At 35.7% G+C, this 144,179-nt stretch overlaps 1 long non-coding RNA gene across 2 annotated transcripts; it reads right to left on the reverse strand.

The window, feature by feature from the left end:
* Positions 1-8,494: 8,494 nt before the first annotated feature.
* Positions 8,495-76,523, reverse strand: LOC106028167 (uncharacterized). 2 transcript variants are annotated; one of them, XR_001201776.3, is made up of 6 exons: positions 76,423-76,523; positions 55,601-56,021; positions 49,716-49,822; positions 37,420-37,558; positions 12,478-12,598; positions 8,495-10,341 (listed from the first exon to the last, which is right to left on the reverse strand). It is a non-coding gene; the product is annotated as an uncharacterized LOC106028167 (long non-coding RNA). The 2 variants fall into 2 exon arrangements; XR_001201775.3 differs by lacking the exons at positions 8,495-10,341; positions 12,478-12,598 and adding an exon at positions 31,279-35,985.
* Between the last annotated feature and the right edge of the window lie 67,656 nt (positions 76,524-144,179).

A 144,179-nucleotide genomic window follows, 5' to 3' on the forward strand; every position in this document is an offset into this window, starting at 1 on the left:
ACCCAACTCCTCTGTCATGTATGCGTTGGTGCTAACTCAATTTGATCTCTTCCTATTAGGTCACAATCACTCATCTGCTTTATGATTGTTTTGGCTTTCTCACAAAGTCACATAAATAGAATTATTGTACATGAGATGTACTCTGTGAATCTTTTTTTCACTTATTTGAAATTCACTTGCGTATTATACCTTAGTTGATTTCTTTTTATTCTGGTTGTATTCTATTGGATAAATACACTAGAGATTGTTTAACCATTACCTCACTCAAACATTTGGATTGTTTCCAGTTTTGGACAGTTGCAAATAAAACCATTTCAGATAGTCATATATAGTTTTGTATGAACATGAGTTCATCGCATTGGAGTTAGTGTATTGTTAACTTTTTAAGGAACTGCCAAATTGTTTCTCAAAGTGTCTGTCCCATGTTGCACTTTGGCAGTGCAGCTTTGCATTCTTACCAGCCAGTGGTAGGGTAGGTGTTTAAAAGAATCATCCCATCAAATGTGTTTGGCAGTAGCTCATTTTGGCTTTAATACATATTTACTTAATGTTAGCTTTTCTTGTCTTTTCAGATATCTAATTGCTAGTCTATTGTTTCTTATTGTTTTTCCTTGGCATGGTGTTTTAAAGATTTTGGGGGATGTGTATCGGGGATTGAACTCATGACCTTGCACTTACCAGGCAAGCACTTAAAACATTGAATCCCCAGCCCAAAGATTCTTTACATATTTTAGAAATCCTTTATCAGATAGATAATCTACAAATACTTTTTTCTAGTCCATGGCTCTTCTTTTACATTATCTTAATGGTGTTTTCTAAACCACTGAAATTATTATATTTATTTGTTTTCATTTAGGCCATGTTTTAGTTACCTATGGCTAAGAAATCATTACTGACTCAAAATAGCAAGGTTTATTTTTTCCATTTTTAAATGTTTTTGGTTAATGAAGAGTGTACGATCAGAGAAGAGAATTTGGGGCTTTTAAAAACCTATCATTGGTCGGTGGAGTGGGTCCAGCAGTGGCCCGGAACTGTCTTCTTTTGGTCTTTTTCCTTTTTATGGGTACCAGGGATCGAACTCACGACTGCCTGCTTTCAAGGCAGGCGTTTATGCTGCTGAGCTAAACCCCCAGCCCCAGGACCTGTCTTCTTTGCCTGGGGTCCAGGCTCTGGCTCCCTGTTGGGAGGAGTGGGTCCAGCAGAGGTGGGGTACTCTTCTCCACCAGGGGGCCAGGCTCTGGCTCCCTGTCCCACGAGTCCGAAGGGAGAAGCCCGCCCCAGTCTGGCGAACTCTTTTCTCCACCAGGGGCCAGGATCCAGCTTCCTATCAGGTCAAGTGGGCCCAGAGGAGGCGGGGAGCCCCATTCCAGCCCAACGGAGCTCTCTTCTTTACCTAGGGACCAGGCCCAGACTTCCTGTTGAGATCAGTGAGTAAGGAGGAGGCAGGGAATTCCATCCCAGCCTGGCTGACCTCTCTCCCTCACTTGGAACAACACTTGAAGCTCGACAATATAGGAAAATGACAAAATGAAAGACAGTCTCAAAAAGGCAGTCTCAAACATCCAGCCCATCCCAAGAAAACCTAGGAGCCATGTACATAGAAGAAAATACATGCCACATAACTGAAATAACTGAAATAATAGTAACTGAAATAAAGAAGCAACTCTTGGGAAGCCTTAAAGGAATTTAAACTAGAAATAATCTCTCAGGTAAAAGAAGAAATGATAAAAGAAATGAAGGAGATGCTGAATATATCTAAAGAAGATACAATTAAAAAATTGGAGGAGATAAACAAAAAGATAGAATCCCTGAATGAACAATATAAGAAACAAACAGAATATATAAAGCAGATGCAAAGAGATATACAGGAAACTCCATCAAAAGCTGTAAAAACTGCCTCAATGAATGTGAAGATAGAATTTCAGACCTCGAAGACAAGATTGCAGCCCGTGAACAGGAAAGGAAAGATCTTTTAAAAATAACAAGAAATCAGGAAATTTCAATTCAACACCTGCAAGATGACGCAAAAAGGAACAACATAAGGTTAATAGGGATAAATGAAAAAGAAGGGAACAACATAAAGGATTTCAAGAGGATATTTAGAGAAATAATAGTTGTAAATTTCCCAAACATGAGATTGGAAACTGATATCAAGATCAATGAAGCATATTGAACTCCAAATAGCCATAACCAAAATAAAACTACACCCAGACACATAATTAGGGCCATCCCAGAAATCGAACAAAAGAATAGAATATTAAAAGCTGTCAGAGAGAAAAGACAGATCACCTATAAAGGAAAGCCTATCAGAATCACAGCAGACTTCTCAGCACAAACAATAAAGTCAAGAAGAGCATGGAGTGAAGTATTTCAGATCTTAAAGGAAAATGATTTCCAACCTAGACTGATATACCCTGAAAAACTGTCCTTCAAAATGGATGGAGAAATAAGATACTTCCATGACAAAGAACAGCTGAAAAACCACATGATCACCAAGCCAACCCTGCAAAGAATACTGAAAGACAGCCTAGACACATTTATGAAAAAACCACTAAACAAAGCAGACAATTAAACAGAACTGAAAGATAAAGATGCAACAGCAGAAAGATAACATGTCAACAATAAACCAATATATAACAGTTATAACCATTAATGTAAATGGTCTCAATGCACCAATTAAAAGAAACATACTGGCAGAATGGATCAAGAAACAAAATCCAACCATATGTTGTCTACAAGAAACCCATCTAACCCAAAAGGATATCCACAGACTGAAAGTCAAAGGATGGAAAACAATACTTCATGCAACAAGAACCCCAAAAAAAGTGGGGGTGGCTATTCTGTTTGCAGACAATGTGAACTTCAAGCCAATAATGACCAGAAGGGATAAAGAAGGTCACTACATACTGGTTAGGGGGAAAACTCCAAGAGGAAGAGATAACTATCTTAAATATATATGCACCAAATTCCAAAGCACCCAGTTATATAAAACAAGTACTAACAGCAATGAAAAACCAAGTTAACAGTGACACAATTCTAATAGGAGATCTTAACACACCATTGACACCAATGGACAGATCAACCAGACAGAAAATCAGCAAAAAAATAAAAGAACTGAATCGCACCTGTGAACAAATAGACTTAATAGACATATACAGAGTATTCCATCCAACAACAACAGAATACACATTCTTCTTAGCAGTGCATGGGTCATTTTCTAAAACTGACCATATATTAATTCACAAAACATATCTAAATAAATACAAAAGGGTTGAAATCATCGCTTCCATGCTTTCAGACCGTAGCGCTATGAAATTAGAAATTAATGATAAAAGATATTACAAAATTCCTACAAACACATGGAAACTGAATAACTCACTCTTGAGTAATCAGTGGGTCACAGAGGAAATTAAAGAAGAAATTATACACTACCTACAAGAAAATGAAAACACAAATACCCTGAAAAACTTACTGGAATCTGTGGGATGCAATGAAAGCCATCCTCAGAGGAAAATTTATTGCACTGAGTTCCCACATCAGGAAAACAGAATGAATACAAGTAAATAACCTGATGCTACACCTCAAACAGCTAGAAAAAGAAGAGCAAGTCAAGCCCAAAGCCAAAAGAATAGAGGAAATTATAAAAATCACAGCAGAAATCAACGCAATAGAGACTAAGAAAACAATCCAAAGAATCAATGAATCAAAAAGTTGGTTATTTGAAAGAATTAATAAAATTGATAAGCCCCTAGCCAACCTTATTTTAAAAAAAGGGAAGAAAAAGCTCAAATTCATGCAATAAGGAATGAAAGAGGAGAAATCACTACAGACCCTATAGAAATACAGAAAATCATCAACACCTATTTCGAAAACCTCTACTCTCAAAGGTTTGATAACACAGAGGAAATGGACAGATTCCTAGAAGCATACAAAATACCAAAGCCAGGTCATGAAGATGTAAAACTACTGAATAACCCAATTTCTATTAATGAAATTGAAAATGTAATTAAATCCTTACCTACAAAGAAGAGCCCAGGCCCAGACGGATTCACTGCAGAATTCTACAAGAAATACAAAGAAGCCCTAATGCCAACACTCCTCAAACTCAAAGAAATTGAAAGGGAAGCAATTCTTCCTAAGTCATTCCTGGAAGCAAATATTACTCTAGTACCAAAACCTGAGAAGGACCCAACTGAAAAAGAGAACTACAGACCAATCTCCCTAATGAACACAGATGAAAAAATCCTCAATAAAATATTGGCAAATAGGATGCAGCAAATCATCAAGAAGATCATACAGCATGACCAAGTGGGATTCATCCCAGGCATGCAGGGATGGTTCAATATACCTAAATCAATAAATGTAATACACCATATCAATAGAGCCAAAAGTTAAGAACCACATGATCATTTCTACAGATGCAGAAAAAGCTTTTGACAAGGTCCAACATTCATTCATGATAAGAACCTTGCATAAAATTAGAATAGATGGTCTTTACCTCAATATAATAAAGGCCATCTATGCCAAACCAACAGCCAATATCATACTAAATGGCCAAAAATTGAAGGCCTTTACTTTAAAATCAGGCACAAGAAAAGGATGTCCCTTATCACCACTCCTATTTAATACAGTGCTGGAAATACTAGCCAGAGCAATTAGACAAGAGAGAGAAATAAAAGGCATAAAGATAGAAAAAGTAGAAGTTAAGCTATCATTATTTGCAGATGACATGATACTCTATATAGAAGATCCCCAAAACTCCATTGAAAGACTGGTAGGTATAATAAATAAATTCAGTAAGGTAGCTGGATATAAAATCAATACAAAAAATCAATAGCATTCCTATACACTAACAACAAAGTCACAGAGAGAGAAATAAGAGAAGCCACACCCTTCACACCAGCAACCAAGAAAATGAAATATCTAGGAATTACTCTCACGAAAGAAGTGAAAAACCTGTACAAGGAAAATTATAATATACTGAAAAATGAAATTGAAGATGATCTCAGAAAATGGAAAGACATCCCTTGCTCATGGATAGGAAGAATAAATATTGTGAAAATGGCCATTCTCCCAAAACTTTTATACAGATTCAATGCAATCCCAATAAAAATACCATCAACAAACCTCACGGAACTCAAGAAATCACTCCTAAAATGCATCTGGAGTGAGAAGAGACCTAGAAGAGCAAGGACAGTTCTAAGCACCAAAGGCAAGGCAGGAGGTATCACAATCTCTGACTTGAAGTTATACTACAAAGCTACTGTAATAAAATCAACATGGTACTGGAACCAAAACAGAGCCAAAGATCAGTGGAATAGATTAGAAGATACAACCACAACTACAAACACACTCAGCAACCTTATCTTCGATAAAGGGGCCAAACATGTTCACTGGGAGAACGACAGTCTCATTAATAAATGATGCTGGAAAAACTGGCTTTCCAAATGCTGAAAACTAAAACTAGGTCCATGCCTATCACCATGTACTAAAATAAAATCTAAATGGATCAAAGATCTAAATATTAAAACAGAAACACTAAATCTATTGAAAAACAAATTGGGTAAAAACCTTGGAGACATAGGAGTAGGTAAAGAATTCATGAATAGGACTCAAACTGCACGGGAAATACTTCCCAGAATCAGTAACTGGGATCACCTCTTATTAAAAAGTTTCTGCATGTCAAAAGAAATTTCCAGCATAGTGAAAAGAAAACTCACAAACTGGGAAAAAATCTTAGTGAACTTAGTCCTTAGACAAAGGACTTCTGTCTAAAACATATAAAGAATTTTAAAAAAAATCAGACCCTCAAAATTCAAAGACCCAATCCAAAAGTGGGCATCTGAGATGAATAAACAATTCTCTGATGAAGAAATACAAACGGCAAATAAATATATGAAAAAATGTTTAGCATCATTAGTCATTAGAGAAATGCAAATTAAAACCACACTGAGATTTCATCTCACTCCTGCAAGAATGGCCAAGATCAAGAAAACCACCAACAACAAATGCTGGAGAGGCTGTGGGGAAAAAAGGAACTCTCCTGCACTGTTGGTGGGAGTGTAGACTAGTGCTACCATTATGGAGGTCAGTCTGGAGATTTCTTGGAAAACTGGGACTGGAATCCCCATTTGACCCAGCTATACCACTTCTAGGCATATTTCCAGAAGAACTGAAAGCATCATACCACAGTGATATAAGTGCACCCTTGTTTATAGCAGCACAATTTGTAATAGCCAGATCTTGGAAACAACGTAAGTGTCTGTCAACTGAAGAATGGATAAAAAAGTTGTGGTATTTTTATACAATGGAGTACTACTCAGCTATAAAGAATGATCACATTGAGACATTTATAAATAAATGGACACAGCTTGAGACTATACTCATAAGTGAAATAAATCAAACTCATGTATAAATACTGAATAGTTTCCCTAGGGTAAGAAATGATAAGAATACATAAAAGTATATGGTATTCATGATTCCCAATCATATTGGTTTGAAGCCATATAATGTTTCCACTCATTAACTGCAATGGTTTTAACCTGGGTTGTTCGATTTTAGTATCTATGATAATACAAATAGCTATTTTGAAGAAAACAACACAACATTAAAGCTAGTGATGATTTAATATCATCTTGTTTTGAAGTCCCATCAGGCTATGGTACATCTGTTTCCACTGGTTTTAACATGTTGTATCTTACTATATTTCACTACATGCTATAGTATAAACAAAATTCTTTATAGGCAAAGAGATAATAAAGAAACCGTTGTTCGTTTTCTATTAGCTGGTTCTAAATACCCTGTAATTCTTGCATTCTCTTGAATGGCTTCACACTGTCTTGATATGCTTGATGTTATAACATACGAAGTTACACTCATAATTCAAGGAAAGAGGCACTATGGCGACTACTAGTATGTTAGATTATCTGGTGGTGAAATACAATGATGCTAGAATGGTTCGGTTCTGCCCTGTGTTGTTCTGTTACAATGTCCTCTCTTATCTCAATCCCCCCCTTTTTAAAATTAATCTATTTTCTCTCATTTTATTAATTAAAGGAAAACTAAATTAAAAATAGCGGGACATTAGTAACTTTCTTCGTTTTCCTATTAATCTGATTTGAACCCCAGTATTGCTCTCCCCATCTGTTCTGTTTGATTATCCTATATTCTATTTTGTTTGATAGTATCAAGTTTGAGGATATAAGCAACCATTTTAAGGCAATAAGATATACTATGATGCCCATTATGGTTTGATTATTATCCTTTTTTGAAGTCCTGCAAGGTCTTCAGTGTAGGTTTTATTGGTCTTGTTCTGTACCGTTTTGATCAATTCTATTATACCTGATGATATAGACAACTCAATTTAAAAATAGCAAGAGGCACAATGGTAATCACTTTTGATCACCTGGTATTCTATTTTTGTATCATGTACTATGCCTACCCTTCTGTTCTAATTGACTCTGTTTTGCTTAGTCACATTTGGGTTTTATTCTATTCAAAAAAAGTGGGAGTAATAAAACCCAAAGAGTCTAATTGCTATTGTAAAAAAGAGAGGAAAGGAAGGTGGTCTAAGGGACATAACTGCAGGTATGTTTGAGTGTGTAGGATGGAAAACCATATTACTGAGCTTTTGTTGGATCATTGAACGGAACTGTCTCCAATATCACTGTATGAATGTCCACTTTATATGCTTTAATTTTGTAATTTGGACAACTGTTCCTGGGAAGATAATATGTAACCTATTAACTGGTGATTTCTTACTGTATATTTTTTTTCTTGAAATGCTGTATTATTTGTACCCTTTTACTGCTTTTTTATGTCCTTTCTTTTTTTCTCTTTAAATAAAAAAAACCCCTATCATTGTGTTTCCTTGTGTTATTTATGTAGCAAATGGCTGCATTTTTATTTTTTAAAAAGATCTATTTATCATCCTTAGGTATATTTACTCTAAATAAAAAATTAGGAATCAAAGAATATGTCCAAAATCTGATCTCCATGAGCACCAATCAATTTAAAATAGCTTTTTTTTTTTTGGTACCAGGAATCAAACTCATGACCTTGCACTTGCCAGACAAGCAGTGAGCCATTGAGCTGTATTGTATCATAATCAGTTATATTCGGGATTCTTTCAGAGGTTCTGGACAAATCAGTAAAAGAAAAATCAAAACAAATACTATAGTGACTCTAAAAGAAGGGTGAAAGCAAAATAACATTAATTAAGAGTAATAAGATTATTTTGTAGACTGTCAGATAGTCTACTGACAATGAGAACAAATGTTTAACAACTCTTTAAAATTCCTGTATAAAGTCTCAATCTAAAAGTTACATAGTACTTAATAAACCATTAGTAATTTTCAAAAATTATTTCAAACATAATCAAAATATCCAATTCCAAATTTCAACAAATATAGTATATGTCTTTTGGTATAGAAAAACTTAAATTATTTGAAAGGACCCACAGATTAAAATAGAAGAATAAACTGCTTCTATGAATAGAAAACTGAAATGCTGAAGATAAATTCAAAGTCTTATTTCGAGAGTAGTTTAGTGAACTTTGAACAGTTGATGTTACAATTTACATGAAAAACAAAAGACAAGAAAGTCTAAGAATATTGAGAGTAGAATATTTTCTCCAGGAGATTTGGTATGAATTGTCACCTATCTTGTGACAACTTCTTAAAGATCACACTGATATGCCTTCTATTGTGTAGTCCTTTGGCAGGCTGTGGCGGTGTAATTATCTCTACCATGTGGTTATTTCTACCATAACTGCTTGAGATTTGTCTTTACCGCTTACACTGCTTCACTGTGCTGCGAGCTGACTACGTAGCTCATCCTTAAATACCAGACTGCCTCATAGTGCCTGGCTTGATAGTAAGCAATTAATAAATGTCAGATTTTTGCTCTGCTGTATTGTTACTATTGCTTTGTAAGGGGAAATTATTCTTTTCATTAGGTTTCCCTCCTTTTCTCCAGTCTCTGCAGAAGATATAAGGTTGGTTATTGCCCATGCTCTCTTGCCTGTGGCTATTTTTAAAGCCATTTCCAAAGTAGTTATTTGTCTATACTCTAGGGTTTCTTTAGTGTTGTTAAATCATACATTAGTAATCATTACAGAATTCCTCACCTGAAAATACCTTAGATTTTATGTGTTTACTTTCCCTTTCATAGATAAGAAACAGATGAAGAGTATTCAGATTTTAAAAATATATATTTTCAATTATATTTTATCTATTGCACATTATTTCTTGACATCCATGAAGTTAAGCAAATTGAAATTCCTCAAACTGATTACTTATATTCGGACAATGAACATATTCAAGAAATTAATAATTTAGAAAAGTACATAGATGCTAAATGAATACTCAGTTATAATACATGATGTTTGAATAGTGATAGATATTATTTTTGCCTACAATATTTTCTTTATTCTACTTCAAAATTATGCTTTACTTCATTATATGTTTTTGAGAATTGAAAGAACAAAAATGAGAGGCTAGTCAAGAGAATTTTAGCTCAATCTCACAACCTAAAAAAAAAAAAAGTCTTATTTGTGCAAGTTATCCTGTGTTGTTATGTTTAAGGAAAAGTTATGTAACCTTTTGATTTCAGTTACTTCTTTCATTAAGGAAACAATTCTGAGTAACATTATTTATTTCCTTTTGGAACCTCACCAGGTGAAAGATAATTCTAATTTTATGTATCTTGGCTAACAGAAAAATTTGGCTTTGGCTTTGCGATTTATACATCCTGTTTGCATTCTCTCACATTGGGAGCAGATTTCCTATTTGATTATACAATAGCTTACTCCATGCCTCTACCCCCTCCCCGTTTTTCTTGTGGAATTACTTATGTCCCTACAGTTAATTTATTGAAGTTTTAATTATTGTCACAGCATAGCCAATATATTTCATGTTTTGGTAATGTTTGGAGAAAGTCTTTTTGTGAGAACATAAACTATCAATGGAAAAGAAATACCTATATTTTGAGACCTATTCAATAAGTAACATTATTGTTGTGTTAAGGCATTATTAATATCTTCATATATGAGGAATCAACTTCAAACAAAAGAGAAAGTTTAAAAGATTTAGCAAATACAGTTCAATAAAAGTAAAGGGAGTTGATATTGGTAACAAATATCTTCAAAGTGTACAGTCAAAGGAGTTTTACACAGGATACTATCGTACTTGATCAAAATAAGTGTGGACTAACTGTGTGTCGATATGAAGAGTAGTTACAGTTTGGACAACAGGAACTGATGACCCCCAGGACATGGGGATGCTTCCTCCATGGCGAAGGGCAGGGGCGGATCATCACTGAAAAATGGCTATTCATTGTGTTCTGTAAAAGAAATCATACTTTCATTCTCTTACTACTTTGCAAAAGAAGATGGAAGGTTAGAGATTTCATGAGCTTCTAAGAAATTTCAGCACACCAAAAAGATGATTTAATAGTAATATATGTCATAAAATTATAATAGTTAGCAAATGGTGCTATGAAATAAATAAATACCAGAAGTTGAAACATAGGCACCTTTGCATATATAGAAGAGGGCTGTGGTCCCATTATTCTTTAGTTTTTCTAAAAATTCTGCACATTGAATAAATACAAATGCATAAATAGTTAATTTGCCTCCACTCAACAGACAAAAATTTTTCTTCTAACTTACCAATCTAATACTAAGCATGAAAGAGCATTTTTAAAAGCCGTCTTGTTTTAGATTGAGTATATGCTCACGTTTTCCATTTCTTTATTCATTTTTGTTACTATTTATGTAATGTGGAAAAGAATGGTCAGAAACGTTGTTGAGCCAACCATTAAGCTTCGAGATTTAAAAGGAAAGAAAGGGTGGGGAGCATACTGAGTAAAGCGTGCAGTTTAGTACTGGTACATTCATAGAGGAATTTCAGCAGACAGGTCACAATGGGTAGGATGTTTCTCTTCTGCCATTCATAGAATTTCAATGGTAGATCAGTGTTTTCAGATAATGTTACAAAAAGAAAAAATTAAAAGACTAGTAGTATAAGTCCCATCTCCAGGATCATTTTCATTTATGCTTTGCACTTACATTGTTTAGGTAACAAATCCCATGAAATATACATCATTTCAGAACTTTACAATGTTCTTTCCTACCAGTTTGTTACTGAGGTGTGGCTTTCTTCTGCTTTACTTTGACAAAATGATCTACAGCCAGGCGACAGGGACATAGCTGTGTCTGAGGCAGCTGACAGTTTTGCTTTTTGTTTATCGGTTTATTTGTCCTTCTCCTCCTAGTCTTTCTCCCCCTTCCTCTTAGTCTCTCTAGTATTTCTTCCTTACATTATGCAGCACAGATGAGCCCAAAGATACTACGGTGCGGTCATTTTTAAAAACTTACTGTGCATTATTAAAATTGGCTTTTCAAAGTATTTTTATTCCCTACCAAAAAAAGAAAAAAGAAAGTTGGCCTAATTTAACTTGAAAAGAACAGTCTGGTTTAGATTGTTGAGCAAATCATTTCAGTATAAATGGGGCACTGATGATGGGGTTATACTTGAGCCAGGCTTGTGGCTTCTTCTGTTTTCCTTTATTTTCCTCTTCTAGCCACAGAAGTAATAAACAAGCTTAAAGAGAAGGTTTCTCCAAGGGTGTGGTGCAAGGATTCTGAGTCCTTTGGTCTGTGAGGACACATGAACAGATAAGTTTCTATTTAGAGTCATTAGAGTAAGTAGCTAATTAAAGGCTTCTTGGCACCTAAGTGCTGCAAACAGGCTGAAAGGCCTCTGCTGTCCACAAGCTTGAAGTTCTGCCAGTGTGAACAGGCCAGACAATTTTTGACGTTAGGAAGGTGGTCACATTGGGTTTTATTTAGCTTTGGGAAGTGCAACTACATATTAGGCAAGAATGAACAGAAGCACTTCATTCACTCAGAGGGAACATAATGTGTATCTAGGTATCTACACTTCTTCCAGTCATTCTGAATTGTATTTTTCTTTAGTTGTGTTTTAAAAATTGGTATTCAATAAAAATTTTAACATAGACATAGTATTTATACTCCAGATGGTTAGGATCAATTTCTTTAAGCTTAAAATCAAGACCTTTGACATCTGATTTTCCCTTAGGGATATTAGTCAGACTTTGCTGGAAACTAGTCACTAGTCTGCTGATGATTTACTCCAGATACCCAAAAGTGAGAATATTCATACAACTTTTCTAGAGAAAAATCTTGGTATGCATTTTGTGATTTGACTCTGATTCTGAAACAGAGCAAACAGAAGGTGGCAAATCCTAAGCGGGCAGTCCTTTCTCTCTGTTTGGTAGTGCTTTGTGACTCTTTGCAATCACTGCTGCAGAATCTGTGACTGCCGGTGTGGTTCCCACTGACGCACTCTATCTTTCTCTCCAGGCCCTGTTCTTGTCTGGTCTAGACCTGCTGCTGCAAGAGTGGGCTTGACTGCAAGCAAGACAAAACAAGTTGAGAAAGAATCTTTTTCTTACGCTTTTTAAGTCTGCATTCGAGTTATCTTGGACACTGCCAGTCAACAGGGAATGTCAGAGTTTTTCTGCGAAAGATGCCAATTCTTCTGACTGAATGTGACGTTTCCAGGAGAATCTAGATCTGAAAAGGAAATAAATGTCTGAGAAATGACACATGGAAGGAAACACTTTCTCTAAACTGGATAAACAAATTTCCCTTGCGCCTGGAGAAACAGAAATGAATAGTCTCAAGCCCAAATTGGCATACAGTGCTTGCTATGCTCTACATTTTTGTTTTCCTGAAATGTGTGTTGAAATTCTAACCTCCAAGGTTATTAGGAGGTGAATCTTTTGTGTTAGAGTCATATGGCGTAATCCTATTCCTGAATAGGATTAGTGTCCTTACAAGAGAGATTCAAAGAGAATCACCTCACCTCACACCAAGTGAAGAGAGTGAGAAGATGCTGAATCTTCTAGCAACTCGATCTGATCTTAGACTTTTTAGCTTCCAAACTTTGCAATATATTTCTGTTGTTATAGGGTACCCCATTCATGAAATTTGTGTATCAACTCCAGAGACTAAAGTGATACCAAATGGTAAATCCATCTTAGCAACTGTCCATAGTTTTGGGGTGAGGCAGTTTTGTCCTGTTTAATAAAGCAGGGTGTACACTCTTGCTAATGATGCAATGCCTACTGCTAACTACCTTTTTCAAAGGGATATTATGTTGGTGTCAGCAACACTTAAAGAACTGGTGGAAAGGCAGCAGTAATATTAGGAACAATATGGGGGAAGGTGGTTTTGTTGCAACATGAGGTTGATGTGTCATATGAGTAACCTAAATGTGTGACTGGAGGGGTTGCTAAGGCAACAAAGTAGCAACAGAAACATGATTTTGATGCAGGAAGGTTGGCTGTTAGCCAGGTTAATGGATGTAGTGGATAAGAGTTGATGAAAAGCACTAGCTTATCCCAACTTGACCCAACCTAACCTTCTATTAAACAGAATGTCAGAGAGAAGAAAATACTAAGTTCTGGATTTCCAATATTTATACTAGTCAAGAGTTATTTACCCCCATTGTTCATTCAGTTGTCCTACTCAGCATTAGTGGCTTCATCAACATAATAATTATTTAATTTTCTTAGTGAGAAATAGCATGTTTCATGAGCTCTTGAGTCTGAAAGCTAAAATAAACCCACTTTTTTCCCTCTCTGTCTCTGTCTCTGTCTCTTTCTTTCTTTCTAGTATTAAAGATTGAACCCAGGGTCAGTCCTGAGCTATACACCTATCCTTTGTTCTTCCTGAGACAGAATCTTGCTAAGTCACTAAGTTGTCCAGATTTGTTGTGATTTTCTTGCCTTAACCTCTCAGAATGCTGGAATTACAGATGTGATTCATCAGGTCCAGCTAAAAAATTCTTGCTTGGACTCTCAAGTCTCTGTTCTGTCACTTGTTAACTTACAGTAATAAAAAGTGCTAATAACTATCAATGTATAGAAATGTTTTAAGAATTAAGTATCATAATATTAGCTAACATTATATTAATGAAATTTTTTTGTGTTATCAAAGTCACATTATTTCATGTGTCTTCTTTCTTTACTTTCTGATTGCAAGTAGATAAAAAGGGTTGATTGAGTATGGCACCATGGGCAAAAGTGATAACTGATTGATAATGAGTGCAGAGATGTAGCAGGAAATAAAACCCTTTAGTAACAGTATGTAAATTTAGTAACACTATCTTTAGTAACATTATGTAGTTACATTATGTAGTTAGTAGTACATTATGTAGTTAGTAACATTGTGTAGTAACATTATGTAAAGAAATTCACCATTAAGAGTAATACTTTTCCAACATTTCTTACAAACCAATAACCAGTAAAAAGCATAATAGAAAGGAGTTAGAGTTGACACAAATAAAAATGACTTGTATAAAGTTAAATTACAATCATGTTTACCAATAAAATAAATTTGCATTTTGAAAATGTGTAATGCAGAATTCCAAATACTGTATTAAGCTTTAAAATAAGGAATTATATGAAAAGACTAGAGGTAGAGTTGTAACCACAAATTTATTTTTTCCTATCAAGTATGAATCAATTTCTAATAATAGTAATAATTTAATGATAGTAATAGTTTCAACATGACTAAAGATATAATTGGTTAAATGTTAAAGAATTAATTAATCTTTGACTAGAGAAAAATGTATAATAGACTCTTTTAAAAAGTGTGTACATCAGGAAAACAAAAACTTGCGTAGATGTTTCATTATTAAATCTATTGCGACATCATGAGATTAATACAATTTACCTCCGTCCTTACAAGAAATGTGGCCCTTTGCTCTCAGGCATAAATTGTACAGCAAACTCCTGAAGTGTATGTACAGTTTTGGCCAACATTGTAAGTTTCATTTGCACATGAATAAAATTACAGGATCTTGATGTGAACACATATCTAAGCTGTGTGACTTCAGAGAAATTTCTTTAATATATCTGAAACTCAATTACTTAACCAAAAGGGAGAATAAAAATTAAGAATGAGAAGATTCGTACTGAAAAAGTACAAGGGTGCTGGTAGACTCAATAAATATTAGCTTTTCTTCACTTTCACTTTCCTTTTATATCTTTTTTAATTATGGTGTTTTAATATTTTTTTGAAAATTATTATTTTGGTATAAGTATGCTGTTTCTTTCTCTTTTTTATAATACCGTAATCAAGACTTTATTCATATTTATATTGTTCTTAAAATATCTATTGCAAAGGGAAAATATTTTTCTAAACTCATTCAGGACCATATTTTGTATTTATTTTTCTGTTTGGTTTTCTTCTTTTTAAATTTTTTTTTATTTTAAAGAGAATAAAACAAAAGAGAACAGAATAAAGCAAATCAGAACAAAACAATGCAAGCAACGTAACACTTGATAACAAAACAACCGGATATCAACAGTAACTACCATAATTTCTCTTTCTTTGAAATAGTTGAGCATGTCTTCACACACAATAAGATTAAACATAACAAAATAGTATAAAACCATTCAAGAGAATGAAAGCATTACAGGACTTCAAAACCAAATAACAGAAAATGAACAATGGCTATTATATCTCATTTTCCTTAAAAAAATGTTTATATCATCATACATAATAAAATCTAATACACAACAGGATAGAACCAATCAAAACAGAAGAAAAAAAGCATGGTAGGATTTCAAAACAAGATGCCATAATGTCTTGTTTTCTTCAAAATAGCTGTTCATACCATAATACATAATAAAATCAAACAAAACAGAATAAAACCAATACAACCAATGAATGAAAGCATTATAAAACTTCAAAGCAATATAATGGGAAACCATGATTACCATAAAACCTTATGTACTCTTACCATTTCTTTTTTTTTTTTTATTTTATTTAAGAGGAAAAAGAGAAAAACACAAAACAAAACAAAGTGGTGTAAGGGTACACATAATACAGAACTACAAAAAAAAACCATAACAGTAAGAAATCACCTGTTAATAGATTACATATTATCATCTTAACTCTTACCATTTCTTAAAGTAGGGAGACTATATGGTATTTACACATGTGAGTTTGATTTATTTCACTTATGAGTATGGTCTCAAGTTGCATCTTTTTAACTTATAAATATCTTAATGTGCTCAGTCTTTATAGCTGAAGAATACTCCATTGTATAAAAATACCACATCTTTTTTATCCATTCTTCAGTTGATGGGCATTTAGGTTGTTTCCAAGATCTGGCTATTACAAATTGTGCTGCTATAAACATGAGTACACATATATCACTGTGGTGTGTTTTCAAATCTTTTGGGAATATGCTGAGAAGTGGAATAACTGGGTCAAATGGGACTTCAAAACCCAGCTTTTTAAGGAACCTCCAGACTGACCTCCACAGTGGATGTACCAGTCTGCACTCCCACCAGCAGTGAAGAAGAGTTCCTTTTTCCCCACAGCCTCTCCAGCATTTGTTGTTGGTAGTTTTCTCTGTCTTGGCCATTCTTTCTGGAGTGAAATGGAATCTCAGTGTGGTTTTAATTTGCATTTCTCTAATGACTAATGATGCTGAACATTTTTTCATATATTTATTTGCCATTGTATTTATTTCTCTGAGAACTGTGTATTCATCTCAGATGCCCATTTTTGGTTTGGGTCTTTGAATTTTGGGGCCTGATTTTTAAAAATTCTTTATATGTTCTAGACAGAAGTTCTTTGTCTGAGGGACACAGTTCACTAAGATTTTTTCCCAATTTGCAGGTTTTCTTTTCACCATGTTGGAGATTTCTTTTGAGATGCAGAAATTCTTTAATAAGGTAAAATCCCAGTTATTGATTCTGCAAAGCATTTCCCATGTGGTTTGATTCTTGTTCATGAATTCTCTAACTACCTCTACGTCTTCAAGATTTCTACCTACTTTATCTTCCAAAAAATTTAGTATTTCTGTTTTAATATTTAGTTCTTTGATCCATTTAGACTTCAGTAATTACATGGTGATAGGCATGGGTCTAGTTTTAGTTTTCGGCATATAGAGAACCAGTTTTTCCAGCACCATTTATTAAAGAAACTATCTTTCTTTCAGTGAACATGTTTGACCCCTTTATCTAAGATAAGATGGCTGAGTGTATTTGTAGTTGTGGTTGTATCTTCTAATCTATTTCACTGATATTCAGGTCTGTTTTTATTCCAGTAACCTGTTGGTTTTATTACAATAGCTTTGTAGTATATTGTGATGCCTCTTGCCTTGCCTTTGTTGCTTAGAATTGCCTTTGCTATTCTAGGTCTCTTCTGGTTCCAGATGAATTTTAAGAGTGATTTCTTTAGATTTGTGAGGTATGCTAGTGGTATTTTGATTGGAATTGCATTACATCTGTATAACAATTTTGGGAGAATGGCCATTTTCATGATATTTGTTCTTCATAGCCATTTAACAAGGGATGTCTTTCTATTTTCTGAGATCTTCTTCAATTTATTTTTTTCAGGGAATTATAATTTTCCCTAAATAGATCTTTTGCTTCTTTTGTTAAATTGATTCCTAAGTATTTCATTTTTTTGATGCTATTCTGAAGAATTTGGCTTCTCTTATTTCTCTCTCAGTTATTTTGTTGTTATTGTATAGAAATGCTATTGATTTTTGAGTGCTGACTTTATAGTCAGCTACATTACTGAACTTATGTATGTACCTAGGAGTCTTTCAATAGAGTTTCAGGGTCTTCTATGTAGAATATCATGTCCTCTGCAAGTAATGATAATTTAACTTCCTCTTTTCCTATCCTTACTCCTTTTATTTCTCTCATTTGTCTAATTGCTCTGCCTAGTATTTCCAGCACTATATTGAACAGGAGTGATGATAATGGAAATCTTTGTCTTATTCCTGATTTTAGGGTAAAGACTTTCCGTTTTTAGCCATTTAATATGATGCTGGCTGTTGGTTTTTCATAGAGGGCCTTTATCACATTGAAGCAAGTACCATCTATTCCAATTCTCTGTAAGTTTCTTATCATGAATAAGTGTTGGACAATATTAAAAACTCTTTCTGCATCTATAGAAATGATCATGTGAATGTTATTTTTGGCTCTATTGATATGGTGGGTTACATTTATTGATTTACATATGTCGAACCATCCTGCGTTCCTGAGATGAATCCCACTTGGTTGTGGTGCGTGATCTTCTTGATTATTTGCTGTATTCTATTTGCCAATATTTTATTGAGAATTTTTGCATCTATGTTCATTAAGGAGATTGGCCTGTAGTTCCCTTTTTAGTTGGGTCTTTCTCAGGTTTTGGTACTAAAGTAATATTTGGTACTAAAGTAATATTCCAGGAATGAGTTAGAAAGAATTTCTTCCCTTTCAATTTCACTGAAGAGCTTGAGGAGTGTTGGCACTATGTCTTTTTAAATTTCTTGTAGAATTGTGCGGTGAATCCGTTTGGGACTGGACTTTTCTTTGGTGGTAAAGATTTGACTACATTTTCAATTTCATTAATAGAAATTGAGTTATTCAGCAGTTTTACATCTTTTTGACCCAGCTTTTGGTATGTCATATGTTTCTAGGAATCTGTCCATTTCTTCTGTGTTATCAAGCCTATGAGTGTAGAGGTTTTCAAAATAGGTATTTATGATCTTCTGTATTTCCACAGAGTCTATAGTGATTTCACCCTTTTTATTCCTTATTACATGCACCTGAGTTTTTTCTTTCCTTTTTTAATAATGTTAGCTAGAGTCTTATCAATTTTATTTAATCTTTCAAAGAACCAACTCTTTGATTCATTTATTCTTTTTATTATTTTCTTAGTCTCTATCGTATTAATTTCTGCTTTGATCTTTATAATTTCCTCCCTTCTTAGGGCTTTGGGCTTGACTTGATCTTCTTTTTATAGATGTTTGAGGTGTAGCATCAGGTTGTTTATTTGTGCTCATTCTGTTTTCCTGATGTGGGAATTCCCTGCAATAAATTTTCCTCTAAGGACTGCTTTCATTGCATCCTACAGATTCTGGTAAATTGTATTTGTATTTTCATTTGCTTATAGATATTAATTTATTCTTTAATTTCCTCTGTGACCCACTGATTGCTCAGGAGTGTATTAATCAGTTTCCATGTATTGTTGGTTTTTTGCAGTTTCTTTCATCATTAATTTCTAGTTTCATAGCACTATGATCTGATAGCATGCATGGGATAATTTTGATTCTTTTACATTTACTTAAGTGTGTTCTATGGGCTAGTATATCATCTGTTTTAGAGAATGCCCCATGTGCTGCTGAGAATGTATGTTCTGATGTTGTTGGATGAAATGCTCTGTATAGGTCTACCAAGTTCATTTGTTCACAGGTGTGAATCAGTTCTGTTATTTCCTTGCTGATTTTCTGTCTGGTTGATCTGTCCTTTTGTGTCAATATGTGTTAAGGTCTCCTGTTACACATGTGTAATTTTTTTTGTATAGCTAGGTGCTCCCAAATTTGGTGCAAATATATTTAAGATCATTATCCCTTCCTCTTGAAGTTTTCCCCTAACCAGTATGTAGGGACCTTTTTGATCATTCTTGAAGTTCATATTATCTGCAAACAGAATAGCTACCCCTGCTTTTTTGGGGGTTCCTATTGCATGAAATATTGTTTTCCATCCTTTGACTTTCAGTCTCTGAGTTTCCTCTTGGGTTAGATGGGTTTCTTGCAGACAGCATATGGCTGGATGTCATTTCCTGATCCATTCAGTCAATCTGTTTCTTTTAATTGGTAAATTGAAGCCATTTACATTAATAGTTATAACTGTTATGTATTGTTTTACTTTCGACATGTTATCTTTCTTCTGTTGATTCTTTACCTTTCTGCTCTGTTTAATTGGCTGCCTTGCTTAGTGTTTTTTTTTTTCCTATATCTATCTGGAATATCTTTCAGTATTCTTTGCAGGGTTAGTTTGGTGATCATGAAGTTCTTCAGTTCTTTGTCAAGTATCATATTTCTCCATCCATTTTGAAGGACAGTTTTGCAGGGTACATCAGTCTGGGTTGGAATTCAGTTTCCTTTAGGATCTGAAATACTTCACTCCATGCTCTTCTTCACTTCATTGTTTGTGTTGAGAAGTCTGCTGTGATTTTGATAGGCTTTTCTCTACAGGTGATCTGTCTCTTCTCTTTAACAGCTTTTTAAGATTCTGTTCTTATGTCTCATCACTGCCATGTTGATTATTATGTTTCTGGGCGTAGTTTTATTTTGGTTATGGCTATTTAGAGTTGTATATGCTTCACTGACTTGTATATCAGTCTCCATTCTTTGGGAAATTTTCAGCTATTACTTCTGTAAATAGTCTTTGATATCATATGTGTTGTCCTCTTCTTTTTCATTTATTCCTATCAATCTTATGTTGTTTTTCTTTGCATGATCATGCAGCTGTTAAATTTTTATTTCCTGATTCCTTGCTATTTTTAAAAGATCTTTTCTTTTCACTAGCTGCAATCTTGTCTTTGAGGTCTGAAATTCTATCATCACTTTTGTTGAGGTGGTTTTGCCAACTTTCAATAGAATTTTTGATTTACTGTATATCTCTTTGAATCTGCTTCATGCTTTTTCTTTGTTTCTTATATTGGTCATTCAAGGTTTCCATCTTTTTGCACTGTTCCTTTAATTTTTAACTATTCTTTAGATGTGTTCAGCATTTCTTTCAATACATTTATCATTTCTCCTTTTTTTCAGGAGACTATTTCTGATCTGTGTTCTTTTATAGCTCCCTAGAGTTGTTTCTTTATTTCAGTTGTTACTGTTTCAGGAATTTCAGTTATATGGCTTACATTTTCTTCTGTGTCCATGTCTCCTAAGTTTGCTTGGGATGGGCTGGAGGTTTGAGATTGCATTTTGCTCTTTTGTTTTCATCTTCCTATATTTCTGGGTTTTGAGTGATGTTCCAAAGCTTCCCCCATGTGCACTGGAAATCACTTCATGTGCCTTTGGTCCCGGGACTGAATGGAGGTCGCTGGGCATGGACCATGAGGCCTGCAGGGACATCCTTTGCATCCTTGGGTGATATAGGTGGCTGGGTGGGATCTTACCTGCTGGGAGCAATGTTCCAAAGCTTCCCCAATGTGTGATGCAAATCATCTCATGCACCTTTGGCTCCCGGGACTGAATCAGTATGTTGTTTCTTAATTGAGGGTTACAGAGGCTGACATATGGAGTATTTGCTACTGTGAAATAGTTATTTCTTTAAGGGTGCTGAGGACACATGATAAGAAGTTGCGTGTGTGTGTGTGTGTGTGTGTGTGTGTGTGTGTGTGTGCGCGCGCGCGCGCCAAACCTTTAGATTTCAATACAGATGGTGAACAGGGGAGAATAAGCATGCCCAAGTAGAGACTGAATATAGTGAACACACATCTCCAAGGGTATTTTTTTCATCTACTGATACATATTTGACAATTGCTTTCAAATATATGAAGTGAAGAATGAATTCAAATATATGAAGTGAGGAATGAAAATTGTTGATATTCATGTCAAGAACAAAATGCATTTGTGTGCATGAGTGTGCATACATATGTAAGCATCTGTGCATGTGGTGTGGGTAGAAGAATATAGACAGACAGATGAACAAACAAAAATACTCTCCTCTTCTTCCAGATGTGAGCCTCTGTAACTCTGCTTTCTACATATTTCTTGGATTATCACATCTATTCTTTTGTTTACACTATTATCCTGATAAAACAATAACTTACACAAACTGACTTCCATTATTCCTATTTTCTGGCCATACTTTCACTTAAATACTGAACAGAGTTAAAGTAAAAGCCACTAAACAAACTTTCTTTTTGTATGCACGCAACTGGTGTATGTACATACACATAACCTAGAATAAGAAGCGAAGAATAACTATTATAGTTCTATTGCTATGTCTTGTAGTTTTGATCTGCACAGTCTCCCAAAGTCCATGTGCTAGGGCTTGATTGAAAGCCGATGGGTTTTGGGGCGTGATTATATCAGAAGGGCACTAATCTCATCAATGTATTTATTCACTGATAAATTCATAGCAGAATGAGCTATCAGGCTATAGAGCCCAACTGAAGAGAGGGATAAGAGAGGGAGGCACTGGGGATACACCCTTTTCTGGCTCTCTCTTTGGCTCTTGTCTGCCAGGAGATGTGCTGTGTTGTTCCAATGTAGTCTCCTCACCATGGTGTTTTTCCTTACCATGAGTCCAGACATAGTGGAACTAGGGAACCACGAAACAAAACTCTGAAATTGTGATCCACAATGAATTTCTCTTCCTTTGATCTTCTGTGGTACTTGCCATGACCAAAGAAAACTGGTACGCTATGTATCATTCTCCGAATCCACTTTTTCTTTTTCTTGAAGGCTTATCTTTATTTTAAATCCCTAAATTTGTTGTTCACTATTTCTATGCATCGCTTAATAATTCCATTCTATCTATCAATCCCCCAAAACAATGTGTAACATTGTGCTAAATGTTCCTTAACTTTATAAAGATGATATAATATGGTCTGTATTCTTTTGCAAATTGTTCGTACTGTTCAATAATATATTAATGAGACATCAGTGTGGCTAAGCTAACTCTAGGTCACTCATTTTCATAGCTTTTTAAAATTACATTATCTAGATATGTCAGTTATACTTCATTTATTCAGGTTTCTGCTATAAGGACTAAGGTTGAATTTTTCTTTACTTTTTTTTTTTTTTTGCTAAAATAAGTAATGTCTCCAGGCTATGTAATCCTTAGATGACAAAGGGCTTACAGTTTGTATTGTTTTAACATTGTCTTCCTATCATGTCCATACAAGTTTCTAGTTCTTCTCTGTAAATACATATAAGATTCTTATTTTTCTTTTGTATTCACATCTTGCAACTGTGATTTTAAATTTTATATAAAAATTTCACTGACTCCAGATTAACTTATATTTTGAATATACATAACAATTTATGTTTGTGGTAGATATCATCCCACAATATGAAAGAGCATAAATATAATAAGAAGTTGTCATCATCTTCCACTTGATAGATTCTGGTCTTCCACCTGTTAGACTCTGGTGAACATTTTTCCCATCTCTTCCAATACCCATACTTGTATATTCAAATATACATGAGTTACATTAATTTGAAGTTACTTGCTTGTTAGGCACAGAAACTAATTTCAAATTAGTTTAAACAATTTATTTGCTCATGTAAGCAGAAAATTCAATGGATCTGTGGAAGTCAATCCACCATTCCCAGGGCAATAATGGAGGTTGTTTTTCTTTTGTAGTTCCCAGGTGTTCTGGTCTCTGCTTTGGGGGGCCTCATTTTCACTGAATAAAGACAGACTGTTACTTGCAGAAGCAAATTTGATCATTAATATACCCAGATGAATGTCCTTTAGGCTGAGAAGATTGTGAGTAAATATCTCACTCTTTTTTTTTTTTTTATTTAAGAGGAAAAAGAGAAAAACACAAAACAAACCAAAGCGGCGTAAGGGTACACGCAATACAGAACTACAAAAACAAAACAAAACAAAACAAAACAAAACAAAAAAACTTAACAGTAAGAAATCACCTGCTAGTCGATTACACACTATCTTCTTGAAAATAGTTCCTCAAATCACAGTATCAAAGAACATAAGGTGGACATTCAAACAGGGAGACTGCAAACAGCTGTGTTCAATGTTCCAAAAACATTGATAAAGTCAGCTATTTAACACCCCCAAACACACTTGCTGTTATATCCGTTAGAGCTCTTTTTCTTTTTTTTTCCCCTCTCTTTTTTACAACAAAATTTACACATCTTGGATTTTATTACTCCTTAGTGCTTATTACTTTCTTTGGGGGGGGAAGAATACAGTCAAATATGGCAAAACAAAGCTGACAGTCAATACCAAGGATAGACATAGCACATGGTGTAGAACAGAGTACAAGTTTATCAACAATGGTTATCAACGTTGTCCCTTGTTTCCTTAAAAAGAATTGTCTATCTCATTAGATATTATAAAGTTGGACAAAACAGTAGAGAACAAGACCAATAAAACTTAGGCATTGTAAACATTACAGGACTTCCAAAGAAGACAATAGTCAAACCAGAATGGGTATCTTAGTGAATCTTATTGTCTTCAAAGTAGTTGCCTATGTCTTCAAACTTGATCCTATCATATAGAATGGAACAGAGTCTAATCAGTCAAAACAAGATCGTGGGAGTACTACAGGACTTCAAAACAAGTTAATAGGAAATCAAAAAGAGTTACTATTTATATATCCTAATTTTTTTGAATTTTTTCTTTAAGACAAACATAAGAAATGACTAAATAATTTTTTTTGAAACAATAAGGGGGAGATTGAGATAAAACAGGACATAACAATATAACAATAGAGGTCACAGCATGACTGTTTCAACAACCTAGTACTTCACCACCTTATAACCTGACTTAATAGTAGTTACCATAATGTCTTTTTCCTTGAAATATTTGGATAAAACTTCATATACTCTAGCTTCAAATATTTTCATATCAAGAAGCCCAGAATAAAGCCTTTCTAATTAATGAGTGAAAACTTTATAAGGCTTCAAGGCCACCTAATGGGGAATCATGATTACCACATATTTTTATATATTTGAATCATTATTTACATTAGGGAAACTATTCGGTATTCACACATGCGAGATTGATTTATTTCACTAATGAGTATGGTCTCAAGCTGCGCCCATTTATTGATAAATATCTCAATGTGATCCTTCTTTATAGCTGAATAATACTCCATTGTATAGAAATACCACAACTTTTTCATCCATTCCTCAGTTGATGGGCACTTGGGTTGTTTCCAAGATCTGGCGATTACAAATTGTGCTGCTATAAACATAGGTGCACATATATCACTGTGGTATGATGCTTTCAGTTCTTCTGGGAATATGCCTAGAAGTGGAATAGCTGGAATAAATGGGATTTCCAGTCCCAACTTTTTGAGAAATCTCCAGACAGATCTCCACAAAGGCTGTACCAGTCTACACTCCCACCAGCAGTGCAGGAGAGTTCCTTTTTCCCCACAGCCTCTCCAGCATTTGTTGTCGGTTTTCTTGATCCTGGCCATTCTTTCAGGAGTGAGATGGTATCTCAGTGTGGTTTTAATTTGCATTTCTCTAATGACCAATGATGATGAGCATTTTTTCATGTATTTATTTGCCATTTGCATTTCTTCATCTGAGAATTGCATATTCATCTCAGATGCCCATTTTTGGATTGGATCTTTGAATTTCGGAGGTCTGAGTTTCTTTAATTCTTTATATGTTTTAGACAAGAGGCCCTTGTCTGAGAGAGAGTTCACTAAAATCTTTTCCCAGTTTGTGGGTTTTCTTTTCACTATGCTGGAGATTTCTTTTGACATGCAGAAACTTTTTAATAAGAAGTGGTCCCAGTTATTGATTCTGGGAAGTATTTCTCGTGCGGTTTGAGTCCTGTTCATGAATTCTTTACCTACTCCTTTGTCTCCAAGGTTTCTACCTATTTTGTCTTCCAATAGATTTAGTGTTTCTGTTTTAATATTCAGATCTTTGACCCATTTAGATTTTAATTTAGTACATGGTGATAGACATGGGTCTAGCTTTAGTTTTCGGCAAATGGAGAGCCAGTTTTTCCAGCACCATTTATTAAAGAGACTGTCGTTCTTCCAGTGAACCTGCTTGGCTCCTTTATCAAAAATAAGGTGGTTGAGTGTGTTCGTAGTTGTGGTTGTATCTTCTAATCTATTCCACTGATCTTCAGCTCTGTTTTGATTCCAATACCATGTTGATTTTACTACTGTTGCTTTGTAGTATAACTTCAAGTCAGGGATTGTGATGCCTCCTGCTTTGTCTTTGCTGCTTAGAATTGCCTTTGCGATTCTAGGTCTCTTCTGATTCCAGATGAAATTTAGGAATGATTTCTCTAGATCTATAAGGTATGTTGATGGTATTTCTATTGGGATTGCATTGAATCTGTATAACAGTTTTGGGAGAATGGCCATTTTCACAATGTTTGTTCTTCCTATCCATGAGCAAGGGATGTCTTTCCATTTTCTGAGATCATCTTCAATTTCCTTTTTCAGTGTATTATAATTTTCACTGTATAAGTCTTTCACTTCTTTTGTAAGAGTAATTCCTAAATATTTCATTTTTTTGCTTGCTAATGTGAATAGTCCAGTTTCTCTTATTTCCCTCTCTGTAATTTTGTTGTTTGTGTATAGGAATGCTATTGATTTCTGAGTATTGATTTTGTATCTAGCCACATTACTGAATTTATTTATTGTATCTAAGAGTATTTCAATGGAGTTTAGGGGGTCTTCTATGTAGAGTATCATGTCATCTGCAAACAATGATAATTTAACTTCTTCTTTTCCTATCTTTACCCCTTTTATTTCTCTTTCTTGCCTAATTGCTCTGGCTAGTACTTCCAGTACTATATTAAATAGGAGTGGTGATAAAGGACATCCTTGTCTTGTACCCGATTTTAAAGTAAAGGCTTTCAATTTTTGGCCATTTAGTATGATGCTGGCTGTTGGTTTGTCATAAATGGCCTTTATTATATTGAGGTAAAGACCATTTATTCCAATTTTCTGTAAAGTTCTTATCATGAATAAGTGTTGGACCTTATCGAAGGCTTTTTCTGCATCTATAGAGATGATCATGTGATTCTTATTTTTGGCTTTATTGATATGGTGGATTACATTTATTGATTTGCGTATGTTGAACCATCCTTGCATTCCTGGGATGAATCCCACTTGGTCATGGTGTATAATCTTCTTGATGATTTGCTGGATCCTATTTGCCAATATTGAGGATTTTTGCATCTGTGTTCATTAGGGAGATCGGTCTATAGTTCTCTTTTATAGTTGGGTCTTTCTCAGGTTTTGGTACTAGAGTAATATTTGCTTCCAGGAATGACTTAGGAAGGATTGCTTCCCTTTCAATTTCATTGAATAGTTTGAGGAGTGTCGGCATTAGGTCTTCTTTATATTTCTTGTAGAATTCTGCAGTGAATCCATCTGGGCCTGGGCTCTTCTTGGTGGGCAAGGACCCAATTACATTTTCAATTTCATTAGCAGAGATTGGGTTATTCAACAGTTTTATATCCTCTTGATCTAGCTTTGGTACTTCATATGCTTCTAAGAATCTGTCTATTTCTTCTGTGTTATCAAACTTTTGACAGTAGAGGTTTTCGAAATAGGTGTTGATGATCCTCTGTATTTCTATTGGGTCTGTAGTGATTTCTCCTTTTTCATTTCTTATTGCATGAATTTGAGCTTTTTCTTTCCTTTTTAAAATAAGGTTGGCTAGGGGCTTATCGATTTTATTTATTCTTTCAAAGAACCAACTCTTTGATTCGTTGATTCTTTGGATTGTTTTCTTAGTCTCTATTGCATTGATTTCTGCTCTGATTTTTATAATTTCCTCTCTTCTTTTGGCTTTGGGCTTGACTTGCTCTTCTTTTTCTAGCTGTTTGAGGTGTAGCATCAAGTTATTTATTTGTATTCGTTCTGTTTTCCTGATGTGGGAACTCAGTGCAATAAATTTTCCTCTCAGAACGGCTTTCATTGCATCCCACAGATTCCGGTAAGTTGTATCTGCATTTTCATTTTCTTTTAGGTATTGTTTAATTTCTTCTTTAATTTCTTCTGTGACCCACTGATTACTCAAGAGTGTGTTATTTAGTTTCCATGTGTTTGCGGAATTTTTGCAGTATCCTTTGTCATTAATTTCTAATTTCAGAGCGCTATGATCCGATAATATGCAAGGGATGATTTCAACTCTTTTGCATTTGCTTAAATATGTTCTGTGAGCTAATATATGGTCTATTTTAGAAAATGATCCATGTACTGCTGAGAAGAATGTGTATTCTGATGTTGTTGGGTGGAACATTCTGTATATGTCTATCAAACCCATTTGTTCACAGGTGTGATTCAGTTCTGTTATTTCTTTGCTCATTTTCTGTTTGGTTGATCTGTCCCTTGTTGCCAGTGGTGTATTAAGGTCTCCTGTTACAATTGTGTTACTGATAATTTGAGTTTTCATTTCTGTTAATAATTGTTTTATATAACTGGGTGCTCTGGAGTTTGGTGCGTATATATTTAAGATAGTTATCTCTTCCTCTTGGAGTTTTCCCCTTACGAGTATGTAGTGACCTTCTTTGTCCTTTATGGTCATTGTTGGTTTAAAGTTCACGTTGTCTGCAAACAGAATGGCTACTCCTGCCTTTTTTGGATTCCTGCTGCATGAAGAATTGTTTTCCATCCTTTGACTTTCAGTCTGTGAGTATCTTTCTGGGTTAGATGGGTTTCCTGTAAACAGCATATGGTTGGATTTTGTTTCTTGATCCATTCTGCTAGTCTGTTTCTTTTGATTGGTGCATTGAGACCATTTACATTAATGGTTATTACTGTTAAATGCTGGTTAATTGTAGGAATGTTATCTCTCTGCTGTTGCATCTTTATCTTTCTGTTCTGTTTAATTATTTGCTTTGCTTAGTGCTTTTTTCCTTTGTGTATCTAAACTGTCTTTCAATATTTTTTGCAGGGTTGGTTTGGTGTTCATGAAGTTCTTCAGCTGTTCTTTGTCATGGAAGTATCGTATTGCACCATCTATTTTGAATGATAGTTTTGCAGGATATATCAGTCTTGGTTGGAAATCATTTTGCTTTAGGATCTGGAATACTTCACTCCATGCTCTTCTTGACTTTATCGTTTGTGCTGAGAAGTCTGCTGTGATTCTAATAGGTTTTCCTTTATAAGTGATCTGTCTTTTCTCTCTGACAGCTTTTAATAATCTATTCTTGTGTTGGATTTCTGGGATGGTGATTATTATATGTCTGGGTGTAGTTTTATTTTGGTTATGACTGTTTGGAGTTCTATATGCTTCACTGATCCTGATGTCAGTTTCTGATCTCATGCTTGGGAAATTTTCAGCTATTACTTCTCTAAATATCCTCCTGACATCCTTCATGTTGTCTCCCTCTCTTTCATTAATCCCTATCATTCTTATGTTATTCTTCTTTGCATCGTCTTGCAGTTGTTGAATTGTTGTTTCCTGATTCTTTGTTATTTTCAAAAGATCTTTCCTTTCCTGTTCACTAGCTGCAATCCTGTCTTCAAGGTCTGAAATTCTATCTTCACTTTCATTAAGGCGGTTTTTACAACTTTCAGTGGAGTTTTTTATTTCCTGTATATCTCTGTGCATCTGCATTATGTATTCTGTTTGTTTCTTATATTGCTCGTCTAGGGATTCTATCTTTTTGTTTAGTTCCTCCAATTTTTTATCTGTGTTTTCTTTAGATATATTTAGAATCTCTTTCATTTCTTTTATCATTTCTTCTTTTATCTGGGAGATTATTTCGAGTTTGAATTTCTTTAAAGCTTCCTGGAGTTGCTTGTCAATTTCAGTGGCTATTGTGTCCAATATATGAGGTGGATGGGATATATTTTCGTCTATATACATCACTCCTAGGGTTTCTTGAGATGGGCTGGAGGTTTGAGGTTGTAATTTGGTCTTTCGTTTTGTCATTTTCCTATATTTCTGTGTTTCAAGTGTTATTTGAAAGCTTCCTCAGGACCTGTTGAAAATCCCCTTCTATGTTTGGAGCTACTGAGACTCTGGCGCCATGCTACCCCAAGCCATTGGGCCTACAGAACCAGTGGCCCTCCTCTACCTGCTCAGAACTCCGCAGTTCCAGACAAGCTGGGCCTCAGGGACACGGTGCGCCCACCTGCCCCTTGGAAGCTCCACAGTTCTTCAATCGCAGCCGGGTTAGGGTACTCACCACAGGCCGCAGTGCTTCAGGAACCTGTGGACCCTCCCTGGTTGCAGAGATATCCACAGTCCTCCAGACACATGGAGAGGCCGATGCAGGCACCCCAAATCTGCCCAGCTCCTCCTCTGCAGACCAATGGCCAGGTGCGGCAGCTAAACAGGCTGGGCTAGGCTGGTAGTGTGGGCCAGCCCACCTATCGGGAGCTCAGCAGGTCTCCAAGTGAAGCCGGGAATGGGGAGGCTGATGTGGAAGCCTCAAACCCACCTCTCTCCTTCACTGCACCTGGAAGCCTGGGGGAACTCCAGCAGTCTGGGCGCAGATATCCAGAGTCCTCCAGACACGCAGAGAGGCCGGTGAGGGCACCCCAGATCTGCCCAGCTCCTCCCCTGCAGACCTATGGCCAGGCGCGGCAGCTAAACAGGCTGGGCTAGGCTGGTAGTGTGGGGAAATATCTCACTCTTAACCCTCATATCATATGCCCAATCTAAGGCCATTTTGAAAGACACATTATCAGAAATCCAGAGTATGAACAAGAAAATATAAAGGGTAGCTAAAGAACTTCCCCAGCACATGTGTGTAAATGCATACACACATATATCTTTGAGAACAAGACTTTACGTATATGTTACACAACATAATTTTGGGAACAGTTTATCATTAAATGCATCATTCTTACTAATACATACCTACTACATTCTTTTTGTAACTGGAAATAATATCATGTTATCTGTATGCTGCAATTTATTGAACCTTTTATTTGGGACTGGGACTTTAGTGCATATTTACTTTCTCAATACTACAAAAAAGATATGTAGACATTTTTTTGACTATTTATTGTGTCCTGATGCAAAGTGGTACTATGTTAGGCACAAGCTTTTTGCTAAGCACAAAGGACCTCATTCTAGGCTTTTTGAAGCATAGAGAATAGAGCAGACACAGATATTGCCTTTCAAATACACAGAGAAGTAATAATACTACTGAATAAAGGCACGTATTACTGTGGAAGCATTTATTAGCACACTTTATCTTGTAAGGAGCTAGGAAGGCTTTGAAGAAATATACTCTTCAACTGGGGCCTGAGGGAGCTATGAGCATTGCTTTTAGTGCTCAAAAGTCTGGAATCCAACAATGCCCCTGACTGAGATGACAGAGCATATACAAGAAAGAATTGTGGAACAATTTTTTTCCAAAGAAAATTATAATCCAAGGAACTGATTTATTACATTCTATACAACTGTGAAAAGAGCTGAAAACATCATGCATTTGCATTCATGGTCATCACTGTTTTCTGGCCTGAAAACAGAAAGTTAACAAGCATGCCTCCCCTCTTTCCCTTCCCTGCCTGGCTCAGATCCTGGAATGACCCCCTTTGCTTGTCTTCTGGTCTCTAGTGTGGCTGCTTTCTGTTCCATTGTAACACATAGACCTGCCCATAAACGTGGCAGGAAGGGCGATCTGATCATAGACCTTCTTAGGAGTGGGAAGTATCTTTTGATCAGACTTGAGAACCTCAATAATAAACCCAAATAAAAGTGCTATGTTATGACAATTCTAAATAATGTTAATAACAAAAATGTCTCCAAGAAAAAGATGTTTTATTAGTCTAAATTATAAAGAATGATTTTTGTGTATTAGTTTGCTAGGACTTCTACACCAAAGTACCAGAGACTGGGTAGTTTCAACAAAAAAAACTCATTGTCTTACAGTTCGGAAAGATAAAAGTCCCAAAACATGAAGCCAATTGCACCGATTTCTTCTGAGATCTCTTTCCATGTGTCATGGTTGGTTGTGTCAACCTGAGTAACAGAAGTATAACTAAGTCAGTTCAGCAATCCCACACCCTAGGTGTGGAAGACCCGCCATAGGGTGGCTTGTCACCTGGGTGGTATCAAGGGGAAATGAAGAAACATGGACCTGCTTCTGTTTCTCTGGAAGAGCTGTAGTCTTTGCCCTCACCTGAGCCGCTATCTCCTGGCTTCAGTGCTGACCCTTTGGCTCTCGGAGTCCATCTGCCAGACTTCAGCGCAGATTCTTCAGTCTTCCACTGCAGACCCATAGGCCTCTTGATAGAGACTCTCCAGGGACACTGCACTGAGCTCCAGAGCTTTGACTGAGTCCTTCTTTCTCCACTGTGCACAATCTCTGCATGCTTCTTCATCCAGCTCTGTGGGCAGCCATTGTAAGCCACCTTGTAATTTCTTCTACATTTGTATATCTTATGTTATATCTGCTTCTCTGGTAAATACTGACTGATACATGGCTTGTTGTAGACTTTTTTTTGCATCTTTACACTTTCTTGTGTCTGTCTAGTGTCCTCTTTTCATCGGAACATCATCATATTGGATTAGGCTTCATTCTAAGGAGCCAGTTTTAACTCAATTCTTTAATAATCCAATTATAGATAGTCTCATTCTAAGGTACTAGAGGTTAGAACTTCAACATATGAAAACGGGTGGAGCACAATTTGGCCTATCAATGTGTTTACTGTTAATTTTTAATATTGTATACAGGAAGCTTGAATTAGATAGTATGTATGTATATACGTATGTATTTGAAATAGGGTCTCGCTATGTAGTTCAGGCTGGCTTTGAACTCGCTATTAACCCAGGTTGGCCTCGAACTCATGGTGATCCTTCTACCTCAGCCTCCTGGGTGCTGGGATTACAGGTATGTGCTACCATGCCTGGAAGCATGAATTTATTAATATTTTATAAGCATTATATTCTAACAGAAATTAATGCAAGAATCCCATACATTCAGGGTTCATTTCTCTAATACTACTGTTTTTCTGAATTTAAAGAGCGCATCTATGAAAGTACAATGATTATGAAACAAACAAGTCACAGAATTTAAGTTATTTAAATACTAGAATTTTGGAAAATGCTTAAACAGAAAGTTAATAATCTGTATTTAAAACTATTTGACTAACGACATTTAAAAGCTACTAGAATAAAAGCCAAAAGACATGAGTAATATTATAATATCTGCAAATGTATGTTATTTCAAATTATGTGAAATAAAGTTTCTGACACTAAAATTTAATTAAATGTATTCTCTGATTAAGTATGTGCAAAAATACATTGACACATTTGCCTATTCTGTCTATTGAACATGGACATGTGAAAAAAAGATCAATTTTGACAGTTGTCAAGATGTTTGCACCACTGAAAGCTTGAGAACAACTGTAACAATATTATTCATTCTTACAAGACAACTAAGAATATTTTTCATTTTTCAAAAGGTGCTAATGTTCTAAAACTCAAATCATTCCTTCTGCATACTATAGTATTTATTTTATTTTTAAATTATATTTTTATTTCTATAGCTTTTAACTTTTAATTTATTTCAAAATTATTTTTTCCTATAGGGGTAGACAATCGATGTTTTAAATGATCCTATTTGTATATAACTTGCTTTATCTATATTTCTACTTAACATTGTTGGCTATGTCTAGCAATTAAATTTATTTTCTTAACAGAATATTAAAATCAAAATCCTAAACCTTAATGGTGGCCAACAATATAAGGCAGAATAGTACTGCTTTATTGGGAGAAAATATTTATAACCATTCTGTGGAATAAAAAAATAAAAGATCATCTCATTCATGTTTAGTAATCAAATAATTATTCTAGTGAGTAACTGCAAATGCTGGTTTAGGTGGGGAAATAAAAGAATATTTTTTCCCCTAGGCCCTTTGGATCCTGTGAGTAGATCAACTATGAACAATGAGGAAAAGTGGGGGCACCAGAGGACCATTTAATGCAGCGGCCTGCTGCAGATGGGGTTTCTAGTCACAGGCTGGGATTCGATCACCTTCTTACTCTTTGAGATCATTCTCCTTCTGAATTTGCTTCCCCACACCTATAGGACGAAGTAATATTGTTATCTCATAGTCCTAATGTGCCCGGAACCTGGAAACCACCCAATAACTATTAGTTAAAATAAACAAGACACACAAATTAAATATTGGACAACTTGATTAAAAATTTGATGCAGCAACCTAGAATATGGTACCAGGTGATGTTTAATATCCTAAAAGAAGGCATAAGTGTTACATGAGTTCATGAAACATTTGTAACTGAGAGATTTTGACAATTTTAGGACCAATCTTAGCATCAGAGCACAAACCTAAGGTGGATGACCATAGGGCCTAGAATCAACAAAAGAAAATCAAGAAACAATGAATTAACTTTCTATCAGTTTTTAGCCTAATTGGAACATTTCAACATTAGATGAAAGATGCCAGATAGAAAAGATTGTGTGCTGTGTGATTCTTTTATCTAAAGGGCACAAAGGAGAAATTAAGCCATGGTGTCACATGTCGGCATTTATCTCTGTTTATCTCTGTGGGAAGCACAGAGACCTGGAAGAAGAAGAAATGACACTCCTGGACTCCTGATGCTGTTTCTCCAAGTGGGTGCTTGTTGCCAGGATGTCTTTAGTCTCCTAAAGTTTACCGAAAGGTATTCTTATTTGCACACATTTTTATAAAAGGAATATTTTTCAATAAAAAGCTCAAAACATATAAATTTTCATTTTGAAAATTTTGAAAAGATAGAGGTTCAGGGGAAAATTTTAAAAAGGCACCTGTAATCCTTGAACATAGAAAAACTGCTAGAAGCATTTTAGAGTGAACCTTTCACACAAAATTAAAATCACTTATTTTTCACCAAGCAAACATAGCATAACCATTTTCCTATGGTTAGAAATTGTTCTAAGGCACTATTTGTTCATATACCATAATTTTCTTGGTTACTCTCTTGCATTTTCTTAACAACAACATTTCGATTTCTAATATATAGATATGGTGACAATAACCTCTGTACACCTCTTACTTTTGGACCAAGATAAATGTTTATAAATAACAGAAGATTTGCTATACATATTTTCAATTTCCTTCCTCAAAATTTGAGTTCATTTCCTTCAAATCCTCAGTACTGAGGATACTTTTAAAATATGAATTCTTTTCCTTTAAATTTTTTGCCTTTTTTTAATTTCTGAGATAAAACCATGTTTTATATTATTAGCTATCACTGCTTCTTATTTTGGAATGTTTCTTCCCAGCCTTGCCAGATCCCTCTATTAGAGCATTCCAAGTCTCAGCTTTGCAGGATCCTGTTATCCAAACTCAATATTTCACTCAGACTAAAATCTAAACTCAGCTTGCTTTATGAATTTTGTTCCTTTTCGTCCACTTACTCTTTTGGCATCTGACCCTATTTATGTTTCTGTTTTGTGTCTTTAATCTCTGTTCTTGGTTGTAAGCTTATAATAACCAAACCTACTGTGGATAAGACAGTAGCTCTCGTGGTAAAAGACAGGATACTCTCCTTGTCTTCTACCAAATTTAAAGTGAGGGAACAAACCTAATTTCCATTGTCGTTTCCCAGGATTTATTACACGTACCTATGCTAAATTATATTAAAAATGCTTGACCCAAAAAGCTATGACATTGTAATTTTAAGAGACTGAGCTCTCTCTTGTTCATACAAAACATTTGACAAATAGATGAACTTTGTCATTTCTTTATCCTCTAAAATCCTGTAAAAAGAAAGGAGCCTACTCTCTATTTGTTCTGTTGCAACAGTGTCCATTAGAAAAAATAAAGCAAAGTATATTTTCAACCAAGCACAGATTGCCTGCGGTTTCCTCTTGCCAGGATGGGCTCTTCTAACACAGTTGCAAGAAGTCTGCCTACGATCTGTAATTCTGTCCTATCTCCATGAAAGATGACTTTCACATTCTACAGTGTGGGAGGACAGCCACTGATGAAGTCCATGCTGGGAAGGGCTCAGCCGTGCAGAGCCGTGGAGGAGGCAGCTGTCTTTCTCTTTTATTCCTGATTTTTAGTGTGCCCTGTGGCGAGCCTTAGTTCCTTCCCTCTGTTGGTCCTGAATGTTTACCTTTAGTCCATTTTACTTTTGCTTACTCCGTTGTTTTTCTCTGTTGTTATTTGTGGTTGGCTTGGAGAACAATGTTGCAGGAACACAGAGCTTTTGAGGGAAATGTAAATTGGAGGCGACACTGCACCCCGTCCTGTGTTTTCTCATCGGAAAGCACCATTTCAGAAAGCTGAACTGCCTGGCTACAGTGCTGGATGAAGACATGCTGAGTTCAGGAATATTCCCTGTTCCCAGGCCCTGCTTGTACAGAAGTGGGACTTTCTGAAGAGGGGGCATTCTGGAAGGGAGGGGAGGAGAAGGGCACTTTCAGAAGCAGATGCTCCTGGCTTTGGGAGGAAAGCTGCTCTCATTGCAGTTCAGCAGGCTTGCAGACAATCCCCAGCTTTGGAGAGAGACAAACAAAAACCAGTCTCTTAGTTTAGTGTATAAATGTAAGAGGCTTGTCTTAAGTGTGTGTGCAGGACTCTAGCAGGCTAAAAATGTTATGCAGAGTTAAAGTGAGGCATTGTTTAGGTTTTAATGAAGGCAACCAATTTTTAACAACAGAAGTTCTGTTGCTGACCCCCCCTTCTGCCCCCCACATTCATTTCCTCTGCCCCTGCACCTGCTTTCATTTTTGGCTTCTTGGCACTGATGTTCGCAGAGACATCAGCTGGCAGTGGCAAACTGCTAAAAGCTCCCCTGCAATGCAGCTCTGCAAATGCCAGCCATTTATCCACCGGTGCATGCCAGCTTAGCGTAAGGTCTCCCTTTCTCCCTCCAACCCCAATCCCCTTAGACCCCCAGTTTACTTCCAAGGGACAGTAAATGATCCAAATCCAGCAGTGGTCTGGCCCTTTGACTATCTATTAAGTGTGGCCGCATGTATTTGGTGCATCTCTTTGCTGTGATTATAATATTTTGATCCAAAGAGTGTTGCAGAAAATTTAGAGGACAATACTATTTCTTCTATTCAATAAAGAGCCCTTGGCCCACAGGCTCAGTTCTCTCTCCTCAGCAGATGGTGGGATAGTTTCTTGAGGTCTCTTTGACTTGAAACAGCCTTTTTGTTTCTGTTGCTTATTGAGAGCCAGTTGCCCCAAATTCTTTGAATAAAGACATCCACTTTTCAGTTTTAGCTAAGCCCTAAGAGATAAATAGTGACTTAGAGTTGGGGGCTGATGGACAAGCTGGAAAGGCAAAGGGCCTGTTGGAAGTTAAGTATTCAGCACAAGCCTTTGCAGTTTCAAACACGGTGGCTTTAAGTTCCCATTCACCACAGCAATTCAGCCTGTATACTGAGAAAGTGTGAGAAATCTGTGAGAAATTCGACATATATTTATTTTTCTTGGAAATTAGAGAATATCTTCACAGTGTACACTCTGAAGGGCTTTTGTTTTGTTTTGTTGTGTTTTTAATGATCTAAACCATCTGGGGAGTTGATAAAGAATGTGATTTTTCACAAGCTGAGCTAGCAAAGCCTATTGCTAAATCCCAAACCTTTATCCAGCCTACAGATAAAACCGGGGTGGGAGAGCTTTCCTTCCAGCTCGAAAAAATACTAAGATCCCACGTATGCCAAATGCTTTAGTATCTGGGTGGTAAGAAAAACAGAGAGCTGACACAGGGAGCCCGGCCCAAAGAGTCAGAAATGTGTGTTCTTATTTTTGTTGTTGTTTTTAGATTTGTAGAGGTCACAGATTTCCAGAAAATCTGTCTGGAAACTAAGTCAGCACCACGGTTTTTGGACTTTTGTTGACCCAGGAATGGGAACTAGCCCTTGCCATTACTTCTGCACCATGTACTTCTGCAATCCGGAGTATAAAAGCTATCTTACCTGGGAGAATATGTTCCCACACAGGAAGCACTGCGGGCGAGCCTCACGTGCCAGGGTCATCTTGCAGTAACCATGAGTTTTCTTCAGCATGTTCTTGCGGCTTATTTTCTCAGGATTTGCATTCGGCAGTTGGCCTAGTCTGGTGAATAACAAAGAGAAATCAGGAACTGCCATTTCCAGGAATTGGACCATAGTCTCCAGGTTTAACTATGCCATGGGCTTTGACTTGTCTTTCTCTTGATCTCAATTATTTCTTTTCCTTTTCTTTGCTGTAAGGCACAAAAGATCACACTGTAAAGTGTTCATAAACATTTCTAACAAGAAACCTGACAGTTTTTCCAAGGCTTGGTTATCAATTACTATTCTCTGTGAGGTTGGTATGTTAATCAACCAACCAATCAATCAATCAGTCACTTGTAATACCTTCACGTGCTACATGTATCTTATTCAAACTTATGAAAATTGTGTCAGAAAAGTCATTTTGATACTCCTATTTAAAATGATTTTAAAATTAGGAATTCAGTTAAATGTTCAAGGTATCACCTTTCTACTGGATGTGACCCCTACTTAGAAAACTGAAGAACAAGTCACACAGTAGTGTGAACTATGATAAGAAGCCCATCAGAAATGATCGTAGAGTAATAGAATTTAGATAATGGAGAAGATTTGTAATTATTCTTACATATACAGTTGTTTTCTTATTTCATAAACCCAGGAAGCTCATTAAACACAGTAGCTCTGATGTGTTCCCAATTATAAAAGAAGCAGAATAATATGACAATAGATCATGGGACATTAAAGTATAACCCTACATCTAAGACCAACTTCTCTCTTTCTGACACTTGGCTTCCTCAGCTTCAAAGTAGAAATGAAATTATGTTGACACTTGACAATTCAATTTGTTAAAAATAATCTTTATAAACTTTAGATCACTATATAAATGTTTATTATTATAGCTATTACTTGGATTACAATGCTTTGTATTCATACAGGTCTATATAGTTGTCAGCTATAGTAATTATTATTACATTAGAATTGCATTGGCCTTGCTTTCCCAAATATGTCCTCCCTCCTCTCTTCTTTAATTAAGAGAGTGGCACCATTCAAATAGTTGCAGGTGCCTTGTCACTTCCTTCTCCCTTATTTCCCACAGTCTACCCCAACTTCCACTGATATACAATTTCTTTAAGCCAAAGGAATTTAGAGTGATCTATAGTACACAAACAGTACACTTCTTGCCTAATAAAATTTCAAGTTCCCTTTGGATCCACTCCTAGAAAGGACCCAATTCCATGCCTTTGGATTAGTGTCTCTTTTGATTTCACTTCAGGAAACGAACATTAGTTCTATGCTTTTTTTCCCACCTACCTCTGACATGTGATTTGTTAAATTGATGAGTTTCTTGGAGTCTTTCTTTGAAGTAAAGTGGGATATAAATAAACAAATATTTGTAAGTTATATTCATTCATGTTTTTACAATTTAGCTAGGAACTATTGACACATCAGAATTGTGTACAATAGATAACCCTAAACTCCTGAGTAGAGGCCTTTGTTCCCTAACCTTCATCATGGTTCAACAGGATCCTTAACCACCTATAATTATAAATATATCTTAGTGTCTTTATTCTCATCATGGGTTGCACTGGAAGTGGTAGATTGGAATTAACTTGCTAGAATTCCAATTACATTTCTATGGGATTATAAATTTAAGCTTCCTGGACCACAACAAGGATGGAAAAGGGATCGCTATAACTGCTGTACTTCAAATTGAAGAAATTAAAGTTATTTAAACAAATTCTTGCTGTCATGGAATCATTGAGAAACCTAAAGCTATAGTAGGCAGATCTGTGTTACTTACTTAGACAAATTGAATAAGTGAGACAGTGTGGTGCAATGGGGCGGTGAGGCGGAAGTTATCAGTCCTACTGGGTAGGCTCAAGAAAGATTCCTGGAAGAGATAGCATCTGACTTCCTGTTTTAATTAGAAAGTATTCATCAATTGCCAGTTTTGTGGTAGGCCAAATGACAGGTGCTAAGAGAACAGTGATGAGAACAAAGCCTTTTGGAGCATTTCATTGGAAAGACTCTCACTTATTGGTGAGTCATGAGCCCCACCTGGAATGTGCGCCTTTAGTGACGAAGCCCTTGCTTTCCACCACCATCTGGAAAGAACACAGAATACACATACTCCAGTCACTGCTCCCAGTTGCCAGATGCCTTGGGAAAGGAAATAGATAAGAAACAGTTCTCTAGGAATCCCTGGAGCTCACTTAACTTTTGACAGAGGGAAAAATGACTGAACTGGGACATAACAAAGACCTAAATATTTGGCATTTGGGAAGACCAGCATATATTGAAACAACATGCTAGAAATTAAAGAAGAAAGCCATCTTTTTAAAGAAAGGAAAGCACATATAGGAGATATGGCGAGTTACTCCTGTCTGCATGGGCAGATCTCTTGATGCTTCAGTTATGGAGCTTCTGATGAGCTTTCTCCTGGTAACAGACTATTAAGTCAAAAGGGTCAACATTAGCTGAAAAAATCATTTGTCTCTGCCTATACACATAATGTTCTACTTCTCTGGATGTTTTCATATACTATTAACTGCATAAAAGCAATAGTCCTCAGTCAGTCAGCACTCCACTAAGGACAACAGCTTATGCTATTTACAAGTGACTACTTGGAAGTAAGGAGCATGCACAGAAATACTCAAGTAGAGACTCCATTAGTGTGATGCTCAAAAGAGTTAGGGAGAAAGATGCTCTCACAGGACAATGAAATAATATTAAACTGTGGTATTGCCTTTGATAACTGTTACATACATAGGATAGATAGTGACATATACAACAGATTAAAGAAATTACTGGAGTAGGAGGGCTCCAGTAAGATTTTTCAAAAATTGGGATATAAGAATAGAAAGAAGAATTTATATTGAAAGAACATCAGGCAGCAACACTCCAGACAAGATGAGCGAAGATTGTATAGGTGTGGAAAAAAGAATCTAAAAACTAACAGGCTCATATCAGGACAATCAGAAAAGTAACCACTAATGCAAGTACCAAAAAAATCATTCTCTCTGTCTCTATCTCTCTCTCTCTGAAAAAAATTTCTGAGAAATTTCAAACATTTGAGAAACTAAATTGAAGCATAATAAGAAGGCAAAGCACTCATCCTTGTAACATATGTCTACATAAATATCTACCTGTATACATTCCTTTAAAAACACAAATATTACAGAAGGAAAATGATTACAAGTAAAAATCTAGAAAAAAATCACAGCTTATTACCAAATATGTCAGTGGTGATGAGATAAAACAGTGATAATCAGAAAGATTAACATGAAATATATCATGCTATTTTGTTAAATATAAATGTGATTTGCTGCATCACATTTTAGACCAAATCAAAATTTTAGTTAAAAATAAAATCTTCCACTGTTTTCAGATTTTTCCTTTGACTATATATGCAAACATTCTCTAAAAAACTTGGCATTTCCCTGTATTCTACAGTAGATGAAAACTATACCATAATTGGCACATACCATTTTCACCTGAAATGCACCAAAGTAGAAGTTTCTGCATGAAAGATGACAGAATGAGAGTCAGATATAATACTCTAAATCAACAGCATCGTTTACAGGTTCAAAAACATAGATTCGGGGGGGGGGACTTCTTTAGCCAAATTAATGAAAAGTTATATAAAATGCTACCAAAACTAATTAATTAAAGGAGGCACCACTTACCCACCACTAGTGTGTAGTAAGACAAGAGGGAGAAATACTAATCTTTCTATTAATATTGTAGTTTTCTTTCCTCTGCTTACTTTCCATCTGTTCTTTAATTAGAGCTATTTACCATTCCCTGAAGGACAATGTGGATTGTAATAGCAAGAATGCAAAATCAAGGTACAATTCCTGATGTATTTTGGTTTCTAAACTAGACCCTGGAGAATCATAGGGAAAGGGCTCCCTGGGAACAGGACCTGGACTGGAAGACAATGGATAAAGGAGACAGAGAGGGAGTGCTCGCTTTCCTGCAGCATCCTCCTGGGATGCAGACAAGGGTTGGGAGGCAGCGTGTCAGACATCCAATAACTCCTGCTAATGTGGTGCGGAGCAAAATGAAACACTGAGAGAAATGACAGGAACGTGCTGTCTGCTGTCAGCAACATGGAGAAGAACAGCTAACTCTACCTGGTGATATTATAGGGACCTGGAAAAGTTAGCATGGGAGTTGAGTGTTGGTAACTATGATGCTTCCTAGATAGAAAAAAAGTCAGAAAAATCATTTTGAACATTTTAGTCAATAAGTATTAGATTAGATATAGGCAATTTTTAATACACTGAGCAGAACAGTGCCAAAAAAAGTTTTGTGTGCAGTACTTTTTAATTCTATTCTCTGCCATGTTTAATTCAATTCTCTACTCAATTCTCTACCACATTGAAAGGTACAAGAAATATGTGATATTGCTACAGTGAATATTGATTATTACATTCTTCATGAACTTTTACAGATAACTACAGATCACTTTCACTAATCAGGAAGGTCCCTAGTCAAGAAGGTGTTAGTGACTCTTCATTCCTGTTGTTTTCCTTCTGCCCTTGCTACTTACCCTGATTATTTGACATTGTATTAGCTGGTGGATTTTCAGGTCTGTCCTCTGACTCTGTTACTCAAAGTTAGTTAGTCAACTGGAAACACAAATGCTGTTGTGTCTTTGTATCTTAACTCTGGAAGCATTGAGATAATACTCCAATCTCTGTCATCCTACTAAAATGCACTTAGTAGTAATTAATTGGGAAATTTCAGGAGATGTAGAACAATGAAAGAATACATTTTAAAAGTGAGGAGTCACCTTAGCAATAATAAAGTCTTTTGTATTTACAGGCTGTTAATATTGAAGGTCAAAGAGGATAGAAAATTTGTCTCAATCTGGAAGTTTCTAAGTGAAAGGTCTCAATCTAAATCCAATCATCTTTCTTCAGTGCCTGTAAAGGAAATGAGAAAAGTGTTCTGCCTCACCAATTTGCATAGCCCATCACCTGTCTTCACCGTGGGAACCTAGGTAAGCCATGCCAGAGAAGAGAGACCCCTCCTATCACCTCTCCGCCATTGTAGCCCTTTCCTTTACTATTGCCACTACTGAAGTGAAATGTTACTCCAGTCCATCAGGAACAAGTACAGGAGACATTGAAATAGAGGACATTAAAAGCCATACACCTGAAGTTTTTCAAAAGACAGCAAATGAAATAAAGAAGCAAATCCATGAGGCTATAGAGGAAATCAGATATGAGATAATCTCTTAGATAAAAAAGAAATATCAACATTTTAAAGGAATTGCTCAGCAAATATAGAGTAGAGACAGATTAAAAACAGATGAGTATAGGAAAAAGAGAAACAGTGAATGGTCAGCATAGGAAAGAAATAGAATACATGAGACAGATTTAATTTCCAGGACATTAAAAATTCTGCTGAAAGTTGGCAAAACCTCTTGAACGAAACTGAAGACAGACTTTCAGATCTTGAAGACAGGATTGCGACTAGCGATCATGAAAGAAAAGATATCCTGAAAATAACAAAATATCAGGAAAGAACAGTCCAAAAGCTGCAAGATGAACAAAGAAAAATAATATAAGAATAACTGGTGAAAAAGTAGGAGTCATCATATGACATAAAAATTATTTGCAGAAGTAATAGCAGAAAATTTTCCAAGCATGGGAAAAGAATCTGACATGCAGATAAGTGAGGCATAGAGAACTTCAGTTACCCATACCCTGACCTATAATAATCAAGATCCTAGAAATTCAGCACAAAAAAACACTATTAAAAGCTGTTAGAGAAAAGAAGCAGATCCTATGAAGTAAAGCCCATCAGATCACAGTAGGCTTCTAAACAAATGCTCAAGGAAGAAGAGCTTGTAGTCAAATATTTAAATTCTTAAAGAAAACAACTTCCAACTCAGATTGATGTGCCCTGCAAAATTATCTTTCAAAATTAACACTATACTTTCATGGCAAAGAACAACTTAAGAAACTCACGACCGCCAAACCAACACTAAAAAGTGACACTGAAAGATATTCCAGAGAGAGACAAAAATGACCAAGATTCCAAGAACAACAACAGAAACAAACCAACAAGCAGGGCAGGCAATTAAACACAGAGCAAAGTAGGGAAGCAACAGCAGGAAAACTTCATCCAAAACAAGCCAATATGTACGTCTTTTTTGTTTTGTTTTGTTTTTGTTTTTTTCCTTTTTATCGGTATCGGGGATCGAACTCATGACTGTCTGCTTGCAAGGCAGGTGCTTATGCCGCTGAGCTAAATCCCCAGCCCCTATGTACCAGTCTTTATGATCAAATGGTCTCAATTTACTAATCAAAAAAAAAAAAAAAAACAAAAACAGATGGCAGAATTGACCAAGAAACAAAATCCAACAACATTCTGTATTCAAGAATCACATCTGAATCAAAGAGCAATTCATAGATTAAAAATCAAAAGATGCAAAACAATAGTCCATGCAACAGGAATCCAGAAAAAAGCAGCAGTAAGCATTCTGTTTGCAGGCAATGAGAACTTTAAAACAAGAGTGATCAAAAGTGATGAAGAAAGTCACTACATGTTTGTTAGGGAAAAAAATTCAAGAGGAAGAAAAGAGAGTTACCTTAAATATACATGCAACAAATACAGGTGCACCCAACTATGTAAGACAAATATTCATAGACATGAAAAATATAATAAATAATAACATAGTTGCAATGGGGGACTTTAATATGCCAAGGTCACAATGAGATAGATAAACTAGACAAAACGTTAGCAAAAAATAACAGAAGTGAACCACACCTGTAAATAAATGCACTAGTATATATTTACAGAGTATTCTACTTAACAACATCAGAATATATTTCTTCTCAGCTGCACATGGGACATTCTGTAAAATAGACCATAAACTAGCAAATAGAACATATGTAAGTAAATATAAAGGAAATATAATTATCCCATATATATTATTGGACCATGGTGCAATAAAATTGGAAATTGATGGCAAAAGAAATTGTGAAAGTTCCATAAACACATGGAAATTAGATGACAATATCTTGAACAACCAATGAATCACAGATGAAGATAAAGAAGAAATTAAACAATATTAAATGAAAATGAAAATGCAATTTATCTGAATCTGTGGACACAGTGAAAGCAATCCTAAGAAGGAATTTTAGAGTAATGAATTCTCATATCAGGGAAACAGAACAAGCACAAATAAATAACCTAATGCTGTACTTAAAACTTCTAGAAAAAAAAGAGCAAGTCAAGTCAAAATTCCATACAAAGGAAGAAATTATAAAGATCAGAACAGAAATTAATGCAATTGAGACCAAGAAAATAATAGAAAGAATTAATGAATTGAAGAGTTTGTTCATTGAAAGAATAACCAAAATCAATAGGCCCCTAGCTAACCTTATCAAAAAAGGAGAGAAAAACCTCAAATTCATGAAATATGGAATGAAAAGGGTGACATTACTACAGATCCTGTGAAAATTCAGAAAATCATCTATACCTATATCAAAATTTTTTTCTTGAGTAGGATAGAAAGCACGCAAGAAGTGGACAGATTCTGAGAAATGTATAAATAACCAAAGCTGAACCAAGAAGATGTAAAAGCCCAGGTCCTAGTGGATTCACAGCCAAATGCTGCAACAATTTTAGAGAATATTTAATATCAATACTCCTCAAATTCTTTAATTAAATTGAAAGGGAAGCACCTCTTTCTAACTCATTCCTGGAGGCAAGTATTATCTGATATCAAAACTAGAGAAAAACTCAATCCAATGAGAACTATAGGTCAGCTTCCCTGAGGAACATTGATATAAAAACCCTCAATAAAATACTACCAAAACAAAAAGGCAGCAATTTATCAGGAAGTTTATATGCCATGACCAAGTAGGATTTATCTCAGGAATGCAGGGATTGTTTGGCTTATGCAAATCAGTAAATGTTGGAAACCATATCAACACAAAGGCAAAAATCACGTGAGCATCTCAATAGATGCAGAAAAAACTTTTGTCAAATTCAACATTCATTCATGATTTAAAAAAAAAAAAAAAAAACCTAGAGAAAATCAGACTGGATAGTCTTTACCTGAATCTAATAATGGCATCTATGACAAACCAACAGCCAACACCATACTACATGCACAAAAACTGAAAGCTTTCACTCTAAAATCAGGAACAAGACAAGAATGCTCATTGTCACCACTCTTATTCAGTACATTTCTGGAAACATTAGCCAGAGCAATTAGACAAGAGAGAGAAATAAAAGGAAGAAGAACAGGAAAGAAAGAAGTTAAACTACCATTATTTGCAAAGAACATGATACTCTGCATAGAAGATCCCTAAAAGTCCACCAAAAGACTTCTGTAATATTAACCAAGTTCAGGAGCATAGCTGGATACAATGTCAACCCTCAAAAATCAATAGTATTCCTATATGCAAACAACAAACTCACTGAGAGAGAAATAAACGGAACCACACTCTTCACAGTCACATCCAAAAAGTGAAATACTTAGGAATCAATCTAAGAAAGGAAGTAAAAGTTCTATGCAATGAAAAATGCAACTCTGTGAAAAAAAAAACAATTGATAAGGTTATCAAAAATGGAAAGATATCCCTTGCTAATGTATGTGAAGAGCAAACACTGTTAAAATGGCTGGACTCCCAAAACAGTTTTACAGATTTAATGCAGCCCCTATAACAATTAGTATGCCTCACAGATATAAAAAAAAATACTAAAATTCATTTGGTAACAGTAAAGACTTAGAATAGCAAAGGCAATCCTGGATAACAAATGTAAGGTAGGAGGCCTTACAATTTCTGACTTGAAATTACATTACAAAGCTACCATGATAAAATCAGCATGGTACTTGCAAAAAAACCAGACCTGAGGATTGATGGAACAGATTAGAAGATGTAGACACAACTACAAACACAGTTAATTTATACTTTACAAAGGAGCAAAACATGCTCACTAGAAGGAAAAATAGCTTCTTTAATACATGGTGCTAGAAAAACCACCTCTTTATATGACAAAGACTAAAACTACACCCATGTCTATCACCGTGTACTAAAGTAAAGTCAAATGGATCAAAGTTCTAAATATTAAAACAGAAACACTAAATCTACTGGAAGAGCAAGTAAGTAGAAATCTTGAAGACATGGGGATAGGCAGAGAGTTCATCAATAAAAACCTAACTACATAGTATTTCAATGAATCAAGAACTGGGATCTCATCTTATTAAAGATATTTTCCAGATCAAAAGAAATCACAAAAAGAGTTAAAAGAAAGTCTACAGAATGGGAAAAATTTTAACTAACTGTCCCTCAGACAAGAGACTTCAATCTAGAATGTATAAAGAATTGAAAAAAAAAAATCAGACTCCCCCAAATTCAAAGACCCAGTCCAAAAATGGGCATCTGAGATGAATACAGACTTCTGACATGAACAAATATAAATGGCAAATAATATGCAAATTTTTCAAGATCACTGGTCACTTGAGACATGCAAATTAAAGCAAAACAGGTTTTATTCCATTTTACTCCAGAAAGAATGGCTATCATCAAGTAATCAACCAATAACAAAACCTGGTGGAGCTCTGGGGAAAAAGAAACTCTTCTCCACTGTCTGTGGAAGGGTAGACTGTACAAACATTATGGAAATCAGTGTGGAGATTCCTCAAAAACTAGGGCTAGAGGTCCCATTAGACCCAACTTGTCCTCTTCTTGGTATTACCCCAGAAGAATTAAAAATATCACACCACAGAAATATATGTGCACCCATGCTTATAGCACACAATTTGTAATAACTAAATCTTGGAACAACCCAAATACTCATCAACTGAGGAAAGGACAAAAAAAAAAAAAAAAGATGTGGTATTTTTATATACGGGAATACTACTCAACTATAAAGAAGGATAACGTTGAAGATCTTATAGGTAAATGGATGCAACTAAGTGAAATGAATCAAACTCATATGTACAAACATCATATTATCTTCCTGGTGTAAGAAATTGAAAACATAAATAAGATCCCAAAGTCTGTAACAGACATTATGGCAGGGAAAGAAACTGCTCAAGAACAAATGAGAAGGGTGAAAGAAGAAAAGGAAGGGAACACACACACACACACACACACACACACACACACATGAGCTAACATAGTTGTGCTACTGATTTCTTTTAGTTCACTGAAAAAATGATTTGTGCTTATATTATTCGATCAATTATGCATGCCTATATCTTATAATTTGAGCAACTACTCTGAAGATAACATTACACATTATGTTAACCATTGATAATTTACTGTTATTTTGTTTTGAAATTCTGTACAATTGCTTTTATTGTTTTTTTCTTAAAAAATACAATCACTATAAACTTAGTTGGGTGATGACTTCAGCATTCTTTTTGTCTAATTTCCTTTTCCAAATAAAGTTAGGACCATAATCTCACATACCAGTATTGAACAGCATTGATTTATTGTCCTTGAGTTCACAATAAACTGCACCAGGGAGTGATTTAGGAAATGGGTGGCACTTAAATAACATCAGGTTATAACGAAATTATAGTGTAACTAGCCAATATTGAAAGTGTCAAAAAAGGAACAGTCATGCCTTCTCATTTCCATGCGCTTAGCGATGACCATGATTATGCTAGCCAAAGAATTAATGAAATATCAACTATCTATTTTTAGAAGGTATAGGTACAGCGAGTCAAGATTCTTGGCTTGAAACAACCTACTTAGAATTTTGAGCAATATGTCCAAAATCCAAATGAATAGAATGATAGGAAAGGAACCTTCAACATTATTAATACAAAAAATTAGGTCTGCCAAAAGATGAATAAAGTGAAGTTAATCTCCTTTGATTTATAATGTGATGTTCTGGAGAAGGATATACCAGGCAGTTTGGAACTGGGACAACACAAATCATTGCTGGGAACTGAAACTAAAGAAGAATGTGGAAAAAGAAGAGGTAATTCAAAGCAAGGGAAACAGACAATTTTAACATTTGGGAACTAATGTACCTGGAAAAGAACATGAACACTGCAATCAAAGGTTTGGTTAGGCAACAACCGAAATAATAAATTATTGACAGTCATAAAAAACAGGAAGAGAAAAGTACAATGAAATAAACTTTAAAAGACAAGTTTTCGGGAAACTGAAAGAAATTTAAAGAGTTACTATGAGAAAAAAATGTTAGGAGAGCTCATGGCTGAAGATGTTTAGAAATTGTAGGATTCCAGTTCAGAATTTCTAAATTAGAAGAAAGATAACATTAGAATTGCTATGCTCTACTTATTCATCAAAAGATGAGCTAATGGACAAGTCTTTTGATACTGCTTATTATGTTAGTCCAGTTACAACTCCTTGCTTGCCAGGACTGCAGACAGTGTGTGGAGTACCCAGCTGTCCCCACAGGCCACGGGCCTACACTAAGGCAGGGGCTCTGGGGCCTGAGAGCTGCTCTCATCTGCAACCTGTGCCTCCCTTTAGGTGATACTCTACGTGTGCAAAACCTTATAACTTCTTCCCTAAAGAAGTCTCTGGGATCCACTTCCCGGCCTGTTCTGTCTCTTCTTTAAGCTTTCTCTCATTAGGATGAAATATGCCAATACTGGATTTGATGGAGTTAAGGAGCAGCAGCTGGCGACAGTGTCTGTGTATGTGAGGGAGGGTGACAGGTGGAGCTTTGGGCACTGGCCGGAGTGTCCTTTGGTGCCTGGGCGCTCTTGTGCAGCACAGAGTCCTAAACGAACGGTGGACCAGGTCCAACCCTGCTGCCACCATGTTCCTCTGAAGAATGCTAATAAACCTGTCTTGTAAACGTGAATCTGGTCTTGCAGATCATTACATAGTATCTGCACTGAAGGCTGGAAGGTAGGGCAGTATTTAATTTTAATGTTGCTATCCAGGTGTGCATTTTCAAAATATTTAGACATATGGTGTGCAGTCTTTCTGCAGACACACAAACTTCCACACTTAGACCTATTGGTGGCCCCTCCCAGGCTCTGTGAGAGTTTTACCTTCCAAGACTGTTTATTTTTGTCCTATCTGAAAAATGCTCATACTTCTTGGAGATTAGAATTGAACTGAAATGGAAAAATGCAATGAAATGTATTCCCAACAGTTAGAATTTTCAATTTGCCCCATTTCCTTGATTTTGCCCTCACGGAGATCCATATTATTTCAAAGTTGGAACCCGCATCCTGTGGTGAACAGGTCACCATGACTTTATTTGGTGTTTCATACCTTTGCTACATGGGGTTTGCACACTATGTGGATCCCTGTAGAACCTCATTAGCACGTTTAAATTCTCAAAGACAAGGCATTCAAGTTTTTCTGAGCTGTTTTTTCCCCTAGAAGAAAATAAACACAGGTGTTAGAACTTTTATCTTCATATATTTGTACACTGCATATTTCAGGAAAATTTATTGCTTCTTTTATTGCATTTTCAAGGGAATGTTGATAATATACTTTTTTAAAGTAATAGCAGTTGAATTCACGACTTCATGCTTGTCAGGCCGGTGCTATGCCATTGAGCTATATCCCTGATAGTAATACACTTTCAATATAGAGTTTTTACACTTTGCTAAGGAAAGGGACTTCCTTCCAAAGGCTCTGATACTACCTATTAAGCTCTCTCGCTCGCTCGCTCTCTCTCTATTTCTCTCTCACCTTCTCTCTTTCCTTCCCTGTCTCTCTCTCCATAGAAGCTTCAATCACTTTACTTCAGTTGCTTAACAAAGCCACACATAATTCTCATAACTCTATGAAGTCCTTGCAACATGCACATCCGTTGCAGAAATGTCCCATTTCCAAAAAAGTGCGAGTCTTCATTTTTAATTTACTCTGAGAATTAGTAATGGCATTTTTTCTCACTCTACTTTTTCTTGTCACCACATTTCAGCAAATGGTGAACGTCAGCTATTTAATTAATATAATAACAATCATCAGCAAATTAATGAACTGGGAACATATTTACAGCTTTGTTGTCAGTTATAACGTTATGTTTATGGAACTGAGATTTTTCTGCTTTATTCTCATCTGCTGTCAGATATGATGTTTTTAAATTTCCTTTTATATAGCTACATTCCTACAAAATTTTCTTAAAGCAGTCATTATGCAAATTGAGAAATGAGGACAAATTATTTTTTAAAAACTCCAGTTTACAAATTTGTTTGGAATTCTCATTTAAATTCTCTCCAAAATTCTCACTTTGGGCAAAATTTTTAAATTTGGAATTCTCTCTAATGTTTGAGGAAGGCGTGCTCAACATGCATGGTGAACATTTACATGAACATTTTTATCACAACACACTGCCGTTCATTCCCCTAGAATACTGCTCCTGAGTTCAAACATGTGTCCCTCCGCGCTGCAGCAGTTCTAGAAGTCTTCTTTCTCACATGTCTTTCCGAGGTCTGATGGAAAGTGAAAGCCGTCACAGTGGAAAGACCCGTAAGAATACCAGAGAGGGTCCTCGACACCTTATTCACCAAATCTGGAACCCTGAGACTTCAGTTCTTCCCCAACGTGAAAGTGACAGCGAGAGACAGGCTTTGAATCAGCTCAGGACCCCGAGGGAGGTATGGAGCACAATTTAAAGAGACTTATCATAGAGGATTACTTGTACTGCTTCAAGAAGTGCCAAGAATGGTGGATAAGTATGCTTAAAGCAAGAGAGAAAATTCTGGGTGGGATTAATGGCAGTGTCTTTTACTGTGATAATTTTTCTAATTTAAATCTTCACTGAACCTCAGTTTCCATAACTATAAATGCAGTAGTTGTATTTACCACACAGTTACTGCGGGCTCTAGCAATGCCCTTTAATATGTGCGGCATCTACTTAGTAATCAGTGTGGTCTACTTCATATTTCCATTTCTTCTTGTAATAGACACTACTCTGAGTTTGATTCTAGCTCTAAAGCTTAAGAATTAAAGTTCAGGCCTCCAGTTGCTGATTCTCTTGCAACTGGTTTGGCTATTCAGTTACTAGTGTTGCAGAGGAAGTATCTTTACTTTTGCATCTTATTTATCATTGTCATGCTTTTTTTCAAAAAGAGGAAAGACATTTCTTTCTTCTCTACAACAGACAGAAGTCTCATTACAGGCAGTTATAATCCTGACCCCGAGTAGTAGTCAAATCCCATTGTGCAGCAGAAATGAGTGGAGGGTGATCCGGATGGGATGTTGGGATCAGCGGGCATTTGCCCAAAGCAATCCCTTCTATTAGACAGAAATTCACTAGATGTCTGCTCTAACTTCTCCTGGTAGAGCACAGAGAAAGAAATACCATGACACTAGCTTTTCCTTTGTTTTACATATTTAATAAATCATAACATCTACATGCTATGTCTTTCATACATGTCCTATTTAAAATTTTCCCAGCAAAACACTGATTAAACCATGATGGTCACTTCCGTCATTAACAGTTAAAAGGACCACCTCGGGTCTCTGGAAGGACCACAGTATTTCCATGGGTGGTATTTTATTGGTATCTGACATTAGTAATGACACTAAAAATTTCTAATGAGATTTTCTGATTAATGAGTTCATGTGAAAGATAGTTCTTGGAATGCATCCACTTTCTTTTGTGAAAATTCTGCATCATATTAACATGAAATTATAGGCATTATCTGAGTGTAGAGATCTGACAGTTTCAACCTGGAATTATTTTATTTTGTGTTGATCACAAATAAAGGATGAGAATGACATTGATTGTAATTTTTATGCACACTATTCTGGTTCATTTACTTTCACTTTATATTCCAATAGAAGAATATGACTGATATTTTGCATCTTCCTACATATGCAGTTAGAAGGCAGGGAGAAGTTACCATTTTGTACCTTTTGGAAATTTACTATTTTTAGAAATATGTCCTCATTTTTTTTAACCTATATAATCCTCATCTTCACATATCTTACTGATTAAATGACTAATTTATCTCTATTGATGTCCTAAAACTACATGGATGATTTTGCAAAAATAAGCAAATGTACGCTGGTTTCTCTTTTTGTTCCTCCAACTTTAGTGATGTATAATTGTCCAAATAATTTGATGCATGCAATGAAAGTTGTGTGTGTATATTATATATATATATATATATATATGTATATATGTGTATATGTATATATATGTATATATGTGTATATGTATATGTATATATATGTATGTTTTTGTAATGTGAACACTTGAGATCTACCCTTTCGGCACATTTCAAATACATAATAGTTTTTGTCAGTTCTAGTCATCATGCTCTATAGTAGAACTTCTGAACCTATTGATTCAGCATAAGTGAAACTTTAACTGACTTCTTCCTGTTTCTCTTTCCCTCCAGCCCTAACGATTATCATTCCACTTTCAGCTCTCATAGATTTGAGTATGTCAGATTTACATATAACTGAGGTCTTGAAGTGTTTGTTTTCTATATCTGTCTTATTTCATTTAGCATAATGTCCTGTGAGCACACTAATGTTGCTACAAGTGGCAATGTGAGGTTTTCATTTTTTCTTAAAGGATGAATAATATTTAGTATATATATTGATAAATATTTCAGTTTCTTCATTCATCTAGTCACAGATACTTACATTGTTTCCATATCTTGATTATTCTGAATAATACTGCATGAACATGAGAATGCAGATACCTTTTGACATGCTAATCTTTTTGTTTTTTGGATACATATGCAATAGTGAGATTGCTGGATCATATGATAATTTTATTTTTAACTTTGTGTGGAGTTTCTTTACAGTTTTCTCTGGTAGCAGTACCAATTGCCTTTCTCACCAATAGTATATGGAGGGTTTCTTTTGTCCACATCCTAGGCAATGTTTGTATTTTGTCTTTATAGTAATAGCCAACCTAGAAGATGTAGAGTATAAGCTGGTCCATCTAAGTGAGAGGCAATAATAAGTATTACAACCAGATGTCCCTGGTTTTATTAGATTTGAAAATATCAAATTACTTTAAATTTTCGGTTGACTGGACCAAAATAAATGGAAGTTTTTCTCATATGTCTTACCCATCTGTATTTCTGAAATGCTTCTGAAGAAATTCATATCTACTCTTTCAAATTGTTCCTTGCCCCTAAGACTGAATGCCAGTCAGTTCTTACTGCCCAATAATAGACTATCAGAGTCTCTATTTCATTGAAATAATTACCATCTCTTATGCAAAAAGATGATATTCTTTGGGGGTCTCCACAAGGGCAAGTTTTCAGAACTGCGTAATCAAATATCAATGTAATTCCCAAAGAAGTGCCTCATTGATCTTAAAAAAAATCCCACATAGAAAGTCTCAGTGTTGGAGTTTATATGTTGGAATGAGGTAAACATGTGTTTCCACATCCTTCTACTGTGTTGAACACAATCTGTGTCAAGAATAATATACTTACAGCTCTTAAAAACAATAAATGTACGAGGGTAGTTATCTAAATTTGTATTTAAAAACAAAATCATTTTTAGAATATAAATTAAAATTTTACCTACCCATTTCTTTAGCATGAATTATACCATAGAATGCTTGACTCCTTGGACACCTGGCCTCCTCTTCAAAGGAGACCTGGCCAGGAGTTTTGGCTGTCACTTCTACATACGGTGCTCACTCCACAAAATATGTTTAAAGGCCCTGCTTGCCTCCTTGTGATAAAAGACATTCTGGCACAATATCCTTTAGAAAACTGGGTACCAAATAGACCTTTGAAAATTACCATCATCATAATGGGAGGACTTTGCTTTCCCACAGTGGAACCTGCTCGACCATTTATCTGCCAATGAATCAGACATGATATGAGTAAATTAGTAGCTACCACAATAATTTAAATATATACTGTCCCTTTATTTTCAGTGTTCTTTTTTTCTTTATCAGATCAAGAAAGTCTGTTCACATGGGCCAATTGGATGCATTTTTATTTGAATTAGTCTGTAACTTACAAAAGTGAGAAACTGAAAAACACAGCATTGGAATAGAGATACTTCCAAGCATTCTATAGGATCTAGCTGGGTTGCTGGTAAACTACATTGTACAGGTCAAATGGACTTGTTGCCTATTTTTGTAAATAAACCTTTATTGTAACACAACTGTTCCTTTCATTTATACATTATCTACAGCAACTTCTGTGCCACAAGAGCGGAGTTTAAATTGTTGCTTCAGAGACCATATAAACCACAAAGGTCAAAATATTTAGCTTTTTACAAAGAAAGTTTGTGGATCTCTGACGTAATATATGCCTACCTTCCTTCCCAAACTATTTTATTAACCTTACAAAGTGGGAAACACATGTAAATATCTATAAGAAACACAGATTTGATTATCCAGTGAAACTACTTCTACAATGATCACTAAGGGGACCTGAAAAGATGTCAAAAATAGTATTATTTTTGTACAACTTGATGTGATAGTTGACTGTTTCACTTCATTCTGCTGTAGCACAGTTACCTCAAGGAAACATTCTTGCTCTAAGTCAGCCGGAAAGTGAAAGGAACAGTTCCACTGCCTGCTAATCACACTGGATGGAAAAGAGAAACAAAACAAAACATTTTCCTCTAATCATCTTTTCCTTTAAGTGCATTGTTTGGGAGATATTAAAATAACTAAAGCAGCCTGGAGAATCCAGCTTGAAAAACACACAAGCCCAGCATGCTCGAAGTTCAGAAGGTCTATTGCACAGTCACTATTAATCTCTCTATACATATTTTATTTAACCTTCTGTAAATATTGCCATTGTAAAGTACTTTGGACAGGCTAATGCATTGTGATGTTTTGTGAATGGACACAGAGACAATAATGCAGAACAGTCATATTATGGGAAAAGGAGGAGGCAGATGAAGGAAGGAGCAGCCCGCAGGCAGAGGCCCGGTTGTCTGGGCGCAGTGAGGCCAGGACACAGTGCGGAGCTTACTTCTTCATTAGCAGGACCTGGAGCTGAGCCAGAACATTCCAGAGAACTACAGGACTTCAGGAGTCCGCCCGGCAGGCCTCTCCCTGTCCTTCATTTCCCTCTCTCTGCATAAAAAGAAAGTATATGCTCTATTTCCCCGTGTCATACCATACTTCTTCCCATTAGAAAGCTGCCATACAAAAATGGGGAATCTCTTTCGGTTCTGGTTCTGGTTAATCAGGCGTGACACTTAGTTACCTATTGTTTTTCTTCATAAGAATGGTCGCATCCAGGTTCTTGGTTTAACGTTTTGTTCTTCTCTGGTGGGCGCAGGAGTGGCTCAGAGGATGCGCCTATCTGTCCCTCTGCTGCTGGCCTTCCTCAGCAGGCCCGCAGACGGCTTCCTCGCCTTTTCTGGGGCGCCATCTGTGTGACTTGTGGATTTCTATCCTGTTTTGTTAGTCACTGCTGAAACTAGTGGTGCATCGCTCCCTTCCCTTCTCCCGTCCCCTCCTCCGTCTTCCCTTCTCCCTGCCTCCCTTTTGTTGTTGTTGTCGTGTTTCCCACAGCAGAGAGCGGCCCCCAGGGATGCCTGCGTCCACACTGGCGGCGCCCGGTGGCGGTGCAGGTGTGCGGGAGCCTTCTCCGTGTCGTCGCCACAGCAACCCGCCGCTCTAATCTGCTGAATATGAAAAGAAGAAGCAGAAAGAGAAAAACCATCCACCCCCTTCTGCTCCATCCATGAGTCCAAAAGAAGGATGCGGTCTCCAAGCATTCCTGATAATCCCCCAGCCATCGCCCAGGCAACAGTCGCAGGGAACTGGCGGCCTCCAGAAAGCAGTCCTGTCTGAAGCTCAGACCGCCTCCTCTAGCTCGGCCTCCTCCTCCACATCTCCCACCCCGAGCTCCCTAAGCACCGAACCAACCTGATCCCACTTCTGACCTCCCTGCCCCACGCCCTCCAGCCGGCCAGAAGCTCTCAGGAACTAGGAGGGGCCCAGGAGTCAACCCTCTTATTCTGGTGACATGTGCTTATGCGTGTGCACGCTTGTGTGCATAGATTTGAGGAGATTTTCATCTCTAGTCACTTTTCAGAGGAGCTGCATTTATACGGTAAAAGAACAAAGAGAACAGAGAATTTTCGTATCCAAGCTAGAATTTTTACAGCAGCAGCCCCTTGCAGCCTCCACTGCTTAGGCTGTGCGGAGGAGCTCAGAGCCCTCCGCTCTCCAGCCCGTCTCCAGCAGGGCAGGCTCTCATTTGTCTCAGCACCATCATGTTGATGCAGCTGGATTTGACACTGCTTACCTCAGCTAGTTTTTTTTTTTTTTTTTTTTTTTTGGTTGAAAGACAGAAGGCTTCCTTGTGATCCCAGCCTTTTCCTATCAAATGACACTCAGCCATGGTTTGGGTGACTTATTTACTGGCACTAGACCAGTAAAAACAAAAATGAACATTCACAACTAATAAATCCTCCAGCTTAGATAGCTACAGCAATGGTGGTGGGATTACATCAAAATGTCCTGCCTGATACCACAGGGCTCCCAGGCAGCCTGGAACCTAGTAAGTCAGGCTAGGAAAGGGCCTAAACCAAGGCAAAGAACAGAGAAATTTGTTATACTCTCAATCTTGAATATTTCCAAAATCTTTGAATGGATGTTCTTTTTTGACTGGAGATTCTAAAAGCAGAAAAAGGGAAATACGTAAGTCACTGGAGTGGGAGATAGCTAAGCTTACAGCCTCCTTCTTTTCTTCTTGAAAGTTAAACCACACCCATCTTCAACAAAATGAAGGAGACCAGTCTCGCTGGACTGAACAACAAAATCACAGCTTTCTCAGCTGCACTGAAAGAAACTATTTTTATAGGGGACAGAAGGTCAAGAATGTTTAGCAAACAAAATAGAATGTCATCTACTCCTAGATAATTCTCTAAGGACCTTCCTCCTCCCAGGCCCTTAGTGAGCGTGAGGGCATCTCTTTAAAGCTAGTGTGATAATGTTTTTATTTATTTTGGAATTGATCTTTTGGACTGAAGACTATTTTCTATTAGTATAAATCCAGAAAAATCCAACCACAAAACCATTGGCTTTGGCTAATGTTTCCTGATTTTCTTCTCTTGTGACTTGCTCTAAGTCAATAAATATCTATACTTTCCTTGATGATCAGCTCTGTCAAATCAGCTTTTTAGAGGCTAATGATTGAGGCTTTTACACATGGCTCAATTTTTTAGTAGACATGTGGATAAATATTGGAGAAAATTTTAACCATAAGCCAGTTTAGTCTGCACACTGCTAAACATTTACCTATTTGGAAAATGTCTATGGTTGATTTTCCTCTTTTAATTTTGGTTTTGGTTTCATGACTGTAAGAGTGACAGTAATGGAGACACCGACTGACAAACCACATCATACCCACTCCATAGTCCTGCTTGTTAGAATACAGGAAAAGAGACACTGGTTTTGTTCTGTTTGGGTTTGTCATTGTCAGGTGATTTGGCTCTGATGTCTTCCAAGTACATGGAAAATACCTATGGGAAGTGGGTAATACATGATAAAAAGATCTATTAAAAATCCTGCAGAGGTTCATGCAATGATTAGCTCTGAAAGAACAGCATTGCTATTCCTTTGAAAAGATGGTTGGGATAAAAACCAGCTACATGAAATATGACTAAGCTAATTCTGTCATTTTAAGTTGTTTAGACACCGTCTACCAATGAAGTAGCATTTCCAAATTCTTTCATCAGTTCCCAGGAAGATAATTTAATCTGTGATTGAATTATAGCTGTATCATTTTCTATATCACAGAGATAGTAAGGGTCTGAGGAGAATCAAGTATTTTTCTAAGTGTTATTCTGAAATCTGTATCGAATATGGCGTTGTATGTTCACATCATCTTCATATTCAGTTTAAACTTCTAACATCCTCCTTGTGATTCTTCTTTATTCATTATCAGGCCAATATTCTGAGGACACCTAATGTATGTCACAGGGTATTCTATACTTCCAGAATTCAAAGTATTTGCCATCTTTGGCCATCTAGATGTCATGACAGGGGCAAAATAAATAAAAATGAACTTTTATAGATTGTAACTATGAACTAAGTGCTCTTTTGTGTTAATTAACTCAAGCCTCAAAACAACTCTATGATGTAAATAATAATATTTATCCTGAATTGAGAGAAGAAACCAAGGTGCGGAGACCATTCACCCTAAATAAAATTTTAACTCATTTTTAAAGTATAATAGTGTCTCAGTTTGTGAATGTTTCTGTTCACAAACAATTTGATTTGCAAACAAGAATTCAGCAAAATATTGCTTCTACTTGAGAACTCTGCATGGGGTGACAAATAGGACCATAGCAACTATCTTCCCTTGAATCTTGGAATGAGTTGAATTTGTGAACTGAGGTATAACTATAATGTTTGGAAAATATATGACTGCTTCATGTTTTAGTACAATGAATTCAGTATCCTCAATACACAGTAAAGCAGAAGACTTCCTGATGAAAACATGGAAGGAAAAGATATTAGTGAAGGAGATTTAGAACCTCCAGGCTAAGGCCTGATATCATCTCAAACTTCAGTTTTCTAGGAATTCTCATTTTAGTATTAAGTAATATCTTACAATAAAAACATTACAGTTTGGTATTTAATGTCACTAATATAACCTTCAATTTATTTGCAGAAAAAAGATTTAGATTGTTTGAAACTTAAATGAATTAATATTTCTACAGTGTTTAGAAGAGTGTTCTTACAAGTACATAACGGTTTTTGATATATTTTCAAAAGTAAAAGAAACAAACTTAGCTGGAGGCTGCGTAAAAATGAAAAACAATGTAAAAGCAGAGTTATAACCCCAGTGGCACTTTAAAGAATTGTGACAGAAAAATTACCCTTAGACTCCGGAGATAAAGCACAGGAAATAAAAATGAAAGACAGATAAACAAGAGACTCCTCCTGCTTCACCAGCTCACCAGCTCTCTGTGGGTGACAAAGGCTAGACTGATGATGCAAGGAATAACTGAATATCATTGCAAGGTTCTGTCAAAACCATGTATGTGTTTGCATCTAGAAGGTAATCTCTATAGAAGTGCAGAAATGAAAAGGGTTCCCGTTTGGATAGTGGGATGAAAGGTGCTACTTAGATAAACAGCGGGGCTGGAGATGAGAAAATTGGGAAAGATACTTAAGAAGGGGAATTCACAGAACATTATTCCTGGTTGAGTGACAAATCAGGATTCCTGACAATATAAACAGAAGGAAATGAGATCTTGGCCTAGGCATGGATGACTAGTATAGGATGGTGTCCAATAAGAAGCAGACATTTGGAAGAAAAGGTGCTGAGTTTGAAGCATGTCGAGTTTATATTACCTAACATGTAAGGTAGCATAAAGTAGACAGATAAAGACAATCCATATTCTAGGAAAAGAGAGACTTTTGGAGTCAGGCATATAAGGGGAAATAGTAATGTATAGGAGCACCAAAGAAAAATAGTGCATTGAGGGCCAGGGACAGAATTTGGGAATTCAAAGATTTATCTACTGGGTCACTTTAAGGAAGATTGCAGACAATGAATGAAGCCAGGTCAATTTGTTAAAAACAGAACTAAGAGCTGTTTCTTAACTCGGAAATACTGTTGCTCCATAATTTCTTGCTTTAGCTTCCAATCCATCATCATTGCTAATCTACATTTTGAAATCATCAAGCAGTTCACTGATAATGTTGGTCCTAAAACTTCACAGGCTTTAAGACATCTTGGCACTGTCAAGCTTTTGAAACATAACTCAGTACTTCAACCCCTTAGAGGTCACTGAGTACATTCTCCTGCCTGAAAGCGGTGGGTGCTATTAATCACTGATTAAAAATGCCATCTTTTGCAAAGGCTTGCTCAGTAGAGGTCTGGGCACAGTCTAGAAGGGGAGAGAAAATGAATCTTAATTATTACTGTCATTCTAAAGTCGGCTTCAAGAAATAGAAAGACTGTCCTTTGTTTGTCTACCCTTCTTTATTCAACGATTGTAGGAGAAGTTAGGTAGCTTTGGAGGAAAAATCACTGTTGAGTGCAGTAAACTTCCTTCACAGATGTTAGCACTGAAAAGTATATCCAACCTTCCAAGACACAATGCTTAAAAATAAACAAATAAATCAAAATGCAACCTGTATGCGATTCATGTATACTTCAGGTCAGTTGGAAAATATTTCTAATTAGAATGTGATCCCAAAAAGATTATCCTGAAATCAAATGCTTTACTAGAGTACATTTTTTCCTTTTATTCTTAGTAATAGAGGCAATCGTTTGCTATGTGTTAGAGTTTTCACTTTGGAGAAGATATTGTGACCCTTTTTTAATTCATGTAGATATAAGAAAAACAGGCTGGTAGTCCTGGAAAAGAGACACACGTTAATGAAATGTCAGTTTCTGATGTGCATATTGCAGAGAAGCAAGCACGCAAGTGTGACAAAGGAGAACCATAAAAGCTGGTCCCTGCTTCTCAAGGTGAGATGATAAAGAGCTGCAGAATACAGGGGAGATCAGGACTCTGAAATAAAGTTGCTTTAAGGGAGTAGTTCCCCATGGAGCTGATTTTGTCCCTTAGGAAACATTTGGCAGTGCTGGGAGACATTTTTGGTTGTTATAGCTGGTGATGATTGGTGATGCTATTGGGATCTAGCGGAAAAGGACAGAGATGCTGCTAAACATGCTGTGATGCATGGACAGTCCTGAAAGCAAAGAACTAAACTGCCTAAAATGTTAATAATGTTGAGGTTAAAGGTGGAAAAAGCAAATTCTGCACACTAACCCTCACACTGTTATAGGACCTAACATGTGAGGGCCTATATAGTAGGCACTAAAAGGCACAGTTTGAATTTTAGGACAAGAGAGATTTTGGAGTCACACAGACATTGTCATGAGAAAGAAAGGGCACTCTCTACCCAGCTTTAATATAGTTTTTTGTGGCTGATAAGTGCCCCCAAACAGCATCATTTTTGGAAATAAGAAACGCATGATGAATAAGAGCTGCCATAGTGGTGTGCGTGTATGTGGTGAACATAGTTACTACTCAATGTTCATATACTTTTGGAGATAAAATTGAATCTTTATTGTGACATGGAAATTTACTTCACAATGTCTGTGAAAGCCACTGGGTCACAGAACTCACAATCTGGGATTTGATCCAGGTGCTAAGCACGCTCCTTCACTGAAAGAAATGCTAGAAAATGAATCTCAACTAACAGAGTAATAGGTGTCAAGATCCTGACCAAGAATCTAAAAGGAGCCGCTTCAGTTTAATAATTAGCTCCTCTCAAATGCACTGAGCTCACCAAAAGAAGACTTAAATATCTTGTTGTCTCTTGCTGTGTCTCACATGACTGACACCCTACCACCTACCTACCACCAATATGCAGAAAGTCAAATGAGGTCTATCACCTGCATGTCTACAAGGACCCAAATTATCACATGACCTGACATCATCCCCTTCTTGTTACAAAGATGTCCAGGACAATTATAATGGGCCTGGCAACTTCTAATTTCACATGGACAGAATAATCAGAACGCAATTTTAAGATACTGCAGGCAAAGGGAACCAAAAGAATGCTTGACCCAGTGTTTCGAGGGTGGTATGTATGTCCCTAATGATACAAAAGACTTTAAGGGTTACATGGGTAAGGTCTTAAATAACATTAAATCTTATGAGGGTTCATGGATATATTAATTATTTTTAGTAATCATTTCAAAATCTATATGTATATCCAAACTTCATATTGTGAACTTTAAATAAATGTAATTTCTGCCAATTATTCTTCAATAAAGCTGGGGAAAAAGAAATAATATTAATTATTAATAAATAATAAATAATATTAAATATAAATATGTTAATATATAAATAATATTAAATATAATGAGAGCTATTATATTTCAATTCTGTTTTGGTCTTTCCAATTATGACTGAGTCAGAATAGTGAATGGCAATAGAGGTTAGAAACAGAAAGTCTGGGGTAGACTCAGAGTTCTGACTCTGATACTTATAAACAAATTCTGTGATCCAGTCTTGACCAAAGAGAAAAAAGTGGAAGAGTTTTGAGTGATTCCTTTTTTGTTTTTTTTCTTTTTCCCGGTACCAGGGATCGAACTCATGACTGCCTGCTTGCAAGGCAGGTGCTTATGCCGCTGAGCTAAATCCCCAGCCCCAAGTTTTGAGTGATTCTTGAAAGTTTTTTTTCAACTCAAAGCCTACACTTTAAGCCTCTCTATTACATTGTCATCTTGACCAAACAAACCTAGGAGAGGTGGAATTCCATCTTGTCCTGTCCTATGTGTCTAGGTCCAGGCATTCTTAGTGGAGTTGCCATCTGGAGCCACTCAATATGTATTTGTTGAAATAACATAATTAATCAAACATACTTTTATTTTAATGGTGGCTTCAAGGTGCATAGATTTCTGCACAGACCAAATATTAAACCACTAGCTAGGCTCAGTCACCTTCCTTATATGTTATTTTTAATAGATTTATTGAGGCAAAATTGACAAAAAATGTACAATTTTGAAGTCTTTAAGATACATGTACATTAGTGAAAGCATCACCACAAATAAGATAACAAATATGCATCTAACTCTAAATTTGTTTTTTCCTTTTGTGATTTCTTCCTCTCTGGTGAAGTATCTGTTAAACTCTTTGACTATATGTTTACTGGGCTAACTTTTTATAAGTGAATTTTTAAATTCTTCTTACCTATTCTGCATGCAATCATATTATCATGTTTTGGAATGATATTATCCAAGTCTGTGGCATTCTTCATTCTTTTAACATACTCTTGAAAAAGCTTTCAATTCTTATGAAGTCCAGTTATATTTTGCCTGTATGGATCATACTTTAAGTGTCAAATCTAATAAATCTTTGTCAAACATTTCTTCACAGAGATTTCCTCTATTTTTTTTCATAAAAGTTTAAAGTTTTGGCTTTGCATATGGTGTGAGGTGTGGATCAAATGCATCTCTTTTTTGGTTATTTGCTTACAGCATTTCTAACTCTCCCAGTATTATTTTTGAAAAAAAAACTATACTTTATCATTGTAACTTTGTAAACAACAACAGAAACAAAAATAATGTGTGTGTGTATACATATGTGTGATTTTATTCCTTAGGTTATCTTTCTGCTGCTGAGAAATTGTCTGAGACGATCAACTTACAATGAGGAAAGGTTTTCATTCACGGTTTCTGAAGCTTGCATCCATAGTTGCTTGGCCCAGTTTCTTTTGGGTCTGTGGCAAGCCAGTGCGTCATGATGGAAGCATGCGTTAAATAGAGCCTGTTAACTTCATGGTGGCCAGGAAGCAAAAAGAGAGAAAGGAGAAGGAGGTAGATTCCAGTATTCTCTTTAGGGGCACACCACCAGAGGCCTGGCTTCCTTCCACTGGGCACCAACATCTGAACGTGCATTCACTTTCCAACAGTGTGCGGGCTGGCAAACCAAGCCTTCAATACACAGGCCGGTAGGGGGCATTTCCAATCCGAGTTGTTCTGTTTCTGGACTCTCCAGGGTACTTGTCTATCTTGATACAACTATTAAAATACCTTTATTATTGTAAATTCACAATAAACCTTGAAATCAAGTGGTGTAAATTCTCCACATTTGTTCATTTTGAAAGTTATTTTGCCTGCATTTGGACTTTGTGAATTTAGAAACCACTTGCCGATTGCTACAAACAAACCTGCCATGAGTTTGATTAGAATTTTGTAAGAGCTATCGATAAACTTGCAAAGAGGAAGAAACTGATATTTTTCCCAGGGTCATTTATAAGATGCAATCACTCAAGTTCTTTCCTCATAAGGGTAAGAACTTCTTGCAAGAGTAAGCTATCCACAGCACTGAGATCACTATGCGACAAATGGTTATGTAAGTAAGTGTTCTGTCACGCCCTTCCAAACTCTACCACGTAAAGACCAGAAATCCTTGAAGTCTTCCATCTCATCTAATAAGCATTATTACCTGGATACCCTTTTCTTTCCTTTTTTCTTTTCTTTCTTAGCATTACTCTACCCCTCGAACCCTGTTTTCTCATTATACCAAAGTACTATCTGTTCTCCAAATGTTCCATGTTAGTTTTGGTTTTGTATCTTTTTTCCATCTTCTTTCCACTTCTAGAAACAGTTCTTTTCTCTTTTTGAGCTTTCAACTTACCCTTCAATGCCCACCTCAAGTATTACTGCCCTATGAAATGGGTCTAAAACACTAAAGTGTTTCCTTGAGTTCTGGTAACATATATATTGCATCACAATTATGCATCTGCATGTTTGTCTTCTACCTAAACCACTGCCAAGGAAAGAGTATGAATAGCTTCAAAATAATACCAAGTATTATTTATTTTTATAATCTTTATGCCTAGCACAGCATCTAGTATAGAGTATATGCCTAGTGAATATATACCAAAAAATGTATAGTTTTTTTCCATATATGATACAACTAAAATATATTTTTGATAAACATTCTTACTTGCTGTCTATATTTGTACTTTCATTTCATAAAATAAAAAGAAACAATATTTTTAAGTTGGTACTGGGTGTGATTTGGGGTTTTGTTTTTGCCACTGAAGTTTGAGCTTGAATCGCAGTACTCTGAGACAATAAAAACTCTTAATTTTTGCCCAGTAGGAAAACAAAAACAAGACAGAACTGTAAAAGCATCTGGCACAAAGCTAAAAGGGAATCCCTCTCTTCTGTGCTTTTGGCTGCAGGAAATGTGGGGGAATAGAGAGGAGGCAGTTTAGCAATAGCTCACCCTAAGGCATTGCCAAAGAGCCCTCAGCAAGAGAATGAGCCACTTGTTAAGGCAGGGCTGAGGGGATACAGTGAAACTGAAAGGAGGCACTCAAATAATTTTCTTTGCAACCTCAAAGGGCCACCACAATTCCCTTGTGTTTAAGAGGACCCCCACCGCCAGGAAAAAAGACTTCAGCCTGTGGAAACAACCCCTTGCCAAAGGCAAGAGTCTCCCCAGGGGACAGCCTGGCAGGAAATACCTCTTTGCCTTGCAGTTGAGCTCCACACTTCAGGTTCTCAGAGATGCTGCGTGTTTGTGGTTTACCTAAAGGTGGGCAACTTCTACTTTGGACCCACACCTAAATAATTAGGTTTCCCAGTGGTACATTTTGCAATTAGACTAAAATGCTTACCATCAAGTATATGGCATGCAGTTTTGACAAGAGAAATTTTTCATAATTCAGGTCTAGAAAAATTAACCCTTATCCAGATGTGAGAAAAATAAATTGAGAATATAAAATATTTTCAGTCTAGCCTCATGATAGGCCAAACCCAATATTATGGTGAGCCAGGCTCCTTCTTTGGAGGAAAGTACTTTCCTGCATGAAGTAAATAATTTCTTCCTAAGCATGAAATGTTACTCTCCAGAGGATATTTTAGTTGCCTAGAGTTTCTGTAAGATTGAGATTATTTAGCAAATTTGAGTGGAATCTTGTTTCTTTCCATCTCTTAGGCCCTAGTCTATCATTTAGCCAATGGTGTTTTGTTTTTCTTTTAAGTAACAAATTCTGTTCAATTTGGTTCTTCATGAATGATATAAATTATTTTACAAAACAGAAAATATGAATGTGGTATTTCGAAAAATAAGTTTTAGAGAGATTTAAAATTCCAAACTTTGAAGCCAAAATTATAAATAGGAATCTTTAGAACTATTTTTATGTGTAAAAAGGCTGTGTTTGTTTCCCTCTGCGGAGTCTCCCTGGGAAATAAACCGAGGTCTAGAGGGGAAGCAAGCACTATACAGTGTGTTGCATATCTCCTCCCAGACAGAATATTCATCAACCTTTAAAGAAAGCATTGTCCACTCATTTGCTTGTGCTGTTTTGTTAAGGAATATACAAAGTGAGTCCAGAGTTTACAACCAGAAATTCCAAATTCGTATGATGTACAAATCATGAAATTCATAATATATGACATTGAAATACAGATTTAGGGGAGAGAGGAAGTGCCACGGCAGTGTAACATGGGAGTAATTGCAACACAGTGCATTCGCCCCAGCTAACTCCACAACGTGGATTCTGCGTCATGGCTGTGTCTGTCAGCTCCAACCTTGCTCTGCATTTTAGTTCCTTTCAGCTCACAGCCACAGAGGACCAACCAATTGAACTCATTGTAGGTGAGTCCAAAACTTGAGAAAGAAAGTAAACCTCCAAAGAGTGGACAGCTTCTAGAAGAAATAATAGATTGACTATCTATGCCAACCCCAAGAAAAGCCCATGGTTGTTGTCGCAAAAACAGACCAGAGTTTTATCACATAAGTGAATTCTTCACAGCAGGAAAGGGCTGGAGAAAAATCCAGTTCGGCCCACTCTATTGCCTGACATAGTTTATTCAAATTCCATTTTGGAAAGGACAGAAGATTTTCAGTGCTACCCTAGCACAGCAGCTGAGAGAGAGCTGTAAAAGGTATGCTGAGAGGCTGAAGGGGGACCCACTGAGAAACTGAAGATCAGGGTAGGAAGGATATGAGGACCCATATCCCATGATGGTAGACCACGCCTGGCAGGTTTGGCTCTCAGCAGGAGCATCACCTACCATGAGTCAGTTTGACCACCTTCATGACGCCTGAATTGGGGAAACCAGTGGTGTGAAGGCGTTCCCACTTACCAACATGGGTGGAGATGTGCTTTGGCTCGGACAGTTGTTACCTTTTGAGATCTATGGATGGAGGGGCCTCTGTCGTGGTAGGGGAAAGAACATCTCACAAAACCACAGCTATAAAGCTGGCGGAGAAGAAAATGATTTGCTTGATTCCAAGCCTGTGTGTTCCAGACAGAAATGACTCATCTGGAAATTCAGAGGATTTGGGGGGGGGGGGGAGGAAGTAGATTTTTTTTTCACCTTTAGTTTTTTTCTTTATGAAGTCTGGAATTTTTTGTTTATTTGCTTATTTTAAAGTATTTTTCCTTTTTCTCTTATTCTTTTTTCATTTTCCTCCTTTTTCTTTTCTTTTAGTTTATCTAGTAGTATTAACTTTTTTGTTATCCTTTAACTTTCCCACCTCCTTCTCATCTTCTATTGTTTAATTTTTAATATTTTACTTTCTAGATGCTCCTATTTCCTACACCATCTACCTTTACTAATATAACTATTAAGCTTTATGAATCTATTGATAGTGTTATGTTGACTATGTGTTATGTTGAATACTGTTCTATTGTTAGCAGAGGTAAAGTTCCATTTAGTATATATTTACTATAGGTTAATATTTGGTTTGTCTTAGTATTTATATTATCATCCCAGAACTCCTTTTTATGGTTAAGAGTGGTAGATTATTGGTTCTTAAAGAGTAAGTCAATATCCAGTTTGTCTATTCTTGTTGCAGATTGTGTTGCTAGAGCCAACATGACACCATTATTGTGGTCAACTGGATTTCTCTGTGTCTCAGTATTTGGATTGTTTTGCTGCCAGTTAACAATACTGTGGCTCATTTTTGGAGAGGTAGGTACTGAGACAAATACACTTCAGCCTTTCCTTCCAAATAAAAGGCAAATGAGTAGTGATCTTGGGAAATAGGAATGACATACAGTTAGTCACAATAAGACTACATTCTAAAATGCAGACAATAACTAGAATTCTCTATATTAGCAAAAATTCCTCTACTGTAATCAAACAACAAGCTTCAGTACAGAAAACAAACATACAGACAAAAATAGTACTACAATAAAAACATGAGAAGTTAAAGCAAAAAGTGTCTTTAAAAACTCCCAACTCACCAGTGCTGATCAAGGGGAAGGAAATCAAGAGCAACACAACTGAATTATTTAGAAGGATAAGAGAGAAGATAAAAAGAAATCAGTAAATTATTTGGTGCACTCAAAGAAGATCTAAATAAATAATGATCTTAACAAAATGACTAGGGAGGACATAAGATACTTATGAAAAGCTAACTGAACTAAACAAAGCAATGCAAAATATGAATATTCAGCATAGAGAAGAATTAGAATCCATGAAAAGGTACCAGACATAAATGCATATTAAAAATTTTACTGAAAGAATGGGAAAAGAAATGACCAATAACAACAGAGTTTCAGAACTAGAAGATACGGTTGTTGTAAATGATAAATCACTGAGAGATACCTTAAAAATAGTAAGAGAATATAAAATTGGATGCAATTTATATTAACAAGCTAGTTAATATAAAGAAGATTGATCTTAAAGTAATTTGAACTCGTGAAAAATCAGGAGATAGTACAAAAGGCAAAGAAAAAACACCCAAAATCCCAGAACCTGTTTATAGAGTAATAGAAAACTTTCCATATATATGAAAACTAATATCGAGATATAGAGTCCCACATAGCCCTGATGAGAACAGAGTCTCTCCATGATTCATCACAGTCACAATACCAGAAGTCCACTGCAGGAACAGAATCTTGAAAACTGGTGAAGAAGAAAAGCAAAGAATCATTTATAAAGGAAAACTCAACACAATTGTAGCAGATTTCTCAATACAAATTTTAAAGGGGAAAAGAGCTTAGACTAAAGTGTTTCAACATCTAAAAATAAACAGCTTCCAAAATGGACTGATATATTCTGCAAAACTTTCTTTCAAAATTGCTGGAGAAATAAGATATTTCCATGAGAAAAATCACATTAAGAAAAACTTATGAGCAACACTCATAAAATTTTTCAAGAATATCCTAGAAAAAGACAATGAAGCTTAAATACCAAAATGTCCAAAAGAATAACTATACCAAATGTATGAATAATTAAGTACAAGGGAAAGAAAATCAATCAGCAAGATGAAAATAATGTAATGAGAGCACTGTTAGTACCTATCACTAACAATTCTCAATGTGAATGATAGTTTGCCAATTAAAAGACACAGATTGGCAAAATGGACCAAGAAGCAAAATCTAATAGTATGCTTCCTGAAAGAAACACATTTAAATGAAAAAGATATTCATAGACTAAAAACCAAAAAAAAAAAAAAAGAAAAAAGAAAATTACGTGTAAGTAGACCATGACAACAAGCATGAACAGCTCTCTTATTTTCAGACAAAATGAACACTAAATCAAAACTGATCAGTTGAGGCAAAGAAAGTCACTACATGTCTGATAAGGAACAGTAGAGAGATAGTAATTATAAACATACATGTGCCAAATAATAGCACCTGCAGTCTCACCAAACAAGCACTTATAGACATAACAACTGTATAGACACCAAAATAATTGTAATGTGGAGCCTCGATACCCCACTGTCACAAACAGATAGATACACTAGACAAAAACATCAACAAGAAATATCAGAGTTGAACCAACTCTTTGAACAAAGGGATTTAATACATATCTAAAGAGTGTTCTGTCCAACAAAACAGAATACACATTCTTCTCAGCAGCAAGTGACACTGTCTCCAAAACAGATGACACACTAGGCAAGAAGGCAAGAGAGCAAATTATACCATGCATATTATCAGATCAAAGTACAATGAAGCTAGAAGTCAGTGGCAAAAGAAACCACAGAAATTATGCAAACACACAGAAATTAATCAAAATTCCTTTTAATAATCAGTGGGCCACGGAAGAAACCAAGGAAGAAATAAGATAGTTCCTCTAATTAAATGATAATGCCAGTAAGACATACCAGAATTGATGGGACACTAAGCAGTCCTAAGAGGGAGGTTGAGAGCTGTGAATGCTCATATTAGAAAAACAGAGCAACCCAAATAGATAACTAATGATGTATCTTTGTGTTTTTAAAAAAAATAAGCATAATTCAAATCCAAATCTAGTACAATGAAGGAAATTATACAAATTAGACCAGAACTCAATGAAATGGGAAAAAATAAAAGAAAATCAATGAATCAAAGTGCTGGTTCTTTGAAAGAATAGACAAAATAGACTAACCCTTAGGTAGTTATCTCTCAGAAAAGAAAATATCCAAGTCAATACAGCTAGAAATGAAAAAAGAAAAATCATGATAGATACCACTGAAATCAAATTATTAGCAACTATTTCATAGAACTGCTTGCTTGCTAACACATTGGAGAATTCAAAAGAAATTAAGAGATTCCCAGATACATGTTAATTTTAAAAAAATTCCTCATAGAAGAAGGTATAAAATTCCTGAGTAATCCCAAAACAGGCAATGAAATTGTAGTAAATAATGATGATAACAATAAAAAAAACTACCAACTAAAAATGCCAAAGTCCTGATTGATTCATCGCCAAATTCCGTAAGAAGTTCAGGGGACACCTAATACCCATACTCCCCAAACTCTTTAATGATAAAAGGGGAAGGAGTACTATCAAGTCATTTCTGGAAGCCAGTATTATCCAGATTCTAAAATAAGACAAGATTCTAAACATAAAAGAGAGCTAAAGGCCAATTTCTGTAATGAACATAGAAGCAAAAATCCTCAAACAGATACTAGAAAATACAATGCACCAAATTATCAAAAAGATTATACATTATGACCAAGTAAGCCTCACCTTGTGGATGCAAGGATGGCTCAACATACTCAAATCAATAAATGTAATACATAATGTAAAAAGAAGCAAGGACAAAAATCATGAGATAAATGCAATAGACACAGAAAATGTTTTTTATAAAATCAGCATCCATTTTTGACAAAATTCCTGAAGAAAACAGGTCTGGAAACATCTTATGTCAATATGATAAGATCCACTTATGATAAATTTTCTGCCAACATCATAATAAAAGTAGAAAAGTTGGAGCATTCTCCTTAGAATCAGGAGCAAGACAAGGATGTCCACTGTCACTGCTCTTGTTCAACACAGTCCTTAAAATATTATCCAGAGCAATTCAGTAAGAGAAAAGAATAAAATAGATACACATAGAGAAGGAAGAGATCAAAACATCATATGTTTTTGCCCTTGACATGACCCTCTACTGAGAAGATCCAAAAAACTCATCAAAAGACTCAGAATTAATAATCATAAACTGTAGTGGCATGTGACTGTAATTCCAGAATTTAAAAGGCTGAGTTAGGAGGATCACTGTGACTTCCAGATCAGGCTGGATTACAAAGTGAGTTCAAAGCCAACCTGAACTTCATAGTGAGAGCCTGTCTCAAAAAGACAAAGCAAACAAACAAGCAAAAATCTAAATTCAATAATGTAGCAGGTTACAAAATTAACATACAAAAACAGTAGCAATTCTGCATGCTATAATCAACCCACTGAGAAAGAAATGAGGGGAAAAATTACTATTCATGATAGCACCAAGAAAAATTAAATACTTAGGAAATAACCTAGCTAAGCAAGTGTAATACCAGTACAATAAAACCTACAGAACTCTGGAAAAGGAGACTGAAGAAGACATCAGCAAATGGAAACATAACTCCCTTTTCTGAAAGGCAGAACCAACATTCTTCAAATGGCCATACTTTAAACATTGTTATGCAAATTTAATACTATCTCAAAATACCAACTGCAGCCCTCACAATTCTAGAGAAAACAATTCTAAAATTCATGTAGAACCAAAGAGAACAGCAGAAACAATTCTTGGAAACAAGAGCAAAGCAAAAGTCCTCACAATTCAAGATTTGAAGTTATGCTATAAAGCTACAGTGATGAAAGCAGTGTGGTACAGGCACAAAAAGACACGCACATCAAAGGAACAGAACAGAGGTTGCAGAAATCAGAACAATAGCGATAACAAAAACCAGGCACTGCAACTATTTGGTCTTTGACAAAAGGGCCAAAAATACATGGAATATATAGAAGAAAAGTAGCCTCTTCAAGAAAGGTGCTGGGAAAACTGGTTATCCACATGCAGAAGATTGAGTCTAGACCCATTTATCGCACAATGTACTAAGCTAAAATCAAAGTGGATCAAAGATCTAAATGGTAGAACTGAAATGTTTCAGGTCTTGGGGGAAGAAAAGTAAAATTTTTGAAGACAGAGGCGTAGGCAAGGACTTTATGAACAGAACCCTGGTTACCCAGGAAACAGTACTGAGAATCAACAAATGTGATCATTTCTAATTAAATATCTTCTGTACAGCAAAGAAAAGAACTAACAGAATGAAGAGACAAGCTACAGAATGGAAAAAAAAATCTCTGCCAGCTATTCTTTGATCAGAGGACTCATATCTGAATATATAGCAAACATAAAAAATTAGTCTCCCAAAAATAAAAGACTCAGTCAAAAATTGGGCAACAGAATTTAATAGACATATCTCAGAAGTACAAATAACCAATGAATACATAAAAAAATGTTCAACACTACTGCTCATTAGGGAAATGCAAATTAAAACAACATGGAGATTCCTTCCTACTCCAGAAAGAACAGCTGTCATTCAGAAATCACATAACAAATGCTGGTAAGGCTGGGAATAAAAAGGAACACTTCTGCACTGTTAGTTGGAATGTAAATTCATATAAATACTATGGACATCAGTATGAAGATTTCTTAATATTTTAAAAGTAAAAATTCTATTTGACCCAGGTATTCCTCTCCCAGATATCTTCCTCAAAGACAAAAACATCATATTACAGTGATATATTTATACCCATGATTATATCAGTAAAATTCATAATGTCTATACACTGGAAATAGCTTAGACATTTTAATAAATATATTGTAGTATCTTATTATGATTTTCATGTTGATTTCCACAATGACTAATAATACCTGTCATCAGAATCACAGCAGACTTCTCAGCACAAACAATAAAGTCAAGAAAAGCATGGAGTGAAGTATTTAAGATCCAAATGAAAATGATTTCCAACCTAGACTGATGTACCCTGCAAAACGGTTCTTCAAAATTGATGGAGAAATAAGATACTTCCATGACAAAGAACAGTTGAAAAACTGCATGATCACCAAGCCAAGCCTGCAGGGAATACTGCAAGACAGTTTAGATACACACAGGAAAAAAACACTAAGCAAAGCAGACAATTAAACAGAAAGAAAAGACAAAGATCAACAGCAGAAAGATAATATGTCAACAATAAACCAACATTTAACAGTTTATAACCATTAATGTAAATGGTCTCAATGCACCACTTAAAAGAAACAGACTGGCAGAATGGATCAAGAAACAACCTCCAACCATATGCTGTCTACAAGACACCCATCTAACCCAAAAGGATACTCATAGACTGAAAGTCAAAGGACGGAAAACAATACTTCATGCAACAGGACCCCCCCCCCAAAAAAAATAGCAGGGGTAGCTATTCTGTTTGCAGGCAATGTGAACTTCAAACCAAGAATGGTCAGAAGAGATAAAGAAGGTCATTACATATTGCTTAGGGGAAAACTTCAAGAGGAAGAGATAACAATCTTAAATATATATGCACCAAATTCCAGAGCACCCAGTTATACAAAGCAAGTATTAATAGAAATGAAAAACCAATTTAGCAATAGCACAATCCTTAACACACCATTGAAACCAAGGGACAGATCAACCAGACAGAAAATCAGCAAAGAAATAACAGAACTGAATCACACCTGTGAACAAATGGACTTGATAGACATATACAGAGTGTTCTACCCAACAATATCAGAATGCACGTTCTTCTCAGCAGTATATGAGACATTCTCTAAAATAGACCATATGCTAGCTCACAGAACATATTTAAATAAGTGCCAAAGTGTTGGAATTATCCCATGCATGTTATCAGATCATAGTGCCATGAAATTAAAAATTAATGATAAAAGTACTGCAAAAAATCCCACAAACACATTGAAACTGTCAATCCTTTCCTATGCTTATTTGCTTCTTTATTAGTTCTTGGCTAAACACCTTTTCAAATCTCTGCTTCCTTTTTAGAATACTTGCTTTTTTTTTTTAATGTATTCTGGATACAAGTTATGTTAAGATATATGCATGGCAGCATGTATCTCTGTGACTTGGTTATCTCTTAAAACTGTCTTTTGAGGAGTTTTATAATTTTACAAGGTTTAATACAGTCAGTATTTATTTTTAAGGATGTATTTTTGTGATCTAAGAAATATTTATCTAACCTAAAATCATAAAGATTTCTTGTATTTTACTTACTAGACGTTTGTGTAGTTTTAACTTTCTTTAGATCTGTTTTATTTTGAGTTAATCTCATGTTATATGACATAAAGCATCATATTGGTGGTATACCTCATCTCGTCTGAAATCTCATGAAACATTTCGTCTGTGTCTGGGTTCTACCTGAGGAGGGACAAGGTGGATGGAAATCTGGAAGTCTTCATTTTAGGTAAAAAGTGACTAGTTACTTGATTGGAAACATAAAACCTTTCTTCCACAGATACAGAGATGGAAGTTTATGAACATGCAGTAGAAAAGAAAACTATTTCTCTATATATCATAGCTATAGAGCATATATCTTAAATTTACTATAATTATTCCTAAATATGAAAAATAATTATCAATAATAGTAATATCTATTCACAAGACTTTAGTGTTATGCAATCTTTTAATAGGAATTTAAGAAAGAAATGTTATTTTTATTTTTAAAAAAGAACTGTATAACTCAAAACTTTTGATTTTGATTCCTCTAATGAGAAGGCTGGTAGACAACATCCTTCTAGATTGTTCTCATTCTCAGTGCACTGTTGCCAGTATCATAGTGGGTATCAGCTGAAAGAACTCTTCATGTTACCTTAGGCAAATGATTATTTCTCTCCTCCTCCATGGCTTGCCTGTTAGAACATTCAGTGTAACTTCACTGAAGGCTTGAAGGTACTAACAGGAAACCATCAGCAGATAACAGGCAATACATGTGACAAAAATAGGATTTGCTTGTTGAATCCAGCTGTCCGTTATTGCACATTCTTTTATTAGGATTCTTTAGGGGACAGATTACTTTTTAGAATTTCCTAAGTAAAAACTTCTACAGTTCAAAATGAACACACATTTTAAAGTGGAAAACAAGAAATGGTTAAACTTATTTTCCCATTTCAGTAGATCTGCCCTTCATTTCCAGATTTACAGTTTCCACCTCTTCCACTTCTTATTGATTCTGAGAATGATCTCACTTGGTAGGAAACTGAAACTATCTTACCACAGGAATGTTCTTCCTGATAGCCCTAACTTAGTAAAGTAGCTCAATCATTTAGACAGGGAAGAACTATTTCTTTACATTAATTACAGACAAACTCTGCTTGGGGGGGAAAAAAAAAAGATCGTAAGGTTCTGTTCTTATTCTCAAAGCATTTATACTCTATTTAGTATTAAGAGGTATATAAACAGCTGTTTCCAAGTAAATATTTTGTTATTTCACAGGGTTTCAGAAAAGTAGAGATCATTAATACAGAAGTTTGGGCTTAAATTAGAGCTTAGAAATCAAGTTGAAGAGAAGGAATTTCATGTAGGGGCATCATATAAGTAAAAATGAAGGCAATGGAACATGAAAGATTTTAAAGTAGAGTTCATAGAGTTTATTAGAGAGGAAGATAAAAATTGCAAAAAACAACAGATGAAAGTTAAAGAGTTTGTACATCCTCCTAACATGGTGTGCTAACATAAATTCTGTGCAGGGTGAGTTAATGTTTTGAAAGCACGGGTTAAACTACTCATCCATCGGTACAGTACTAGGATACATCCATGCAGAGAGATTAAGGCAGTCTAGCCATTAGGAAGGGTATCTGTGCTCAAGATGTCAAGACAAAATTTTGAGTGATAAGAACTACATCTTGGGTGATGATGATGAGACAAAGTCAAGAAAGGAAACAGAAACACAAGAAATGATAAAGAAAGTTAAAAGTCTTTGGAATTTCAATACTCGACTGTTAGAAAGCTAGGAGAAAATTGTTACTCAAAAGTAGAAACTTATTAATTAACCATTATAAAGGATTTCTGTAGACTAAAATATTTTACATAAGTTCTTTGAATTTGGCTAAGCGCATGCACATATGTCATCCAAATACTTAAATTGGTCACTTCTCTAGGTGCCAAAAGTGAAATTGAGCTAAATGTCCAAAATGAATTCAACTAATAATACAGACCCGTCTCAAGGTTCTTCATCACTACTTCTTGCTTGAGTTCATCTCACTACAATACAGTAATTGAAGCTCCAAAAAAACATTGCAAACTACTAGTTTTCTCTAGATTATTAAAAAGGCAGAAACTCAAGTCATTTCATACCATAATGGGTCAGGTCTATCCTCGCTAAATAGTAAGTCCGAGGCACATCCCATCATGTACAGCAGCAGGCTCTGCCACTATAGCCAGAGGCTGACAGTGCTTTGAGCTGTACCCTAAAGGCCTAGATTTCAGCCAGCATTCAAACTGGGCATGCGTCTCCCCTCATCCCCCTTTCCTCTCTGGCTGCTCTTTGCAGTCATCACAATGGCAGGTAAGTTTGTTTTTTCCTGGCATTGCAAAGGGCACCAGTTAGCTTCCTTTCAGGTGGAACTTTTTTTTTTTCCTACTTGGATTTGTTTTGTTTTAACTGTGAGTTTTTTAAAAGTGCTTTTATATGGATACAAATCTAGACAAAGAAAACTTTTAAGTTAAATAAACAAAAAGAATGTCCTGAGCCAGGATTTCTTTGCGGGACATGTTCCTTAGGCTATTTCTGAAAGGTTATTTATGGACGACTGTTTATCCCCTGAAGCCTGACTTCATCTCTTGGTGGAGTGAAATGACTCTGTGTTTAGTAGTGCATTGGTCTGCCACCCCTGGGAATGGCTAGATGTCAAATATTTACCACTGTGGGACAGAAGAGAAATCAGAGATGCAAAAATAAATAGAAGTACATGCTGTGTCCTCAGGAATTTGCAAAATTTTAAAAGAAATGTGCTATTTTAAAGAAAAAAAGCATTGAAATAGAATGATAGTATAACTCAGCTTTCTTTATTGGAATGAAGTAAAGCCCTCTGAAATATAAAGTTAATTCAAGCAGAGGAATATTTTTATCTTAGTACTTTCTCGGCAGCCACACTCATACAGTTCATTCCCTTGCCTGGCTCAGGCCCAGGCCCTGGGAAAAGTTTAAAATTTTTATTCTTTTAGTTAAAAAATAAGCATTGTACCTTGTTCTTCAAGCCTGCATTTTTCATTCAAAAAAGAAAAGAAAAAACAATAAAAGAACATCTAAGCTAAGAATTAGTTTGGTACCAATGCAATCTCATAAAACTTAGGAATCAAAACTTAGCATTCAGCTTTCTGGATAATTACATGAGAAAAATCATGAGATAAGTTTTACCCTCTTCCCAAAACTTCTCATTTCAAATTGTGTGCCTGCCTCTCTCATCAATTTCCGAGGCGGAGTTTTCCTTTGGTGTTGCACTTCCTGTATTGTCAGAGACAAAGCTACATTTAAAAAGTTAAATCAAATAAACCCAGCTACAAAGGGGCTTATAAAATAATCATAGTCGTGAATAGCATGGAAAGAGGATAGCCACTAAACCATAAAGGGAATACTTCATGGATGGCTGTGCTTTAAATAAAGTTCACGTGAGCATGTAACGTTAGATGCTTTTAAAATCCACAGGACAAAGTACAGGCATGTTTGTGCATTTCTCTTTCATTGGGCAAGTTTTTTTTTTTTTCCCTCCAACTTAAGTCTGGTCTGAATGCTAGGCAGCTTGCACACAGAGTTTTGCTTAGAAGGTGTTTTTTTTTTTTTTTTTTTTTCAATCCTGAGCACTATCAAGAAGAAAGACAATTCTCTCTCTGCCTAACCCCCAAAGTGACACCGAATTCTGGCTTGATCTGAGAACCAGCGTCCATTTGCAATCTGTCCCAGTTGCAGTTACTGTGCTCTGGGAAGACAGGCTGCCTTCCCCTCTGTGAGGATGACAGCTTTGTAAGGCTGGTGGGCACAACACGTTTAAAAGTAAATATTCGGCAGCTTCGTCATCCTCGAATTTGGCGAGGAAAATATAATCAACAAAGGGGCATTACTTTTAATTGCATTTAAAAATATAAGCCTCTGCAGACTGGAGAGCTGTGTGCCCCGCGAAGGGCTTGCTCTGTGCGCCTCTTTGCGCCAGCGGGGGAGGCAGTTCATAGAAGCAGGCTTTGTTTTAATTAGCACAGCAAGCAACCCTCCCCCTGCTCCGTTCAGGGCTTCTTCCAGTTTACAATCGACCTAACCTACTCAGCCAAAAATTGTTACTAAGAAAAATTCCACAGAAACCCAAAGAAAAGGGCCAGGCAGAGCCCGTGTTTTTTAAAAGAGCTTTTCCAAACTGAGTCTCCGGCAGAGCTGTCTGCAGGAGTGAAATGCTGAGCTATGATTGCTTGAATAGGTTTCAGCTCCAGGGATGTCCCCCAAGGTTAACGAAATAGTTCAGTTAAAAATAACAGTAAATTCTTCTCCCTACCTTTATCCCAAAGTGGGGAAGAAAAAAAAAATGCAGTCCACATTTAAATAATATTAGGGATCTGATTTAAAGTGATAAAAGCCAGGAAATTCAAAATTAAGGGAGATTTAGAGCCCTAACTCCAAGCCAGTTTTGAGAGTAAGATACACTCAATCAAGTGAGCTGAGCAGCTATGCCAGCTTTAACCCAGCAATACAGAGCTTTTGTGCCTTCCGAGGCAGCTCTTCAGGGTATTGAAGTGGTAGATATGGAGGAATGGTGTTTAAATAAAAGAAAAGGTGGGAATGGAAAGCACATTGTAGGAAATTATAATCGCTGACAAAAGTTTGTTTAGATTTAGCCAAGAAAGCATTGGTTCCCTTGCTCTGAGCTGATCCATTTGCATCTGATGAATTATCCTTTGGATTTTCTGTGTTTTAGTTTTTTCGTTCTTTAGTTTCAAAACTGCAAAAGCCATTTTCATTGAATCACATTGAGCCACTTTTGTTAATTAAACAAGAAAGGTTCAAATGGGATGCAAATTTAAATATTGAGATCCATCTCTTATTGGACCACTAGATCACAACTGCTGTGAACCTGTCATTAGAGGTTTTGTAGGACCAACGGCTGGGCTGGGTGCAGAGCAATGCCTTTCACTCACTTCAGAAGGAAGGAAGCTGGCTTTGAACCTATGTTCAATTGGTCCAAATTATTGGATACACAATTATGCAGATGTGCAATTATTGTACAATTATTGGGAGTAAAATAACTTGAATTAGGTATTTCCTGAATGAGAAGTTTAAATTGAAGTATTTCCACATTAAAACTTGAAGAACATTAACAATGACAAGCGACTTTGATTTCATTGTATTTGCACCCATTTTAAAAATCGTATACATAAATTGTAAAGGTGTTTTCAAAAGAAATGCTTTGTGCTGTGTTATTAGTACATTGACATTCTCATGTAATGTCAAATATATTTCATTTGTTCGGTTTAAAAACTAATGTAATTCTTATGCAATTTCCAGTGTAATTTCTCCTTAGAATTTTTTAAAAATCTGTTTTTCCTTTGCCTCATTCTAACTACAATTTGTTGTAAAAACATGAAACTCAAACTGATCTTTTATGCTCTCTAATCTTATGCTGAAACTAGTATTTCCATATTCCTAACACTGATTTAATATCCTTGAAGCTAAAGGAAGACTGTACTTCCTGCATATTTCTTAGTGTAAATTTTAAGTAATCTTCCCATTTTTTTTTCAGTGCCTGCGCCAGCATCTTTGTGCTTGCAACCACATTTGCTCAAATGTGGTAAACAGCTTTTCAAAGTTGGACATATATACCCACCAAGCAAGATGTTCTACTCGCTGGTCATAAAACAGCTCTGTGCTGAACCCACTGGGCTCCTTGGTGACACACAACTGAGAAACATTGTATATGTATATCCTCAGGCAACCAGGACAGCATTCACCAACAGTAACTGTGCTTTTGCTTTATGTAATTTTTATGTATGTAGTGAATTGCATAAAGTAGTCTGTAACATTTTGCTGTCTGGTCTCTTCAGAACACATTTTGATGGTGGCCAAGTGCCTGAGATTAATAAAGCCAAGCTGTGGCCAGAAGATAAAAATCATCAATCCTATATAAGAACTAGATTTCCCATATATGGTGTGATGGAAGCCATTCTTTAAAAACTTAGGCAATTTCATTGATATGAAACATCCTACCATCTTATCTTCTGAGAAGAGAATGTCATTCTGAAGCCCTAGAAGATAGTGATGTAGATATTAACTATGTGACTTGGGAGAGGGAAGAAGTTGGTAGGCTTCAATATTTAGTACTGCTACCTTTCCAGCTGTGTGACTCAAGTAGAGTTAGATATTGCTGTTCCTGTCTTTCATCATCATGTTTGTGATATGTAACATGGAAATGATAAGATCAACCTCAGAGAGGTTACACAAAATAGTGGAAAATTATTAGATAAATGACGAGTTTACTTGATAATAGTAGTTATGATTATTACTATTATTACACATTGCTTTCCACAATTTTAAGCAGTATACAAGCTTTTGAATCTGTTAAGCTATTGTTGTACTCACTTTTCTCTCATTGCTGACACAAGGTACCCAACAGGCAACATTAAAAGAGGAAAGCTCTATTTGGCTCACATTTTGTGGAGGTTTCAGTTCATAGTTGGCTGGCTCCAAGGCAGAGTGGCATGGGACAGGGGCATCATAGAGGAGAAGCAGTTCATGGCAGGCTGAGGGCAGCAAGACAGATACTTGGGGGTATTGTTTTATGAGTACCAAAATGGTCTCCAATTAAGGAGGGGAATGCTGGCTATGGCTAATTTCATACTTACATCGGGCTATTTATTTATTGATGAATTATGATAGAATAATAAATCTTGCTTGTAAAAACTAAACATTATTCAAATTTTGACCACACAGACAACAGAGCTAAAAGCGACTTGAGTTCTGTATCCTTGGAATGATGACTTTGGGTTCCAGGGATGAGCACAGAATAACTGAACATGAGGTGTTCCCCAAGACTGGTGGCTGGTTATTTTCCAAGTCCTGTAATATTAGATAGACACCTCCATTACTTTCTTTTCAGAAGCCGAGATTCAAGAAATATTGGTTGAAGACCTAGCATAACTATGTGATCCTGAGCACAGATGAATTACTCTGATGGCTTTTCATGTGAAAATGGGTTTAAAGATGTTCAGTTTTCTGAAGTTATCAGGGTTAAAGTAGAACACAACTTTAAGATCTTTCTCATTGACATAATTATTGCAAAATAAAATGAGGTCAGTGCCCTTCTCGAGATAGCCACAATGATAGGAAGAATATATGTTTCAATTCATTCATTTCAACAGATATTAAATAACTATGCCATTCTATCAGAGAGATTTAGGCATACTGAGAAAGTAAGACTATAAATTAAAAGAGAATCCCTTCCTCTAAGACACAATGCAATCAAATTCACTAAAAATATGAATCATTCTGATTCTCGGTGTTAGGCCTCTGCATACACAAGCAGACATAATTGGGTCCTGCTAGCAGTTATGTTTTGAGTAGAAACACAAAGGAAACATTGAGTTAGGTCATGGGTGTACTTCACACCGCAATTTTAAAGGTTTTGTCTTACCAGTTCTTTAAAATATTCATTTGGTCACTGTGTTTTCTAAACCCATTTCTTACATACTTTTCATTATTAAATTTATCTGATTCTGTCTTTTATAATGAGCATTTCTATGTAACTCTAGTTCCGATGAATGTTAAGTGAAATTATGTAAAGAAAATAAACAAAAACTTTCTTTCATCAAATTTGGTACTTACTGTCTTAAAAAAATCACTTTGGGATGTTATAAGAAGGCACTTTAGACTGGACAATTTTACACATTGCATATAGATGTGGAGGCTGGAAATTCCCATGTTAGGTGCTAGCAGATTCAGTGTCTGGTAAGGACCTGTTACTCATAGACCGCGCTTTCTGTATGTCCTTCCGTGGTGGAAACATGAAACAATTTGCTGAACTACTTTTTATAAAAAGCAATAATCACCCAAAGTCCCTAGCTCCTAATATTACTACAGTGGAGTTTAGGATTAACCTTGAATTTGGGGGTAGGGTAGGGTATATACACTCAGCTCATATCACATTAGTAAAGAACTTCAGTTTTTCATATTGTAGTATATCTAAAACTTTGATATTTTGATACACATAACAGATTTTAAGAAGGGGATACATTTTGTAAGTATTTACTAAATTTACTTTACCATGAAATCATTTATTTCAAAGAATATCTCCTCAATGTGAGGAACTCTGACTTGAGCTTACTTATTATTAAATCCAAATTTTTCACTAACAGCTTATGATGCTATAGTACAAAGTCACTTAACCTTGTGTTGATTTCTATAATGTCCTATAGTGATTAGGTATATACAGTAGCAGATCTGACAAAGTAAGGATGAAAATAGGCTGAGCATCTCCAAGATTCCTAGATGACAATGGAAAATTCACTTTTTGTTGAGGAAGTTATAGAAAGTCATATATGGAGATAAAAATGGGAAACTGTGATTATGTCTGACAGCAGAGACAAGCAAAATTCCGAGACCCAGATACCAGCTAGACAAATGTACCAAAATGATATCTTTTGTAGACAATTTGAAGAGTTAAGTAAATAGCTACTTTCTCATATGAAAGGGGAATGTTCCAAGGACAGCCACATGTTGACATTTTAAAAAATGTTTTTTCCATATTGTATATAGAAATACATTCTCTCATTGTGGGAAATTTGAAAAACAATACACAGAATATAGAAATTATTTATCTTTTCACTACTTAGCTATTTGTTGTACATTTTTTGGGCCTTTTTCCCATATACATAAGGATATATGTATCTTATGTAAATTTTGCATGTGTAATTTTTCAGCTGGTTACAAAATACTTCAACATTTAGGAAGATTATAATTTTTATCACTGATCAGTTTCTACTTTTTCACTATTATAAATAGAGCTATTGTGAATATCCCAGCTCATAAATCTTTGTCTGCTTTTGTTTATTTCCTTAGGATGGATTCCTAGAAGTGGAATTATCATATCTAATGGCTTGGATCTTTTCAAGGCCTTTTATACAGTAAGGCCTAATAGCTCGCCAGATATTTGATAAATCTATACTCCTTTAGCATATAAAAGTGGACAAAGAACATAATGAATGGTAATTTTGGTAACTTGAAATACAAATATATATTACTGTCTCTTTATACTGCTTGATTCCTTCCTAGCAATCATTATTATTTGACTCCACGTTATATATTTATGTTTCTATTTGTGTATTGTTTCCCCCCTTTCCATACAAGAATTAGAAATTCTACAAGGGCTGGAACTATATATGCTCTATTTGCTACCGGATCCTTAATATAGTATGTGGCTCACAGGGGCAGCTCAGTAAAGATGTGAGGATGGATGACCAAAAGAATTTTCTCCACCTCCAACCCCTTTTCAAAACTTTTTTTAAAAAGGAAGCTAGTTTGCCTGACAAGTTTGAAATGAGTTTGTTTGTATGACTGTGGAGCTGTGCCTCTTCCTAAGTTAAACATTGCAAGTTGCCTCCTTCTTGTACTGTGTGTTTTTTCCAGAGGGATCAGAAGTTTTAGTCACAGACAATGCTGAAAGGAAGAGCACTTACATATAGTTTAATTAGAAAAGTCATTTCCTGACTACCATCTAATCTGTAAACTGATCTCCTGCTGAGCAGAAATATGGACCCTGCGATGCTTTCTGTTTGACACTTTTTATATTTGCCTGGGCTCAGGGGTCCTATTATTTACTTATGTTGTATCTGACATTGTGAGACTGGACAGGAAGCTAGCTCTAGATAGATCTGTTAGCACAGGTATTCTGGGGAGCAGATGTGGGGATCTGGTTCATACGGCTAATAGTGAATACAGAAACAAGAACTGGCCCTGTCCTCCACCTGACAACAACACACACAATAGCACATACACAACCATTGCCACTCGGTTTGTGTTGTTGTTCAGAATCAATATTGCTAAGCTCTTTACCTTAGAGGCGACAATTTTAAGCCTACAGACCAAATTGCAGATGGAAACAGCTTATTCATTCCATGTGGTGATTTTTTTGTTGTTATTGTTTTATTGTTATGGGTTGTTATTAATTGATATAAGACATAAAAATTGTGAATTTTTTTGTAATTATTTAAATTTTCATTTTCATTTGAGGAAGGAAGGAGTTCTCCATTTCTGGTATTCTTATACTCAATGATTGCCAGAGGTGGGTGATGTGAATAGGAGTGTTTCCTAGTGTGCCACTCCCCCCACCCACACACACACCGCTGATTCACCACTGTGCTGAACTTCTTCAGCCAGGCTACCATTTTCCTGTTATCGCTAGGCTTACTCCTGTATTTTTCTTGGTAGTAAAAAATGTTTCTTCTTTTCTGTTCTACTTCGTACTTTTGTTAGTGACCTAGGTACTGTAATTGATGGGTAGCTCCTGCATTAAACTTGCACAGAGCTGGGCACCATGGTGCATATGTGTAACACCAGCTTCTTTGGAGACTGAGGCAGAAGGATCATGACTTTGAAACCAACCAGGTTAATTTAGCAAAACCCTGTCTCAAAAACAGTAAGACAAAAAAAGGAAGAAAAGCAGAAAAGAAAGGACAGGGGATATTCCTCAGCACTTTTTTGGTTCAATTCTGATACTGCAAAAAAAAAAAAAAAAACCCAAACAAACAAACAAACAAACAAAAAAAAAAAAACCAGAAAGACTCTAAAATGAAACAAAATAAAACAAAAACAAAAGAAATATTTGTGTGCATGAGATAGATGAAGTGGTTTTATTTTCTTGGTTCTGGACTCTTTCTTCTCCTTTTCTTTGTCCTGTAGGTACCTGGAAATTAATAGTGTTCCTAAGATTGTTTAGCCAAAATATATTAGAACAAGTTGCTATAAACTAAACCGTGTCTTTGACTTATATGAAATTCATATGGTCAAATATTATGTTAGATTGTATTCAGAGATGCAGCCTCTGGAAGTGGAACCCTCAGGCTGGTATTAATTCGCTTAAAAGAAAGGACATGAGAAAACTTTCTTCTTCCTTTCCCTCTTTTTTTTTCTCTTTTCTCTTCCCCTTCTCGTAAACGGGATGGCAGAAATAGGCCAGGAAGAGAGCTTTCACTAGGAAATGAGTGTCTGATAGCTTCAATTACGGGAAATTACATTGTGTTATTTAAACTTTCCAGCCTATGACATTTGTTTTGGTAGCCCAAACTGACTAATATACAAATACAGTCAAAGATTGTTTACATGATATTAAACAGATAAAGAATTAATAATTCAGCTGAAAAAACTGAGCTTCTTTCAAGCCTGCTGCTCTCAAACCAGATCTTCCCCATCAAGTACTTGTTTAGCTGTCTTTTACCGAGCAGCACCTTACACAGCTCGTCACCCGGTGAGATGCTCCCCAGCAGGAGGACAGCGTAGGACATGTATCCTTAAGACCTGGCATGTGTCCTATGCTCTTGCACTCACCAACTGTGCACTTGCTGTTGGGTACATCTTTGTCCTCTGGGCCTCATTTCACATCTAATGAAAGTGACCACATTATAGTTCAGTGTTCCAAAGTAAAGGAGCTTTATCCTGGAGAGCTCATTTCAACTCTGAAAATAATTTTATTGGTTTAAAGCATTATTCTAAGATGTTTCTTTCTTTAATTTGCCAAGGCTTCAGTGCATGCTCAAATTTACCCTGACACTCTCTTCGGTTTTATTCATATCTCAAGTCTTCCTCATTAGAGAACGTCCTCACCATCTTTCATATGCACTCTTTTTCTAGCCTAAGCTTATCAGATCATTTTTTCCTGCTTTGATTCATTTTCACTGAGATCAGGTGTGAAAAGATAATATTTAATTTTTGACTCCTTTCCATTATTGTCTGCCCGCTTTCTCTCTGAAATATTCTGGCTTTGTAATTAGCCCTTTTTATGTTTGCTCCTGTGTTTGTTCTGACCTTCAAATTTCTACTTACCTAATATTTAGAGTGTTCTGTTTAAATACGTCTACCATTTCTGTTCCTTAAATACCAACTTACTAAAGATTATATGGAAATAATATCTCAGTCTACTGAAAAGAAGATTTAAACGTTAATTTAGGATCACTGTACTTTATCTTTTGGGACTAGAATTTTAAGCTGAGGAAGTCAGAAACTGGCCAGATGCTTTGCTTTTAGCCAAATTAGATTTCCAGTAAATACTTCTAATCTTCCCTAGATGCTCTGTTTTTAGTGAAATGCTATTACATACTCAATGGCCGATCAATAGAAGCTTTAATAATAGTTAAGAGAAAGAGTAATCACAGTCTGAAATTGTAAGCTAAAGTTTCCGTTTAAAGAAGAGAGTCAGCATACAAGAAAATGGAATGTTCACTTGCTTTATTATGTTTCACTTTAAATCCTTGCCAGAGGGATAACAATTTAAATTGTACCAGAGTATGGATGCCAGAGTTTGTTTCATGATATCCTGAAATGACCACTGACCAAATGTTTTTCCCATTTTTTAATGTTCTTCTTTCACTGCCTACCACAGCTCTTTTCTAGGAGGTTGGAGGAGCCCAGTGTGGGAGCCTCCTGAGAGGAACACAAAATGAGACCACAGCAGAAGCACACGGAGCTGGGCACCAGGAAGGAGGTCACTGAATCAGAGATCGTCGGTGCAGATTACAGTGATCAAATGATGGTATACGGGTGGACTTTAGAAATAAAACTTCTAAACTCCTTTCCTTTCCATCTCTGCCTGTACTGATGTTTGTCTAAGGCAGAGAAAGAGTTTATAACTGGCAGAGTCCTAAAAACAAAGTTCTACCCTGGAAATTTTACTTCTATGAGTTTTAAAGTCAAAGACACAGAAAATAGGAAAACTATAAAATGTATCATGGACCTTCTGATTTCCCATTTTCTTATTGTTGCATGGCATTTTATTACCTTGTCTAATCTAGCTTCCCTGCTAATTCTTCTAAGTTCCCAACCATGGTATGAGCTTTTGTTGCAAGACCCAGCAACAGTAAGTGCAATGCACAGCGTTCTGTTGTTCTCTTTAACATGTTCTTCCATAGAGCACCTATGTCTTCCATTTCTGAGTAGGGTAAAATTTGCAGGGTTACTAGACAATAGTCATTCATGTTGCAGACTACCTCATCTGATAAATACAACTTAGTTTACAATGTGAATGCTTCTCTTCTCTCAAAAGAATGGTATGGTCACACGGCCTTGACCTTGGGTCAGGTGAGAACCACTAACAAGACAAAGTACTGAATTTCATATCATGGTTGATCCCAGAATATTAGGAGTCTCAAGAATAAAAGAGGAGAGCTTTGTGATTCCCATCTTAGATGCTAGCAATAAATAACTGCATTGCAAAGCATCTTAATGCGCTAAATATTTGCTGTTCTTTGTCTTAACACAATGAACTAATTACTTAAAATAATTTAAATATATATTACATGCTAAATATTAAAAAGCTAACACTGCTTACCAGCACATCTCTATTAGATTTTAAATCAACTGTGTCTATTCTTTAAGCACAGGCATGAGAAGCTACATGTGCGTCTATTAGTTGATGGATTTATGTACTTTGAATTACTACTTGAAGTTGAAACTAATCAATTACCTAACATTATTTTTATCATTTTTGTGATCAAGATGTTTTATTATTGTTATGATCCAATGGAAATTTCAAATATTTATAGAAAATTAAATATACTGTCATATGGTCCTATAGTTTTCCACAATCAGATGTTTTTAAAAACCTGTTTAGTAAAGTTGTATTTGAAGATCATTTTAACTAAGTGTACTGGTTAAAAAATATGTGAAGTCAAATAGTTTTCATTAGAGTTTAAGGCAAGAAATCTTTAGAGCAGAGATTTCAGAGTTTGTACCTTTAACTCCGAATGAGACTAAATTTAAAATTGGATTAACAGGTCATTTGTTATTTAATGATGTAAAGTTCCAGTAAAAATCATGGCTTATGGTACCTTAAAATATACTTAACACAACATTTTGAAAGGTAGAAATCTTATTTTCCTTCATGGGCACTTACAAATTATAGCTGAATGAGTACGTGGATATAAATAGACCTTTTCTCCTGACTAGAGGTGTCACCATTGACCTGGCTCCCTTCCTGCTCAGGTAATTACCCCAAGGCTTTTAAAATTATCCCTGAAGTTCTAATTAAACACAATCTTCTTTGCTTCCTATTGTAAACTGCTGCCTTGAGTTTTGGTCTGCTGCGGGTTTCAAATCCATTCCCCTTCCCCATCGTCCTGAATGTTCTTGTGACTCTGTAATTACTGCCACGTGATCTGAAAGGAGCCGTGGAACTGCAGTGTCTCCTTGTCTTGTCTCCTACTCCACAAGGCTTCTGCAGTTACACGAACTACGGCTAAGATGGGAACATAAACGCGTCCTGACAGCTATGGTGCATTCCACCTGTAATAGTGATTATCCCTCATCATTTCCTGAGGACCTATTGAGCCTGTGAAGGAGGGAGCTTGGAACCAGATGTTGAATCACTTTGCAAGTGTGAATGGTTACGTTATTAACAGTTTACTGTAGCAGGATAGCACCCATATCAGTGAATTATCTCAATCAACTTAATAGAGTATTTTAAAATTGGTTCAGTGAAACACCAAACTCAACAGAACTGGCCTGAAATGAAACAATGTGAAACAGAATCATGAAATTTAAGTGTTCACAAATTTACAATGACTTTTCTGCAAAATTTGTTCAAGGCAGCTATTCAGACACAAGCTGTGATGTCCTGAAAGGTCATAAAGAAAATTCTGGCAGTATGTAAAATTGGTATGTAATTCCTAGGTTGATGATAATTTTGGTGTGTGCTGATATATACATAAACTCTGACTATATCTTAGGCAATGACTTTAAAAATATTCTCAAAAGAGGGATCACATATTGTTTATGTGTATTTACATATAATGTCATCAGTTTGCTAATATACTTGCCACCTTGATATTCAGTTTTAGGTCTCACATGAATTGTCTGAGACCCAGTCATACCCCATCACCTCTGGCCCACTCAAGTTCTCTCACCGTGCATTGCCTGTGAGACAGCCCTGCTTGTTCCTGAGCTCACTGACCTGACTGACCTCAAACCCAACACATCTCCTAACTCTGACCACAATCAAATGTAATGATCATCACCAGAGTTATTCAAGTAAACTGCCTGTGTGACCAGTGTTTTCCTTAAACTAGCAAATCCGGATCCTCCTAGAGGAAGCCTCAAAGATAATGTCCGTAAAACTTAATATACCCTCTCATCCCCCTGTTCCTCTCAATCTCTCCCTCTTCTGCCTTAGGGTTTCTCACTGGTCTCCAACCAGTTCCCATAAACCCTCTAGGACTGTAGGCCAAGCATTTTTTTCACATAATGGATTTTAATTTCACTTCCTTGTTTCTCTCACTTCCAAGTTTGTGTCACTTGACACATGCATACTTAAATCTATTTTTTAGTAATTTCTACTAGCAAATTTCTTGTAGAAATTAACTGGATATACACAAATAAATAACAATCACAACATCATCTACTATTCAAATGAGATTTCCATGAGAGGGACACCTGGTCACCGGTGTGAAACTTAGATATTAGATCATTAGACATTAGATTAAGAGGTTCAGCCCAAAGGTGTGCAACCAAATCTTCTGAAATTTTGCCTAGGGCATGGCAGAGCTTGTGGTCACTCTCAAAGAGAATGAACTTAAGATCAAATCAAGACTGTAACAATAAGAACCATCAGGACATTCATCAAAACTGAGAACTTTTATTTTTAATTAAAAAATAACAAAACTCTACCCTCTCTTTGTATTTGACACTCTAAAGAAATGTGTTATTCTGCCAATTTCTGTGCCAGCAAGAAAAATTGAAGGGAACTGCACCAAAACACCCCCACTAAAAATGTTTAGAAATGTCTTACAGGGCTGAGATAGGACGGAACAAGAATATTTTTTTCAAAAGTCTCTATTTTAAGTAACTGGCTAGTGTTTGCATTGTTTTCAACTAATTTTTAATGGATTTCAAGTTTTGGACACTGAAGATCTCTATATAACATTACTGACAGGATGAAACAGACATAGCACAGAAGGAGGTAATTCAGCAGCTTGAACTCTTCCACAGAGACAATGGAGTGGTAGTTTCTGGAAAAACATTTTGCAAAATATTTCTTTTCCAGAAGCCTTCTCTTGCTTGGAAAAAGATCCAAACTGTTAGAAGTTTTTATTTTTTAACCCATACGTGATTTTTTTTCCTGCTGGGAAAATAGTGGGTTATATTAGTCTCCAAAATGGTCAATGTAGGATTAAAACATGGCAAGATCTAAGTCAAGCTCCTTGTAAGAAGAGATTTCAGATGGAGATTCTGACAGACTGCTGTTGGGCATTGCAATGTTATTATCAAATATACTCTGGTCAAACAGGTAAACCCATGGAGAACCAAAGGACCAAAAGCTTCTAAGCCATATAATGGTGTCATCAAACACTTGAAGTTTGTTTTAATCTCTTCCTCAGTTTTTAGTGCACCCCAAGATTCTAAAATCAGGACAAGAACTGAAGGGTTGCCCTGGTGATCTGGCACAAGCTTTGTAAATACTTACATCATAAGTCTTACAGCATAACGTTGAGCCATGAGGCTGATGCTCTGTGTGACACTTCCAAAATCACACTGAATCAAGGCACATAATAATAGAACAACTTTTTTGGTCTTTTTTTGAGGCAGGGTTTCACTATATGATTCAGACTGGCTTTGAACTCACTTTGTAGCCCAGGCTAGTATTGAACTCACGGCGACTCTCCTGCCTCAACTTCCCAAGGCCACCAAATTTGGCCAGTAATAAACAAATTCCAAATCTCATCCACCTCCAGCATCAGGGACTTGCTGCTTTTATGCCTAGCTTCTTTCCCTGATCCGGGAACATAAAGTTTACCAATAATGATATAATGATCCTATGAAGTGATCAGCTTTACAAGAGCAGAAATTATGTTGGTAGTGTTCATACTTAACACAGTGTACTTACTACTTCTTATTTCAACAATAAAATGCAAGAAAGCATAAAACGTTCTTATTATAACACAGTGTATTAGTCTAAGAATGTGACACCTTGATAGATGTATTAGATAAAACCTACCTAGATATCAGAAGTAATTGTTTTTAAAAATGTGTATTTATTTGTTGTTAAATTTAACATATAATTATATGCATTTATCATGTGCAACATGATGTTCTGAAGTATGCATATGCATCAAAAAAGTTAAATACACCTAATTAACAAATTTATTGTTTCATAAAATTGTCATTTTTATGGTGAGAACAACTTAATATGCAATCTCTTAGAATTTTTTTTAAGAATGCATTATAGCATCGCAAGTGTAGTCATCATGCTGAAAATTAATTTCCATGAGCTAAATTATTTTAACTTATGTTTATTTAGAAAGCTTAAATCTATTTAAAAAGAGACAATTATATAATATCCTCTAAGTAACCAGTAGCTAACTTCTTCCTACTTGTTCAGTCTGTCCACATTTCAAAATATGAAACACAAAATTTTTCTGGCAGGACATGTCCTTTGTTACTGTTGTCTAGGACTAAACCTCACTTTTAAATCAAAAGACACACACAATGTGAGGTCATCCTATAAAGAATTCTAGGTCAGCTTAACTACGTAGTGAAATTCTAAATAAAAATCAAATTGAATTAATGATAAAACTGTGTTGAAAGTATTGACAATGTAAATTAAGAAAAACAGTTTACAGGACTCTGCCATTCCAACACACAGAGTCTAGCCAAGGAAAGTGAGAAATGGCTTCCAGTGAAAAGGGCCCATGAATTGCATAATGATAGTGATTGAGATTTCCCAGAATTAACAAAAAGCAAGAATTTTCATATTTAAAAAACACAGTCCTTTATACAGAATAGGTAAAAAATAAGTCAAATATAGATGTATAATTGGGGCTGCAGGGCTGCCGCATTCCATTGACTACTGGATTACCCCCCACCACTCACCAGAACCCAAGCAACTCCCTGTGGTCTTATACACTCCCTTAGCCCGAGGCCTCCTACAAGGAGGTAGAGATAAGAAAACCAGACTCCCAGGCTCCCTGCTCCCTGCAAGCCTGCCTTGCAAAATTCCAAAACTCTAAACCATGACCCGTGTGTGCTCAATCCCCTTGTATGACCTACCTGCAGTAACATTCCCTCACCTGACACTCATTGAAGATTTATATATGTGAATTGCATCTCATACATTCGATTATAACAGAGTGACTGATGAATGGGAATGATGGGAAAGGATCTGCTAGATAGATACAGCTGACACAACTCACACTTTGTCAATAGTATTGTCAGTCATGCTCTGAGAAACCCAATGGGCAGCACCCCAGAAATCTGCACGTTTTTAACTCTTACACCTTGTGCTGTTCTCCTTCCACAGTGAAGGGCAGACTCGCTCTGAGCACATTTTCACCTAACTAAACTTTCTGCCTTTGTCTTTACCAGCCTGTGCCATATCCAGTTCTTTGTCATGTACATGAATCTAGGAACCCGTCTGGGACCCCATCATCCATGGCAACAAATTCACATTCATACTCATTTAAAATTTTTTTCAATATATATGACAAAATTATAAGTGCAACAAACAGAAAAAGATAGTCTTTAAAACAATATAAATTATAAAAATAGATTTATCAACTTCAATAAGAGAGGTTAAATAAGAATGCAATCATTTTATTTTTTTGGTGGGAAGGGGAAAATGATTGTCAACCCGGAATACACAGCTGAATCATTGTCCAAGAGACAAGGAAATCATGCTATTTTTATATAAAGACTGAGGAATACTCTCAAATCCTTGCTGAAGGAATGACAATACAAAGAAATTCAGAAAGAGGAAATTTAAACCCAGAATGGTGTGTGGTAGAATAGTAACATAAAAACAAACATTGATAAGCACATGAATAAATATAACTAAGCATGATAGATTATTATAAAATAATCCTGATGACTAGTTTGGGGAGATGAAAGCAAGATGAAACTGAAATAATTGCCAAAAATAACTGACAGGGGAGAACGAACTGGTAGAGATACATGTAAGTTACACTCCTGCTGAGAAGGGAATTGTGATCTCTCTATTATCTTGGCCTCACCTGATAAGACCTCCCCTCTTCTCTCCCTGCCTTCCGCACCAGAGGATGACATGAATGAATGAGATGGTCATGGCTCTGAGCCCTGACTTCTAGCTGGGAGGGAAATCAAGTTCTGTCTATTATTCATCTTTGCTCTATCTATCTATCTAAACACACACACACACACACACACACACACACACACACACACACACACAGTGATACCTTGACGGACTTACTTTGTTGTTCCAGGATTTTGGAAAAGATGGTCATGTTAGTGTTTGTGCAGGAAAGATGGCCACAGTCACGTTCATCACCCTGTGCAGAGTTCTGGAACCAGAGCAGAATTTTGTTAAACGCTTTTGTTTACAAATTGTTTTTAAACAAAAGTGTTAATGAACTGAGCTACTATGTGCATGTAGATAGATACGTAGACAGATGGAGAATCAAAGAAAGACAAACATGCATTTTCTAGACTCCCACCTTTCTTTGGTTTGCGCTGAGTGACATTTTCCTTTGGGTCCCATACTGTACCCTGTGCTTACCCTGATTCTCCTTAGTGTTGCAAAAAATCTTTGAATGAAAAAAAAAATCCTCCATGTCGTTTTCATCTGAGAATGTGATTAATTTCATTTTGATCCTTGACTAAACAAAAAGATAAATGATTACACTTTCTAGAGTTAAAAAGGAAAAATTGAGTCATCACAGAAAATATAGAAAGTAAGTTATGAAAGAAAAGGACCAAAACAGGGAAAAAAAAACTCAATCCAAAAAATATAGCAAAAGAAGAAAAAAAAAAAGTTGGGTAAATTTAAAGTACAAAATAATACAGAAAAGAGAACTGAATATGAATTCCAGTGCTTGTCATAGTGGAATAGATTTTATTAGATTCATCATTTCACAGATAAAACCATAGGTGTTGAGAAAAAAGCAAAACAAAACACAAAATCATAAGGGTAAAACTTAAAAACTCAATTTCCTGAAAGCATCATAATATAGAAAGGAGAGAGAAAATGTAGGAAATAAGGTTCTTGAGAGCAGGACAGCTAGCAGGTGAACCCCATGATTTCCTGGCCTTTCCTCTAGGGCACTTCTAGGTCTCAGTCAGTAGGGGAGCGTAGTATTGCATTGGAATAACCATAGACTTGAGCCTTTCAGACAGGCTTGAAATAAGGAAGAGAATATTCTGTAAGGGATAGAGACGTAAAGTGTACATATTGTCTCTCTCAAATTGTTGGTGGACTCTTAAGGTTTCTCAGGGTGAGACTTTTGGGAAATGAAAGGAAAGAGGTAGGAAATAAAAGAGCTAGGAAAGGATTTCAGCAGTTGGCCACAGAGTTTAGAGTTCAACTTCTCATAAGCTTCAGAATCATTGCAGCCATTTTAGCATTCGCTGGGTCTCCAAAACGGCTGCATGCTAGAAGCCAAGGCAAAATTAAAATACGCCGGGCATAACAAATCCTTTAAAGCAAGGTCTGCAAGCTCAAAACAAAAGTGGAGCTCGTCAATCCTACTTCTAGGGTACGTAGCCAAAGGAATTAAAGTCGGATGTTGAAGAGTTTTCTATGCTTGTTCATTGGCTACTTTTCACAAAAGGCAAGGTGACAAATCAATCTAAATATTTAGGTTAATGGATGAAGAAAATATGGTTATCTACATATAAGGGAATACTCTTTAGTTTTAAAAAAAGCAGTAAAGCTTGCCATTTGTGATAACCTGGATAAATCTGGAAGACATTATCTTAGGTGAAACAACTCATACATGGTAGGAAAAATGCTGTGAGATGTCTCATACATACACATTCTAAAATAATGAAATCCGTAGAGCTACAGAGCAAAAAGGTGGTTTCCGGGTTACAGGGCATGGGTGAAATAGGAGAGTTTAGTCCAAGGGCACAAACTTTCAGTGATAAGATAAATAATTATCAGTTATAAGATAAATCTGGAGATCAAATGTACAACTAAGTGATTATGGCTAGTAAGTTATGTGTATTATATATGTGCTAAGAGAATGGATCTTAAGTGTTATCACATACACACATACTGAGAGGTAACTGAAGTGATGGATGTGTTAGCCCACTTAATTATGGTCATCACAATGTACACACGTCTCAAGACAATACATTCAGTATGTCACAATTATGATGTAAAAAGAAATAAATATCTCATCTCTTGCCCCACACATCTCTTCCATCCAGCTACTCATCCTTATGCATTTCACAGTCATTTTTGGGGGAAAGATAAACGCAAGTAAAATGTTTCCCTGAGTTCTGTGAACTGCTCCAGCAGGTTAAATGAGCCAGAGGAGAGCCTGATCTATGGGGAACAGGTCACACCTGGGGGTTACCACTGACCTCTGAAGCTGAGGAGTCATGTGTGACCCAACCTTTAACTGATCAATGGTGAGCTTCTTCGCAAAAGGTTGAAGCACTCTTTCTTCTTTTTTTTGCTTTTATGTGAAGAGTAGCTAAAATTTATTGTTTTAACATGAATATATATATATATATATATATATATATATATATATATAATTTTATTGAAAACATACAACGTGCTGTTATGGAATATATATAGATATACACAATTTTATACTTAAAATGTACACAATGAATTAAACAATGTAAATTACCTTGTACACAATGATATTTATATTTAAATGTAAACAATTGCATTTATATTGAAAATAAATGAAATTGTAACTACTTTCCCAAGATAAAACAAACTTAAAAAATATAAAATAAAGGTTATTTGGGACTTCATTTGGATTCACAACCATTCCTCAGCATACACAATTCAAATTGAGCCCAACAACACAGTTTTCATTTAAAAATTACTTCATTTGCCATTATATAGACTAAGCTTTTAAACAGATGTTAGATACAAAAAAACTGATGGGTAGAAGTTAAATCTTATTCCATAATTCCCTTTTCCCTACAGCATCATATAATTACTTGGCAGGAAGATTCTGTGGAAACACTTCCATTAGAGAATAGTTTAACAAACATACAAGTTGGGGACAGATGATGCCATCTCTGGGCCTCACTTTTGTCATCTGTAAAATGAGTGTTGAATTGTTCAGTGATAATAAGAATATTTTTTAGATTTAGGTATTTCATGGCATCAAATGCTGTCACAGCATCCAATCCAGTGTTTTTCTCCTAAATAGCACGGTATCGTGCTTCTAAACTCTTGCTGAGACCAGTAAAAGTGATGGAGAAACTAGACAGGAAGGACAAAAAAAGAGGATGAGACAGTAGCAACCCTTGCTAAGAGAAAATCCAGAGATCACTGTGAAGTTACATGGAATAAAGGTAGAGTCAAGTGACTCAACTTCCTGCTAGAATTATAAAGATCCAATTCCTACACAATTCTACAATATTTAAGCTGCACACTGCATATTCAGCATTCACGGTGCTTTCAGTAATGTGATGAATCAGGGTATTTTGGCTGACGATGGTCCCTGTCTGTGACTGCGGTTCCATCAGATTAGAAATGGAGCTGAAAAATTCCTGTTACCTAGTGACGCCATAGCTGTTACGCGTCCTAGCACAATGCATTACTATGTGATTGTTCTGTGCTGCCACTGTGTAAAACTACATCAGCACCTCAGTTATATATAATACATAACACTCAACAATAATAATAAATGACTGCTGTTGGCTTATGTATTTGTCATACCATGCTTCTGTAATTTTTAGAGTGCAATCTTTCTATTCTTCAAACAAACCTTACTGTAAAGTAGTATTCCATATTCGACCAGCCACAGACTCATACTCTTTGTGTTTAGCACATCTCTTGATTGCACAAACAGCCATGTCAAGTGACCCACTATTCCATGTAGGTTTGTGTAATTACACTCTGATAATTTCACAACAATGGCCTACTGACACATTTCTCAGAACATATCACCAGATGGTTTAGCATTTTCTACTAGTTTATAACTCAAAAAGAAAAGTAACATTGAAATAATATAGACTAATTCTCCATCTCACTTTAGCTTCACCGAATGTCTCCTTTATTTTTGCTAGTCTAGGATCCGGCCTCACACGGCACTCAGTTTTCATAGCTCCTTCTTTCCTCTAATCAAGAACGGTTTCGCATGTTTCTTTGTCTCAACCTTGACACTTTTGAAGAGAATTGGGCAGTTATTTTGTAATGTATTCCTTAATTTACATTTGCCTTATGTATTCTCATGATTGGATTGAGGTCATGCAGTTTTGGCAACAATATCAACCAAATTAACGTACTCTTTGCACTGCATCATATCAATAGATGTATGATGTTGATAAGCCTTATTAATAGAGATTCTAACTTTAATCATGTAATTAAAGGAACAGCTTCCAGGTTTCTCCAGGTGTAAGGTTTGTTTTTCCCTTTGTAATTAATAAGCTTCATGTGAGGAAGTACTTTGAGACCATGCACATATCCTGCTTCTCATCAAACATTCTCCTATTAATTTCAGCAATTATTAATGATTTTTATCTGCAACAGTTATCCATGGGTGGTTTTCTACATGAGGATTTTCTATTCCTATTATCTCCTTCTGAAGACCGTTCCTACATGTAACAGAGATGCACTCACCACTTACTTGTTGATTAAGTGATTTATTTATACAATTATGAATCATAATTATATAATTATATAAATAATCCACATTAACTGATATCTTTTTGACATATTCCAATAATTGTTGAACATATACTTATATTCTGGCATATAAGATATTACAAATTCATCTGAATATAATGAAAGAAAAATATCCACTTGAGAGACAATAAGTTTAAAAGCCAGGATAGGGACTAAAGACATGTTTAATAAAAACAAATCAATTAACCCTTGTGGAGTCATGGTTCCAGTGAATAAACAATAAATAGAACAGAAGCACTATTTGAAATTAAATTGACTGAAAATTTTCTAAAACATTTGACAGATATCAACTATGAATTGAAAAAATTTGGAGATATAAGCAGAGTAATTAGAAAGAAAGTAATGCTTATAAAACCATAGACAAATTTCCTAAAAGAAAATGAAATGAGAAAAGCATAGCAGTACCAAAGAATGAAAACATTTTGTTTCAAACGAACAACTCTTAACAGCCAACTTTACTGCAGAAACTATAGAAGCTATAACTCAATGGAATTTTTAAAGTGATGAAAGAAAACATAAAACTACTATCTTATAATAGTACAACATACCCTACTTCCAAAAAACCTTAAATTGAAACTAGTTAATATAAATAAAATCTTATCAAATTTATTGCTAATAGGTATTGAAAAGATAAGGAATATTTTCTGCTAAAGAAAAAATAGCCTAAGTTAAAAAACAAAACTGCATTAAGCAATGACAGAGCAAAATCAAATTTGGCAAATATAAGTAAATCTGTAGAAACATTAGATATTTAATAATAAGAAATATACTGAAAAAGTATTTGCAATAAGTGGGGATACTGATGGTAAAAAAAAGCACAAATGCTTTTGTAAAATTCCAGAAATTTTGTGTTCCAGAAATGTTACATTAATTTAAAACAGACTATAATAAATCAAAAAGGATACTATAATTTCTTGCATCTGAATGAATCATAAACAGAGAAGCATTAAAAATCTAGAAGAGTTAAGAAGGAGTAATGAAACTTATGGTTATTTTTAAAAAGGCAGAACTCACAGGAATGAAGAATAATTGAGGAAAAACAGAAACACAATACTTTAAGGTAAAATCAAATATATTAATAATTACAATACATATAATTACACTAAATATTATAATCAAAAGATGGAAAGAAGCAATAATTTAATGTTGAAAAATGACATAGTTTAAATAAGAGCACAGATACATTGAAAAGTAAAGGATGAAAAATATACATGAAGACTTATAAAAATTACCATAATATTATTTAAATCAAGAAGTCTTTTAGAGACAGGAAAGATACCTATCCTAAAGTTAATAGATGAAGGTCCAAGGATTTATCTAGGTGGTGCAGCACCTGCGTGGAATCCCTGGAGTCCTGAATTGGAGTCCCAGTAACCACCCGCCCAAAAGTTAATAACTGAAAACATGGAACGATGTTCTTGAAAGTATAGTAGCAAAAACTTGAAACAAAACTGTATTTCCATCTGCTTCTTAATAGGAAAACAAAATAATGACAATTTATACTTTAAACAATTACATCACAGTTATATAAACTCATTAGATGTACATTTTTAACATGGAAAAATCTTAAAAGCATATTCTTGAGTGAAAGAAGTGCAGGAAACAAGGACAATATGCAGATTCATTTCCTCTGGCTATTGCAAGAAATTACTATAAACTTAGTGAACTAAAACAAAACACATCTATTCTTAGATCTGAAGGTCCAAAATCCAAGCCCTTTCTTTCATCTAATCACCCTTTCTCATTCTGCTTCCATTGAGTTTCTGTAGTCAAATTTCTCACTCTTAGTAAGTTATGATTATATTAGGATTGAGCTGGATAACCCAAGGTAATGTCCCCATTTTAAATTCTATAATTTACCTATGTCTCAGTTAATTTTCTCTCTTTGCTGAGACAAAACACTCAAAGCCCAAAGCTATGCAAGATAATGTTCACAAATTCTAGAGATTAGGACCTGGATGTTTTTTGGACCATTATTTAATGTGCCATAATATGATAATGTTTAGATAACATTTTTTGTACTGGGAATTAAATTCAGGACATTGTTCTATATTCCCAGTACTGTTTAGACAATTTTAAAATATGCATTTATACAGGGTAATTAATCATTATAATACATACAGTGAAGACATGGAATAACTAAACTTTTAAAGACACACAAAAATGTTTAATTTCCTGAAAATTTTAATTGAAGTTTCCAAATTTTTAGTACCAATAGGCTAAATCCTTGATAATTGTATCAGATTTTACTTCTATGTAACAAGACCACCAGTTCACCAACCCGCACTATATTCTAACCTCAATCAATAAATTTTACATATTAGTTTTAATGTCCTTGCAGTTAATAGTTTCCATATTATAGTTCATTGAACAAATAGAAACTAATGTGCTTTTTTCCAAAATGTAGCTTCTCAACTTAAAGGAATTATTGAGTTAGAACTAGAAAGTAACAGAAATCAAAGAAATCTAAAGAGCTAAGTGGAAAAAATAATGGCTGCTTCAGGGGAACTACCACCTGGGTGAATAAAGGCTGTGGGAAAACAAGAGGAAATGAAGGAAATATGAATTTGGAAAATAAATTTGGGCCAAAGGAATGATATAACATCAGTTAATAATGCTGAGTACTTGATTCAGATTGGTGGCCATGAATTTGTGTTACCAATCATTTTGAGTATAGAATTTTTGCTCTATTGGCAATGTCAAGATGAAAATGTAGTAAAATCTAGTAGCTTGGTTCACCCAGGGATGATTTTCACAAGGATTAAAAAGCAATCAGGTGAGTGAGGGGGGACCATAGGTGTAATGACTGTATGGATCTCTTTGTTATTTTTCCAGAATTATTTTTATTAGTACATATTTTACTACATAATTACACATTTGTAGGGAATTAGTGCACACATATAACACATTTTAATGTTCTTCATCTCCTTTCCTTCTCCTTCCCTCTCTTGACCTTCTTCACATATAAACATTTATCTCCCTGTTTCTTATTATCTGTCTGTTATTTTGCTCTTTATTTATATTTTGGGCTTCTTGTATAACAGTATTCAAACTTAAGTATATTAATTTAACATCATGGTTTTAAGGAGCATCTCTTTTCTTGTGACTAAATTTTATGCTTCTTTATTGCCGAATAGTATTCTATTGTTATGGCTTGTATCATTTAGATGCTCCCCCAAAACCCCATGCACTTATATAGGTGGGGAGTTTCTAAAGTGTTTGGGGATTAAAAGTGTAATATTGGGACTAAGGGAGTGGCTAATGGAAGCTCTACCCTGGGTATGGGTGGCATGGATCAATAGGCATGTAGACTGGATGGAATATAAACAGACAGAAAGGAGGTAGGCTGGCTGTGGCCACTGAGGACATTTTAAAGCACATTTTTTGTGTGTCTGGGTGGGCCAAAATGTGTGACCCTAGGTATGTTATTTGAACCCCGGCACCTTCTTCTCTGGTTCTATTTCTGACCTCTGTCTGCTGGTTCTCATGAACTACGTAGCTTTGCTCCACCTTGCTTTTCAAACATGACATTCCTGCCTTGGAGCCAGGGGAACATGGACCAAATCCTCTGAAACTATGAGCAAAAATAAGGCTTTCTTTCTTTAAATTGTGTATGTCGGGTATTTGGACCTAGAGAAGAGAAGCTGACTAGTGCACATCTAATTGTCTACTATCAATATCCCGTCTTTTCATTTCTTATTGGGTTAATTTAAGTATGCTGTTTTAGTGATTAATTACACACTGGGGAAAGAGTAGTAATGTGGAGTTCAGAAAGTCAATGAAAGCTGAGTGTGGTGACTCACACCTGTAATCTCAGCACTCGGGAGGCTGAGGCAGGAGGATCGTTGCAAGTTCAAGACTAGCCTGGACTACAAAGTGAGATCAGGCCTGTCCAAACTGCATAGAAAGACCCTGTCTCAAAAAAAAAAAAAAAAAAAGGTCAAAGAAACACAAACAATCAACAAAGACTATCACACACAAGTGGTGTATGCTAACATTCTAGAAAACACAGAAAAAATGAATGCATTCCTAAAATCATACACTCTACCAAGACTAAATGATCAAGAAATAGAAAATCTGTACTGAATAACCATAAGTAGACAGGCCAAATCAGCAATCAAAACTTACCAACTAAGGAAAGCTCAGCAGCACATGGCTTCACTGATGATTTTTAAAAAATGAATACCACTACTTTTACAAACTTCCCCAAAAACATGAAGAGGAGGGAACACTTCAAAACTTGTTTTATGAAGTCAGTATTAATCAATATCAAAATTAGAAAATAACTCCGTAAGAAACTATATTCCAATATCCTTTACAAAGATAGGTGAAAAACTCCTCAACCTATTGCAAACTGAATACTACATCACATTAATATGATCACATACAATGATCAAGTGAGGTACACTTGATCAATAAATGTGCTAGAGTACAGCATCCTATGTCCATCTCAGTAGATGAGGTAAAAGCACTTGAAAAATTTCAACACTTTTTCATGACCAAAAGTCTTAATAAACTAAGTAAGAAGGAATGAATTGCAATGTGATAATAACCATGTGTAAGAATCCCACAGCCAACATCATGCTCAAAAGAGAAAAGTTGAAAGCTTATCTTCTAAGATCAAGAACAGTACCAGGAGGACATCACCTCCTTCTACTTCTGTTCAATATAGCTGGCTGTCCAAGCCAGAGTGATTATGCAAGAAAAAGGAAAAAAAAAAAAAACCTTCAAAATTGAAAGAGAAAGAAACCTATTTTCTGATTCCATAATCTCTTTAACAAACTCTAAGAATGTTATCAAAAAATTAAGACTAATAAATTCAGTAAATTTAGGGGATGCAAATTTATCATAAAAATCAGTTGTGATGAAAAATACTAACAAAGAATCATCAAAAAGAAGAAAAGACAAAAAGAAGAAAGATCAATAAACTAGAAACTACAAAACATTTATAAAGGACATTGAAGTAGACACAAATAAAAGGAAAGATATCCCAGGTGCATGAACTAAAAAAATTAAAATTTTTAAAAAGTATATATTACCCAAAGTGTTTTATCAACTCAATGCAATCCTGTAAAAATTCCAATGATATTTTTCACAAAGTAGAAAAAAATTATAAAAGCTGTATGGATCCATGAAAAGATTTAAAAATAGCTAGAGCATTCTGGAGCAAAAAGAACAAAGCTGGAGATACCACACTGCCTGAAATACATTACAAAATTTTAGTAATTAAAACAGCATGGTACTACTATAAGAAAGAAGATAAATGGAGTAAAATAGATATCCTGAAAAAAATCAATGCACATATAGTCAATTGCTCTCCAAAGTGCCAAGAAAACACACAAAAAAGGAAAATCTTCAATACGTGGGAAAATTTGATATTCACATGCCAAGAACCAAGATATAGGTCAGTGGCACAGTGCCTGCCAGGCACATGTGAGGTCATGAGTTTGATTACCTGGTACCATAAAGAAACAAACAAAAATGAAAAAGAAAAGAAAACAAAGAAATAGGACCTTTATTTCACATGATATACAAAAATCAATGCAAAGAAAGACCTCAGACTATACAACTACTAAGAGAAAACATAAGGGAAAACGTTTTTAACATAAATGTGGGTGATGATTTCAGGACTATAGTACTATAAGCACAAACCACAAAAGCATGGGATATGTCAAATTAAAAATCTTTGGGCAGTAATGGAAAAATCCACAGACACAAATAGAAAATATGAAGAAATATTTGCAAACCATACATTTGATAAGGGCTTCATATTCAAAATATATAAGGAACTCAAATAATTTAACAACAAGAAAACAACATAATTTAAAAATGGACAAAGGACCTGAGACTATGCTTCTCAAAAGAAGACATACAAAGTGCAGTAAGTATATGAAACAATTAGGGAAAAGCAAAGTAAAATGCAATCAGGTGTTAGTCATACCTGTTAAAATAACTATTATGAAAAAGAAATGTGTTAGTGAGAATGTGAAGAATAAATAGGGAAATCCTGAATACCATTGGTGTGATTTTAAACTAGTATGAACACTTTGAGGAATGATACAGAGAAATGACATAATTTTGATTTTAATTCATAAAAAAATTAAAACCAAAATTACCAATTATGTTATGGACTATGTCTGGATGTCCCCCCAAAGCCTCATATGTTCATAAGGTGAGACTTTTGGGAGGTGAGTGTATCATGAGTGTGTGTTTTATACTGGATTAACCTGTTATAGCTGGGTGTGATGTTTAACTTCATCAGATAGAAGCCTATTGGAAAAGGTAGATCACAGTGGGTGTGGCCTGGAAGAATATGTATATTCTCCCTTCTCCTCCTCTTTTGAGGTACAGAGCTTTCTACCTGCCATGCCGTGCACTGTTTCTCCTCTGCTGTGTCCTGTTGCCATGCCATTCTGCCTTGCAGCCAGCAGACTATGGACTGAAATCTCCATAAACTGTGAACCAAAATTAACCTTCTCCTCTATATTGTGGGTGTTGGGTATTGTGTCTGTATGATAACATAAAGTAACTAAGACAATATATGATCCAGCAATTCCATTTCTGAATATACATTGAAAATAATTGAAATCTATAATCTTTTATTGCAATATTATTCCCAATGGCCAAGATAAAGAATCAACCTAAATGTTCACCGAGAGATGAATGAATAAAAAAAAAAAAAATGTGGCAACACTATTCAGCCTTAAAAAGTAGAAAATTCTGTCATTTGTGACAGCAATAAAACTGTAGGTCATTATGTTAAGAGAAATAATAAGGAAACTGCAAGAAAAAGGCTGCATGATCTCTCTTAAATGTGAAATCTAAGAGTTGAACTCACAGAAACAAATTGCAGAATAGTAGTTAAATAGATGAGGTAAAGACTGGAAAATGCTGATTGGGGGTATATAGTTTCAAATATGATAAATAAGCTCTGGAGATCTGTTGCACAGCATAGTGACCATAGTTAGTAATAATGTATTATATATTTAAAAAGTTCTAAGAGAATAGATCTTAAACAGTTATTACAAGAATGGTGTTAGTTGAGTGTGTTACTTTGAATAAGAAATGCCTAACTACATTGAAACAGAATAGTTCAGGATGTGGCTGAAGGGATTTACTGAAGATCTGCTGGGATTTACTGGGTATGAGTGACAGCAGCCAATATGCTTGTTGCCTGAATGGTATATAAAAAAGGAAATAAAGAAGGAAAGCTTGTTTCTGTTTTTTTCAGGAGAGCTCCAGTCTTCATCTTTACAGAAAATATCAGGCAGGGTGAGGAGTGTGCCAATAAGGACTCCCCAACTTGGAGAAAATCAAAAAGGCTTGTGAGACACACAGGCTCAGAAAAGGGACACAGTAGAACCTCAGCCGACTCAAACACTATAGACAGAGAGATTTGGTGACCTGGAATAACCTGAAGATAAAGTAAGAGCAGGAACTAAAAGTTGACCTACATCAGTACCCCGAGGCTGTCAGCCCAGGAAGAATATAAGCACTCACCTAACAGACCCTGCAGGAGAAAGTCAGGTGACTGGCCTGCCTTTTCATTGTGGTACCCAGCAATCAGACAAACACCAACTTTACAGTAGGAGACACACTACCAACAGTTGATGCTAGTAGGATTGAAGGACCAAATATTAACTTGAAAGGGGAAAAATGCAAAATGAAAAAGCAAAATGCAATCTCAAACATCTAGACCACCAGGAGAAAATACAGGAGACATTGAAATAGAGGACTTCAAAAGTAGCACACCAGAAATCTCTGAAAAGATAACAACAACAACAACAAAAAACTCCATTAGGCTATAGAGGAAATTAAATTAGAAGTACTCTCCCATGTAAAAACAGAAATAACAACACTAGTTAAAGAGTTGCTCAGTGCAGCTAAAGAAGAAATAGACAAAAAAGTACAGGAGCATGGGAAACTGATTGAAACCTTTAATGAACAATATACAAAACAAATAGAATTTGTGAAGCAAACACGAAGAAACATCTAAGAAACAAAAACTCTATTCAAAGCTGGAAAAACCATTAAATAAAGCTGAGGATAGAATTTCAGACCTTGAGGACAAAACTCAATTAGCAATCATGAAAGCATAGAACTTTTAAAAATAACAAAGCAGCATGAAATGACAATCCTGCAGCTTCAAGATGATGCCAAGAGAAACAATATAAGGTTAATAGGCATCAGTGAAGATGCAGGAACCAATGCAAATGATGTAAGTAAAATATTCACAGATGCAATAACAGAAAATTTACCAAACATGAGGAAAAAACCTGATATTGCAGATAAGTGAGGCATATAGAATGCCAAACAGTCACAACCAACTTAAGTCTACATCCAGACATATAGTAATTAAGATCTCAGACATACAGCATAAAAACAGAATACTAAAAGCTATTAGAGAAAAGACACAACTCACCTATCAAGGAAAGCTCATTAGAATCACAACAGACTTTTGAGTACAAACCCTCAAGTCAAGACGAGCTTGGGTGACATATTTGAATCCCTGAAATAAAACAGGTTTCAACCAAACTGATGTACCCAGCAAAACTTTCATTCAGATTTAATGAAGAAACAAGATACTTCCATGACAAAGAACCTGAAGAAATTCATGTCCATCAAACCAACCCTAGAAAGAGTATTGAAAGACACACTAGATAGAGATGAAAATGCCCACAATCTCCAGAACAACAACACAAAGAAACCACCAGGTAGGACAAGCAATTAAACAAGGGGGAAAAGCAGAAAGCAAACAACTGGAACATAACATGGCAAAGTCAAGCCAGTACGTATCAGTTATTTCCATTAATGTAAAAGGCCTCAATTCACCTATCAAAAGAAATAATTTGTCATATTCAAAAAAAACAGAAAGAGCACAAATAAACAACCTAATGCTGCGTCTCAACTTCTGGAAAAAGAAGAGCAAGTTAAACCCAAAGCTCATAGAAGAGAGAAAATTGTAAAGATTAGAGAAGAAATCAATGCTTTTGAAACTAAAAAAATACAAAGAATTAATGAATCAAAAGCTGGTTTTTTGAGAGAATACACAAAATTGATAAATCTTCTAGCTAACCTTATCAAGAACAAGAAAGAAAAAAACCCAAATCCATGAATAATTATAGGAAAGGAAGAAGTTAAATTATCATTATTTGCAGATGAAATGATACTCTATATAGAAGACCCAAAAAACTCCATTAAACTCCATTAAAAGATGATTAGAGATAATAAACAAATTCAGCAGTGTAACTGGATATGAAGTCAACACTCAAAAATCAATAGCATTCCTGTACACAAACAAAAAACTCACAGAGACAGAAATTATGGAAATATCAACCTTTACAATAGCATCTAAAAAAATGAAATACTTAGAAATCAACCTAAGAATGTAAAAGATCTATTATATTGAAAATTATGCTATGCTAAAAAAGGAGATTGAAGAGGATATTAGAAAATGGAAGGATATTCCTTACTCTTGGCTAGGAAGAACCAACATTGTGAAAATGGCCATACTCCCAAAACTGTTATACAGATTTAATGCAATCCCAATCAAAATAAGAATCGTTATCCATTCTTATTTTGAGATTTAGAAATCACAGATCTAGAGAAAACATTCCTAAAATTCATTTGTAAACAGAAGAAACCTAGAATTGCAAAGGCAATTCTTGGCAACAAAGGCAAGGCAGGAGGCATCTCAATTCCTGACTTGAAACTATAGTACTAGGTTAAAGTGATAAAATCAGCATGGCACTGGCAAAGAAATAGACCTGAAGGTCAATGGAACAGATGAGAAGATACAAGCACAACTACAAAGACACTCAGCCACCTGATATTTGACAAAGGGGCTAAACATGTTCACTAGAAGGACAATGATAAATATCACTTTAATAAATAGTGTTGGAAAAATTGGCTCTCCACATGTTGAAGACTGAAGCTAGATCCATGCCTATTGCTATGCATAAAACTAAAGTCTAAAATGGATCAAAGATCTAAATATTAAAACAGAAACATTAAATCTACTGGAAGACAAGATAGGTAGAAGGCTTGGAGACATAGGGGTAGCCAAAGAATTCATGAACCAAATGCAAACTGCAAAGGAAACACTTCAAAGAATCAACAGCTGGGATCTCATAGTGCTGAAGTTTTTGCACTTCAAAAGAAATCACCAATAAAGTAAAAAGAAAATCCATAGAATGGGAAAGAATTTTAGCTAACAACTCCTCAGACAAAGGACTTACATCCAGAACATATAAAGAACTGAAAAACATTAAGCCCCCAAATTTGACACCCTCTCCAAAAATGGGCATCTGAGATGAACACACAGTTCTCGGAGGAAGATACACAAATGGCAAATAAATACATGAAGAATTGCTCACCATCACTGGTCATTCAAGAAATGCAAATTAAAACAGCACTGAGATTTCATCTCACTCTGGAAAGAATAGCTGCCATCAAGAAATCAACTTATAACAAATGTTGGTGAGGCTGTGGGGAAAAAGGAACGCTTCTCTCCACTGTCTGTGAGAGTGTAGATTGGTGCAACCACTATGGAAATCAGTATGGAGAATTCTCAGAAGACTAGGATTGGAAGTTACATTCAATCCAGCTATTCCCCTCCTGGGTATTTCCCAGAAAAACTGAAAAGGTCATTTCACAGTGATATATGTGCACCCATGTTCATAGCAGCACAGTTTGTAATAACTAAATCTTGGAAACAACCAAGATGCCCATCAACTGCAGAGTGGATGAAAGAGATGTGGCATTTTTATACAATGGAATATCACTCAGCTATAAAATAGAATGATCTTGAGACTTTCATAGGTAAATGAAGACAACCTGAAAAAAATAAGAATCATATTTATAAATATCACATTGTCTTTAGTATAAAAAGTAATAAGAACTGTAGGATAATAATACCCAAAATGTGTAATTGCTATTACAAAAAAAAGAGAGAGGAAAAGAAAGTCTCTAAAAGATATAACTGCATGCAGGTTTAAGTGTGTAAGATAAATGACCATATTACTAAGGTTTTTTTGGATCATTGAACAGAACTGTTTGCAGTTTCACTGTTTGAATGTCCACTTGTATGCTTTAATTTCGTAACTTGAACAACTATTTCTAAGAGGACAGTATGTAATTTATCAACTAGTGATTTCTTACTGTTTATTTTTTGAAACTATGTATTATTTCTAAAAAATACAATATAGCATATATGTAATTTTTTTCAATTATGCCTTATTAAAATGAGTATTAATAAGAAAATAAATCTTGAATGTTTTAACCACAAAATGATAATAAGTGATATATATATTCTAATTAGCTTTCTTTAGTCATTTCAAAGTTTATGCATATATTAAAACACCACACTGTACATCACAAATATATAAAATTTTTATTTGTCTATTATGTTTTCATAAATTTGGAGAAAAAAAACTAAATGAATAAAAGTTTTGAGAATCAGTCAGGAAGTTAGGAAATGCATATAAAAAGGAAGAACACTGAATTAATTATGCTTTAGTTCAGAAGCTCATTCACGTTTGAATTTCTAATAAGCATGATGTAATAATATAATCTGTTTTCACACTAGTGTGAAACTGTGTATGTAGAAAAAGTGATAAACTTGAAATCTAAAACATTTACTGTGAGGTACTTCTTAGTTACATAGTTTTTGGCAAATTCCTGGTTTTCTGATCCTTAGTTTTTCATCTGAAAAATGGAAGAAATGAAGTGAAAGTTATTAAACTATGTTGTCATAGGAAAGCCTTTCATGAGATTGTAAATATAACTGGAACTAACAAAGAAACAACGTAATCCAATGTAACTATAGTTATATGGCAAATTCTATCAATGTTTCATAGAATTTTCATTCTCTCAAGAAAGAGTGTTCATTCCTTTCCAGATTCTGTAAAACTAGCACCAATGAGTTAATTCACACAAGTTTTTGTTCACTTTTTTGAATGACATGTTTTGAAATTTTGTTGTAGTCTTTTCTTCTTCTCCTCTCCTTTTTTCTCTTTTAATACTTGAAATGGATTTGGGAAAAAAGATTTTATTCACTTATTTTAAAGCAAACTTAAGATATGTGAATCTTAAAATGACAACTCAAGTGACAAGTGATCAAAAATAAAATTACGATTCAAGGTGCTTCTTTGTAGCTACAGTGATTAGTTTTCATTTGCTCTTTAGTCATCAACCCTCAAATTTTTGTCTTTCACAAGTTTTTGTGAAATTCCTTAATACCGTAATAAGAAAGTTCAGGTACAAGAAAAACTTGCAGCTTACTCAAGGAGCCAGAGGATAATGAGATGGCTCCATGAACCCTCTTTTGATCAGTGCCTCACAACGCAGAAGACTCAACAGCTGCTGCTAGTGACAGAGGTGATTGTTGACCTGGCTGTTTCTGCAAACACGGCTTTTCCATCTGCCCTAATTATTAGTCCTGTGCTTTCTCTGCTATTTGGCCAAAACTAGGTGTGTTCTTAATGTGGGATCTGCTGGATAGGAACACTTAGCAGTACTAATTTCAGAATGAATTATTTGAGATGAAACTTTTGATAAAAGTGGAACATCACAACCTAAATTCCTCACCCAGTTATCTGGAGTTTGCTACATTATATTTTTACCAAATCAAGAGGTTCCCACATAGGCAGGCGGAAATCTTATGTGTCAGATGAGCACATGTTGAAATGCACAGCTATGTTCCACACAGTACCCCTAAAACTAGGTTTATATAAAATCCATGTTATTTAACATGTTAATACTCAGTAAAAAAATTACTGAACTATGATGAAAACTGAAATTCAAGTAATTCAGGCTTCACAGTAGGAGTTTATAATTAAAAATCCCAAGAATTTAAATGAAGCATTTGAGTTGATTTTATTATGAAGTTTTTGACCTTTTAGGCTACACAGGGGAGTCATATGTTTTAGGCCTCCTGTTTGGATGATGGAAGAATATCTGGTTCCTTGATATTCCTTCTGTGGTTTTTCTTTTGTTTTGTTTTTGTTTTTTGTCTTTTTTGAGACGGGGTCTCACTATGCAGTTCAGGCTGGCCTTTAGCTCACTTTGTAGCCCAGACTGGTCTCGAACTCGCAAGGATCCTCCTAAGAGTTCCATATACAGTTCTGCGGCCCAGAGGTATGTAAGAAGGTGGTGGAGACAGTCCAGCCTTGAGCTTGGCACAAGGGCCTTAATTAGCCATACATTACATTTTATACTCATTGGAGTACAGAAGTATACTCCTACTTTGAACTGTAGGATAATGTTGTCCAAAAAGGAGGAAAAAATATTTTTTACACTTAAAACATCAATCAATAGTTATGGATTATTTGGGAAACACATACAGGCTCCTAAACATAGCCACTGAATAAAAGATTACTAATTTAAACTATACTTCAGATTTAAGGAGAGTCTGCAATATAGTTTATAACTAATAGTGGCTTCTGGGTTTCAAAAATATTTATGAGTTGAGACTTCAGGCTCTAGAGATTTTACCATTTTAAATCAGTTTGGCTGTAGGGACTGTGTACTCCTTAGACAGTAGAAACGTGGAAAAACAAGATACAAAATGGTATAGGGAGTACTGGACAGAAATCCAAAGGGTCTGAGGGTTATTTGTAAGCTGTTCATGTAACCAGAGACCACTCAAATAACCTTGTGGGATCTGATTTTTTTTTTTTATGGAATTTTAGAAGAAGTCAGCTCATGACTAGCTGTAGTCAGTTAACTTTCTTGAGCATATATTCACATTAATAAAATGGGAATTATGATGTCTACTTTATAGACTCACATGAAGATTAAATGGGAAAATATACAAGCAGGACTTCACAGAAAATTCTGAAACAGTAGTTACCCTTATGAAAATTATTAATCATAAGCATAAACAATAGAATTGAGTTGTATTTTACTGGAATAAATGTGTTTGTAACATCACAGTTTAGCATTAGTGTGTTTGCAGGTTACTTGGCAGAAGCATTTGCATTAAAATCTTGTGATGACTTATTGTCACAACAGAATTTTTTTTCCAAATTAGAGTGATGTGAGTGAGCTGAACAGAGAAACAGAAAGCATTGATACTAAGAGATTATGACATCTTTGTTATTGTATTTTCTTTTTAGAATGAGTAGGTAGGCTTATCGCAGAACTAAGGAGTTTGTTATAAGCAGTATGTAATTAATTTAACAGAGCATCTGAATACAGACAATGATTTTTTTTTTAATTTTCTGCAGGACACTGAGAGAAAATCCAGTATCAGAGAACATACTCTTCTGGGGAATATTCCAAAAAGGTGGAGTCTTTGTGTTTAAATTTAACGTAGGTAACATTTCTGCATACTCCTCAGAGAGACAGATCATTGTGACCTCTCTACTGCCCTTCTGTTTGTTGTCCTTGATTATTTTACATTTTATGTAAAACACAGAAGAAATGGACGGATACATATGAACTACCAAAGCTGAATTAAGAAGTTATAAAAATTCTAAGTAACCTAATATCAGTTAATGAAATTGAAAATGTAATTAAAAACTCACTAACAAAGAAAAGCCCAAGTCCTGAAGAATTCACAGCTGAGTTTTACAAAAAATTTAGAGAGGACCTAATGGCATATCTCACCAAACTCTTTAATGAGATTGAAAGGGAAGCAATAGTTCCAAATTCATTCCTGGAAGCAACCATTACTCTGATATCAAAACCAGAGAAAGAACTAACAAAAAAGAGAACTACAGGCCAGTCTCCTTAATAAACATAGTCTCAAAAATTGTCAATAAGATACTGGCAAACAGAATGCAGCAAATCATCAAGAAGATTATAGTGATGCAGCGATAGTTCAAAATATGCAAATCAATAAATGCAATACACCATATCAACAGAGCCAAAGACAAAAGTCACATGATCATCTCAATGGTTGCAAGAAAGCCTTTAACAAAGTCCAACACTCATTAATTATAAAAACCTTACACAATATTGGACTAGATGGTCTTTATTGCAATCCGATAAAAGCCATCTATGACATATTTAATGGTCAAAAACTGAAAGATGTCTCTCTAAAATCAAGAACAAGATGAGAATATTCACTATTACCATTCTTAATCAATAATGTTCTGGAAGTATTGGCCAGAGAAAGCAGACATGAAAAAGAAATAAAAGGAATAAATATAGGAAAGGAAGAAGTTAAATTATCATTATTAGCAGATGATGTGCTACATATAAGATTTCAAAAACTCCACAAAAGACTTCTAATAACCAGGCTGAGTAGCTGGATACAAAGTTAACACTCAAAAATCAATAGTATTCCTGTACACAAATATCAAAGTCACTGAGAGAGACACTAGAGAAACACCACACTTTATAACAGCATCGAGAGAGAGAGAGAGAGAGAGAGAGAGAGAGAGAGAGAGAGAGACAGAGAGAGAGAGACAGAGATAGATAGATTTGGGAATCAATCTAATGAAAGAAGAGATTTTTACATTGAAAATTACAGGACTCTAAAAAAGGAGATTGAGAAAGATATCAGAAAATGGAAAGACATCTCTTGCTCTTGTACAAAGAATCAACATAATGAAAATGGCCGCACTCCTACAATTTCTGTAAAGATTCAGTGAAATCTCAATCAGAATAGCATGCCTCACAGAACTAGAGAATACATTTCTAAAATTAATTTGGAACCAAAAGAGACCTAGAATAAAAGTAATTCTGGGCAACAAAGGCAAGGGAAGATGCATCACAATTTCTGATTTGACAGTATACTACAGAGCCACTGTGATAAAAACTGCAAGGTACTAGCAAAAACAAAACAAAACAAAAAAAAGATCTGAGAATCAGTGGAACAGATTAGAAGATTCAGAAACAACTTTAAATGCTCTTAGCAAACTGATTTTTGACAAAGGAATGAAACATGCTTACTGGAAGAGGATAATCTCATTAATAAATGATGCTGGAAAACAAGATTTTCCACATGCCAAAGTCTAAAACTACACTCATATCTATCAGCATGCACTAAATTAAAATCAAAATGGATCAAAGGTACAAATATTAAAGCATAAACATTAAATCTTCTGGAAGATAGAATAAGTGGAACACTTGGAGACATAGGTGTAGGCAGACCTGTTAAACAAAACCCTGACTGCACAGGAAATATCACAAAGAATCAACAACTGGGACTTCATCTTATTAAAATGTTTATGCACAGCGAAAGGCACCACCAGCAGAGCAAAGACACAACCCAAAGAGTAGGAGAAAAACAATTCCAAAATGGAAAACTAAGCCAGGGGCTCAGCTCAGCGGCACAAGCACCTTTCCAGCAAGTGCAAGGTCATGACTTTGAGCCCCAGCACCCAAAAAAAGAGAAAAAAAAGAAAAGAAAGAAAAAATGGGCAACTTAGTTGAATAGGTACTTCCCAGAATAATTACAAATGGCAAATAAATATATGAAAAAATGTTCAACATCACTGGTCATTTGAAGGATGCAAATTAAAACAGTGCTGAGATTTCATCTCACTCCAGAAAGAATGCCTATTATCAAGAAAATAACTAATAATGAATGCTGGCCTGGCTGTGGGGAAACAGGAACCCTTCTCCACTGTCAGTGGGAGTGTAGGCTGGTACAATCACTGTAGAAATCAGTGTGAAGATTCCTAAAAAAATTAAAATTAGAAGTCCATCTGGGTATCATCCTGGAAGAATTAAAAGCATCATACCACAGCAAAATACATACACCTGTATTTATAGCAACACATTTTTTAATAGTTAAATCTTGTAAACAACTCAAATGCTATCAACTAGATAATTAAGATTTTTTGTATAATGGAGTATTACTCAGCCATAAAAAGGAAAAATTTGATACATTTATAGCTAAATGGATATACCTTGAGACCTTAATCATAAATGAAATAAATTGAACACATTGCTTTAAATATTACATTATCTCTACAATATGATAAACAAAAAACATAATTAAGAATGAAAACATACAATAGATACTATGAAAGTGGAAGAAACTGTTTAAGATGAAAAGGACAATAGGGAGGAAAGATGGAAAAGAAAAGAAAGTAAAGAAAAAATGAGAAAAGGAGGGTAAAATGAAAACAGCCTTGTGAAGCGAGAGGGGGAAGGGATTTGAAATGAGGGAACAGGAATGGAAACAAATGGAATTGAGGTACATCAAATACAGGTACAAATTTCCCATAATGAATGCCATCATAATGTATACCCAAATTGTATCAGTAAATTTAAATAAATGACAAATGAAGTATTTTGTGATTTGGATCTTTTTTATTTACTTATATGTTTATTTTACTCTTTCAGATGTGCTTAGGAACATGAAAGTAAGGGAGAAAAGAGCAAAGTATTTAATTTTCCTAAAGATATATGAACTTCATATAGAGGCTGTATTATATGTCTTCATGTTAACTGGTTATGAGTTTGTGGCTCTTTCAGTGTGATTATCAAGTGATTCCTTTAGCGTCTGTAAAGGATCCTTGGAAAAACACAGTTCATATTTTACTGTTTTCCCACCTTGAGTCCTACCTATTTCAAAAGAGAGAATTATGTTTTGCCAATCCTGTTGTTATAGAGCCTCTTCATATGTTTTGTCTGTAAAACAAAACATACACATTGTGAAAAGGACAAATTCTGCACAGTGTGAAAAGAAACCATCTAGCTTACATAGGCACATATTTTTACATATTTGTTTCTAAATGTACAAACAGGATCTGCTCTACAAAATGCTCCAGGATAGTATTTCTTTCAAATTTATGTAATCAGCCATGTTGCAAGATGGTATTCAAAAAAAAAAAAATCTTAAAGATGTGTTTTCCTTGTACCATATCTAACATCCTTTCTCTTTCTGTAGATCAACAAATAAGAGAGATCCGAAATATTTATCATCCAAAAATAGACTGAAATGCAAAATGTATTTATATTTTAAAAATATAATTGGAATGTCAATAATAAGCTCCAGCCAGGAGATAATCTTTTGTAGGAGAAGGGAGCACATTTAAAGACTAGGTTCTTCTGATTATTCTTTAGATTTTAAATTTCTAAGCAGATTTCCAGATATTACACTATCAAGCTGAACCTGCAGTTCAGTTCATTAAAGTGTAGTTGATGAGAACTCTTGACAGATTTCCTAATGTTATCATTATTTCTCTTTCCCTTTTTTCCTCTCTGTCTCTGTCTCTATCTCTGTATCTATATATTTATGTATGTATGTATGTATCTACCTACCTACCTAACTTGTATTTATTTTACTGATTACTTGGCAGACTGGATCTCACATTTGCTGTTTTAATGATGGACATCACCTTTCAACACATTTGAATCCAAAACCAATATATGCAAAACAAGACGCGTGTGTTTCTGGAAAACGTAGCTTTGCCAAAGGAGGGCTGCTAAAATTTTGCAAATATAATGAAACCAAAGGATCTTTTAGTTATAAAACTAAACTAAGAAGGAAGGAAGGAAGAAAAGAAGAAAAAAATAAAGGAAGAAAAAGAGAAAAGGAAAGAAGGAAGAAAGAAAAAAGAAAGAAGAGAGAGAGAGAGAGAGAGAAAAGTTAAAATACTTCAGAGAACTAAGTCAATATTGGACTATGGTTCAATTGGTTTGTTGCAGAGTTCCAGCAATGCTTACTCTAAACATTAATGTGTCTCTTAAATATAATTTAGAGGTTTCTAAAGAGAGATTATTCCAAAATAATAAAACTCTGTGGCCTGTCTGACGAAGACTGAATCATCTTTTACGAGGAAACTTTATTTTTTCATGAGTTACTCAAGTTGTTACATAAGGTCACAATTAGCACATTTTCTGGCCTTAATCTCAAAGCGATAAGATCAAACACCCCAGAGAGCAAGATAGATGGTATGTACTGATAGAACAAATTATTCCCCAGTGAATTTATAGCTAGGGTGGGAATAGGCTATTTTGCTACCTGTGTTGACCAATTGGGTTTTTTTTTTTTTTTTCTTTTTTTGGCAGATCTGACCATAGTTTTAATGGGCTTCTTGCTTAAATTTTGGGAAAAACTTCTTACAGCATGACTACTGAAGGAAATTTCAATGATTTCTTCAAATCAGAGCCAAAAGCAATGTGGAGGATCTTTTGAAGAGATTAATTTATACAATCAGAAAGGGAGGGATGAGTCGTCAGATAAACACATTCACCAACCAAATTCTTTCTAAGTCAATTTCACATAATTTTAGGAGTATTTCTATGTAACTTACGATAATCTCTTATTTCTTAAATCTTGTTAGAGAACACTATAATTTTTAGACTTTGGGTATTTTTATACTGGGTTAGTTTATAAAATTTCTATGGATTAAATTTGTGAGGCAGCAATACAAATTTTGTAATTATTCCACAAAATCCTGTGTTTTGGTAAAGAATAAAGGACATTTTATAAAGAGAAAGAAACCTCATGTAATAATTATGTAGGCAAATAATTAGAACTATAAAACAAGATTTAGTAAATTACAGGTTAAGCCTATTGCAGCCAGTTACTAAACTCAGAGTTGGATTTACATTTTTAAGCAGTCACGCAACAAAATTTGAAATGGAGAGATGAGAGAGAGAGAGAGACACAATAAACTATGGAACTGATAAAGTCCAAAATATTCACTATTTGTCCTTTTACAAATTTCAGTTGACATTTATAAAGCAAATGATATCATGTGGTGGATTATTTTACTTATCACCTATGTATTGCTATGATTACTATTTGATCACAAAATTTAAAAATCAGGATTAATTAGGAATATATTTGTAAAAGTTAGAATTATAATGTTATTAGAGTGTAGACTGTATGATTCTATCTGTACAAAATTCAAAACCAGGCCAAACTAATGTATGATGATAGAAATCAGATTCCTAGTGACCTCTAGATAGTATATACAAAGAAGTTGCAAAAGTGAACCTTTTGTGGTCAAAGAAATGTCCTGTATCATTCTAAAGATAACAGTTACAAAAAGATACATGCAGTCATAAAATTTCCTTAACTGTTTAATTGAAACGTACAACTTGCTGAATAATAGTTACAACTCAGTAGATGTCAACAAATTAAAACACACACTCACAGTACATACACATCTGCATATTCTGTATTCAGCGTACACAAAAGAGAAAAGACTTCACATCACCCAGAAAAAGTATAACAGATTACATATAAAGTAACATTATTTCTACTGGCAAGACTTACCAGCTACGATGTTGGGAGCCGCGGCCCAGCCCGGTCGTTTTACTTGGCGGACGTTAGGCCTGTAGGAAAGAGCAAAGCCTGAGCTAGATTACCCCTCCCATCGAGTGAGCCAAAATGGCGCCTGCTTCCTGCCCCCTGATTGCCCTGGCAACGTAAACAACCCGCTCTGTAAGATAGTCTGCCTAGCAACAACTGATGTTAGCCAATCAGCCCGCATCGGGCGCTTTGAACTGATTGGCCACTGTTACCCTATAAAAGTACCCGCCACGAGAGAGAAGCACAGAGAGAAAGCACAGAGAGAGATAGAGAAAGTCCACCGGCGAGAAAGGGCTGGTGGCAGAGAGGAGGCCTCGCGGGGCCCACGCGGAGACAAATAAAGGCAAGGTTGCACACCGCCAGACTTTGTCGTGTGTCTTTCCTGCCGGCCGGGAGCGACCCCGACATTTGGTGACCCGCACGGGGACTGATCAACCCCGAGACACGGCGGTGGTGTGCAACGCTCCAGCGTGGTGCTGCCGGACAGGTGAGTTGGGGATAAGCCTGGGCTCTGGGTGGCGCGCACCTACAGGGCTTTTAGACTCCCCTCAGGCTCACGCGTAGGTGACGGGTTCTTTAAGTCACATGCGGTGAGTAACAGCCCTTAGAGGTTGAGAATGGGTAATTTACCGAGCGCGGAGGCGCGGCCCTTGGTAAAGGCCCTTAGGAAGCTTTTAAAAGCTAGAGACCTCAGGGTAGGTCAAAAAACACTGAAACTATTCATAGCAGAGGTAGATAGGGTGGCTCCCTGGTTTTTACCCACAGGGCATTCAAACCTGCCGTCATGGGAGAAGTTAGGCGGGGACCTCGCCTCGGCGGAATTGGGAGGCGATATTTCGCCGGCTATTCGCCCCCTGTGGGAAATGATACATGCGTGCCTTGACTCCTATGCCGAGTTGCGCCGCGAATTGTGTGTGTGCGCCGCTCGAAAAAAGCAGAGAGAGGAAAAAGGACCCCCGAGCGCTCTCTGGCGGGGAGGAGATAGAGAGCCATCCGCTCCGCCCTGGAGCTCTTCTCCAGAAGCGGCTCCCCGCCGAGAGGCCGCTACAGGGAACCCTCCCTTCTCTCAGCCGGCACAGGAAGTGACGCCCCGTTCCACTCTGTTGCGACCGCTGTCCTATGACGTTGCGCCGCGGGGCGGACGGTATTTTCATGGGCGGCTACTCTGCCGAGCAGGCTGAGAAAAACGCCGGTCGAGAAAACGGGGGCTGGGGATTTAGCTTAGCGGCATAAGCGCCTGCCTTGTAAGCAGGCAATCACGAGTTCGATCCCTGGCACAGATAAAAAAAAAAAAAAAAAAAAAAAAAAAGAAAAAGACCAAAAATAAAAAATAAAAAATAAAAAGGGGGAGTAAGCCAAGGCCTGCCTCCAAAGGCGCGGTTATCTATGGCATGACAATGGATGGGCCCGGATCCGGTGGTTAGCTGGAACCGAGGCGCGGTTTGTGTTTTTCCGCAGGAACCGGGACGAAAACCACTGTGGGTCCCAGAGAGGTTGACGCGACAAGTCCCTCGACTGAAGATCAGGCCTGTTCCACCAGAGGCCAACCACAGACCCAACAACAAGATGAGCCCTAAAAAAACTGCAGGACAATCCCTTTTTGGGGAGCCTGGAATGGCTTGCTCCCCTATGTTTTACCATTGTTAGGTCCCCTGTGCTCCTTGCTTCTGCTCTTACTTGTAGGACCATTCTTGCTCCGATGGGTTACATCATTTATTAATGGGCGCCTTGCGGCGGCCTGGCGTCAAGTACGCCTGGTTGCCCATGCGGCCCTGGCAGCAGCCCGTGATGGGCACAATGACCCCCAGGCTTACGCATGGCTCGCTCGACTGGCCTACGACTGGGTCTAGGTGTGGCGGGTCTTCCGCATTCCTTCCCTAATGACACCACACAGCAGGGTAGGTGAGTCAATGACGGGTAAGAGCGTGCCTCCCCAGCATGACTCGACCTAAGCCAGGCCCTACCCCATGGCGCACGAAAGCCGCTGGATTACTAGAATCTGCCCAGATCTAGATGCCTCTCCGAGGGGATCACACGGAGGGGCATGAGTGCATGCCTATGTGCATCCAGGTTCCGTCCAGTTCACTCCTGGCCCTGGAAAAAGGACGAGGGTCTCAAGGCCTTGGCGGACCCGGGGGCGGCCGACCAGGGTCCAAGCCAAGGGCCTACGGTGGGCCTCAACACAGGGCATAAGCCTCTGCACTCGATCCAGGGCGGGCTGCGATGCATACATTCATTCAAAATAAATAAAATAGGGGGAGATGTTGGGAGCCGCGGCCCAGCCCGGTCGTTTTACTTGGCGGACGTTAGGCCTGTAGGAAAGAGCAAAGCCTGAGCTAGATTACCCCTCCCATCGAGTGAGCCAAAATGGCGCCTGCTTCCTGCCCCCTGATTGCCCTGGCAACGTAAACAACCCGCTCTATAAGATAGTCTGCCTAGCAACAACTGATGTTAGCCAATCAGCCCGCATCGGGCGCTTTGAACTGATTGGCCACTGTTACCCTATAAAAGTAAATGCCTCTCCCGCCACGAGAGAGAAGCACAGAGAGAAAGCACAGAGAGAGATAGAGAAAGTCCACCGGCGAGAAAGGGCTGGTGGCAGAGAGGAGGCCTCGCGGGGCCCACGCGGAGACAAATAAAGGCAAGGTTGCACACCGCCAGACTTTGTCGTGTGTCTTTCCTGCCGGCCGGGAGCGACCCCGACACTACGACACAGCAGGCATATAATGGTTTATCTGTAAAATGCTGACAGCAAACAAACATCAGGTTAAAATTCTATGCCTTGTACTATTATTCAAAAGTAGAAACAAAATAGTTATTTCCAGAAGACAAGAAACTGCTGCACACAGAGACTCTAAAAAGTGTGCCATAGGAAGAGGACAGCAGAATCTATAAGGAAGAAACGGAATGAAGGATGCACTATGGGCAATGTATTTGGAAGTAGATGTAGATAAGAGCTTTCTGTAAAAAACAAAAACAAAAACAAAAAAAACTAACCCTAATAATAGTTCTTAATTTAGGAGTGTTGAAAACAAACTAGACCTAAAATACCAAAAAGTTTGTAAAAATTTATTGAGCTACATGCATACTTAATTCCTATACATTTTGCTGCATAGTTGTTGTCTTAGTTAATTTTTACTTGTTTTTGAGACAAAATACTTGATGCTCAATGTTGGGAAAGGAAAGGTTTATTTCTTACAGTTTTTGGAGGTTTCAGTCCACACTCAGTTGGCTCCAAGGCAGGATGGCATGGCAGGGCTGTAGTTCGTTGGCTGCTAAGGCAGGGCGGGAAACAGCAAGAAAGAGTGAGACACATCTTCTTCCTGCCATTACACTGTATGCTGACTCCACCCCTAGGAGGGTGTAGCACTGACACCATCAATCCAAGCACTAGACAATGAACCAATCACAGATGCATAATGCATGAGGCCTAGGGGCCACCAATATAAACCATGACACTTGTCATAGCTACTTTTTTCTTGTTACTGGGACAAAATACCCAACACCCAATTTCAAAGGAAGGAAAGGTTCATTTAAGCTCACAGTTTGTGGAGGTTTCAATCTGTAATCAGCTGGTTGCCAGGCTGGGTGGTACATGGCAGAGGGCAACAGTCAACGGTGGAAGATAGTGAAAGCAGCAAGAACAAAAGGGGAATTAGTATGAAGGAAAACTCTTTCTGTCCTTTATATTGTATGTAAGCTACCCACCATAAGGTGGATATAGAACTCATATCCATAATCTCAGCATTGGACGATGAATCAGTTACAAACTCTAGAAGCCTGCCTCCATGACCACATAAGGCTTTGGGGAAGACATCCAGACATAAACCATGGCAATTTTACATTCAAATTTTCAACTGTTTCTAGAAAAACCACCCTCTTGTCCCATCATCATTAAACCAAAGTTAAGAATGATCACTGTTTACAGTTTTCTTCTTAGAGATATTAGGGATTTCCCTAAGCCCTTCATGCTAAGATAATCCCCAACACTTTTAGAAAGCAGAGAGGAATGGGAAAAAAAGAGACACTAAGACATATCACGTACAGCTACAAATTCCCTATGATAAATGTGATCATTTTGTATATCTAAATTGTGCCAGCAAACTTAATTTTAAAAATAGAATTAATTTTTTGAGAAAAAAAATATTGCTAAATAGTCCGTGCTGGGTTCAAAGTTGGGATTCGTTTGCCTCTGTTCCTTAAAGTATATGTGCTCATCACTGTTTTATGTGCCTTCTGTTCATTCTATGACTGCAGGGCAGTGGGAATGGTTAAGAAAATGATACCTGACAATGGGTAGATAAGACTGACAGAAGCCTGATAGTCACATATTCACTGTTCAGAGGAGAAATCTTCAGCATACTATGTAGGATAAAACAGGGGTTCCAGTCTGGAGCAGAGTGAACTAGGAGGGACTATGAAGAGACAGGTCCCCCATCCCTATGGGGCATAATGATTGCCTTCGAATTAGTATGTGGGCCAGAAGGGACTGACACATTACTCAGGGCAAAGCAGGAGCTGCACCTCTCTTTGTGATAATGAGGATAATTTTACTGGAGGTCCTTGGCTGGTAGAACAAAGGTGGAGATAACAATTTTCAGTTAGGCCATTAGAAGACCCCCTAGTTTCTCTGATGCTCAGATGTTGAAGGAATACTTTTGGGCTTTATAATATACCCATTACTTTGTCTAACTAAGAACTCTATTTAATTTAACCCTGAAAAACATTCAAGCTTCAGCATAGCTTTTGGAGGTCATTAAATTCCAAAGGGGAGAGATTTTTTTTTTAAAAAAGTACAGAATCCAGTGGAGGTCTAAGAGGTAAATGCTCAAGGGGGGAAAAAGGTAGACCTGAGGGTGAGAAGGGACTCCTGGAAGGGCCCAGCCAAGGGGCACAACACTATCTGTGAATACTTCACTGTCACCTGGCTGCTATCAGAAGGACTTTGGTATATGGCATGATTAGTAGACCTTTCTAGAAAGTATCTACTATTTCTGACAGGTTTTGATAAAGGCTTTTACTTTCCTGAAACATTAAAGTTCACTTATCCAGCTAATTGTTAGTCTTGTAATGAACCAAATGTCTTTTTACTAGGCATTTCTTTCTTATACACAGCTAAGATTTTCTATTTTTCTCTAATTTCCTATAAAATCTAAAACTTCCTAAAGAGAAAAAAATCTAAACCTAAAAAGGAAGATCTAAACCTTCTCCTCTTCACGCAAATAGAATGAAAACTTAGACACATGGTCACGTCCATTTGTTTGAGAAGTTGCTTTAGAAATAGATAAATATCTATTTTTTATAAAAGGAAAAGGTGGGTAGAATTTATTTTACGGTACGATAATTGTTACCACTTTCCTATGATCAAATGGAATTCTCTAGAAAGTATAAAAGAGAGGAAGAGATAAACTTGAAGACTAGATATCAGCCTGGGGTGTTTCCCCTTACAGATACATAAAATAATACTAAAATTTCAGCCCATTCACTTGTATGCACATGAGGGAAATCTTGCATCTATTCTGGTGACTGGAAACTTCATATGATCCTCAGACAGTGCAGGATGCTAACCAGGTTTTTGAGATGTCTTCAGAAGACAATCCTTACTACTGTGCCCTCAGAAACACATGTTGGAAACTTAATGCCCAATGCATCAGCATTTGGGAATAGTGCCTAACAGGAGCAGGTTGGGTTCTAAAGTTTCCGTTTTTATGAGTGGATAATACTAATTATAAAAGATTTGAAGCTGCCAGTTTAATTCCTTAGTGTTTGCCCTTTCTTTCCTCTTCCACCACGGGATGCTCCAGCAAGAAGGCTCTTGTCAAATGCCAGTCCCTAGATCCTGGACTGCCTTTAAGACCAAGCTTAAGGACTTTCTACTTGTTATAATTACCCAGTCTTGGGTATTTTGTTAGAGTAGCACAAGACAGCCTAAGACGTAGACTTACTTAAAATATTTTTTTCTAGCTGTATAATCAAATGAAGTTCCTTAGGCTTAGTCATTTTCAACTGAAGGGAATTTTGGCCCCTAGGAATATTTTTGATTATCAACACTGGGGGCTCAGGCTTGTAACTGACTTCTAGCTAATAGAAGTCAGAGACGCTGTTAAATATTCTACAGTGCACAGGACGGCCTTCATAGTTCTCAAGCCAACTTGAGAACTATGTTATTAAGAAAACTAAAGCAACAAAAGAATAGTTTGCAAATGATGGAATCCTAAGACCTTATGCTTTCATAATATTACACTCAGAATCACCTAAATATCTTATCCCAAAAGGGAAAAAACTTAAAGAAAATTTAGTAAAATAGTTTTGTTAGTACTATTTAACTATTTAGTATTATTCAACTCAGAATGTTAACTGCCAAAATTATGGAATCTTGAGCTCCTAAATTAATGTTAATGCTTAATGATGTCAATGCTGGCTTGAGTAAGTGTGTGAGGGTAACTAGGATGAGTAAATAAAAGAGGGACTAACTGATTTTTCCAGACTTTACCAAGGAGGGCTTCATAGAAAAAGATGCTATCTAAACTCAGCATGGACTCTAATAGAAATAATAATACTATTAAGTCAAGTATTATAAAATCATCTTAAAACAGTTAATGGTCTTCAAATGGTTAAGTGGAATAGAGCTGGAAGTTAGCTTGAGAGAGGGAAGAGAATAGGGGGTGGGGAGAGACATGGACAGGGTGGAGGGGGGAGAGATAGAGAGGGAAGGAGAGAGAGAGAGAGAGAGAGAGAGAGAGAGAGAGAGAGAGAGAGAGAGAGAGAACTACAGCAATCAATAGCATGCAATAGGAGAGTCTGCTGCTGGAGTAAAGGTCTTTTCCTCACGGAGAAAACCAGTGAACAAGTTCAGGACAGAGTCAAACTAAGTTTGCATTCTAAGAAGGGGCTATGAGTGGAGGCCAGGGAATCAGATTATTTAGGAAGTAGGAAGCAGGGGCGCCAAGATAACCAGCTGAGTGCACAAGAACTAGAAATAAAGCCAGGATAAGCAGAAGGTCACATGGAAAGACAGGAACCGAGTGGTAAGTCTGGCAGCAGGTTTGAGAATCCCAGCAGAACTGTTTGCGGCTAAGTCTGTGGGCACAGCCACATTAGGAAACTTGTGCCCAGGGCCCTCGATAGCGCTCATCTGGCTCAGCAGACCCAGTCTAATTTTATCCCAGTGAAAACTAAAGATCGCGTTGGACATTTCCTTGGATATCCTGTGTAAAGTATAAAGAACCCAGACAGGAATAAATCGTAAGGCTCAATTCTCAGCAAGGAGTTCCCTGCTCTATTTGTTCTGAACCCCACAAGCTTCATCTAAAGACAGTAGATTAATACAGTACAGAAACTGTTCTAAAATAGCAACTTGAGAACTATGTTATTAAGAAAACTAAAGCAACAAAAGAATAGTTTGCAAATGATGGAATCCTAAGACCTTATGCTTTCATAATATTACACTCAGAATCACCTAAATATCTTATCCCAAAAGGGAAAAAACTTAAAGAAAATTTAGTAAAATAGTTTTGTTAGTACTAAACAAGAAAAATAAACTGGACTATAGAAAATATAAGTGTAATAGGTCTTGACTAATAAATAATAATGAATTGCACCGCTGGAATGGGCAATGTGTCATGTATACTTTAGACCTTTGTTATTTTAGTCTGTCTTTTTAACCTACAAGGTTATTATTTTATATGCAATGAAACTGAGCTACAAATCATGTATGTAGGCATTAGAGCAGAAAATGCCTTGGATAAGTATTTCATGTTCCATGTTTTTGTTTGTTTGGTTTTAATTTAAGGTTGGTAAAAGACTTACACATGGATTTCAGTTTTTAAAAAACATGAACATTTCACTATTTTTGTGAGAGTACTGGGCAGTAACAAAAACTTCTCTTCAGTACAGAAAGACACTTACGAAGGATGCAGCTCCTAATGCAGTATTCAATGAGCACATTTTGCTAATCTTGAATGAGAAAGTGGTCCTATTACTGTAAATGTGAGAATGGGGGGCCATGGGCAATCTATTCACAATGTCTGCGAGCGAAACACAGATGTATATGGACATTTATTTGTTCAGTTAAAGGATGAAAAAACAGAAAAACTACATGGCGTGGATGTTTTGCCTACACATGAAACAGAGTTCTGGTGGCAAATAAAATGGAAGTATGTCTTTAAATTGTTAAATATAAGATTCAGGACATGGAAAAATAGGAAATATAATTTCTCAGCCATTCTGCATAAACTAGATTATGTGAAGCAACAAACAATTCCCAAATATTCATGGCTTATAATAAGCTACTTCTTACTCTGTGGCCTGCCAATTTGAAGGCTCTCTGTCTTATCTGTGTCTCTGAGGGATCCAGGCTGAAGAAACTTCCTTTCCATCTTCAGTTTCCATGACTGCGAAATCCACAAAAAGGAACATGGAAAACTAAACACTGAGTCTAAAGATTCTACCCCAAAGGGACTTGCGTTACTTTTATTCACATTGCATTCGGTAATGCATCACAGGGTCAGGCCAACTGGAAGGAGAAAAATCCTAAACTGGGGGCCCAAACTGAGGGAGAGAACTATCATTTCTGAAAACTTTCCCCAATAGCTGTAATAACGAAACTTTTTGATTACAAATAGATCATTGCCTTTTCTTTTGGTTAGTAAATTAGCCTTTCTTAAGTCCTATCTTATTATACCGAGTTTAGTGATTAGGTAGGTTCCTACTGGGCTTATTCTCCTCTTGGAATAGAAACATGTGAAGAAAAATAACAGGTTGTCTGTGCTTCAGACTCAAAAGGTTCAAATACAGAAAAGGATCAGGTTGGAAATGACATTCAAAGTAATCAAAGGAAAGAGGGAGACCTTGCAGTAACTGGTTTGAAGAAATTCCAAAATCTTACCAGACTGTGATTGCAAGAGCACTGTGCCCTGCAGGTGGGAAACACTCCTGTATTGCACTTGATTAATCTCCCTGCAAGTGCTCTCCCACTCCTGGTAACTGACACCCTTGTCTACATATCTGTAAAGAACATAGAAACACCTCCTTCAAGATTTATCTGGTTTCTCGGCCTATTTCCTGGATGTAGATAAGAGAGGTCCTACAGATCTCATTTACGCAATCACAGACTTTTTTGAAAAAGGAAGAACTGAGCAACAAATCTGCAGCAATCATCTATGTTACATAATACTTTTCTGAGAATATTAGATATAGATGGTTCATGTATCTATTGACAAAGGTGGATAGATAATTCAAGAGTTTTAGAGCTTGGGGATTTATCTCAACAGCATAAGCACCTGACTTGCAAGCATGCAGTCATGAGTTCAATCCCCAGTACAAAAAAAAAAAAAAAGACAGAATAGAGAAAAACATAAATACATAATTGTGATTTTTTAAAAATTCACTTAAATTCCAGGTCTGTATGCCATTACTGAATATCAATAATAATCATTACAATGTGCCATATAAAATAGTTACATTAATATTTTTACAGAATTTGAAAGTTTAATATAATATTCATATGAAATTCATGAATACAAAAATATTCATGGATGTCAAAGAAGAAAAACAGTAGTATGAGATCTGTCTGTCTTTCTATCTATAGTAGTGTTCCAGGAGTCAAAAATTACACTGAAATAATAGAGCAAAGAGCTGAGAATAATAAACACATTAAGCTTTTTCAATAAAGGTTAGTTTTTAATCATGCAGAGAATGTTTGACTAGTCAGTGATAAAATTATGATACTTCTTATTCATCTAAGAAAGGAAAAGAAAAAAAAAACAAAAAAATTAGACCTCTTGTTGCTCAATAACTACAAAGATAATATTTGATAGGACAAAAAATAAAAAAGAATTCAAATAGCTATTAAGAAATTATATAATTTACCATTTTATACTGTTAATTTGATGGTCTTCCAAAGAAAATTCTAATTTTTAAAATATAAATATTAACAGATTTTATATGAACAAAATTATTATATTGTATTTGAAAGAAAAGATTGTGTTAACCAATTTTAAGGAAAACTAACAGTCCATAAAGAATCTAATGAAACGATTAGTAGGAGATGGTATGGATCAAGTCTGTATCATATCTGTCATAAATCAGTAGGAAAACAATGACATGATGAAATGAAAAAGGATAAAAAGACATTGGTAAAAATCAATAAATATAAGTACAAGCAAATATTTTAACGCCATCGGTGGTCAGGATAATAGAATCAATATTAATTTACCATTTATTAATTTATTAATAATATAATTAACTATTCATATGACTTGTACTTCATATTGGCAAAAATATACTTAAAACAATCACTGATAAGAATATAAAAAAGTCAATAATACACTGTTAATTTGAACATGAATGTTTGTAATTCTTTAGAAGCAAATTTTCAATCTTAATTAAAAGTAAGTACATCTTTTGGTAGCAAACCAAAAGCACTTATTAGTATTTCATAAGAAATTATCATTATATGTAACTCTTCATAACTTGTCTCTCTAGATACATGTGCAGTATAGTTTGTTTTGCATCTTAGTCAGCTTTCTAATGCTAAATTAGACTATCATAGCCTGTGTAATTTAAAACAGTAGTGTATTTGGCCTGTCTTTCTAAGGGCTGGAACATCCAAGAACAGAATGCTAGGGTCTTGGCAAGGGCTTCTCTGCTGGGTCAGAATGCAGCAAAAGTCCCAAACAAGCACAAGTGATATGGACCACTTTTATAACTCACTTTTATAATAATATGATACCCTCAATAACTACCTGCTTCCCTAATAACAGTGTTACACTATTTGAGAGAGTGAGGTGCTTGTGACATAATTATCTTTTAGGGTCCTACCGTCCCATATTGCCATAGAGACAACAAAATTCAATATGGCTACTGAAAGGGAAATTCAAACTATTACAGTTCTAGCAAACGTTGCAACCAATTGCTTCATCAATAAATAAACTTATAGTATTTAAGGCATATTCGTAATTTAGATGACATGGTAACAGAGGAGATTTTGTTTTTTTGAAATTGCTATAGAAATGTCTTTAAGGCTTAATTGTTCAGTGAAAATTAAAAAGCTTAATGCTTTCATTTAAGAATGGAAATTTTAACATGAATATATGTGATACATAGATGGGAAAAAACGAAAGGTCAGATTCTTAATTTCTGGCCACAGGTACTTTAAGAAGAATAGTTAAAATGAGAATAAGGAGGATGATTAAGAAGCTCTTTCTAATTTTGCCTTGTATACTACATTTGAATGTTCTGTAATAAAATTTAAAATGAATTGATGAGACTTGGACTTCTGGGCAAGATAGAATGATAGTAAATGGATTTACATTCTAACCTGAAACAAACAGGAAATGAACAAGCGAAATATCAAGATCTTGACCAGTAGGCAGTGGATGAGATGATTCCTGGGAGGCAGAACACAAATGAGACAGTCACTACCATGGTCCCAGATCACTGTTAAGCCTGTTTCCAGTTCATGGCAAAGAGAAGCAGTGAAGCCTGGCAGATACCAGAACTGAGGAGACAATGCTGAATTTCTGGCGTGGTCATGAGGTTAGTGTTTGCAGGACAAAATACTGGAGAAAGGAGAACTATACAGAAACAAAACTCTGGACATGGAAAGACTCCCTGTCAAGCTCTCAGCTGAGCACTGTAAGAACAAGATCTGAGAAAATGATCACAGTTTGGGGGAAAAACACATGGAGTATTAACTATGGTAGAACCCAAGGGCTCATGTTAAAATTGAAATAATGCATGTTCTTACCAACCAGAGCAGAAAAGCGCTGAATTCCTGGTGTACCGGGTAGAATGCACATAAGGATTTTGCCCTGGAAGTTGGGAATAATTGGCCTTACACTGATCACTATTTTCTACTCTTAACAGATTTTAAAATCAAGATACAAAAGAAAAAAATGAGTTTCAAGTAACTTAACTAAACACTAAAAAATTTCAATGATATGTAAGAGAATACAAAATATCATGCACACCAAAGATAAAATCTACATAATCTGACCTTTAGTCGAACATTATCAGGTGTGCAATGTATCAAGAAAATGAAACCATAAAGAACAGAAAGATCAGTTAATCAAATTAATCACAGAACTGACATAGATGTTAAAACTAACACAGACATTACAATGATAATTATAACTGTATTCTGTTTTCAGAACTTTATATTAAAACATGAAGATATAAAATAAGACCCAAAGAAAAATTTTAGAGATAAAAACATAATTTGTGACTTCAAAAACCCATTGGAATCAGTGAACTTAGTAACCCTACAATAGAAACTACCAAGAAAAGATCACACATATACATACACAAAAACACACAATTTTTAAAAATGAAAATAGCATCAGTGAGCTGTGGAAGAACTTCACAGAGTCTAATACAGGTGGATTTAGTGTCCCTGAAGAGGAAAGGAGTAGTGAATATTTTTTAAAGGCAGAAACAAGGAACAGAAAAAAGATAGGATAAATGAAAAATATTATACACATGACCATAACCATATCAATACTCACATTAAATGTAAATGGTCTAAATATTTTAATTAAATGACAAAAGAGTTCTCTGGTTGGATAAAAATTACTTATATTCTGCTTATAATAAATATATACTAAAGTAGAAGTAAATGTAGGTTAAAATTAAAGGGATGGAAAAGTATATATTAGGCTAATACTAATTAGACAAATTTAGAAGAACTCTATTAATATGAGGCAAAGCAAATTCCAAAACTAAAAATACTCTCAGGGATAAGAAGAGCAACTTCATTATGACAAATGACACAATTAATCAAGAAGACATAGAAATCCTCAAAATTTATTCATTAAGAGAGTTTCAAAAGGTTTGGAGTAAAAAGTGAGAGAACTGCATGGAGAAATACACAAACCTACAATTATTCTCAATGGTTTCAGTATGCATCTCTTCATAACAACAAACACATAGAATGCAGTAAAGACTGAAATTTTGGCTGATAATATCAACGAGCTTGGAATGTTGACAATTATGAAATATTCCAGAACAATAACAGAACATTCAATCTTTTCAAGTATATACACAATATTTTTTCAGTCTAAACTTATGTTTTATGTCACAATTAAACATTGATATATTTATAGTATTTCATCACATGAAACATTTCACTGAACACCAAGACTGAATTATAAATCAAAACAGAAAGATATCTAGAAAATCCCTGTATAATTGGAAATAAACCAAACTGATGGACTACATATACAACCAAATGATCACTGAAAATAAAAACACTGGAGTTCAAACATATGAAAAGCAAAGAAGAGAATGAATGTAATAGATAATCTCATGATAAGGAAAGTAATTCTAGTTTTAAAAGAATTCAGGCAAATGAAGACTAATAATGATAGATATTGTAATATGCAAATGATTCTTATGATCTAAATATTTCAAACAAAGAAGGGAAAGGTAAGGTTGTGCTATAATACACACAAAATATAACATAGATATGTGTATGCACATATAGTTATATACTCAGGGATATAATACATGGTTCAGAGAATAAAGTAAACAGAAAAAGTATAAAATTGGGGAAAAAACTAAAGGATAAGATAAGAACACATACAATAGTTCAGAACAAAAGACAATTATAAAATAAATAAAATATATAAAATACCAGAAAAAGCATAATAGTTTTTTGACTATAAGACAATAGAAAAGGGGACAAAATACAAGCAAAATTAAAACTGAAAGAGGACCATAGATATACATGTAAAAAGAAATTCAAACTCTTAAGTAAAAATGTTATATAATAATGATATTAGGCAAAAATTCCATTCACATAAAGCACAGCACTCTTTTGGTTACCGATACCTATATGTAGTCAAAGGTAAAATACTGCTGCACACAACTGCAGGAGAGTGATTACCCTTAGGCTGCAACAGAAGGCAAAGAAGGAGTTGGGACTTCAGCTTAGTATGCATTGTTTTATTTTTATTTTTAAAAATAGTATCTGAAACAAACACAATAGAATGTTAACATCTGTTTAATCTGGGTGGTCAGTATTTAGGCGTCTGTTATCTGATGTTCTGACCTTTTCAGAATATGTGAAACGTTTCATAACTCAAAAGAGAGAGGAAAATTTTAAATAGTTCTTGTCATAGAATTTTGGCAAAGGTCTTTTAAACAGTTAAACAAATTAAGTGTGTTGATTTTTCTCAGGCCTGCTTTCTGAGTCAAATAACTCAAATAGATTAATCAGTGATTATTTCTATATTTAAAGATATATTTCTCCCTGGTGTCACTTTTGTAAGTTGTAGGAGTAGGTTAACCACTTTCTGGGAACAATCATACGCAATAAATGTCACCTACCTAATTCTGATTCCCACTCACTATTGTTGAGGCGTTTGATCTTGAAAAGATTGGACAACCAAGAGCAAAGACACGAGCCAAGCTCTTAGATTACCATGGCAGCCCCACTGGTACCATGCCTCTTCCTATTAGCTGGAGTTTCTGCCAAGCCTATGCCCACCATCACTGAGGCATGACTGTGTAGAATCAGGTTTGTCTGACTCACACTTGCCAATGCCAGGCCTAATCGCTGAAAAGCTTTCTACTGTTCTCAGTATGTTAGGACACAACAGCTAACCTACATCTATATTCTACAACTGTTTTCTCTCTGATCTTCCCATTCAAAGTCCTGTCTGCCATTTGTAGAAACCAGGCAAATCTTCTTCCTTCTGTAGATCCTGGGGAATTTCTAACAATCTCAGGCAGGGCACACCTCCCCTTTCTCTTCTGTGTTTGAGTATCACCTTCTGTTTCTTTGGGACTGCTCTCTGTTTAATCCTCACCAAATGAGCCTAGACTCTCTCTGGAAACATTAGTTGGGTGAAGGTCATGGTGTGAGTTCAACTTTTATTTTTAGTTCTGACTTGCAAAAACTGTTAATAATTCCTTGAGGCATAAAGCTCAGAACTCAGAGCACAAAACTCGGCTCCTTTTTTATGAGACCCGGGAGAAAGAAATGGCATTCCATACACAAGTTTTCTACTGCAGAAGAACAAAACATTTGCTTATTAATTCTATAATATTTGCACAACTATTGCATGATCCCACTCTTTTATAAAGTTTCTGCTAATCATCTAGATTAAACAATCGAGTATCTTCCAGCAGTCTTCCAATACATTTGCACTGTTGGTTAGGGAGCAGCCTTCCGACCCCTCAGTTTCTTCACAATACCTGGATGGATGCCAGGATGCCAGTGTACAAAATATCTACCTTCCATTTGCCAGTTCATTTTAGTGCACCTTGTGCTTTTAGAATTATTTGTTCTCTTACCTCTGACCTGTCTCTGCAGAAGACAGTTTTAGAGCGGGGAACTCCCTAAGGTCATCCTCAGGAATGACTGAAGCCAAGAATTAATTGAGTCTTTCTGCTATCTTCTTTCTCATTTTCTCAATGGACCTTTTGCACTCTATCCATCTCACTGTTTTTTTGGCTGGCTTCCTCCCTCTAATTTATTTAAAGAACTGCACATTAATAGGCTTTGCTGTTGCTTGCACAGGGCTCTTAAAATTCTTTTAAGGTCTACTTACTTTTGAGTTTGCATCTGACCATCATGTCTCGGAGGTGCCCTACTCCTTCACTTGTGTGATTTTTGCTTTCTCCCAGGATAACTCCTTAAATAGTGCCAATAAAACAGACAGCATTTTGTTTTCTTATCTGACCTTTAGTGAACAGAAGATATGTTTTTTGGTTTTATAATATGTAGGAGACATGTTTAGAGTTTTCTAGATTTTTTGGAGATCTGCCATAGGGTATCTGCACGTGTGTATGTGGGGGAGGGGGGTACACGCGTGCATGTATATAGATATATTTCTGTGTGTGCATGTGTTAGTGTACCTCTTTTTTCCAAATCAGTATCTAAAACTTGGTTAGTTTCTATTTTCCAAAATTAAATTACTTACCAACTTTGTGTGCATGTTGCTCTGACCAATAAATTGTGTGCATATGTGTGTGCCTTTGTCTTTCTGAAATGGTGTATCTACATCTTTTGTACACACCACTTAAAACATTCCATAGTATTTCCTGAAGAGACCCTGATCATTGCTCACAACCTGGCTTAACTGGTATACTAGATCATTGTGCTATATGTTAACCCCAGTCTCAGTTGCTTATTTTAAGCCACTGAGTTATGTTACTGTGCAGGACACTAAGGGTTAGCTAACAGTTAAGCCTTTCTGGACTTACCCAGGTCTCCACAATCAGTTGTAGGTTGAGTAGGCAGCTCCAAGCTCTCATGGGGAAGCAGTGCACTGTTATAAACTGGCCTGGTGTGGCTTGGGTTGGGACAAATGAACTTTCTTTACACAGTCTTGTATTCTCTAGCTAGGTGTATGAGTGCTGGCAGAGCTCCAAACACTATGCTGCAAGAAGGGCTTCCTGACATCTAGGCTTAGAACTGACTCAGCATCACTTATGTCACAATTTATTGGTCAGAGCAAATCATAAGTCCAGCCCAGATTCCATAAATGGAAATAAACTACAGTTCTTCAAGGAGGAACTGCAGAGTCCTAAGATGAATAGACACAGGGAGGTGATAATTGGGGCTATTTTCACTCTCAATTTTCCTTCAGTAGTTGATTTTCTTTAATTTTTGATTCTTAAAGACCAAAATAAACCAAAAATTATTTACTGAGTACCTTTTATAAGCAAAATACCTCACTGGTCTCTGATAGGACCCTATTTTCAGAAGATATTAAATGTTAGTTGTAAAAATCTGAAAGTTAAGCACTATTAGTAATCTTGATTTATGAGCAGGCTGTGGTACAGAATTTAATTTTATAAGTTGATTACTTAAAATCTGGAATGCATTTTCCATTGTAAGATAAATTGTAATTTGAAATACAGACAATACATTTTCAAGTTATTTATACAATACAAATATAGTGCTAAATTATATCATAAATACTATACGAAATAATTACCTTTATGATAGGCAACATTTAAGTATGTTATTTAATTGGTGCTGCAGAATCAAGTGTAAGTCTATTATCACCATCTTTCCCAATTCTTCATTTGAAGATGAAGTCAGTAATTTACTTACTCAGAAAGAAGAAAAATTGTATCACATACCTTTATATGAGGAGCACCATTATATACAGCAGTATTGTTTAAAACAGCATTAAAATACTTCTTCGTGTAGTTGAGAAAAGTTTGAGTCACTCATGATGTATAACAGGAAATAATTGTCATGAATACCTTTTCTGACATACATCTGGAATTCCAATTCTGGGTTTCATGTGAAAATTCTGCTTTACCTGTGATGTCACTCCACTCTGCTAAAACATCATGAACAACATCATGTGACACCAAGTTCATGAACTAAAATGGTTCTGCCATATGCAAATATCACAGTTTCAGAGATGGCTTGTAAATAAATATGCCAGAAAAAAAGGAATAGTTCATTTTAAATCCATGAATCCCTTTTTATAGCCCATTGTTAAAGGTATTTATAGTCCACTATTAAAATATTTGGTTAGTTTTTCTACTAAACCTTGGTAAACTTATTTTAGTTCTCTATTTATCTTAGAAAGTGCTAGTTTGTTCTGGATGACTAGTTCTCCAAATCATGAAACCCTGTTTCCCAGACGCAAAGACCCAGTATCCTATGTGTTATTGGCAACATTTAAAAATCTTGATCTAATCAATTTATGTGCTGTAAGAGTTTTTAAAGCCATTGCTTTGAACTTAGAATTGATTTGTTTGTGATGCAGCAATGTTAGAAGAGTCACAAATTTAGTGTCTACTGGAGAACAGATGAGTTATGGAAATAAGTGCGGCAGAGCTGAGTATCAGATGATAGGAAAGATCAGGCACAGCAGCAAACAGAACCGTGCAGTTCCGCACTGAAGGCAGTCTAATCTGCATTAACAATCCACACAGCGCTGCTAGCCAAACAAAATAAGCCTGCACATCAGATTTGTTGCCAGCATATCACTTTGGTTATTAATGCGTTGTGATTTGTAGAGTAACCTAAAAAGACTTCTCACACTAGAATGGCCTTCTGCTATATTTTGCTTTAACTTTTACAAATTAAATTTATTTTTCACTTATACATAAAAACACAAAAACATGCACAATGTGACACCATTTGATGTTTCAATGCATGCACACATTTTGAAATGAGTTAAGCATATCTGTTTCTCCAAACATCACTTCTTCATGGTAATGACATTCAACATTCTTTCCTCTAGCCTTTTCAGAGGTAGAGTACACAATCACTATCTATAATCATCCTATTGATCAATAGCACATAAAATAATTAAACTTCTAACTCAGGGTTCTGGTTTTGCAAAGATGAACTTCAAGTTAATCTAAACTAAAAAATCTTAAAATATTGTTGCTTTAGAGTTTGTGGTTGAGCAATCCAGCAGCTTCCCATCTTACAGAAGTCTTACAGATGAAAACATTTGTTCATATGAATCCATCCCCTCATTGATTCAGTTTTAAGTGCCTGATTGTCATGAAGCACAGACTTGCAATTCCAGACGTATCTCTAGGAGATTTTCCTTTTCCTCCATCTACTTCAAAACACAGCAGAAAAGACCTTCCAGATTCCAGTTATATAAACAGAGGACCAAAGAAGTTCCCAAGCATTCTGAGTAATACCTATGTGTAGAAGCATCCCACTGCCAAGGTTGTTCCTGGCAAAGGTGGTCTTAAAAACAAAACTGAGACATTCAAATCATGCACTACAAGAGCAATGCTGACAGTGTAGTATACACTGTCGGTGCATAGTTAAGTGCCTGGAAGAGAAAATAAATGCTAAATCTTTCAAAGGAGAGCGTAAACATTTCAATTGGCATGACTACAGATACACAAATAAGATGGAGAAATAATAGTAGGAGCTGAATACAAGACGGGGAAAACCATTTCAAATAGCAATACAAGTCCAATGATTTCTTACTCTAGTTCACAGCTGAAGGGTGAACTTGATTGGATGAGTAAGGTCTTCAATCCTACCACCTATGCTGACCCTTCCGATTCCTAGTTAGTTATCATCCTGCTCAAGTGGCATATAATTTACAGACTTACGTTGTTAGTTCAAATGCCTCCCCTAGGGAAATCTTCTGTAAAATAAGCATTTTATACTTTTGCAAATTATATTATCTTGTTCTAGGCTAGTTCCTATCCTTCCTTTAGTGTTTATAATCTAAACTATATTCTTTCTTTCTCCTTCATAATTTTTTACAGTATTAAGTTTGATGACATTTTCTATCTGTTTCATTATGTCCACAGTATTGGGTTGTCTTGGGAACTTTCCTCATTGCTGGGACAAAATACTTGAAAGTGAAAGGAGAAGAGGTTATTTTGCTTCCATGTTCAGTCCATAGTTGTCTGGCTCCACGGAAGGACAGCATGGTCCAAAGCATGGCGTACAGAGGACTAGCTATCTGCCTAGGAAGAAGAGAAAGTCAGGGAGGAGCCAAGAAGGAAAGCAAATCCTTCCAGGTCACAACTACAGTCCTGCACCTCTTCTGACCAGCCCCCATCTCCTAACAGCAAGTGGTCATTTCACTTCCATCACCCAATCACCTTCCAAACATACAAGACTTTAGGGCCATTATAGATTTAAAACAGATCATCTGTCATAGGGATGAGGCACAGCTCGGAGCATCAGAGGCACAGGGTATTTCATATTCTGTTTATGAGTGCCCAAGGAGGAGCTTAAGGGCACAACTATTCTCTGTCATACTAAATTTAACATTATATACCAAGATGTATTCCCATCTTATTTATCTTATGCCATGATAGTGGGAGATGGATCCTTACTGTTATTATGCACTAACTCTGTCCTAAAATTCTTCATCCTTTTCTCTTTAATAAGACATTAACAGGTATTTACATGCTAATCTACTGTTTCCATTTTACAATTTTTTCCCACAACCACATATTTAGCTCATCATTATCAGATTCATTTGCTCCTTTTACAGCACAATTTATACAAATATAAATGAAAATGCACTTTACCCCAACAACCTAGCATTATGCCCCCAACATTCTATCTATTTATTCTGTGGATTCTATCGATTGATTCTTTTCAATGTTGGGAGTGATTTTCTTCTTTCCAAATCTAGTGAGTCTTTACTGTTTTATCTTAATTTTTCATCAGCATTCAATACTAGTAACCACACTCTTCCCAAAATACCACAATTTTGTTATTCCTTGGATTATTCCTAAAGCAGTCTCCTTTGTTGGATTCTCCTTTGCTAACTTGTAATACTCAGGTGATTTCAGGGAGCTATGTGACCCTATCTTCTATACAATTCTTTCTCCCAGGATCATCACATCTAGTCTGATGACACTAACAATAATCTAAATGGGAGTTTATATTTCTCAGTCTGACTTCCTTCGTTGAGTAACATTCATATTCAAGTGGCTGATTCTCCCTTTGGATATCTGACAGGGTTTGTAATATCAAAAGCAGAGCCTCAACCCAAAGAATCCCTCTTCATTTTCCTGCTTTAGCCTATAATACTGCCATACGTTATCTTTGTACTTTCTGTTAATGCAGCTGCAAGTACATATACACACAGAGGGAGAGAGAGAGAGAGAGAGAGAGAGAGAGAGAGAGAGAGAGAGAGACAGAGACAGACAGAGACAGAGACAGACAGAGACAGAGACAGAGAGGAGACAGAGACAGACAGAGAGACAGACAGAGAGACAATCAATGTAATAGATGTATTGCCTCTGTCTCCAAAATACAATCGTTAGTCTATTTCTTTTCATGTCATATGTTGCCATTCATATAAGAGACCAATTATTTGAAGAAGTAAGCACACATACACAAAAAACCCAGAGTGACTCAAAATAAAATAAAGGCATTTATACCTGTCACAGGGCTTCTGGGTCACTCCACTCTGTCTTCTAGCAATCCATATTTACTCTATCTTGCTACTCTATTTTCCTACAGAAATGTTCTTATTTAAGAATGCTTTGCACACCTCTAGACCTTCAAGATATTTTCTTGTTTCTTCTATTTTTTTTTGTTTTAAATTTTGGATATATGGATATTGTAAAAATGAAGGGAAAAAGTGCTCAAATGGAAAGAACAATTGGGGTAGAGGAGAAAAGAAAGAAAGGAAAATTATATGTATCTATGTATACATATGCATGTGTGTGTGTACATATATACAAGGTAGATATTACTAATCTCTGTTAGTTCATCAAAAAGGTGTTTTGGTTGTTTTATTGTATGACCATTTTTATGCCTACATCTTGGAATCTGAATAATACTTTGAAGATAACAATATGCAACTTATCAGCTAGTGTTAATTTCATATTATTTTGTTTTGAAATTCAGTATTATTTTTATCTTTTTATATTTTTAAAATTAAAAATTTTTTACACATGAGTCTGTGGTCTATTTAAAACATTTTGAGAATTTTTCTTTTTTCTTTCTTTCATCTTTCTTTTTGCTTATGATATTCAAGTATATTACTATCAACTGTTTAAAAGACTGCCATTTCTCCACTATATTGCTTTTGAACTTCCAGAAAAAATCATTTGGAAATTTATCTGCGAGTCCATGTCCTGTTACTTTATCTCTATCTACCCTCCACCACTATCATTCCGTCTTGATTATTGTTGTTATTATGTACTATTTCTTAAAAGTTTTAGACTGATCCTTCCACTCTTTTATCTTTTCAAAAATTGTTGTTGCTATTTTAGTTCTTTTACCTTTCCATTCATTTTAGAACAATTTATTGTATATGTTCAAAAACATCCTGATAATATTTCAACAGGAGTTGCACTGACCCTGTCTGTGTTGGAGAGAATTAAAACTTTTACTATACTGAACCTTACATGTCACAAGCACAATATGTTTCTTTGATTTATTAAGACCTTTAATTTTCTTTACCAGACACTTTTAAATATTCCAATATATGAATCTTATACGTCTTTATGCATTTTATATTGAGAGATTTTAAAGATTATTATATTTTTAATTTTGATTTGTAAATTTTAGTGCCATGATGCGGAAATACAATTGCATACTTCAACTTTATTGAACTTACCTTACATATCTAGTTTTATAGATAGCTTAGGCTTTTTTAAGCATGCAAGAATATCATCAAATGTAAGGGCAGATTTATTTCATTTCCTGTCTTATACTCCTATTTCATTATCTTGCTTTATTGGACTGGCTAGAACTTCCAGCATTATTTTCTTGATAGATGAATAAACCACTCAGTCTTTTACTATAAAATGTTAGCTGCAGTGTTTTTAAAAGATGTTGTTCATCAATTTTAATATACTCCCCATGTTTTTATTTTTATATGGTTTTATTACAAATTAGTGTTGTATTTTTCAAATGCTTTTTCTACATCTATTGATATGGCTTTTTGTAGCCTACTAATATGATAGTTGATATTCAATAATTTTCAAATATTGAACAATTTTTGTGTCCCTCCCTGGAAAAAAAGTCAGTTGGTTTTAGTGCATAATTCTTTATATTTCACTGAATTCAATTTGCTGATATTTTATTAATGATTTTTGTTTCTATGTATATGACAATTATTGTTCTGGAATGTTTTTTTCTAGTACTCCCTTTGCTTGTGAGGGTTATATTAGATTTACAAAATTAATTGAAAAGTACAAGTTCTTCTATTTTACGGAAGATATTGTACAGAACTGTTACTTTTTCAAATTGGTAGAATTCTCACTTCATAGACATTATCTTAGGGATTTAATATTAGAATGAGTTTAATTGTTTGCATTTTTGAGGAATTATTCTTGTTTATTAAATTACCAATTTTACTTGTCTGAATTTTGTTTGTACTCTCCCCTTATTTTCTCTTTGATATTGCCAGCTCTGCTGTGAATTGTTGAATTTCTGACATTGAAAAATCAATCCTTCTCTTCTTTATTAGTCTTATCAGATATTTGCCCATTTTGTGGATATTTTTATGAAACTGGCTTCTTGGTCCACTAATTTATTACTATTTTCAATGTCATTGATTTCTCCTTTTTGTTACTCTTCTGCTTGTTTGGAATCATTTTTTTTTCAAGTTTTAAAGATGAGCATTTACATTATCTATTTGAGACTTTTCTTATCCAACCTATACATTTAGTGCTACAAATTTCATGTTTGTCATTGTTTTTGGTGTTTCACATTTTGGTATACTGTACTTTGTTTTCATTTTTTAAAAATTAAATTTATTGGTACAACCCAGGTATATACAATCACATAATGATCACGGACACCATAAGGAACTCGTACCTGTTATATATCTATATCTTAATTTCTCTTCTTTCCCATTCTTTTTCTTTCCCTTCAATCTCTCTTCCCCTCCTTATTTCCAAAGCTTTGATTCCATTTTATCCTTTTGCTCTTTTCCTTTCCTCCACCCCCAGGTCCATTTCCTTTTGAACAATTTCTTCCTATTTCACTATCTGTTGTGTATTGTGGTTCTTATTTACACACTCAGTTTCTCACCAGAGACACAACGTGATACTGACACTTGTGTCTGATTTATTTCACTTCAAGAGAATTGATCTTCAGGGCCATTCATTTAGCTATAAATGTGTTAACTTTCCTACTATAAATGTGTTAACTTCCTACTTTAAGAAACTTACTGTAATAAGATGGAAAACAGAAGAAATGGACAGATTTCTAGATATATATGAATTACCAAAGTTGAATTAAGAAGATATAAAAATTCTAAATAACCCAGTATCAGTCAATGAAATTGAAAATATAATTAAAAACCTACAAACAAAGAAACTCCCAGGTCCTGATGGATTCACTGCTAAATTCTACAAAAAATTCAGGGAAAATATAGTGCCATTACCATGAAATTCTTTAATGAAATTGATAGGGAAGCAATATTCCCAAACTCATTCCTGTAACCAAGCATTACCCTGATACCAAAACCAGAAAAGGACCTAACCAAAAATGAGAACTACAGGCTGATCTCCCTAATGAACACGTGAAAATTCCTCAATAAGGTACCAAAAAACAGAATGCAACATAGCAACGATTACACACCACCACCAAGTAGGATTCATCCCAGGGATGCAGGGATGATTTAACACATGCAAATCAATAAATGTAATACACCCTATTAACCAAGCCAATGACAAAAACCGTATGATTATCTCAGTGTTTTCATTTTGTTAGATGTATTATATCATTTCCCATGAGACTCTTTAATTTGTAAATTATTTAAATATTTGCTTTTTAGTTTCTAAGTCTTTGGAGATTTTTCATATCTTTTTATTATTTGGTTTCTAGTTTGCTTCTACTATGGTAAAGCAAACATGCTGTAAGATTTTAATCATCTTAAACTAACTGAGGTTTGTTTTATAACCCAAAGTGTGGTTTGTCCTGGTATGTGTTTCACGCAAATTTAACAAACAAAGCAGGTATTCTGATTTTTGATGGCTTGTGCTGTAATTATCGACTAGATTCTGTTGGTTAACAGTATTCAGTGTGTTCACATTTTTGTCTATTTTCTGTATACTTTCTCCATCAATCTTCAAAGAGCAGTACTGATGTTATCAATTTTAATTGTGAACTTTTCTATTTATTATTCAGTTCTATCAATTTTTGTTTGATGTTTCACTTCTGATGTTTAGCAAAACACACTTAAGATTTCTGTTTTCCTGATGAATTGATCCTTTTATTATTATGTAATAGAACACTGGCTCTGAAAATCTGTTTTGTTCTAGTAACTAAAAATCTCAACAAACGTAACTTTATTTGGTTGATATAAATGTAACCACTTCTTTTGTTTGATTAAGGTTTGCATACTTCTTCTATTTGTTTTTATATTGACAATATTATTACCTTTGAGTTTGTTAGCACATAATGTCTCATTCACTCAGACAATCCCTCTTATTACTGGTGTATTTAGGCTATTTTTATTTAGTGCAATTATTGAAATTTTAGGGATTAATTCTAGTTGTACTTGTTACCTCTGATCTTGGTTCCCATGTTTTTCTTTTCCTGCCTTCTTGTGGGTTAAACATTTTATAGGATCACATTTTGATTCATGTACCTTACTTTGGAGTCTCATCTTTTTATGTATTTTTTTAGTGTTTGACACATGCATTCCATAATACACATACTGGTTTGGTCATTATACCAGTTCTAGTACAGTATGGAAATCTAACCTCTTTTTATAGCCCCTTACTTTCCAGTTTATAATACAAATATTTTAAATATTTACCCTGCATAAATTTAGAACTACAAAAATATTACATTTTTATTTCAACCATCAAACATATTTTAGAAAACTCAGTACAAGGAAAGACTTTCTAATTACTTCATACCTTGCTTACTATGTAATTTTTTCCTTTCTAATATTCTCAAATTAATTCCTTATTTATCATTTCATTTCTACTTAGAAAAAAAATATTTCTCTTTTGGTGTTAGTCTGTTGGTGAAAAATCTTTTCAGTTTTTCTTCACTTCAAAATGAGAGTCATAAATCCCTCATCAACCTTCTCGCCTGGGCAGAGGCTGGGGACAGGGAGGGGCTGGGCAGTAGTTTTCACCCTTGCAGTGGGGAAAACAGAACTTCCCCTTTGGCTTGTGTTAGCATGAATGAGAGTGGGGCCACGTGTTTTCTCTATGCCATTCGTTGTGGCATGGTATTTATTAATACATTATATAAATGTCTCTCTGTTAAGTTGTCTATTTATGGGCCAGGGATATAGCTCAGTGGCATAAGCACCTGGCTGGCAAGCACAAGGTTCTGAGTTCGATTTCCAATACAAAAAATTGTCCATTTATTTTCCTTCGGCTGGAGAAAGTAGGTGTTTGTTGGGGATTTGTTGTTGTTGTTTTTGTTCATTTGTAACTGTTGGTGTTTTTGATTTTTCAGTCTCCTCATCAGACTGAGGTATTGAAAACAGAAAGAAATTGTAAGGAACACCCTTCTATGTTTCTCTTCAAGAACTGAGTTGAAGAACTGTACCAGTTAGTACAGCTTTCTACCTTTTAAAATCTTTAAATTTTGCTTTGATTTTAATACTTAGGACTTTTAGTCA

This window comes from Cavia porcellus, unplaced genomic scaffold (genome assembly GCF_034190915.1).
Source record: "Cavia porcellus strain 051 isolate PalLab524CR breed Dunkin Hartley unplaced genomic scaffold, mCavPor4.1 scaffold_1, whole genome shotgun sequence".
Classification (NCBI taxonomy): Eukaryota; Metazoa; Chordata; class Mammalia; order Rodentia; family Caviidae; genus Cavia; species Cavia porcellus.